The sequence below is a fragment of the Oncorhynchus masou genome, chromosome 5 (genome assembly GCF_036934945.1).
Source record: "Oncorhynchus masou masou isolate Uvic2021 chromosome 5, UVic_Omas_1.1, whole genome shotgun sequence".
Lineage (NCBI taxonomy): Eukaryota > Metazoa > Chordata > Actinopteri > Salmoniformes > Salmonidae > Oncorhynchus > Oncorhynchus masou.
Genome location: NC_088216.1, coordinates 19,315,822 through 19,457,851, shown reverse-complemented (window position 1 = coordinate 19,457,851; position 142,030 = coordinate 19,315,822). Strand labels below are relative to the sequence as shown.

General features: G+C 43.2%; 7 protein-coding genes across 15 annotated transcripts; 3 read left to right on the top strand and 4 right to left on the bottom strand.

Annotated features, from left to right (window-relative positions):
- Window positions 1–23,641: 23,641 nt before the first annotated feature.
- Window positions 23,642–46,372, bottom strand: LOC135536243 (neuronal-specific septin-3-like). 4 transcript variants are annotated; one of them, XM_064962612.1, is made up of 10 exons: window positions 46,084–46,366; window positions 31,208–31,471; window positions 30,104–30,232; window positions 29,503–29,584; window positions 29,072–29,209; window positions 28,353–28,470; window positions 26,466–26,561; window positions 25,980–26,076; window positions 25,722–25,773; window positions 23,642–25,551 (listed from the first exon to the last, which is right to left on the bottom strand). In XM_064962612.1, exons 1-10 carry the CDS (start codon window positions 46,316–46,318, stop codon window positions 25,422–25,424), a joined length of 1,341 nt encoding a protein of 446 aa, XP_064818684.1. In that variant the 5' UTR covers window positions 46,319–46,366; the 3' UTR covers window positions 23,642–25,421. The 4 variants fall into 4 exon arrangements, with proteins under 4 accessions (XP_064818684.1, XP_064818698.1, XP_064818702.1 ...); XM_064962626.1 differs by lacking the exon at window positions 46,084–46,366 and adding an exon at window positions 45,677–45,819; XM_064962630.1 differs by lacking the exon at window positions 46,084–46,366 and adding an exon at window positions 44,469–44,613.
- Window positions 46,373–51,054: 4,682 nt separating this feature from the next.
- On the bottom strand, window positions 51,055–54,778 carry LOC135536218 (serine hydrolase-like protein). Of its 3 annotated transcripts, none has more exons than XM_064962602.1 (12): window positions 54,548–54,778; window positions 54,222–54,379; window positions 53,926–54,039; window positions 53,451–53,492; window positions 53,318–53,337; window positions 53,110–53,184; window positions 52,902–53,011; window positions 52,699–52,778; window positions 52,523–52,557; window positions 52,341–52,417; window positions 52,099–52,186; window positions 51,055–51,801 (listed from the first exon to the last, which is right to left on the bottom strand). In XM_064962602.1, exons 2-12 carry the CDS (start codon window positions 54,349–54,351, stop codon window positions 51,661–51,663), a joined length of 912 nt encoding a protein of 303 aa, XP_064818674.1. In that variant the 5' UTR covers window positions 54,352–54,379; window positions 54,548–54,778; the 3' UTR covers window positions 51,055–51,660. The 3 variants fall into 3 exon arrangements, with proteins under 3 accessions (XP_064818674.1, XP_064818665.1, XP_064818669.1); XM_064962593.1 differs by having other exon boundaries at window positions 54,222–54,365; XM_064962597.1 differs by having other exon boundaries at window positions 52,902–53,008; window positions 54,222–54,365.
- A 1,837-nt stretch (window positions 54,779–56,615) lies between these two features.
- LOC135526324 (myoglobin-like) lies at window positions 56,616–59,863 on the top strand. 2 transcript variants are annotated; one of them, XM_064954608.1, is made up of 4 exons: window positions 56,616–56,697; window positions 58,678–58,763; window positions 59,112–59,328; window positions 59,530–59,863. In XM_064954608.1, exons 2-4 carry the CDS (start codon window positions 58,681–58,683, stop codon window positions 59,668–59,670), a joined length of 441 nt encoding a protein of 146 aa, XP_064810680.1. In that variant the 5' UTR covers window positions 56,616–56,697; window positions 58,678–58,680; the 3' UTR covers window positions 59,671–59,863. The 2 variants fall into 2 exon arrangements, with proteins under 2 accessions (XP_064810680.1, XP_064810687.1); XM_064954615.1 differs by lacking the exon at window positions 56,616–56,697 and adding an exon at window positions 58,439–58,485.
- Window positions 59,864–65,472: 5,609 nt separating this feature from the next.
- On the bottom strand, window positions 65,473–76,682 carry LOC135536202 (centromere protein M-like). Of its 2 annotated transcripts, none has more exons than XM_064962579.1 (6): window positions 76,471–76,682; window positions 76,195–76,274; window positions 75,863–75,961; window positions 75,673–75,752; window positions 67,522–67,613; window positions 65,473–65,997 (listed from the first exon to the last, which is right to left on the bottom strand). In XM_064962579.1, exons 1-6 carry the CDS (start codon window positions 76,525–76,527, stop codon window positions 65,875–65,877), a joined length of 531 nt encoding a protein of 176 aa, XP_064818651.1. In that variant the 5' UTR covers window positions 76,528–76,682; the 3' UTR covers window positions 65,473–65,874. The 2 variants fall into 2 exon arrangements, with proteins under 2 accessions (XP_064818651.1, XP_064818658.1); XM_064962586.1 differs by having other exon boundaries at window positions 75,863–75,958.
- Window positions 76,683–77,475: 793 nt separating this feature from the next.
- On the bottom strand, window positions 77,476–82,611 carry LOC135536186 (putative RNA-binding protein Luc7-like 2). Of its 2 annotated transcripts, none has more exons than XM_064962567.1 (9): window positions 82,038–82,611; window positions 81,469–81,563; window positions 80,729–80,827; window positions 80,391–80,501; window positions 79,998–80,141; window positions 79,460–79,636; window positions 79,104–79,303; window positions 78,827–79,015; window positions 77,476–78,339 (listed from the first exon to the last, which is right to left on the bottom strand). In XM_064962567.1, the coding sequence occupies exons 1-9, from the start codon at window positions 82,096–82,098 to the stop codon at window positions 78,048–78,050; spliced, it is 1,368 nt and encodes a 455-aa protein (XP_064818639.1). In that variant the 5' UTR covers window positions 82,099–82,611; the 3' UTR covers window positions 77,476–78,047. The 2 variants fall into 2 exon arrangements, with proteins under 2 accessions (XP_064818639.1, XP_064818642.1); XM_064962570.1 differs by lacking the exon at window positions 82,038–82,611 and adding an exon at window positions 81,689–81,780.
- A 618-nt stretch (window positions 82,612–83,229) lies between these two features.
- On the top strand, window positions 83,230–85,284 carry LOC135536175 (essential MCU regulator, mitochondrial-like). The gene is made up of 3 exons (XM_064962557.1): window positions 83,230–83,416; window positions 84,557–84,700; window positions 85,011–85,284. The coding sequence occupies exons 1-2, from the start codon at window positions 83,255–83,257 to the stop codon at window positions 84,692–84,694; spliced, it is 300 nt and encodes a 99-aa protein (XP_064818629.1). The 5' UTR covers window positions 83,230–83,254; the 3' UTR covers window positions 84,695–84,700; window positions 85,011–85,284.
- Window positions 85,285–120,458: 35,174 nt separating this feature from the next.
- LOC135536163 (ATP-sensitive inward rectifier potassium channel 12-like) lies at window positions 120,459–128,192 on the top strand. Its single transcript, XM_064962551.1, has 3 exons — window positions 120,459–120,642; window positions 125,920–126,121; window positions 126,325–128,192. The coding sequence occupies exons 2-3, from the start codon at window positions 126,030–126,032 to the stop codon at window positions 127,958–127,960; spliced, it is 1,728 nt and encodes a 575-aa protein (XP_064818623.1). The 5' UTR covers window positions 120,459–120,642; window positions 125,920–126,029; the 3' UTR covers window positions 127,961–128,192.
- The last annotated feature ends 13,838 nt before the right edge of the window (window positions 128,193–142,030 follow it).

The window sequence follows — 142,030 nt, the reverse complement described above, 5'->3', positions numbered from 1 at the left end:
GTGTCCTGGAGGGCAGGTAGTTTGCCCCTGGTGATGAGTTGTGCAGACCTCACTGCCCTCTGGAGAGCCTTACAGTTGTGGGCGGAGCAGGTTCCGTACCAGGCGGTGATACAGCCCGACAGGATGCTCTCGATTGTGCAACTGTAGAAGTTTGTGAGTGCTTTTGGTGACAAGCTGAATTTCTTCAGCCTCCTGAGGTTGAAGAGGCACTGCTGCGCCTTCTTCACGGCGCTGTCTGTGTGGGTGGACCAATTCAGTTTGTCCGTGATGTGTATGCCGAGGAACTTAAAACTTACTACCCTCTCCACTACTGTCCCATCGATGTGGATAGGGGGGTGCTCCCTCTGCTGTTTCCTGAAGTCCACAATCATCTCCTTTGTTTTGTTGACGTTGAGTGTGAGGTTATTTTCCTGACACCACACTCCAAGGGCCCTCACCTCCTCCCTTTAGGCCGTCTCGTCGGCCTAAAGGGAGGAGAGGGCTCAGAACGCACCCTTGTGGGAGAGGGCTCAGAACGCACCCTTGTGGGCGCCCAGTGTTGAGGATCAGCGGGGTGGAGATGTTGTTACCTACCCTCACCACATGGGGGTGGCCCGTCAGGAAGTCCAGTACCCAGTTGCACAGGGCGGGGTCGAGACCCAGGGTCTCGAGCTTGATGACGAGTTTGGAGGGTACTATGTTGTTAAATGCTGAGCTGAAGTCGATGAACAGCATTCTCACATAGGTATTCCTCTTGTCCAGATGGGTTAGGGCAGTGCGCAGTGTGGTTGAGATTGCATCGTCTGTGGACCTATTTGGGCGGTAAGCAAATTGGAATGGGTCTAGGGTGTCAGGTAGGGTGGAGGTGATATGGTCTTTGACTAGTCTCTCAAAGCACTTCATGATGACGGAAGTGAGTGCTACGGGGCGGTAGTCGTTTAGCTCAGTTACCTTAGCTTTCTTTGGAACAGGGACAATGGTGGCCCTCTTGAAGCATGTGGGAACAGCAGACTGGGATAAGGATTGATTGAATATGTCCGTAAACACACCAGCCAGCTGGTCTGCGCATGCTCTAAGGACGCGGCTGGGGATGCCGTCTGGGCCTGCAGCCTTGCGAGGGTTAACACGTTTAAATGTTTTACTCTTGTCGGCTGCAGTGAAGGAGAGTCCGCAGGTTTTGGTAGTGGGCCGTGTCAGTGGCACTGTATTGTCCTCAAAGCGGGCAAAAAAGTTCCTGCCTGGGAGCAAGACATCCTGGTCTGAGACGGGGCTGGTCTTCTTTTTGTAATCCGTGATTGACTGTAGACCTTGCCACATACTTCTTGTGTCTGAGCCGTTGAATTGTGACTCTACTTTGTCTCTATACTGATGCTTAGCTTGTTTGATTGCCTTGCGGAGGGAATAGCTACACTGTTTGTATTCGGTCATGTTTCCGGTCTCCTTTCCCTGGTTAAAAGCAGTGGTTCGCGCTTTCAGTTTCACGTGAATACTGCCATCAATCCACGTTTTCTGGTTTGAGAATGTTTTAATCGTTACTATGGGAATGACATCATCAATGCACATTCTAATTAAGCTGTTATGGCTGCTGTCCCCGTACAGGGACCAACATCAGGTGAAATTTCAGAGTGACAACTAAAAATACAATTTCGTAACATTAAACATTCTTGAAAATGCAAGTGTCTTACACCCTTCAAAAGATTATAATCTTGGTAATCAAAATCCGTTTTCCAATTTAAAATAGCTATTACAGAGTACAAATCCCATGCTTTCGTTTGAGAAGAGCAATCAAGAACAGAAACATTTCCGCCATGACAGTTTTTAGACTTTCACATCTGAAGGTAAAATTATAACTTACATTCTGATATCTTGCTCTTATTTCTCTTCCTGAGTATCCCATTGATCAAATGAAGTGCCGTTTTCTTTGATAAAATCAATTTTTATAGCCTAAATCTAAACATTTTGTAAACTATTTGTGCCGGGAATTCCATCTCTATCATTTTTTATGGAGCATTCGGCGTGATTTGCCCATGTAAACAATTGTTTATATAGTCATGGTGGGTTTCAGTGCATTCCTCTGGATGTTCGCAACACAGTCAAACATTGTTTTTTTGCGGGGAGAATTGACCGAAGAGAGCTGATTTGAAGACAACGATAAATGACTACCTGACGCACCAATAATTTTAGCGAAGCTTCATTGATTGACTATATTTCTGCCCAATGACCACTGATCTTCTTGAAATCTAGCTGGGTAGATGAGCTGAGGTAAACGCCAGTATGTAATGGTTTGGGGTTGGATCACAATTCCTTGGTTGTAATCGCACGCGCAGGGAACTCCATTTTCGCCTTGACGATCAGAGCAGTTGCTGTAAGGCTTTTTACGCGCAGCTGTATTTCGGAAAGTTGTAGTTTCAACGATTTCATCGAAGATATCCTGGCGAATTACATCATGTAAAGCGAAGTCAAACTCTAAAGTAAAAGTGAAAGTGAGACAGATTTTTTTTGTTTGAGGAATCTTGGAGTGTTATGATTCCAACAAACAGAGGAGCTGTTTCTGCAAGGACAGGACGTACTTCTGGATGGGTAAGTGCTAATGCCGTTTTATGAAATATAAAAAAAAATATATATTATATATAAAAAATATATATATTTTTTTTTTTTGCAATGAAATGTAGTCTGTTTTTGTGTGTGTGTGTGTGTGTGGTTTTGGTGGGGGGTGTGTGTATATATATATATATATATAACAATGGCCGGAATTGAATGGAACACCTTAGTGACTGTGCCCTCTGCTCTATACAATCAACACATATCTGTTTATTTTATGTGATGATAAAAGGCTCATACAATACAAATATTTTTTTAATGTTTTCTTTCACAGTGATAGCAACTCCGACTGGGAGGCCCCGGTGCCAAGCTGCCCGCTCTACCTGTGCCCCCAGTGGTGTTCATATGCCACAGTTCATTACTGCAGGCATTACTGTGCCTCAGGGCCAAAAGGGCACAGCATGGAGGCGTCGTTGTGTTCTGTGTCGCATGAAATGCACCACTTGTTCAGTTTGCCTCTGCTTTACATCAGAAAGAGACTGCTATGGGACAGGGCACAGGCAGCAAAATACTGTGACGAGGATTTCCAAGGGGTGTACTGTTTTTTTCTATATTTACAGTGCCTTGCGAAAGTATTCGGCCCCCTTGAACTTTGCGAAATTTTGCCACATTTGCCACATAAAAAAGTTTGTAATTTCCAATAAATGTCGTTCCACTTCATGATTGTGTCCCACTTGTTGTTGATTCTTCACAAAAAAATACAGTTTTATATCTTTATGTTTGAAGCCTGAAATGTGGCAAAAGGTCGCAAAGTTCAAGGGGGCCGAATACTTTCGCAAGGCACTGTATTTTCTAATATTTTTTTTAAATTTTTTTTGTGTGTTTGTGTTAGAATTGCTTTTTGATGTGTTGTATATCGTTATTTGCACTGCTGTATATAGTTTTAGGTCATTTCACCAATTCGGCCACTTGGGTACATTTGGACAACTTGTGTGGGACACCTGGGTGACTTCATGCTAAATGTCATGTAGCTCACCCATTCCTGAAGTTATCAGTCTGAAACTTTGCACACCTACAGTTGCCCTCTTGTGTTGTGTTATCCATCAAAATTATCTCCAGCATCCTATCTGACTGTGTGGCTATTCTAGTACATGTGAAAGATGATACTACAATAATAAAAAACAGAAAACGTATGCTCTTTCTTTCTCTTTTCTTCCACCAGATCTACTGTGTTATATTCTCCTACATTCAATTAACATTTCCACAAACTTCAGAATGTTTCCATTCAAATGATACCAAGAATATGCATATCCTTGCCTCTCGGGCTGAGCTACAGGCAGTTAGATTTGGGTATGTCTTCAGGCGGAAATTGAGAACAAAGGGATGCAGCCATAACAGGTTTTAAGCGCTGGTTAGTCAACAACTAGGATCTGGGACAATCCTCACATCATAGCACCACTCACCCTCAAAGTGGAATCAATACATCAATAAATCCTTCCCTCCCTCAACATCAGTGTACCCGTACACAAGATCATCCTTGGCCTCCCATGGTTTCAACGTCATAACAATCTCATGGCCAGGATGAAAATCAGACTGGGGACCTGAATGCCGGAAGACCTGCTTTTCCTTTTCCTGGGGTTCCACATCGGTTGATAGTCCTGTGGGTGCCCTTAAGCCCAACATCCCGGAGGTATACCAGAAACTTTGGGACTTTTTTTCCAAGACCTATGCCATCTGTCTCCCTCCTCATCACCCCCAGGACTGTGCCATCGACCTGCTTGCAGGCTCTGCGCCTCCATGCGGCCGCATCTACTCTCTGTCGATGGCTGAAACCAAGGCTATGGAGGAGTACATCCAGGAGGTGCTCCAGCAGGGTTTCATTTGCATGTTCACCTCACCTGCATCGTCAGGCTTCTTCATCATGGACAACAAGGATGGAGGGTTGCGCCTGTGCATCGATTACAGAAATTTGAATTCCATCACCACAAAGTCCCGCTACCCTCTCCCGTTGGTGCCGGACACGAGCGAACAACTCCGCAGGGCCTGTTTTTTTTACAGAGTTGGAACTGTGGTGTGCCAACAATTTGATCTGCATCCGGGAGGGGGATGAATGGAAGTGTAACGATCTTCTTCATCTGATGAGGAGTATGGAAGATCGGACCAAAACGCAGTGTGGCAAGTGTCCATTTTAATAAAATATAACTGAACACTGAATACAAAATAACCAAAGTGAAACAATGAAAATCGAAACAGTTCTGTATGGTGAAACACAGACACAGAAAACAACTACCCACAACCCATAGTGGGAAAACAGGCTGCCTAAGTATGGTTCTCAATCAGAGACAACGATTGACAGCTGCCTCGGATTGGGAACCATACCAGGCCAAACACATAGAACTATAACGCATAGAACAAAAACATAGAATGCCCACCCCAACTCACGCCCTGACCAAACTAAAATAGAGACATAAAAAAAGAAACTAAGGTCAGGACGTGGCAGTACCCCCCCAAAGGTGCGGACTCCGGCCGCAAAACCTAAACCCATAGGGGAAGGTCTGGGTGGGGATCTGTTCGCGGTGGCGGGTCCGGCGCGGGACGTGGACCCCACTCCACCTTAGTCTTGGCCCACTTAGGTGGCGCCTTTGGAGCGGCAACCCTCGCTGCCGACCCCAGATTGGGGACCCTTACAGCGGGCCCCGGACAGGCGGGAGGCTCCGGCAGCTCCTGACTGACGGGCGGCTCCAGCAGCTCCTGTCTGACGGGCGGCTCCGGCAGCTCCTGACTGACGGGCGGCTCCGGACAGGAGGGAGACTCTGGAAGCGCCGGACAGGCGGGAGAACCTGTAGGGAGGAGATGGAGAGACAGCCTGGTGCGTGGGGCTGCCACAGGACCCACCAGTCTGGGGAGACCTATAGGAGGCCTGGTGCATGGAGGAGGCACCGGATGGACCGGGCTGTGGGGGAGCACTGGAACTCTGGTGCGCAGCCTTGGCACCAATCCTCCAGGCTGGACGACCACTTTAGCCCGGACCCTCCAGAGAGCACTGGAGATCTGGTGCATACCAATCGCACCTCTCCCTTAGGCTCAATGCCCACATTCGCCCGTGCACGGGCGGAGCGCAGGCATAGGGCAAACTGCACCCTCCCAGCACCCCGGAGACACAGCACGCAGCGCCGGCGCAGGACACCCTGGGCCGAAAGAGGCCGAAATATTCCCCATCCTGTGCCCCGGGTCTCTATTCCCCATCCTGTGAGTCCCAACCACCATAAAGGGGTTACAACGGTTTTTGAAATTTGCCAACTTCTCCTGCCGATTCACTAGGAACTTTGGCTTGATCATGTCAGGACCCAGTTACGAACTCGGGTGTCCGGTGTGAGAAACAGTCACTTAGCAAACTGAGCCACTAATAGTCGGCAGAACCCAGAAGATGAGGCAGACACAGCAGTTATTGAGACAGTGTTTTAATAAAGTAAAAAGGAAGGTTCTTCAGGCAAAAATATAAATCCACAACTTCAAAAGTAATTCCAAGAGTAAGGGAATACCCCCTGAAATGGACAAAAATGAATGGGAAAACATTGGCATAGGACAAACCATGTACACGATGGCCAATACCACCCAAATTGGCGTTGATTCATGCAAATGCCATATGGCAATTGCCAGTTGTAACACTTCAAAAATCCAACAGGTGGCGTGTGCGCTCCACCGTGGTTTTTCATATAGGAAATGAACCCCAAGTCAACATCCAAAAGCCAAATTTTGAAAAAATGAAATTTTGTCAAAAACTTATCACCCCTTAAAAAAGTGCTTTCTGGACCATTTTTCAATTACACATGTATAAGAACTGTATCAATATACTTTTGTCCAATTTTATTATCATATTTTTTTTTCTTTACTTGTGCATTAGGCATATGTTTTCTCCATTTGGAATATGATTTCATAGGAAGTCAAAAGTCAAAAATAGCTAAATTTTATAAAAAACTTCACACACCCTTAAAAAGTGCTTTCTGGACCGTTTTTCGAAATTCTTTCGAATTTTATGTCAATTACACACACAAGAACTGTATCAACATACTTTAGTCATATTTTATTATCATATATTTTTTTTTACTTGTACATAAGGCATGTGTTTTGTGGGGGCCAAATGTCATAAGAAATTTGACATGCTCAAAAATCCTGCAGAAATGCAAAATTGACTGGCCTGATGAACTCGGGTTGGCTGGGCAGTGATTCTGGTACCACTCCATCGCTCGTTAGGGTTGATTTCAGAATGTCACTCTTGGTGATGCTACCTCACTGTTTAAACATATTGCAAATGGACAAGAGTCACCAGCAAGTCACCGTCCATCAGTCAATTTGATATCATTCTGACACCAAACTGATACAAACTGACACCAAACCCACTTTTCCCAACTCGTTTAGTAGCCAAGTATCACATACTTCAGATCTGGCCCAAAATTCACAACGCCTTCGGCTCAAACCATAAAAAAAATCATAAAACACGTAGTTACATTCTACCTGTGGGTCCATTTCTTGTGTTATGTGTAGGCCTAGCTGAGGCGACCCCGAATCCCAAGTTTCGGCTCGATAGGTCATTTGGTGTCCGAGTAAAACCCAGCTAGCCTACTCCAGCAGTACTGTTTCATTTCAATCATTTTAGTCAATAAGATTCTTGCTACGTAAGCTTAACTTTCTGAACATTCGAGACGTGTAGTCCACTTGTCATTCCAATCTCCTTTGCATTAGCGTAGCCTCTTCTGTACCCTGTTAACTATGTGTCTATCTATCCCTGTTCTCTCCTCTCTGCACAGACCATACAAACGCTCCACACCGCGTGGCCGCGTCACCCTAATCTGGTGGTCCCAGCGCGCACGACCCACGTGGAGTTCCTGGTCTCCGGTAGCCTCTGGAACTGCCGATCTGCGGCCAACAAGGCAGAGTTCATCTCAGCCTATGCCTCCCTCCAGTCCCTCGACTTCCTGGCACTGACGGAAACATGGATCACCACAGATAACACTGCTACTCCTACTGCTCTCTCTTCGTCCGCCCACGTGTTCTCGCACACCCCGAGAGCTTCTGGTCAGCGGGGTGGTGGCACCGGGATCCTCATCTCTCCCAAGTGGTCATTCTCTCTCTCTCCCCTTACCCATCTATCTATCGCCTCCTTTGAATTCCATGCTGTCACAGTTACCAGCCCTTTCAAGCTTAACATTCTTATCATTTATCGCCCTCCAGGTTCCCTCGGAGAGTTCATCAATGAGCTTGATGCCTTGATAAGCTCCTTTCCTGAGGACGGCTCACCTCTCACAGTCCTGGGCGACTTTAACCTCCCCACGTCTACCTTTGACTCATTCCTCTCTGCCTCCTTCTTTCCACTCCTCTCCTCTTTTGACCTCACCCTCTCACCTTCCCCCTACTCACAAGGCAGGCAATACGCTCGACCTCATCTTTACTAGATGCTGTTCTTCCACTAACCTCACTGCAACTCCCCTCCAAGTCTCCGACCACTACCTTGTATCCTTTTCCCTCTCGCTCTCATCCAACACTTCCCACACTGCCCCTACTCGGATGGTATCGCGCCGTCCCAACCTTCGCTCTCTCTCCCCCGCTACTCTTTCCTCTTCCATCCTTTCATCTCTTCCCTCTGCTCATACCTTCTCCAACCTTTCTCCTGACTCTGCCTCCTCAACCCTCCTCTCTTCCCTTTCTGCATCCTTTGACTCTCTATGTCCCCTATCCTCCAGGCCGGCTCGGTCCTCCCCTCCCGCTCCGTGGCTCGATGACTCATTGCGAGCTCACAGAACAGAGCTCCGGGCAGCCGAGCGGAAATGGAGGAAAACTCGCCTCCCTGCGGACCTGGCATCCTTTCACTCCCTCCTCTCTACATTTTCCTCCTCTGTCTCTGCTGCTAAAGCCACTTTCTACCACTCTAAATTCCAAGCATCTGCCTCTAACCCTAGGAAGCTCTTTGCCACCTTCTCCTCCCTCCTGAATCCTCCTCCCCCTCCCCCCTCCTCCCTCTCTGCAGATGACTTCGTCAACCATTTTGAAAAGAAGGTCGACGACATCCGATCCTCGTTTGCTAAGTCAAACGACACCGCTGGTTCTGCTCACACTGCCCTACCCTGTGCTCTGACCTCTTTCTCCCCTCTCTCTCCAGATGAAATCTCGCTTCTTGTGACGGCCGGCCGCCCAACAACCTGCCCGCTCGACCCTATCCCCTCCTCTCTCCTCCAGACCATTTCCGGGGACCTTCTCCCTTACCTCACCTCGCTCATCAACTCATCCCTGACCGCTGGCTACGTCCCTTCCGTCTTCAAGAGAGCGAGAGTTGCACCCCTTCTGAAGAAACCTACACTCGATCCCTCCGATGTCAACAACTACAGACCAGTATCCCTTCTTTCTTTTCTCTCCAAAACTCTTGAACGTGCCGTCCTTGGCCAGCTCTCCCGCTATCTCTCTCAGAATGACCTTCTTGATCCAAATCAGTCAGGTTTCAAGACTAGTCATTCAACTGAGACTGCTCTTCTCTGCATCACGGAGGCGCTCCGCACTGCTAAAGCTAACTCTCTCTCCTCTGCTCTCATCCTTCTAGACCTATCGGCTGCCTTCGATACTGTGAACCATCAGATCCTCCTCTCCACCCTCTCCGAGTTGGGCATCTCCGGCGCGGCCCACGCTTGGATTGCGTCCTACCTGACAGGTCGCTCCTACCAGGTGGCGTGGCGAGAATCTGTCTCTTCGCCACGCGCTCTCACCACTGGTGTCCCCCAGGGCTCTGTTCTAGGCCCTCTCCTATTCTCGCTATACACCAAGTCACTTGGCTCTCCTATCATTGCTATGCAGACGACACACAATTAATCTTCTCCTTTCCCCCTTCTGATGACCAGGTGGCGAATCGCATCTCTGCATGTCTGGCAGACATATCAGTGTGGATGACGGATCACCACCTCAAGCTGAACCTCGGCAAGACGGAGCTGCTCTTCCTCCCGGGGAAGGACTGCCCGTTCCATGATCTCGCCATCACGGTTGACAACTCCATTGTGTCCTCCTCCCAGAGCGCTAAGAACCTTGGCGTGATCCTGGACAACACCCTGTCGTTCTCAACCAACATCATGGCGGTGGCCCGTTCCTGTAGGTTCATGCTCTACAACATCCGCAGAGTACGACCCTGCCTCACACAGGAAGCGGCGCAGGTCCTAATCCAGGCACTTGTCATCTCCCGTCTGGATTACTGCAACTCGCTGTTGGCTGGGCTCCCTGCCTGTGCCATTAAACCCCTACAACTCATCCAGAACGCCGCAGCCCGTCTGGTGTTCAACCTTCCCAAGTTCTCTCACGTCACCCCGCTCCTCCGCTCTCTCCACTGGCTTCCAGTTGAAGCTCGCATCCGCTACAAGACCATGGTGCTTGCCTACGGAGCTGTGAGGGGAACGGCACCGCAGTACCTCCAGGCTCTGATCAGGCCCTACACCCAAGCAAGGGCACTGCGTTCATCCACCTCTGGCCTGCTCGCCTCCCTACCATTGAGGAAGTACAGTTCCCGCTCAGCCCAGTCAAAACTGTTCGCTGCTCTGGCCCCCCAATGGTGGAACAAACTCCCTCACGACGCCAGGACAGCGGAGTCAATCACCACCTTCCGGAGACACCTGAAACCCCACCTCTTCAAGGAATACCTAGGATAGGATAAGTAATCCTTCTCACCACCCCCCTTAATGATTTAGATGCACTATTGTAAAGTGGCTGTTCCACTGGATGTCAGAAGGTGAATTCACCAATTTGTAAGTCGCTCTGGATAAGAGCGTCTGCTAAATGACTTAAATGTAAATGTAAATGTAATTGGTGCTGAAAATCCACTTTTTTCAATTACTTGCTACGGGGTCCTTAAATGAGCTATCGGACAGAAACGTTAGGTTCTATGGGCCGAGACGGTCACAATGCACCTAGTCTAGTGACTCTGGGACATTTCTAAATGTCGACATTTTCATGATGCAAAAATTAATTCAAGTCATTGCAAATGTACGAGGCTGTTTCTTGGTCCAAGAACCTTCTAGAGCGACGTAACTCACCACACACTATCGACCTGAGGTCTAGAACAGGATTCTAAAGTTTCGGAACTCTAGGTCTGACGGTTCTTTAAAAGTTCCAACAAGGTTAACTAATGCAGGGAGTGTATGTCTCTACGCACCCCAATGGGTCCCTACTTCCAAGCTGTGTGTGTGTGTGATTTAGTTTTCCTTTGAAATTCTATGGGAAAAATGACTGATTTACAGTTCATGGAGGTTGCCTAATCACATATATAAAGTTTTGGAAAGATCTGATTTTTTTAACCCCTCGAAACAGCCCATGAGACAGCAATTATGGCACTTCCGGTTGGCACAGGAAGCTATAACTCAACACACATCCTCATTGGGGTATTCTATTACAGAATCCTGAGTTTTAAGTCTTTACCATAAAAACTGACTGATTTACACAGGGTTGAGTCTATCAAACTGCTGGCAGGTTATGGATATACACTTTTAGGGCGATTTTAACCACTTCCGGTTGGTCCAGGAAGCTTAGAATCGACACAGGTAGACCTTATAGTGGCCTGATGGACTGGTACCGAAGACAGGTTCATAAGGCATTCATAACCCATATAAGCTCCAGGTTGAATTTAGGGGAGCAGGCAATGTATTCCTATGGGGAGAGATATGTATTCCTATGGGGTATTCTATGAGATCAAAAAACCCTGTTTTACTGTTAAGGGTTAATGCCACACGGTCAAACTTAGGCTTGCACGGATCGGAAGGACCTTAGGAACATTCCTGTGGTTGAATTGTCTTTCTAAACCTAACGGTTCCCCCGCTGTCACCCAAAATCAAATGACGTTGTGGTGCAGGCTTCATTTTGGGCCTACTTTTCTAATGCTCGCTGCTCTCAGACCGAGCGAGCTACGGTCAAGCGGGATATCTCGTTGAACTCGGCACGGCCTAGGGATTATGTTTATGCCATTGCCCGCTCTCTGTGTCTTTAGGCACCGCACTTTTTTACTCCATCCTTGCTGTGTGTGTGTGTGAGAGCTTTTCTTTGACACCTGCTGGGAGAAATGACTGATTTACAGTTCAGGAGGGTTACCTAGTCACACATATGAAGTTTTAAAAAGATGTGACTTTTTTAACCCTTCAAAACAGACAGTGACCCAATTAAATGCACTTCCGGTTGGCACAGGAAGCTATAAGTAAACACATGTCTTGATTGACATAGACACTTACAGAATCCTGAGTTTTAAGTCTTTAAGTTGAGAATTGACTGATCTACACAGGGTTGAATGCAGAGTCATTTTCACATTTGATGGTGATGTACATCCAAATACCTTTTGGGTGAATTTAACCACTTCCGGTTGCTCCAGGAAGCTTAGAATCGACACAGGTAGACCTCATAGTGGTCTGATGGACTGTCATCAAAGACAGGTTCATAAGGCATTCATAACCCACATAGGCCTCAGGTTGAATTTAGAGGAGCAGGCAATGTATTCCTATGGGGAGAGAAGTCAATGCAAACTGTTTGATGTAAACACCTTATTTTAACTGTGAAGGGTTAATGCCACACGGTCAAGGTTAGGCTTGCACGGATCGGGGGGACCTTAGGAACGTACCTGACGTCGAATTGTGTTTCTCACCCTAACGTTTCTCTCACTGTCACCCAAAAACAAATGACATTGTGGTGCAGGCTTCATTTTGGGCCTACTTTTCTAATGGTCGCTGCGCTTAGACCGAGCGAGCTACGGTCAAGCGGGATATCTCGTTGAACTCGGCACGGCCTTGGGATTATGTTTATGCCATTGCCTGCTCTCTGTGTCTTTAAGCACCGCGCTTTGTCACTCCATCCTTGCTGTGTGTGTGTGAGAGCTTTTCTTTGACATCTGTTGGGAGAAATGACTGATTTTACAGTACAGGAGGGTTGCCTAATCACACATATGAAGTTTTGAAAAGATCTGACCTTTTTAACCCTTGGAAACAGCCACTATGACACCATTTAAGGCACTTCCTATAAATAAACCCATATCCTGATTCGGGTATGCCTTTACAGAATCCTGAGTTTTAAGTCTTTACGTTAAGAACTGAGTTATTTACGGAGGCTTTAGTGAGTGTGTGTTATTTCAGAAAATCATAGAAAATCACAGAAATCTCGCAGAGCTCCGCAGCACACTTTAAAAATATTCGTATGAACACCCTGCAACTGGATCTGTAACTGTTGAAAAAAAAAAACCTATATTTGAACATCACCAATCTGTCATTGTACGATTTCTCTTAATTGACGATAGATAAATGGTTGATTTTTTTTTATTGACACCGGAGGATCCTTGACTTTGATGTGAAGTGAAAAAATAATTTCTCTATTTTCATTTTGGACCTTTAATCCCAGAAAAAAGGCCATAACTCAAAAACCGTTGAGACCTAGACACCATCTTGTTCGGGGCCAACTGCCCATTATGCCATACCTATGCTCACCAAGTTTCGGCTTCGAAATATTTTCAGTTTTTGAGATAAGGCCCCGTCGTGATTCGTGATGTTTTGTCAAATTGCAGTATGATTGCTTATGCCCTCTTGTGGGATTTTTCGGGATAGCGGAAAAATGACCAAAATTTGATTATTTTATAAAACGAAAACCGAATGTCCGACAAAGTTCATTTGATGACTTCCCGGTAGGTCTGGCCCTGCCGCTCGGCCCGACGCCGTCCCCGAATTTTACAAATGTTTTCGGACGTCTAGTAAGGGACCTTACATTTGCAATATGGACTTTTTCACTAATCATACAGAAAATGCCAAAATGTTCCCTTAAGGTATGAAAGGTAATCCTCTAAGTCAAAAGGTACATCCACAAGGTGGTAGGTACAGCAGGGAAAAATCCTCAAAAGATAATCAAAAATAAATAAACAAGAACAAAAACAGAGTACCACAAGATAGTCCAACTGGAGTAACAAATGTTCACAGCATCGCTGGGGCTGGGTGCTAACATTCAAACACAGAGCAAAGAACTGAGGAAAACTAAGGGTTTAAACACATTTAAGGGAAACGAGGCACAGGTGCAAATAATAACTGGAAACAAGGGATAAAAAACAAAAGGGTCAAAAAGCACAATGGGGGCATCTAGTGGCCAAAACCGGAACAATCCTTGCCAAATCCTGACAGATCGCCTGTCCTCTCACTTCTCTCATCAAGGGTGGTCCTCGGGAAGTTGGGGTGGAATCCTGCAGCTGACAAAGCCTTCTTCCTACTGAAGGGACATTTCACCTCCGTCCCGTTGCTCAAACATCCAGATCCTACGCTGCCCTTTATGGTGGAGGTGGATGCTTCAGAAGTAGGTGTGGGGGTTGTCCTGTCCCAACATCAAGGTAATCCACAAAGTTGACATTAGAAGTGTGGAGACACTGGCTGGAGGGTGCCCAGGACCCATTTATCTCTCTTCACTCTTCACTCTTCAATGGGCTTTATTGGCATGGGAAACATGTGTTAACATTGCCAAAGCAAGTAAGGTATATAATATATAAAGTGAAATAAACAATAAAAATTAACAGTAGACATCACACCATTGGAACCTGGAGTACATACGGACAGTGAGGCGACTGAACCCGCACAAAAGCCAGGTGGGTCATTTTCTTCACCACATTCGATTTCCCGCAGACATATTGCCCAGGGTAAAAAAAACAAACATTAAAGCTGATGACCTGTCCCATCTCTATGATTCGGGAGAGGTTCCTATCTTGAGTGCACCCATAATTTCACCCTCTCGAGTCTTAGCCCCTGTGCTCTGGGATGCTGATGTGGACATTTGCCAGTCCCTGGAGAGGGAACCCGCACCTGCTAGCCTGTCCTCCTGAATGCACCTACATTCCCACGTTGATAAGGGATCGGTTGTTGACCTGGGTGCACACAGTTTTACCACAATTTTTGTGATAGTGGACAGATTCTCAAAATCATGCTGTTTCATCCCTCTCTCTGGTCTCCCTACTGCTATTCAGGTTGCTGAGGCACTGTTCCAGCAGGTCTTCCAGCACTATGGCCTTCCGGAGAATATCATCTCCGATCGTGGCCCCCAATTCACACCACGTGTATGGAAGGCCTTCATGGAAAAGCTGGGGGTCAAGGTCAGCCTCACTTCCAGGTCCCGGCCTCAGTCTAGCGGACAGGTGGAGAAGATGACCCAGGAGCTGGGGAGTTTGCTAAGAAGCCACTGCCAGGACCGGCAGGGAATGCATACGTCCAGAATTCATTGCGACATTCCTCTACCGGGCTGACTCCCTTCCAGTGTGTTCTGGGTTATCATACAGCCCCTGGCTGGGTGAACTTCGAGCCAGACCGAAGCTCCTGCGGTGGACAAGTGGTTCAGGCATGCAGAAGAGGTATGAAACGATGCCTACGTGAGACACCAGCATGTCGTCCAGTGTCAGAAAGAGCAGGTGGATCGCCACCGCAGTGAGGCTCCCGTGTTCCATCCTGGTGATCGTGTCTGGCTCTCCACTAGGAACCTCCCGTTCCGCCTGCCCTGTAAGAAGCTGAATCCCTCGTTTGTGGGGCCGTTCAAGTTCCGGAGGGTCAATGAGGTAACTTACTGATTCATACTAACTACCAGATCTCACCATCTTTTCTTGTTTCCCTTCTCAGGATGGTGGTTCCTGGTTCCCTTGTTGATGCTGTCCCACACGACACCCCTCCACCTTCCTTGGACATCGAGGGTTGCCCGTCCTGTGCCATCAGCAGATCCCTCCTAGACCCACGACATCGTGGGGGTTGGCTCCAGTATCTGGTGGACTGGGAGAGGTATGGTCTAGAGGATCTGTGTTGTGTTCCGGTAGCAAAACGCTAGATCCCAACATCATCTGAGATTTCCACCTTTGTTGTCCGGACCAGCCCGCTACTCGCTCTTGGGTCCGTTCCCCTGGCCGGTGTAGTCCATCGGGACTACATTAATCATATGTCCCACTTTATGACAATAGAAACAGGGACGCTCATTCTTCTGGCGTGCTTGATATACTCCTGACCGACTAGGGCTAAAGGTAGGCAACTCAGTGGCTCTACTCTCAGTATGAGACAATACTCACAGGTGAGGACAAAGTGATATGGAGGTGCTCAAACAAAAGATAGCTCAATACATAAAGAGAGAGTGAAACAGAGAGATCTACAGACATGGCATTTACAGAGAGATTGAGCTATCTTTTGTTTGAGCACATCCATATCACTTTGTCCTCACTTGTGAGTATTGTTTTTGGTTATGGTGTTTGTGTTTGTTTGCTGGTGGGAAAAGGGGGAACTAAGACAAGTCGCCCATGGGCATACACTACCCGTAGGTAAACTTTGTTAAATACCCTAGTTAGAACTGGGCGGACCACCCACTGTATTTTTGGTTAGTTAGTTAGCTGTTGTTGAAATAGGCTAGTCTAGCTTAGGGGTGTTTTTGTTTTTTTGTTTTTGCTTATTGTTTCTTTCCTTGGGCCCAGCTCAGCCCCTTTTCCTGCTCCCCCCATTACCGTGTGTTTACTAATAAACCCTGAGTTTGACGGTAGATTTCAGTTGTCGTGGTTATTTCGTTCTCACTTTTACTTTGTCACTATTATAAATTGCATGAGTTATGTTACGGGTCTCGTTACTATCACCCCTAGACTGTCGGGCCAAAAGGGATTCGTAACATAAGTGGGGGCTCGTCCTGGATCTGTCTTTACTGACACCCATGCTGCTCATGCAGATTGTTGTAGTGGTATAGTTCAGTGTTGAGCGTTATAGCTGATGTAGCATTAGTGTTTGCTATTTTTGTTGGCTCTTGTGAAGTAGTTTAAGATGGCTACTTTTGATTTGAAGTCCTTTTTGGATAACCCTTCGTGGGAGGTTTTTGATAAATGTCGTAGAGTTGATTTACAGACCTTGGCTGACCATTATTCAGTATCGATTCCACAGAATGTAGTTAAAGCAGAGGTTAAACAGCTAGTGTTAAATGTATTGTTGGAAGAGCAGGTGCTTGTGTTACCGCTGCCTGAGCCTACTACCCCTGTAGGGGATGTTGCTGCTCCTCTAAGCCTGTTGGTGTCTGAGGCTAAAGCTCCAGCCACATTGCCCCGTTTTGATCCACTCTCCCCACTGTCAAACGGTGATGCCAGGAGGGATGTCCGTTTAACACAGTTCCAACTGGAGGCGGAAGAGAGAGCCCAAATTAGGCGAGAGACTCTCCAGTTGGAGATGTGTAAAATTGAGGCAGAAAAAGAACGAGCCCAGCGGCAGTTAGATTTGGAGATGTGTAAAATTGAGGCAGATAAAGAACAGCGGCAGATGACGTTTAAAATGCGCCAGATAGAACTGGAGGCAGAGACAGCGTAGCTAGCCTCCGGTCCTGCTGTGACTGTTAGTGAGTCGTCCTCACCAGTTGTGTCCTCAAACACGTTTGACATTAGTAGGCAGATTGCCTTAGTACCTTTGTTCAGGGAGTCTGAGGTTGACTCCTATTTTTGTGTATTTGAACGTATAGCTGTTGCATTGAAATGGCCTGAAGACATATGGTGCATATTGCTTCAGTATAAATTAACTGGTAAAGCCCAAGAGGTTTTGTCAGTGCTACCTCTGGAGGACAGTTTGAATTATGAAGTGGTCAAAGCTACTGTTCTTTGTGCCTATGAGCTTGTGCCTGAGGCATACTGACAGAGATTTAGGTCTCATAGAAAGTCTTCTAGTAAGACTTATGTGGAATTTGCTAGAGACAAGGGGAAATGTTTTATAAATGGCATGCTGCTCGTAAGGTAACTGATTCAACTCTCTCCGGGAGTTAATCTTGTTGGAAGAGTTTTAAAATTGTTTACCCGAACGCATTGTAGTTTACCTAAACGAACAGAAAGTATCCTCCCTGGCAGAAGCGTCTGTGTTGGCAGACGAGTTTGTGTTGACGTGTGTGTTTTCGGCTCATACTGAGAGTAGAGCCACTGAGTTGCCTACCTTTAGTCCTAGTCGGCCAGGAGTATATCAAGCACACCAGAAGAATGAGTGTCCCTGTTTCTATTGTCATAAAGTGGGACATATGATTAATGATTGCTTCCTGCTTAAACCTCTTGATGCTATGGGGGCGCTATTTCATTTTTGGATAAAAAGACGTGCCCGTTTTAAGCGCAATATTTTGTCACAGAAAGATGCTCGACTATGCATATAATTGATAGCTTTGGAAAGAAAACACTCTGACGTTTCCAGAACTGCAAAGATATTCTCTGTGGGTGCCCTAGAACGGGAGCTACAGGCAAAACCAAGATGAAACGGCATCCAGGAAACCAGCAGGATTTTTGAGGCTCCGTTTTCCATTGTCTCCTTATATGGCTGTGAATGCGAGAGGAATGAGCCTGCCCTTTCTGTCGTTTCCCCAAGGTGTCTGCAGCATTGTGACGTATTTGTAGGCATATCATTGGAAGATTGACCATAAGAGACTACATTTTCCAGGTGTCCGCCCGGTGTCCTCCGTCGAAATTGGTGCGTCTTTTTCAGCTGCTGGTATTTTTCCATGCGATTCTGAGGGGAAAGCAGGCTTCCACGAACTGCATATCAATGAAGAGATATGTGAAAAAACACCTTGAGGATTGATTCCAAACAACGTTTGCCATGTTTCGGTCGATATTATGGAGTTAATTCGGAAAAAGTTTGACGTTTTGGTGACTGAATTTTCGTTTCGTTTCGGTAGCCAAATGTGATGTACAAAACGGAGCGATTTCTCCTACACAAAGATTCTTTCAGGAAAAACTGAACATTTGCTATGTAACTGAGAGTCTCCTCATTGAAAACATCCGAAGCTCTTCAAAGGTAAATGATTTTATTTATTTGGTTATCTGGTTTTTGTGAAAATGTTGCGTGCTAAATGCTACTCAAAATGCTAAGCTAGCATAGCATATTCTTACACAAATTAGTGATTTGCTATGGTTCAAAAGCATATTTTGAAAATCTGAGATGACAGTGTTGTTAAGAAAAGGCTAAGCTTGAGAGCAGGAGCATTATTTTCATTTTATTTGCGATTTTCAGAAATCGTTAACGTTGCGTTATGCTAATGAGACTGAGGCTTTATTCACGATACCGGATCCGGGGTGGGGAGTATCAAGAGGTTAAACGCAAACAAGGGATGCCTCTTCGTGCCAAGCCGCCAACAGGTGTTGGTCTAATTTGTACGGTTGTGAGGTCTGAAACAAAACAGGTGCCTCAGGGTAACTGCAGTTTGAAAGACCCAGTCCCCGACCGCAGTTATGAACTGTTCATTTTTGAGGGGTTTGTGTCCCTAACGAATGACGAAGTGTCACAGCGTCCGGTTAAAATTATTAGAGATACTGGTGCGGTGCAGTCGTTTATATTGTCTGATGTGTTGCCCTTATCTGACGATACATACTGTGGTTCCAGTGTGTTAGTGCAGGGTATTGAAATGGGTTTTGTCCCAGTGCCATTGCACTTTGTGAAAGTACACTCTGAGTTAGTCAGTGGAATATTCAGAGTGGGGTACGTCCTATGTTGCCAGTGAAAGGTGTGACCTTTATAATGGGTAACGATATCGCCGGAGGAAAGGTAGTACCCGTATTGGAAGTATTGGATAAAAGTGACCACTCTCTCTCCAATGAGCTGGCACAAAGTTATCCACATGTGTTCCCCGCTTGTGCTGTCACTCATGCTCAGGCACGACAAGAGGGTGATGAGATAGATTTGTCGAACACTGTTCTGTTCAAAGAGGTTGATCAAGAGGCTGGGTTTTGTGCTACCTCAGGGAAGCTGATCATCTGAAGAATGTTGAACTTATTGCTGATGCAATACGGTTACCAGTCACTCGTGAGCAGCTGATTGCTAACCAAAAGGTTGACAACAAACTTGCTAAATGTTTTTCTAGTGTTGTCTCATTGGAAGATGCGAAGAAATAGAATGTGGCTTACTTCATTGATGGTAATCTCCTCATGCGTAAATGGACATCCCATGATGACGCGGGTGGAGATTGGAATGCTGTTTACCAAATAGTGATTCCTACAGCCTTTCGACAAAATGTGTTATCCCTTGCTCATGATCACCAGTGGTCTGGTCATTTAGGAATCACAAAGACTTATGATCGGATCCACCGTGTGTTTTCCAATAAACTCTGAGTTTGACGGGATTTCAGTTGTCGTGTTATTTTGTTCTCACTTCTACTTTTTCACTATTATAATTTGCATGAGTTATGTTACGGGTCTCGTTACCATCACAACTAGACTGTCGGGTCAAAAGGGATTCATAACATAAGTGGGCCTCTCGCACCCCCAAGCGAGAATCATACCCCTAGACTAACATAAGTGAGGGGTGCGAGAGGTCCCGGGTTCAAATCCCGGATGAGCCCCCACTTATGTTACAATAGAGAGCCTCCGCAGTCTGTAGGGCCGTAGGGAGACCAGGCAATGGGAGTCACATGCGCAAGTACCTTGCGTAGCCAAGGGGGGTGAATACTTTCGCAAGCCACTGTATGTTTATTTTCTGGGTGATTTAACTATTGAATGGCTTTCATTCAGGCTGCCCACTCAAGAGAAAGTTTCAAACGAATTAGTGCCTGCAACCTGGTTCAGGTTATCAGTCAACCTACACAGGAATTAAATCATCAACATGTATTGATCACAACTTGCCTAATGCTGCAGAAATTTGCTTTAAAGCAGTATCCAAATCCATCGGACGTACTGATCACAATATAGTAGCCATATCTAGGAAAACCAGAGTTCAAAAGGCTGGGGCTAATATAGTATATAAAAGGTCATACAAGTTTTGTAGTGATTCCATGTTGTTGATGTAAATAATATTTGTTGGTCCATGGTGTGTATAATGAGGAGTAACCAGATGCTGCACTTGACACATTTATGAAATGGCTTATCCCAGTTACCAATAAACATGCACCCATTAAGAAAATTACTATAAAAACTGTTAAATCCCTGTGGACTGATGAGGAATTGAAAAATGGTATGGTTGAGAGGGATGACTCAAATGGAAAGGCAAATAAGTCTGGCTGCACAAGAAATTGGTAAACATTCTACAAATTGAGAAATCATGTGACTAAACTGAAGAAAAATAAACTACACTATGAAACAAAGAAATGAATGAAATTTTTGGGCAAAAGGGCAAACTCAGATCCATAATTTATTGAATCAGATGGCTCACTCATTACAAAACCCACTGATATTGCCAACTACTGGTCTTTTACCAAATAGGGCGCTCTTCTGTATATCACCCCTACCTTGTCACAACCCAACTGATTGGCTTAAATGCTTTAAGAAGGAAAGAAATTCCACAAATTAACTTTTAACAAGGCACACCTGTTAATTGAAATGCATTCCAGGTGACTACCTCATGAAGCTGATTGATTGAATCTTAAGAGGGTGCAAAGCTATCATAAAGGCAAAGGGTGGCTACTTTGAAAAATCTAAAATCTATTTAGATTTGTTTAACAATTGTTTGGTTACTACATGATTCCATATGTGTTATTTCATAGTTTTGATGTCTTCACTATTATTCTACAATGTAGAAAATATTTTAAAAAATAAAGAAAACCCCTTGAATGAGTAGGTGTGTCCAAACGTTTGACTGGTACTGTATATCTGACCAAATTATGAAAGACAAGAATTGTAATTTTGAATTCTGTAAAATTGGTGTGGAAGAGGTGAAAAGATTGTTGTCTGTCAACAATGACAAGCCACGGTGGTCTGACAACTTGGAAAATTACTGAGGATAATACCAGATGATATTGCCACTCCTTTTGCCATATCTTCAATTTAAGCCTACTAGAAAGTGTGTGCCCTCAGGCCTGGAGGGAAGCAAAAGTCATTCCGTTACTTATGAATAGTAAAGCCCCCTTTACTGGCTCAAATAGTTGACCAATCAGCCTGTTACCAAAAAAAATGGTGTTTGACCAGATACAATGTTATTTTACAGTAAACAACTTGACAACAGACTTTCATCGCGCTTATACGGAAGAACGTTCAACAAGCAAAGCACTTGATTGACTGAGAGAAATTGATGATAAACAGATTGTGGGGGCTGTTTTGTTAGACTTCAGTGCGGCTTTTGACATTATAGATCATAGTCTGCTGCTGGAAAAACGTATGTGTCATGGCTTTACACCCCCTGCTATATTGTGGAGAAAGAGTTACCTGTCTAACAGAGCCTGTTAATGGAAGCCTCCCCAACATAATCCAGGTAGAATCAGGAATTCTCCAGGGCAGCTGTCTAGGCCCCTTTACTTTTTTCAATCTTTACTAATGGAGTGCCACTGGCTTTGAGTAAAGTCAATGTGTCTATGTATGCTGATAACTCAACACTATACACTTCAACTACTACAGCAACTGAATTTACTGCAACACTTAACAAAGGAGTGCAGTTAGTTTCAGAATGGGTGGCAAGGAATAGGTTAGTCCTAAATATTTCAAAAACTAAAAACATTATATTTGGGACAAATCATTCACTAAACTCTAAACCTCAACTAAATCTTGTATTGAATAATGTGGAAATTGAGCAAGTTGAGCAAGTTGGGGTGACTAAACTGCTTGGAGTAACCCTGGATTGTAAACTTTGGATTGTAAAACATATTAATACCACAGTAGGTAAGATGGGGAGAAGTCTGTCCATAATAAAGCGCAGCTCTGCCTTCTTAACAACACTATCATCAAGGCAGGTCCTACAGAACCTAGTTTTGTTGCACCTGGACTACTGTTCAGTCATGTGCTCAGTCGTAAGGCTGTTACGTTACAGCCTTATTCTAAAGTACAGAGATCCTCGATGAAAACCTGCTCCAGAGGGCTCAGAACCTCAGACTGGGTCGAAGGTTCACCTTTCAACAGGACAACGACCCTAAGCACACAGACAAGACTATGCATCAGTAGCTTCTGGACAAGTCTTGAGTAGCCCATCCAGAGCCCGGACTTGAACCCAATCTAACATCTCTGGAGAGACCTGAAAATAGCTGTGCAGCAACGCTCCCAGTCCAACCTGACAAAGCTTGAGAGGATCTACAGAGAAAGGGAGAAACGCACCAAATACAGGTGTGCCAAACTTGTAGTGTGCTACCCAAGACGCGAGGCTGTAATCACTGCCAAAGGTGCTCAACAAAGTACTGAGTATTGGGTCTGAATACTTATGTAAATGTAATATTTCAGTTTTGTATTTTTAATAGGTTTGAAAAAAATCTGAAAACCTGTTTTTCCTTTGTCATTATGGGCTATTGTGTGTACATTTGAGTGAAACCCCCCAAATATAATACATTTTAGAATAAGGCTGTAAAGTAACAAAATGTGAAAAAAGTCAAGGGGTCTGAATACTTTCCGAATGCACTGAATGGAGTAAAAAGTATATTATTTTCTTTAGGAATGTAGTAGAGTAAAAGTAAAAGTTAAATAGTAATAGTAAAGTAAAAAATATAAATAGTAAAGTACAGATACCCCCCCAAAATACTTAAGAAGTACTTTAAAGTAGTTTTACTTCAGTACTCTACACCACTGATTCATTTACAAGCATAATTGTCTCCATAGTTCCTGGGAGGGGGAAATGTACCCATTTGTGATTCATACATTGAAATTGTATTGAAACAGGAGGACCCGTAGGGGGCACCCTTCCCTCTCTGTATGTAAATACAAAAATGTGCCGTATTTCCAAATGTGAGCTATTGTCAAGTTGTCACGACTTCCGCCGAAGTTGGCTCTCCTGCCCATTCGGGCGGTGCTCGGCGGTCGTCGTCACCGTCCTATTAGCCACTACCGATCCCTTTTTCGTGTATCTGTTGGTTTTGTCTAATTGGTTTCACCTGTGTGTTGTTTAGTTTATTAGTGTCTGTATTTAATGTAGGTTGTCCCGCCCTTGTTTTGTGCGGGATTGTTTATTTTGTCATTCGTTTTGTCTGTCGGTGTTTGCTGTTTATTATTCTCCGGTTAGTCTTTATCCTGTGTTGGATATATTCACCCTGTCTGTATTTGGGTTGACCGTTGTTTATTTTGTTCACCGGAGAATACAACTTTATTATCGCTATCTGCTCTCTGCGCCTGATTCCACCCACCTTGAGTAGACGTGACACAAGTAGAGGCAATACAGAGATAATAAAGAATGAATTAAGATAAGAAAATGAGTCAATAGTCAAGAGATGACAAAAGTATTTTTTATTAAATAAACAATAAATTACTATAAATAATACATGAATATATAAATAATGAATGCAACACTGAAATGACATCTCAGCACATCAGAACAACTTTTAAGAAAAATGGGTTTTAAATTAAACGATAACAGGAAATTCACAGCCAAAGGTTTTAGTGATGCATTGTTATTCGCGGTTGGTTGATGTACACACCACGTTCAAAAATGGTTAATGTATTGAAATGACTGTGCATTGATATGCGAGCTGGGGATATCCTTAAATGAAAACGACAGAAGGACTAGGAGAGATGTTTCCTGACATGCACACATAAAAACATTGTATAGAAACGAGTGAGAATAGTTTTTTTGTATTATTTAAATTGTTCCTTGAAAAAACGTCTTCACTAATACCACACCAATGATATACAACTACACATTTCCAAACGTTAAGACACTAAATTGAGTCACTTCTCACTCACACACACATACAAACACACACACGCTGTATGATTGTATAAAAATTTAGCAGGGAAACCCCTTTCAGGATACAGTTTAGGTCAAAAGTGAATTGTTTGATAAATATAGTGAAACTTAATTGCTTGTAGGCTACTTCTGGAATACCTGTGCTCTATCGAAAGGGTGATTTCCATAAGAAACCTTGGTAAACATTACCATGTCATAACTGATCGGTTATATTTGGACTGATTACTCTGGTAAAGGAGGACTTCTGGTAAACATGCACTGGGCATGGGTCACTCGATGTGGTGGAGGGAGTGAATAGGAGGGAGGCAAGTAAACTATAGAGATAGATACCGGACTAAAAAGAGACATCTATCTAAGTCTATGAATAAACCATTTCCTGTCACAGGGTGAGTATGCGCAGGGAAGCGCTGCCCTCGTGTGGCAGAGAGAAGGAAAGCCGGCATTAAAGCATTAAAGGGAATTGGCACGTCGCTTTGACATCAGAGCTTTCAAAAAAGCCCACAAAAGTTGTGAATGGCAAATACTATGAATTTCAGACTGTGATTTCTATATTTTGTGCAAAAGTGACAAAATAGCTATATTGTAAATAAATAAAGCCCTTTGTCAATTTATATTTACGTCACATTGCTTTCGTGGAAGTTGAGGTGCTCATTTACCAGCCCCATCATAAAGTATTTTGGCTCAAAATCTATTCTTATGGTGGCAGCTACATAACATACTGTATACTTACAGGTCAAGGATGAGTAGAGCACAAGGTGAGCGGAAAAAGGAAATCAATTTTTTATGAATAAAGGGAATTCCATCGAATTTGAAGTACTTCCTTTGATTCATTCCCTTCAATCCCAAAATGCTTTGGGTTGCAGATATAGCTGGGGGTGGCAGATGGGGTCTTCCTGCAGGGGGCGGCGGATGGGGTCTTCCTGGGGCATACATTTACACATCTACATTATAACAAAAATAACTAAATACATTTGCAGTGGCGGTCACTATTTATTGCGCCGTTGCAAAATGCATTCGGGGGAAACACTGGGGTTGGCCTTGTTTTAGATTGCAGGATCAAAGGTTAATCCCAGGTGTAACTGGGATGTGAGTGTGGGTGGTTTAGGACGATGGGCGGAGGAAAGGGAGACGTAGGACGTGTTTTGGAATGAAAGCTCTCCTAACATGATATTTTGACAATGAATTCCACATCTATAATGTTCTCCAAAGCATGCAGTGATGCTCATATCACAACATAGAATTGTCGATCAATATCTTTTGATCTCTCTGTTTATCTCTCTCTTTCCTTAATCCTTCGTCCTAAATTTAAAGGTTGCTCTCCTGAGTGTTGTTGGCCGAGATGGGGTGCAGACCTCCGTTGTCGTTGAGTCTCCTGGCGCGGTAGGTTTCATAGTGGATGTTGTGGGTGACTTCCTTCAGGTCCTGGAGGTGAGACCTGGGAGGAAGAGTGGAGGGCGGGCATTAGCTGATAGCTACATACAGTTGGATTTGGTCACTAAAGTCAACTTCAAAGCCATAAGAGACTCATCTGTAATTGTATTGTAAGAATAGGAAAGCTATAAAGCATTAGTAAAAGATAGATCAATGTACGATTGATTGCTTTACCTGATGAGGAAATCTCGTAGCAGAGCAAATTCGCAGTGATTGGGATTTTCAACTGCAACAAAATACAAGAAAGAACCAATTTGGCATAAAAAAAATCTGAATCACATTTGCTTCACATGTCTAAGCCTGGGCCCAACTACAGTATAACAACCTCCATAAATCCATTCCCTCTGCCTCTCTGAGGAGAAAGGTCAACATAATACGCTTGGCATTAATATAGGACCTAATTAATTATATTGAGGTTATAAATAAACCTACCTTCTACCACACCCCAGGCTGTCTTCCTCCCCAGAACCCGTTTGCCGTTCACTTGGAACTCCTTGTCGCTGCCCACCACTGCAAAGGGCATGGTCTCCTGTGAACAGACTCGTTTAAACAGGGTTCAATTGGACAAGGAAAACATAAGAAATCAGAGTCAGGAGTTATTCTTCTTCTGAGGAGGGGTGTCAAAAAGAGAGTTAAAATGACAAAGAACCAGAAAGATAGAATAAGAGAAATAGTCTGATATTCATATGAAATTAATTTCAATATTTGAATTGCCTAACCATTTTGGCAATCACTATTTTGCATGCTCATACCATTGAGGCAATGGAGAAAAAGAGGGAGAGGTACAGATTTATCTCGTGTTCACATTATTCCACTTGAGAGGAAGAGTATTAGGGAGACATAATCAATTGAAGTGATTGAGTCCTTTACAGTAGGATGTAAGGTCATGGATTTAAAAATTTGAACAGAGGACCTTACCCTAATCTTGTCATTTTCATTCTTATCCTCCATATCATCATCAAACTCATTCTGCGGGTAGTACTCAATCCCATGCGTCTCCAGCTCCTTCCTCACCTAAGAGATGAAGAGGAGCCAGAGGTTACATATCCTAATGTGCACTAGAATAATGTGTTCCCTCATGACTTGGTTATCCATAACAAGTTCTACCATGACTTCTATCTAGACCAGGGATATTCAACCTGGGGTCCGCGGCCCCTAGTACAGCTGGGGGTCCGTGAAAATATAGATACCAAAGAGCTCCAAAGAGCTCTATTTTCATGTCATCCAACAAATCTAAACGCCTGAGTTTACTCACTAGCATTGGTACTTGGATTGGAACTGGTGCTTAAGACAGATGACATGAAAATAGTGCTCTTTGGCCACGCACAGCAGTGCTGGATTTGGTGTCAAAAAAAGAATGCATAAGCAGAAAAGAACGCCATAGCTACTGTAAAATATGGTGGAAGATCTTTGATGTTATGGGGCTATTTTGCTTCCACTGGTCCTGGGGCCCTTGTTAAGGTCAACAGCATCATTAACTTTACCCAGTTCCATTTTTGCCAAAAACATCAAAATCCACAAAGAAATGGTTAATTGGCCACAAAATCATAATTTTGCAATGGCAACCTCAGTCTCCGGACTTGAAACCCATTCAAAACCTGTGGGTTGAATTGAAGAGGGCAGTCCATAAGCGCAGACAAAGGAAATCTAGGATTCGGGAGGATTCTATATAGAGGAATGGTCTAAGATCCCTTCCAATGTGTTCTCCAACTTATAAAACATTTTAGAAAAAGGCTCAGTGCCATTATCCTCACAAGATGAGGAATTAAAAAGTACTGAAAACAGGGGAGTCAATAATTTTGACTTTTTGAGAAAAAAAGTATTACTTTCAAATTTTTGCTAATCTTTAACAAGGGTATAAATAATTTCAGACCCCACTATATATATAGTATATACAAAAGTGAAAAAAATATGTTTTATTCCAATGTTTTTTATGAATATCGTTAGCGAAACAGACTTTTTTATTTTTAAATTACGTATCTACAGTAGAAAATAGGAAAATATCTTCTTTGCCAACATTATTTCTCAACTCCTAATTGAGCTAATTACACTCATTGGTGCTAATTACACTCACTTGAGTATCTGACATAGGCTTTGAAAAAGCACCCGCAAGTACCAGTTGCAACAAGTGCCGCTGGCTGTTCGTAAGCTTTCTTGACATGGACATAAATGGCAAACCTTTGTTTAACCAGCTAAACAGCTACTATTATCAAAAAATGTGTTTGGAGTTACATTTTTAGCTAATAGGCTATGTTAGATTTGGTTAATTGGCCACAAACACACCGCCCGGGCAACGAAGGAGTGGCTTCGTAAGAAGCATTTCAAAGTCCTGGAGTGGCCTAGCCAGTCTCTCGATCTCAACCCCATAGAAAATCTTTGGAGGTAGTTGAAAGTCCGTGTTGCCCAGCAACAGCCCCAAAACATCACTGCTCTAGAGGAGATCTGCATGGAGGAATGGGCCAAAATACCAGCAACAATGTGTGAAAACCTTGTGAAGACTTACAGAAAACGTTGCCAACAAAGGGAATATAACAAAGTATTGAGATAAACTTTTGTTATTGACCAAATACTTATTTTCCACCACAATTTGCAAATAAATTCATTACAAATCCTACAATGTGATTTTCTGGATTTTTTTCTCTCATTTTGTCTGTCATAGTTGAAGTGTACCTATGATGAAAATTACAGGCCTCTCACATCTTTTTAAGTGGGAGAACTTGCACAATTGGTGGCTGACTAAATACTTTTTTGCCCCACTGTATTAGGGTTCATCGAGGTCAAGGGTCAAGGTCTCTCATCCCTCACCCTGTGTTTGAACTCATTCTTCTCGTCAGGGGTCATGGTGTCAGACTTGGCGATGACGGGGATGATGTTCACCACACGACTTAGGTGCTTCATAAACTCAATGTCCAGCTGTCGAAGACTGAGAGAGAGAAAGAGACAAAGAGAGACATTACCTTGTCAGCTGGGATAGAAACAATTAGCAATCTTACAGCAGGACTGGCAAAACCCAGTCTTTTCAGAAGAGTTCTATATCTGTCTCCCGACTTTAGGACAGATACAGGCTCATTGAACAACAGTTCTGTCCCTGATTGAGGTCCTTGGGTGTAGGTGACAGCACAGACAACATCCCGTTAACAGAAAACATCCCGTTAGTTGCAACGATCAACGCAAGAAAAAGAACATGGCACACAGAAGACTTAACTGTTTATGTAAAGAGCAATATCACAGTTCAGATGAGTTGGCTTCATCTGTTGAAGCAAACCATGTTGCCTGGTTGTGTTGTGATGTAGCTCAAGAATGTGTTTAGATCTCAAAGTAAATGTCAGTACAGCTGGAAGTAAACTCATTAGAAATGAGAGAGAGAACTGAGAGGGAGTCTGTGTGTGTGCGTGAGCTTCCATGCATGAGTGCACGCGTAAATGCCAATCAGAGAGAAGTGGATGTAACTCGTGCATACATTTGAGTATGCTCTAAATTAGGACATTTCTATTCCTGAATCACATGATTTATTTTTAACTCACGAGTGTCCAGTTGGGGAGATAAAGTAGAGGCAGCAGTGAACTCTGGTGTCAGGGATTCGCTTCTTTCGGGCAATATTGACCTCTTCCTTCAGGAACTTCTCATACTGCTCGTTGATGTACTTGGAGATGGGATCCCAGCTGCAGATGGATGGAACAAGGTGGGTGTTAGGAATATACAGTATAAATACACACAAAACCGTTATAGCCGGGGTGGGTAGTTGGGTACGGTCAGGATAAGGAGAATGTACAGTAAAAAATGTTTAAAATCTTGTATAGTTTAGCAGTTCTATTTCTATCTGAATCATTTGCACGGTTGAATCTAAATCCTATGCATGCCATTGTGCTTAACTAATTGAAAAATTTAGTGACCCCAAACAAAACATATACTGTGTGTAAGTGCACAATAATGAACATTCTTCCCACATACTCACCAGTTTTCATTGTTGATAAGATCACCAAAACCCGGTGTGTCGATTACTGTCAACTTCATCTTCACTCCGCCCTCCTCGATCACTGCAACATTCAATTACCACATTCAATACAACATTCACACTGTAAGTACTTTTGCCAAAATCAGGTGACAAAAAGTTAAACACGCAACCAGTCAATAAATGATATGTGCGTTTTGTCCTTGTCTCGTAGACGGGGATTTTTCTTTGATGTCAGTGAGGATGACAAATGTGCAACGATGCAGAAATAAAGCTAGCAGTACAGTGTTTTTGGCCAGACAGTCTGCCTCTGTGTCTGTCTGGAATGCCATGTGGGCTGCACGTGCCAGCTGTGCCAGTCTAAGACAAATATCAACAGTAGAAGATACATATATACAAACACACAAACACTCCCATGCACGCACGCACACACACTCTTTCCCTCTCTCTTGGTTACACACACACACACACACTCTATCCCTCTCTCTCTTGCTCACACACACACTCTATCACTCGCTCGCTTGCTCACACACACACACACTCTATCCCTCTCTCTCTTGCTCTCACACACACACATAGAGCTTAGAGGAAATGTCTCTCTCACCGTGGGACACAGCCTTGATCTCCACTGTCTTGGGGATCTTATGCTCGCCGCCCCATCCTGAGCTCCACCTGCTGACCTGGGACTTGAACAGCGTGTTCACCAGCGTTGACTTCCCCAGCCCGCTTTGACCTGAGAGAGAGAAAGAGAGAGAGAGAGCGAGAGACACATTGGAAAGAATTAACAAAAAAACAGAGCAAACTAGAATGCTATTTGGCGCTACACAGAGAGTACACAGCGGCAGAATACCTGACCACTGTGACTGACCCAAAATTAAGGAAAGCTTTGACTATGTACAGACTCAGTGAGCATAGCCTTGCTATTGAGAAAGGCCGCCGTAGGCAGACATGGCTCTCAAGAGAAGACAGGCTATGTGCTCACTGCCCACAAAATGAGGTGGAAACTGAGATGCACTTCCTAACCTCCTACCCAATGTATGACCATATTAGAGAGACATATTTCCCTCAGATTACACAGATCCACAAAGAATTCGAAAACAAATCCAATTTTGATAAACTCCCATATCTACTGGGTGCAATTCCACAGTGTGCCATCACAGCAGCAAGATTTGTGACCTGTTGCCACGAGAAAAGGGCAACTAGTGAAGAACAAACACCATTGTAAATACAACCCATATTTATGCTTATTTATTTTATCTTGTGTCCTTTAACCATTTGTACATTGTTAAAACACTGTATATATATATAATATGACATTTGTAATGTCTTTATTGTTTTGAAACTTCTGTATGTGTAATGTTTACTGTTAATTTTTATTGTTTATTTCACTTTATATATTCACTTTATATATTATCTACCTCACTTGCTTTGGCAATGTTAACACATGTTTCCCATGCCAATAAAGCCCTTGAATTGAAATGGATTGAGAGAGAGAGAGAGAGAGAGAGAGAGTTAGTGGAGGGAGAGCATGGTTTGTGGCATGATGTTGTTGAGAAGAGAGACAGAACAAGGGAGAGGCACAACTTAATTTCATGTTTCATGTCTATGTGTTTGTTAGCACACCATGGGTTCACGTACTCTTCTGAAAGACACAAAATATATCAATCATACCAGACACAAACTGAAGAGGTTGTCCTTCCTTACTTACCCACTATCATAATATTGAAGTCGAAACCAGCCTTCATGGTCTTCTTCCTCATCTGCTCGATGATGGTGTCAATCCCAATGTATCCCAGCAACGTGGATCCACTACCAGAGTGTCCCAACCCTGGAACTCGATCAACCCCGACCCCGCCACCTAGCCCTGATGGTCCATGGGGTGCTGTAGGGGATGGTGCTGCCACATGAGGGGGTTTGGCAGGGACAGCAGGTTTGGGTCTCACTTCAGGGGGAACAATGGACTCTGACATGTCTGGAGGGTAAAATTTGCTTTTATTAGGCCTATTTCATTGGGCTATATACTGTACAGTACCTTCAGAAATTATTCATACCCCTTGACTTTTTCCACGTATCGTTGTGTTACAGCCTGAATTTAAAAGGGATTCAATTGAGATGTTGTGTCACTGGCCTACACCTAATATCCCATTATGTCAAAGTGGAATAATGCTGAAATGTCAAGCTGAAATGTCTTGAGTCAATAAGTAATCAACCCCTTTGTTATGGCAAGCTTAAATAAGTTATGTAGTAAAAATACAGTGACTTGCGAAAGTATTCGGCCCCCTTGAACTTTGCGACCTTTTGCCACATTTCAGGCTTCAATCATAAAGATATAAAACTGTATTTTCTTGTGAAGAAGCAACAAGTGGGACACAATCATGAAGTGGAACGACATTTATTGGATATTTGAAACTTTTTTAACAAATCAAAAACTGAAAAATTGGGCGTGCAAAATTATTCAGCCCCCTTAAGTTAATACTTTGTAGCGCCACCTTTTGCTGCGATTACAGCTGTAAGTCGCTTGGGGTATGTCTCTATCGGTTTTGCACATCGAGAGACTGAAATTTTTCCCATTCCTCCTTGCAAAACAGCTCGAGCTCAGTGAGGTTGGATGGAGAGCATTTGTGAACAGCAGTTTTCAGTTCTTTCCACAGATTCTCGATTGGATTCTGGACTGGACTTTGACTTGGCCATTCTAACACCTGGATATGTTTATTTTTGAACCATTCCATTGTAGATTTGCTTTATGTTTTGGATCATTGTCTTGTTGGAAGACAAATCTCCGTCCCAGTCTCAGGTCTTTTGCAGACTCCATCAGGTTTTCTTACAGAATGGTCCTGTATTTGGCTCCATCCATCTTCCCATCAATTTTAACCATCTTCCCTGTCCCTGCTGAAGAAAAGCAGGCACAAACCATGATGCTGCCACCACCATGTTTGACAGTGGGGATGTGTGGTCAGGGTGATGAGCTGTGTTGCTTTTACGCCAAACATAACGTTTTGCATTGTTGCCAAAAAGTTCAATTTTGGTTTCATCTGACCAGAGCACCTTCTTCCACATGTTTGGTGTGTCTCCCAGATGGCTTGTGGCAAACTTTAAACGACACTTTTTATGGATATCTTTAAGAAATGGCTTTCTTCTTGCCACTCTTCCATAAAGGCCAGATTTGTGCAATATACAACTGATTGTTGTCCTATGGACAGAGTCTCCCACCTCAGCTGTAGATCTCTGCAGTTCATCCAGAGTGATCATGGGCCTCTTGGCTGCATCTCTGATCAGTCTTCTCCTTGTATGAGCTGAAAGTTTAGAGGGACGGCCAGGTTTTGGTAGATTTGCAGTGGTCTGATACTCCTTCCATTTCAATATTATCGCTTGCACAGTGCTCCTTGGGATGTTTAAAGCTTGGGAAATCTTTTTATATCCAAATCCGGCTTTAAACTTCTTCACAACAGTATCTCGGACCTGCCTGGGGTGTTCCTTGTTCTTCATGATGCTCTCTGTGCTTTTAACGGACCTCTGAGACTATCACAGTGCAGGTGCATTTATACGGAGACTTGATTACACACAGGTGGATTGTATTTATAATCATTAGTCATTTAGGTCAACATTGGATCATTCAGAGATCCTCACTGAACTTCTGGAGAGAGTTTGCTGCACTGAAAGTAAAGGGGCTGAATAATGATTTGTTAAAAAAGTTTGAAATATCCAATAAATGTCGTTCCACTTCATGATTGTGTCCCACTTGTTGTTGATTCTTCACAAAAAAATACAGTTTTATATCTTTATGTTTGAAGCCTGAAATGTGGCAAAAGGTCGCAAAGTTCAAGGGGGCCGAATATTTTCGCAAGGCACTGTATACTTAACTAGTCATATAATAAGTTGCATGGACTCGCTCTGTCTGCAATAATAGTGTTTAACATGAATTTTGAATGACTACCTCATCTCTGTACTCTACACATACATCTGTAAGGTGCCTCAGTGATGGTGAATTAATACACCCTGGCACAACATGCATTATTTCTAACTCAGTTGCCGGAAAGGAAGGAAACCTCTCAGGGATTTCACCATGAGGCCAATGGTGACTTTAAAACAGTTACAGAGTTTAATCGCTGTGATTAGAGGTCGACCAATTAATCGGAATGGCCAATTAATTAGGGCCGATTTCAAGTTTTCATAATAATCAGAAATCTGTATTTTTGGGCGTCGATTTGGCAGATTCTTTTTTTTATAACATTATTTAACTAGGCAAGTCAGTTAAGAACACATTCTTATTTTCAATGACGGCCTAGGAAAACTGGGTTAACTGCCTTGTTCAGGGGCAGAACGCCAGATTTTTACCTTGTCAGCTCGGGGGATTCAGGCAATATTAACCAGGTGAAATTGTGTCACTTCTCTTGTGTTCATTGCACATAGGCTGCCCAACAGTTTGGGCAGCCTGGCTCATTGCGAACTAATTTGCCAGACTTTTACATAATTATGACATAATATTGAAGGTTGTGCAATGTAACAAGAATATTTAGACTTAGGGATGCCACCCGTTAGATAAAATACCAAACGGTTCCGTATTTCACTAAAATAATAAACGTTTTGTTTTCGAAATTATAGTTTCCGGATTCGACCATATTAATGACCAAAGGCTCGTATTTCTGTGTGTTATAACTAAGTCAATGATTTGATAGAGCAGTCTGACTGAGCGATGATGGTAGGCAGCAGCAGGCTGCTAGTGCGTTCTGCCAGCAGCTCTTCGCAAGCACAACGCTGTTTATGACTTCAAGCCTATCAGCCTAATGGCTGGTGTAACTGATGTGAAATGGCTAGCTAGTTAGCGGGCTGAGCGCTAATAGCATTTCAAACGTCACTCGCTCTGAGACTTGGAGTAGTTATTCCCCTTGCTCTGCAAGGGCCGACTTTTGTGGAGCGATGGGTAACGCTGCTTCGAGTATGGCTGTTGTCAATGTGTTCCTGGTTCGAGCCCAAGGAGGGGCGAGGAGAGGAACAGAAGCTATACTGTTACACTGGCAATACTATAGTGCCTATAAGAACATCCAATAGTCAAAGGTATATGAAATACAAATGGTATAGAGAGAAATAGTCCTATAATTCATACAATAACTACAACCTAAAACCTCTTACCTTGGAATATTGAAGTCTCATGTTAAAAGGAACTACCAACTTTCATATGTTCTCATGTTCTGAGCAAGGAACTCAAACGTTAGCTTTTTTACATGGCACATATTGCACTTTTACTTCTCCAACACTTTGTTTTTGCATTTTTTAAACCAAATTGAACATGTTTCATTATTTATTTGAAGCTAAATGGACTTTTATTGATGTCTTATATTAAGTTAAAATAAGTGTACATTCAGTATTGTTGTAATTGTCATTATTACAAATAAATAAATACAAATTGGCTGATTAATCGGTATCAGCTTTTTTTGGTCCTCCAATAATCGGTATCGGCGTTGAAAAATCATAATCGGTCGACCTCTAGCTGTGATATGAGAAAACTGAGGATGGATCAACAACATTGTAGTTACTCCACAATACTAACCTAAATGAGAGTGAAAAGAAATTCACTTTATCTCCTGAATACAAAGCATTATGTTTGGGGCAAATCCAACACAACACATCACTGAGTTCCACTCTTCAGATTTTTAAGCTGTCATGCCCTGACCTTAGAGATCCTTTTTATGTCTCTATTTTGGTTTGGTCAGGGCGTGAGTTGGGGTGGGCATTCTATGTTTTGTGTTTCTATGATTTTCTATTTCAATATTTTCTATATTTCGGGTATGGTACAGCTGTCTATCGTTGTCTCTGATTGGGAACCATACTTAGGTACCCTTTTTTGTGTCTTCTTGTCCTTTAAAAAAAAACAGGCTCACTGGTAGGAGTGAGTAGTCTGGTGGGATATATGGAGAACTTTCCTGCCTCCCTTGCTCACACCCTTTTTCATGCCATTCTGCTGTGAGGAAACCAGTCTAAATCTCTATGGGTCCTCATTAACTCTTTTTGGACGATACCCTGGCTTCCGAGCTGAACATCCCCACTCAGCCCCTCTCCACTCCCATGGACGTTAGAACGCTAGACGGGCGCTCTATAGGCCAGGTCACTCATATTACCACTCCCATCAACCTACGGGTGTCAGGGAATCACAGCGAGACTATTCAAATCCTGCTCATTAAGTCCCCTCAGATTGCCATGGTTTTGGGATTCTCCTGGCTTCAGCGACACAATCCCCTGATCAACTGGTCTACTGGTGCCATCATGGGCTGGAGTCTGTTCTACCACGCCCAGTGTCTGAAGTCAGAGCAACATGCCCCGGGATGTCTTCCTGGGAGCTTGGAAGGTGCCCCGGACATCTCCACCATTCCCGCGGAGTACAAGGACCTTCGGGAGGAGTTCAACAAGGCTCGGGACACTTCGCTTCCACCGCACCGACCATATGACTTCGGGATTGACCTTCTCACTAACACCACTGCTCCCCGGGGACGACTGTACTCGTTGTCGGGCCCAGAGACCAAGCCTATGGACACCTACATTGGAGACTCCCTAACTGCATGATTTATATGTCCTTCGTGCTCTCCCGCCGGCACAGGGTTCTTCTTTGTGGAGAAGAGGGACAATAGCCTGCGCCTGTGCATCGACTACTGGGGACTCAATGACATAACGGTGAAGAACCGCTACCTGCTACCACTCATCTCTTCGGCCTTCGAGCCGCTCCAGGGACCCACCGTGTTTTCTAAACTGGATCTACAGAACGCCTACCACCTGTTGCTGATACGGGAGGGGGATGAGTGGAAGACTGCCTTCAACACGGCCAGCGGCCCTTACGAGTATTTGGTCATGCCATTTGGCCTCACCAACGACCCTGCTGTGTTCCAGACTCTGGTAAATGATGTTCTCCGTGACATGTTGAACCAGTTCGTCTTTGTCTACATTGATGACATCCTCATCTTCTCCCGCTCCCCCCAAGAACATGTGCTCCACGTCCGATAGGTTCTTCAATACCTCCTGGAAAACCAGTTGTTTGTTAAGGCAGAGAATTGCGAGATCCGTCACTCCACCATCCCCTTTCTGGGGTACATCATCTCTGCTGGGAGTGTTTAGATGGATCCCAGGAAGGTGAGGGAGGTGGTGGATTGGCCCCAGCCTTTGCCCAGGGTGCAGCTACAACATTTCCTGGGGTTCGCCAACATCTATCACCAGGGTTACAGCACCCTGGTTTCCCCCCTGTCAGCACTCACCTCTCCCAAGGTTCAGTTCACGTAGTCCCCTGCTGCTGACCGGGCGTTCCGGGACCTCAAATACCGCTTCACCACTGCTCCCATCCTGGATCATCCTGACTCTTCCCGTCAGTTCGTGGTAGAGGCCATGTGTCTGATGTAGGAGTGGGGCGGTCCTGTCCCAGCGTTCTGCCCTGGACCTGAAGCTACATCCCTGTGCCTTATTCTCCCATCACCTCAACGCACGGAGAAAAACTACAATGTGGGAAATAGTGAGCTTCTCGCAGTGAAGATAGCGTTGGAGGTATGGAAGCACTGACTGGAAGGAGCGGAACACCCGTTCATCGTATGGGCCGACCACAAAAATCTGGAGTATCTCCCCGCACCGCCAAATGCCTCAACTCCAGGCAAGCTATAAATGGGCCCTGCTGTTCACACGGTTCAACTTCTCCCTCTCATATCGGCCAGGATCCAAGAATGTCAAGCCAGATGCACTGTCTCGCCGTTATAGCCCCACGGCTATTACCCCGGAGCCTGAGACTATCCTTCCCACATCGTGCCTGGCAACGGCACACAGCTGGAGAATAGGGAAACAGGTCCGGGAGGTGCATCGTTCCCAGACCTCTGCCCAGAAGTTTGGAGAGGCTGGTCGGCCATCCTCAAGACCACCTCCAGGTATCGACGACAAGCGGATCGCCACCGGACCCTGGCTCCCCAGTATCATCTCGGGCAGAAAGTATGGCTGTCCACCTGGGATCTGCCCCTCCGAGTGAAATCCTGCAATCTCTTCCCCCGATTTATCGGCCCATTTCCCATCTCCAAAATCATTAGCCCCTCTGCTGTTCGTCTTCTGTTGCCCCGGACCCTTCGTTTACATCCTACCTTTCATGTGTCCAGAATTAAACACGTCTCACAGCCCTTTGTCTCCTGTTTTTCCCCTTGCTCCTGTCTTGTCCATAGTGCCTATTTCCTAGTTTTCCCGGTTTTGACCTTTCTGCCTACCGTCCCGTACCTTTGTCCCACTACTCTGGTTTACGACATGAAATGTTCCTGAGTGGCAGTTTTGACTTAAAGCGGCTTGAAAAATTATGGAAAGACTTGAAAATGGCTTGAAGATTTAAAAAAAAGTATAATGTGCAATTAGAGGTCGATCGATTATGATTTTTCAAAGCCGATACCGATACTGATTGGAGAACCAAAAAAAGCTGATACCGATTAAATCAGCCGATTTAAATATAATATATATATATATATATTTGTAATAATGACAATGACAACAATACTGAATGAACAATGAACACTTTTATTTTAACTTAAAATACATAAATAAAATCTATTTAGTTTCAAATCAAAAATGCAAAAACACAGTGTTGGAGAAGAAAGTAAAAGTGCAATATGTGCCATGTAAAAAGCTAACGTCTAAATTCCTTGCTCAGAACATATGAAAGCTGGTGGTTCAATATTCCTAGTTAAGAAGTTTTAGGTTGTAGTTATTATAGGAATTATGACATGTCGATTATTTCTCTTTCTACCATATGTATTTCATATACCTTTGACTATTGGATGTTCTTATAGGCACTATAGTATTGCCAGCCTAATCTCAGGAGTTGATAGGCTTGAAGTCATAAACAGCGCTGTGCTTCAAGCATTGCGAAGAGCTGCTGGCAAACGCAGTAAAGTTTGAATGAATGCTTACAAGCCTTCTGCTGCCTACCACCGCATATCAAATCTGAGATGTAATTATAATATAATAAACACAGAAATGTGAGCCTTTGGTCATAATTTGGTAAAATCCGGAAACTATCTGTCACGTTCTGACCTTAGTTATTTTATTATGTCTTTGTTTTAGTATGGTCAGGGCGTGAGTTGGGTGGGTTGTCTATGTTAGTTTTTCTATGATTTGCTATTTCCGTGTTTGGCCTGTTATGGTTCTCAATCAGAGACAGCTGTCAATCGTTGTCCCTGATTGAGAACCATATTTAGGGAGCCTGTTTTCTGTTGTGTTTCGTGGGTGATTATTTTCTGTTTTCCGTCTGCACCAGCCAGAACTGTTTTAGGTCGTTTCTCTTTGTTATTTTGTTATTTCCGTGTTCATTCTAATAAATATGGACACCTACCACGCTGCACCTTGGTCCTCAACTTCTTCCACCATCGACGACCGTTACACTATCATTTCGAAAACAAAACGTTTATTATTTCAGTGAAATACGGAACCGTTCCGTATTTTATCAAACGGGTGACAACCCTAAGTCTAAATACTGCTGTTACATCGCACAACCTTCAATGTTGTCATAATTATGTAAAATTCTGGCAAATTAGTTCGCAACGAGCCAGGCAGCCCAAACTGTTGCATTTACCCTGACTTTGCTTGCATTGAACGCAAGCGAAGTGACACAATTTCCCTAGTTAATATTGCCTGCGAACATGAATTTCTTTGAACTAAATATGCAGGTTTAAAAAATGTATACTTCTGTGTATTGATTTCTCAATCAGAGACATTGGTTCTCAATCAGAGACAGCTGTCAATCGTTGTCCCTGATTGAGAACCATATTTAGGGAGCCTGTTTTCTGTTGTGTTTCGTGGGTGATTATTTTCTGTTTTCCATTGTGTGTCTGCACCAGCCAGAACTGTTTTAGGTCGTTTCTCTTTGTTATTTTGTTATTTCCGTGTTCATTCTAATAAATATGGACACCTACCACGCTGCACCTTGGTCCTCAACTTCTTCCACCATCGACGACCGTTACACTATCATTTCGAAAACAAAACGTTTATTATTTCAGTGAAATACGGAACCGTTCTGTATTTTATCAAACGGGTGACAACCCTAAGTCTAAATACTGCTGTTACATCGCACAACCTTCAATGTTGTCATAATTATGTAAAATTCTGGCAAATTAGTTCGCAACGAGCCAGGCAGCCCAAACTGTTGCATTTACCCTGACTTTGCTTGCATTGAACGCAAGCGAAGTGACACAATTTCCCTAGTTAATATTGCCTGCGAACATGAATTTCTTTGAACTAAATATGCAGGTTTAAAAAATGTATACTTCTGTGTATTGATTTTAAGAAAGGCTTTGATGTTTATGGTTTAGGTACATTGGTGCAACGACAGTGCTTCATTTGCAAATGCGTTTGTTAAATCATCACCCATTTGGCGAAGTAGGCTTTGATTCGATGATAAATTAAAAGCCACCGCATTGATTATATGCAACACAGGACAAGCTAGTTAGCCTTGTACTATCATCAACCATGTGTAGTTAACTAGTGATTATGTGAAGATTCATTGTTTATTATAAGATAAGTTTAATGCTAGCTAGCAACTTACCTTGGCTCCTTGCTTCACTCGCGTAACAGTTTCCTCGTGGATTGCAATGTAATCGGCCATAATTGGCATACCGATTGTTATGTAAGCATGAGATCGGCCCTAATTAATTGGCCATGCCGATTAATCGGTCAACCTCTAGTGCAAATATTGTGAAATCCAGGTGTGCAAAGCTCTTAGAGACTTACCCAGAAAGACTCACAGCTGTAATCGCTCCCAAAGGTGATTCTAACACTCAGGAGTGTGAATACTTACATAAATTAGATATTTATTTCATTTTCAATACATTTGCAAACATTTTGAAAGACATATTTTTACTTTGTCAATATGGGGTGTTGTGTGTAGATGAGTGAGATTTAAAAAATATTTAATCAATTTTGAATTTAGACTATAACACAAAAGAATGTGGAATAAATAAACAGGTATGGAAAATTTCTGAAGGCACTGTAAAGATAATGATACCTGTAGCAGACTGGTTTACCACAGTAAATACTGCACTACTGTACAACAGATGGCGATGAAAACAGACATATGGCTATGCATGCGCAATTTGAGCCTAGGACACTACAGGGCATACAAATTTAGCTGCTTCTGTGTATGAGTATGAGATCATCCATAAGCCTTGACATACAATACCAGTCAAAAGCTTGGACACACCTACTCATTCAAAGGTTTTTCTTTATTGTTTACTATTTTCTACATTGTAGAAAAATTGTGAAGACATCAAAACTATGAAATAACACATATGGAATCATGTAGTAACCAAAAAAGTGTTCAACAAATTAAAATATAATTTAGATGTTTATTCTTCAAAGTAGCCACCCTTTTCCTTGATGACAGCTTTGCACACTCTTAGCATTCTCTCAACCAGATTCACCTGAAATGCTTTTCCAACAGTCTTGAAGGAGTTCCCACATATGCTTAGCACTTGTTGGCTGCTTTTCCTTTACTCTGCGGTCCAACACATCCAAAACCATCTCAATTGGGTTGAGGTCAATGATTGTGGAGGCCAGGTCCTCTGATGCAACACTCCATCCCTCTCCTTCTTGGTCAAAGAACACTTAAACAGCCTGGAATTGTATTGGTCCATTGTCCTTTAAAAAAAACAATGATAGTCCCACTAAGTGCAAACCACACATGCAGAGATCATCCATTCACCTACTCTGCATCTCACAAAGACACAGCAGATGGAACAAAAAGCCTCAAATTTGGACTCATCAGACTAAAGGACAGATTTCCACCGGTCTAATGTCCATTGCTCTTGTTTCTTGGCCCAAACAAGTCGCTTCTTATTATTGGTGTCCTTTAGTAGTTGTTTCTTTGCAGCAATTCAACCATGAAGGTCCTCATGAGAGCCCGTTTAATCATAGCGCTTGATGGTTTTTGCGACTGCACTTGAAGAAACTTTAAAAGTTTTTGAGATTTTCCGGATTGACTGACCTTCATGTTTTAAAGTAATGATAAACTGTAATTTATCTTTGCTTACTTGAGCTGTTATTGCCATAACATGGACTTGGTCTTCTACTAAATAGGGCTATCTTCCAGAGGTCGACCACTTATGATTTTTCAACGCCGATACCGATTATTGGAGGACCAAAAAAAGCTGATACCGATTTTTAAAAATCTATATATTTGTAATAATGACAATTACAACAATACTGAATGAACACTTTTATTTTAACTTAATACATAAATAAAAATACATTTAGTCTCAAATAAATAATGAAACAAAAGAATGCAAAAACACAGTATTGGAGAAGAAAGTAAAAATGCAATATGTGCCATGTAAAAAAGATAACGTTTAAGTTCCTTGCTCAGAACATGAGAACATATGAAAGCTGGTGGTTCCTTTTAACATGATTCTTCAATATTCCCAGTTAAGTAGATTTAGGTTGTAGTTAATATAGGAATTATAGGATGATTTCTCTCTATATCATTTGTATTTCATATACCTTTGACTATTGAATGTTCTTATAGGCACTATAGTATTGCCAGCCTAATCTTGGGAGCTGATAGGCTTGAAGTCATAAACAGTGCTGTGCTTCAAGCATTGCGAAGAGCTGCTGGCAAACACAGGAAAGTGCTGTTTGAATGAATGCTTACGAGCCTGCTGCTGCGTACCACCGCTCAGTCAGACTGCTCTATCAAATATCAAATCATAGACTTAACTATAATAAACACGCAGAAATACAAGCCTAAGGTCATTCATATGGTCAACTCCGGAAACTATAATTTCGAAAACAAAACGTTTATTCAAACGGGTGGCATCCATAAGTCTAAATATTGCTGTTACATTGCACAACCTTTATTGTTATGTCATATTTATGTTAACATTCTGGCAAATTAATTACAGTCTTTGTTAGGAAGAAATGGTCTGCACACAGTTCGCAACGAGCCAGGCGGCCCAAACTACTGCATATACCCTGACTCTGCTTGCACAGAATGCAAGAGGAGTGACACAATTCCCCTAGTTAATATTGCCTGCTAACATGAATTTATTTTAACTAAATATGCAGGTTTAAAAAATATACTTGTGTATTGACTTTAAGAAAGGCATTGATGTTTATGGTTGGGTACAATGGTGCAACAACCGTGCTTTTTTTCCGCGAATGTGCTTGTTAAATCATCACACGTTTGGCGAAGTAGGCTGTGATTTGATGATAAATTAACAGGCACCGCATTGATTATATGCAACGCAGGACAAGCTAGTTAAACTAGCAATATCATCAACCATGTGTAGTTAACTAGTGATTATGTTAAGATTGATTGTTTTTTATAAGATAAGTTTAATGCTAGCTAGCAACTTACCTTGGCTCCTTGCTGCACTCGCGTAACAGGTGGTCAGCCTGCCACGCAGTCTCCTCCTGGAGTGCAATGTAATCGGTCATAATCGGCATCCAAAAATGCAGATTACTGATTGTTATGAAAACTTGAAATCGGCCCAAATTAATCGGCCATGCCGATTAATTGGTCGACCTTACCATCTTCTGTATACTACCCTACCTTGTCACAACACAACTGATTGGCTCAAACGCATTAAGGAAAGAAATTCCACAAATTAACTTTTAACAAGGCACACCTGTTAATTATCTGCTAAATTGTAATTATTCGCCTACTTCCTCATGCCTTTTGCACACAATGTATACAGACTCTTTCTTTTTGTCTACTGTGTTATTGACTTGTTTATCGTTTACTCCATGTGTAATTCTGTGTTGTTGTCTGTTCACACTGCTATGCTTTATCTTGGCAAGGTCGCAGTTGTAAATGAGAACTTGTTCTCAACTAGCCTACCTGGTTAAATAAAGGTGAAATAAAAAAATAAAAATAAAAATTGAAATTTATTCCAGGTGACTACCTCATGAAGCTGGTTGAGAGAATGCCAAGAGTGTTCAAAGCTTTCATCAAGTCAAAGGGTGGTTACTTTGAAGAATCTCAAATATATCATCTATTGTTTAACACTTTTTTTGTTACTACATGATTCCATATGTGTTATTTCATAGTTTTGATGTCTCCACTATTATTCTACAATGTAGAAAATAGTAAAAATAAAGAAAAACCCTGGAATGAGTAGGTGGGTTCAAACTTTTGACTGGTACTGTAGATCACAGGTCAGAAAAGCAGAGTCTGTCAGTTGAATTTAGAGCATCAATGAATAACCATATTCTGTCGCTTGCTGTCTCTCTCTTGCTCACACACACACACACACACACACACACACACACACACACACACACACACACACACACACACACACACACACACACACACACACACAAAAAAATAGTCTGCACATAAAACAGGCATACACAACATCAAATAGTCTTCTGACAGATTATGCAAAGCCTGCTCAAAATTTGGAGTGGTATCACAAATGATAGCTAGATCTACACAAAATAATACACAAATACATATTTGGCCTCTACTAAGCTCCCCCTATGTCATTTCACCTGTTATAACCTCTCTTTTTTGTCATAAATCATATCTCAAATTTAAATCTAAATTCTCTGGCTGAATGTGTGGTCTGTCATCCCATCAAAGATAGACTACAATGATGATGTTAGAGCGTCCACATTGTATATTTGTATGATTTCTGATGGCGACAATTAGGGCCATATTTCCCACTGTGCTCCGCAAACTGAGGAGGGTTAACGTTTTAACGTCGTTTCTACGGTCTGACTGAAGGCTAGCCAAATCAATCCACATTTCGCTAGCTTGATCATAAATATCCTGAACAATAACCCCGATCATGTTTAACCTCACAAGCTACACGATAACAGCTGATTACCTACATCCCAAAACCTGTTTAACCAACCCATTGTCCCGGCTCCATCCATGCTGGATAAATGATGCTAAGTTAGCTAGCTCACGTTAGGTATGCTAGCTGTCCGCATTCGTCTGCTGTGATGTTGATTGTTGCGCGACTTACCGATTCCTGTTTATAGATTCAATTTCCAAAATAGTTTTGTTCCGCGCTAGTGAAAATTTCGACTAGTCTTTCAACCCAATGCTCAAGAATAAACGATAGATGTCCAACATAAAGAAGCAAAGATGTAGGAAACGGGTCGTATGATTTGTCTGAGTACCTCTTTCCCTCCGTCCCTCTCTGCCACTCTCTCTCTCTCTCTCTCTCTCTCTCTTAGTCGAGAGCCCCCCCTTTTGTTACCAAGGCGACAAGATGAGCGAGAGGTGATGCAGAACGCATGCTCAAACAGAACCTTGCCCCTCGGCAACCTTTTTGGCATCGCCTGAGTATTTTTGGTCATTTTGCACAACCAATCAGTATTTGATTAGACCAAATTGTAATTGACACAAATCTATAAAAAATCTGCATGAAAAATATATTGATCCATGTAGCCTATTTATCGAGATTTAGTCATGTCTCATGTTTCATAATTTATTTCATTTGCATTTTGGTAACTTAAAGTCATTACAGACAATTCTCATGAAATGCTTAATAGCAACTCTGTATACATGAATGATAAAAAAATATATAAAATTGTTGTGTGTAAACTAAAAAGCAACAACCAAACAAAATGTCATTGGTATTGTATAATTCACTGTAGGCCTAACCAGGTTTGGTTAGGTTACTTTCTAAATGTAATCCATTACTAGTTACTTGTCCAAAATTGTAATCAGTAAAGTAACTGTTTGATTTACCCAAAGTGTAATCTGATTACTTTCAATTACTTTTGGATTAGCCTACTTACCCATTAAGATACATTAGAAGAAGAGAAAAGGATCCATCAAACACATTTGGTATGTCATCTTAGTGGTCTCTGACTTGTGGTCAGACTCTCTCAGGTGGAAGAAACCTAAACTTTCACCTTTTTTTAATGCTGAAAGATATCATAATGTATTTCTTCTGCAAACATCCTTTCTGAATTTAAAAGTAATCCAAGAAGTAATTATGCTTTTTTCAAAAGTATCTGTAATTTGATTACAATATTTTTGCTGGTAACGTAACTGATTACAGTTACAGTTTTTCCCCTTCAGATTACATGTAATCAGTTACTCCCCAGCCCTGGGACTCACTACAACATTCCATATATCAAAATGCATTGAATCAGTCACAGCACACCACAAAATTGAAAGGAGAAGCATTTGCATCCAATGATCAAATAGTACCATACTCACATATATGGCGTTTTGTTGTCAGCTCTTAGGTTCTCGCACTGCTGTCTTTTGTGTTCATGTTGTCTAAGTTTGTTTGTTCTCTCTAGTCTACATGTTGTGCAGACTTTTTGTGTTGTGTCATGTGTCACTCACTTTACCCCACTGTTCCCCCAAACTTGGTTTTATCACACAGTTTTTGCATGTCTGTTACTCTTCTGATAAGGAGCCATGTCTCAAATTCCCTCCAGTGCCTTCTCTGACCCCCTCCTCTCTCTCTCTCTCTCTCTCTCTCTCTCTTTCTCTCTCTCATCCTGACCTTCAGAGTAGTATGTTAAGTCTGAATAAAGAGAAATTATAACCAACAAATACAATTTTGTTTACACTACCATGTGCATGGCCTTCATTGAAACTTTTTCCTCATTACTCACCCATTGACAAATACACTCGAGGAGGTGTGGTGATGTCATCATGTAATTGCTCTGCCTCTTCATCAACAAACGTCATGCTTGAAAGAGGGTGATCCAATTCATGTGATGGTGAGATATTCATCTGTCCTGGTATGTAGCAATCTATACCATGGCTCTGGGGTTGGGATGGTTGCTCAGCGACCTCTGTTGAATCTGGGCCAACCTGTGGTGTTTTGTGCTGCTCGTTGCGCTCCATGGACAGGGGCCAGTGCACAGTCCATTCTTCTGAGGAATATTCTGGTGGGTTTATATTGGGCCTCTCATGGTCAGGTGGTGGAGGTGGGCCTGTTTGGGTGGGTTCTAGATGAACTGGCCTTAGTACTTTGACTCCTTTGTGATATCCATCGTTGTTCTTCACCATTCGTAAAGCCAATTGGACAGGATGTAAAATAGGTTTCTGTGATTGGCTGAACATTTTGGGAACGGATCCACTGTGCAGCACACATTCATCTAGATTGAGTTTGGTGGATTCTGTAACTTGACCACTATTGATATTTTGGCAATGGTCCAAATCCAAGCCCTGCCCATGTTTAATAGTTGCTCTCTCAGGGGCCTCTGACAGGGTAGAGGGTGTGAGGGAGGCCCCCTGTGTCAGAGGTACCACCAGACATGTCTGGGAGTTGTCGCTGTTTGACCTTTTAACCCCAGACTGAAGGGCTTCCTGTTTCTGACTGACTCCTAAAAGACACCTACCCATCAAAATGCTGCTATTTGACTGGTTAGATTGATTCCGTTTCCTCTCAATGGTTTGTGTATCGGTCGGTAGACTTTGACACTGATGTCTAGTCCAGAATTTGGGTCTTTGAAGGTTCTTGTATTTTCTACTAGGGCTGGCTTGTGCCAAAGGTTGAAATGCAGCATCTAATATTGTCTTTGTAGACTCTTCCAGATGAGACTCTTTGGTGGTAAAGTCCTTTATGAATGTTGCTCCCTTCTTTGCCCAAGGGTTGAGGTCATAGCTGCTTCTTTTGACTTCTGTAACTGCTGCAGATGTTGATCGACTTAGGTGTTCTTTCCAAGATGGTGTCTTGGGAGGCATAGGAGGAGAATCACTTTGACAGTATTCCTTTTGACTGAAAGGTAGTCGACCAGCATATACGCTGGCAGCCTGAGACTGAAGTCCCTTCTGAAGATGTCCAATGTGTTTTAGTGTTTTTGGTGAAGCAAGGCCACATTGGGACCCCTGTCCACCCCTCTTTGACTTAAACTGAAAATGAATTGATTGAGAATCATTCTCAACAATAATTGGAACTTTCCTCCTTGATACAACATTTTGTCTGGCTGACACACCTCCTGACAGAGCAGTACCTGATGGGGTTACCAGGTCATTTGGTCTTGGTTCAGATATTGTGTCAGCAACTTTTTGCTTGGAAATGCCATCCTTACCTAGAAGAAACCCAGGACTGGATTTTGTTATCCTTCCTGTTTTCCTTAGTCCGAGCCTGGCCTGCAACAAGTTCGGGTCCTGAGACTTCATGCCTTTTGTCCTGTAGGCCCCTGGCTGTTGAGATTGTGGAGAGGAATGGGTGTACGTAACAGGCGGTGTGCCTACACCTCTAGAATAAGATGTTGGTACAGGTTTCATCAACCCAGAACGTGTTACAAAGTCCATCAGAACCTCTTCATCAAGTATGTCATGGGTTGCTGGTTTAGGGGAACACTGGTTACGATGCTCAGCCTGACCTTTAGTACTAGAGATAGGGATTGAACGGGCCCTTATTTCTTTGGCCACCGGGGAGGTCTGTTTTGTGCCTTGGCTCTCCAATGGCATTGTTTGACTGTACAGTTTTGGAGATGGGCCAAGCCGGATCTTTGGGATGGAAAGGCTTGGAGAGAGGTCTGGGTTTGTAATGATAAGTGGTGGCGAAACACTATGATTTGGAATAGGAACTTTTGGAGAGATGCTAGGATTTGGAATAGGAACTTTCCAAATAGGCTTTGGAGTAAGAAGTGTTGGGGATGGGCCTAGCCTGACCTTAGGAGTATGAAGTGTCAGAGAGACACCAGGTTTGAGCTTAAGAATAGGATGTGTTGTCCTGTTGCCAAGAGTCCTCTCTGTATGAAGATGGAGTCCCTGGCAGTCAAAGGAGGAGATCTGGATGGGTTTCTTTGTGACAATAGGTGAGAGCTGGAGAGGAAGGGGCGATGGGACTTGTAGGTGTCTCTGGGGTTGTTTGGAGGGGAAAGTTGCAAGTTGGTTATCAAAACTAATTGCAAAGAGAAATTATGAGTATCTGCAAAGCCTGACAGTTTTGATGAGTCGGGAGTGAGAGAAGGTTAATGGGAGAGAAATACATTTTATGTTAATTTAAAAAATGTTATGTTTATATATTTTATTGTACGTTTGGCAGTAAGTCTGTAAGAAACATAACTTTAATGTAAAAAGCATTGCAGAAAACTTGCATTCTCAAATAGTCATCTGCATTACATTGCATTACAGAAGACTGCAAGCCTGATCAACTAAAAATAAACAGAAAGATGAGTATACAGTTAAACAAGCACTGACCTGAGTGTGTGTGATAGCCTCTATCTGGGTCGTTGACATGGAGTGAGAGAGAAAACGAGTGAGAGACAGTGAGAGACAGAGAGAGCGAGAGAGAGAGGGGGAGAGGGAGAGAGAGGGAGAGACAGGGAGAACAGCTGGAAGTTGTGTGTACCAAAGTTACATTCTCCCCATTCCTCTCATCTAAAGCTGCACTGTTTCACTCACCCACTCCCACCCCTCTCATTTTGTTTGTCTATGGGAAACATAGTCTGTGGATAAATGACTACAATGCTTCCCAGTGGAGAATCTTGAAACAAATCTTTGAAAAGTTTTCCTCTTTTTGTGTTTTACTTTTTCCAGGGCTGAGAATTAGTGCATAACACGGGGTATTCAAGTGGTGATAAATCCATTTATTTGATTATTTCTTATGAATATATAATTATGGTAACATGGTCAAAAGGGCAAAATGATACATACATACTTTTTGTTCCACCACCCTTCAGTAAAAAAAGGGCAGCATGATGAGAATAAAATACAAATGTTTTCTTAGGATCGACCTCTGAATGGATTATTTTGGCATCTTGAAGAATTTATTCATCAATCTGTTTGGCACATAACTGATATCATTACTGAAAGCAATTGACAGTTTCATTCAAACACCTTTACAAATACTTCCAAACAAGAGACATCTTGATAGCAGCTGCCATATTGACATTTTCAGAAAACTGATTTTGTGGTTTCAACATTTAGAAATGCATTGCACTTTATTAGTCAGCTTCAAATGCACTAAGATACATAAACATCATGATAAATGCAGTGAATGTCTGGTTACAAAATATATGTAAAAATTGGCACAATCATGAAATGGCACAAATATGAACTATCCCTTTGTTCAAATGACCTCATTTTTTGTTTCCCCTCTCTATGAAAACGTTATTTCACATTTCAACGGGTGACACCACCTGACCACAGTGCCTTCCTCTCAATGCTGTTTCTTCCCAGTCAGGCCTCTCACGTCCCAAACCTCTCAGGAGGTGTCTGTCTCTATCTACCATCCTGCGGTCCTCCAGTCCCAGCTCCACTCCATGTGGTCAGTCTCTGTCCTTCCCGTAGTGTGTGTGGTCATATCATAGGAGGGCATTGCCATCGTCGTCTTTGCTGTTCAAGCTGACCACCAGCGGATGGTGCTTCACAGTCTTGTTGCTCCACTTGTGTGCGTCCTGAAGCCCTGGCTCGAGGAAGTAGAGACAGGCGCCGAAGCCGGCCAGCACCAGGACCGACACCAGCAGGTAGATGGGGACGAACCAGTCCAGGAACATCCAGGACATGGTACTGTTACGGAGCGGTACAGGAGGAGGACGGGGGACATTAGATTGTGAGCTGATGATCAAATACCAAACACAATATGCCTATTGTACACATGGTGCAGCTTAACCTGGAAACGTACTCCTTATTCACAATCTCGTCAACTATTATGTGCAAGCAACTGCCCTGTCAAAATTGACTATAAAATGGTCCTCTGTGTTAAGGTATATTAGTTGTGGCAGGCTATTGCCATTCAAATACTCCAACATGCTTCGCCATCCTTGTACTGTGTCAGTAGATTATGTCCACTGTAACTGATTGCACACATTAGCTGCTAGAGTAACTGCACATGATCATGACAAAAAATATCATCGCACAGTAGCTAGCAGGTTTCGGCACATACCTGTGGTCTCTGCTGTGCCCGCCTTCCTCTGAATATGGTGTTTGTGTAAAATGGAGGAGCAATGGAGTCACTAATCAGATGATGTATTGGTCTAATGCAGCACAACCGTCAGCTGGATGGTATAATATAATCCAAGGGGATCTCTCTGTACAGATGACAGAGAGGTTCATCATACTGCTCTGGGTTCTGACGTCACATTCAAAGGGAGGGGAGGAGGGGGGCATTGCTATGACAACAGCCCTAGTGATGGGTGGAGGCGGATGTTATGCAACGGTTATTGTGGTGTTTTTTGGGGCCAGGACCCTTCAGATGTCTCCGGTCGCCTCCTTCATCCTCTGCATGAAATCGATTCCAGTTCATTTAACGCACAAACCATCACAGAGTAAGAGGGTAATGTTTCCTTCATATCCGTCACTCAGGAAGAAGCAATAGGATTTCCTTATAAGGAGACTGCTCATCTACAAAGCACAACATGTCATGTTTTTTTCTCTCTTGACGTCCAAGACAATTACTTTTATCTGAGACAATGACTAAAATAAGACTGAAGAGCAGGAAGGATGACCTGTACCAGGAAGAAGCCTTTGTCCAATTAGTTGAATGATTGTTACTCAGCTCTCGGTCCATATGAAGGAAAGATAAGCTTAATAGATCAACCTCTAATCCACTTCTCATTGGGCCACATCCAGGAAGTGGACATGTAGGTCTGCATCTGATTGGTGTGAAGCCGAACCCTATACAATTATTTTTTTAAATAAAAATGTGTGATTTATTAAAATATGAATGCATTTCAATAGGTTCTGACCAGTAGCAAGGCACTGTAAGGCATCACCGGGTCATCAGTTGGGAGAAAACAGCCCAGTTCTAAAAAGACATGACATACAGAAACTGGTAAACATCAAGTATTCTAGCTCGACAGACTGCCGTTAAAAAAGTATTGGTGCGTTTTAGATACAGCACAATATAATAAATATTATGGTCTCAAAGTCTTTAAAGTCTGTTTAGTAGTAGCAATTTATTCTGTGTCTACAGGTTTGTAAACTGATCCAGTCTCATATTATGCGTAGATTCAGCAGAATGACGTTGACACGGGCAGCACCGCAGATATTGAGATGAGTGAGATACAAGACTTCGCTCTCACACAGTCCAGCTCACGAATTCACCGGGAATTGTTGCGGAAATGTACCCACTATGCTCTTTACTTTCTGCATCTACGCCATGTCGCTGAGTCTACCTTTAATACTGCTCATGTTATGAATGGATGGATGGCACCAGGAAGGCTACAGGCACACTGCATGTATCTGAGAGTTGTAGACACTAACTAACACAGTGGGGGAGGGGCGGGGGCTTATAACTTGGCTGCCTGTGTATCCTCTGCAGTGCTGTGTGAAGGAGCTTCTTTCTGGAGGAAGTCAGTGATGAGTTGGGCCACAGTCTCAGGGGTGTTCAGGTGGACATGATGATCACCAGGTACGTTAACCACCATACCCTGAGAGAGAGGGGGGGGGTCAAACCCGGCATTTGACCAATCTGAGTGCCAGTATGTAGGTCAGTGTTTGCAGCGTAAACTTTTCTTACTGCCTCTCTGTGATGCTGAGCTTTTACCACTGTCTCTGCTTAGTTATCTATACAGTACTGTAGCTGCAAGAAGCAGCGCACAATATGACTGTAGTAACAACATACAACTATTACGCTAAAATGTTTCAGTCGCAACCATAAAAGTGACATTAGAATGTGAGTAGGACATTGTTTCTTTGTAAATAGGTGTATACATAAGTATACTCACGCTTTGGTCTTTATACCCTTGAAGTAGCGTTGAGGTAAATGTCTTCTGTTGTGGTTCAGAAAACATCTTCTCAAACCCCTCCTCCGCCCTATCAGGAGAATTAGAGTTCTTCAAGTAAAACATATTAACAGTAAAAAAAACAATAGTGATTGACGGTGTGGTAAAGTGTAGTTTACAATAGAAACTGTGTAATAATCCTGTAATAATTGTGTAATTTGTGTAATGATGGGAGAGTGTCCTACAGCACTACTAGAACTCTGGCCTGTATCCTGGACTGCAACTCCAGACTCTGCTCCAGACTGACACGCACAACGTTTTTCTGAAACAGAACACATTAGCATTCCTTGAAACAGATCAAATATACAAATCAACTTAAGTAAATATTTTTTATGAGGACTATTAAACACAAAAAGATTAGTCTTACCAGATTGATTCTAAAGTCTCGGGTGAACACCACCCCTATGAGATAAAAATAGAGAGGGTTAGGATTACTATTATATTACAATGATATGAGTACAAAAGATGACAAAAAGGAGAAACAAAGTGAAAAGAGAAAAAAGACCATGTGAGATAGGGAGAGGGAGAGAATGATCATTTTACCTCCTTCAACCTGAGCGAGTCCTCGTTCTAGAAGAATGTGGGCTGACTGCTCCGAGAGAGAGGGGTTTGCTGCCAAAAGCCTGGAAGAGATTAACACATCATAGGAGTGACGCAATGACTATGATTATCAGAGCAGAGAGATTATGGCTAGACAGCCCAACATAACAGAAGTGTCATTGTAAAACAAGGAAGTGTGGTCTTACCTCATCAATGCGTTCTCATAGGTGTAAACCTTCTCTTTCTTCTCATCTTTCTTCTTCTCAAACTCAAGCATTCCTTCAAATCCCTGTCTTATCACCGTATGCAATTCCTTCTAGGGTAAGAGACACAATGGTAGAGAGACATTATAAAATGTGGATGTCCTGAACAGTTCCAAGGAGCAAATGATAAAAGAGTTGAGTATTTCAGTACTGCATCTGTGGGTAAGAATCCATAGGAGTCCAGGAGAACCACTGACTCCACCATCTCTGGATACAATGCACTGAACTGGACAAAGACAACAGGACATGGTTACACACACACACACACCATACACAGGTAATGTCTCTGGATATTGTTCATTGCGAAGAGACACAGATATGAAACAGCATTAACATGCTTATTTTTTTAAGATGCTTACCATTCCAGCTACATTGCCACCTGTACAATGGAGAGCACATGATCAGATGTCTGTACAGACAGGAAAACAACCATGTCTGATCAGAACACAATGAGTGGATGAGAGATTAACATGAAGATGAACAGTCACTCACCCATACTGTGTCCGATAATAGAGAATCTCTTCCATTGGAGAGCTGCAAACCATTTCAATGGTTTAGATAGAGAGATAATCTTCTAAATGTAGCTTCATACTTTAAAATTACACCTACCTAGGAGAGAAATAATGAGGAAACCTCATATAGCTGTGTCTAACTTCACTTTACTTTCAATCATTGCTTTTCAGCTCTTACTGGAGCAAAGGTCACATTGGTCTGAATAAGCTCAAACCAGCAGGTAGCCTAGCGGCTTGAGCAGTGGGCCAGTAACCGAAAGGTCAGCACTTAACCCTAATTGCTCCAGGGTCGCCTCCAGGCAGCCATGACCCCATTCTCAAGAGGGTGTCTCAGAGAGTGGGATATGCAAAAAATACATTTTCAATTCACACATTTGTATTAAAACACACTTATGCCTGTGTGAAATAGGACAAATATATGCATCCACTAAATTCATTTGAATAATTATTAATACCTCCAATGACTCGCCGTATGTCAGCCACATAAGCAGGAAAGCTGTAGAAGACTCCAGGAGGTCTATGGGAGGAGAGGCCATGGCCAGCCATATCCACAGCTACACACTTCCACTCTGTATGTATATATGAGAGAGAGAGAATGAGAGAGAATGAGAGAGAGAGAGAGACTAATAGCCTGACTCCCTCTGTACTGAACAACTATGCAACTGAATGTCCTTCCAATTCCAATGACAAGTTCTCATGAATCTATTGTATAATTCTCTGTGCTGATCTAGCGGGCAGGCAGCCTACACACCTTTTGGCAGCAGTGGAATGAGAGTGTTGAAAGTGCCACAGTTGTCCGCCCAGCCGTGCAGGCAGAGTATTGGTCGACCATGGTCAGGACCCCAGACCTTGCCCCTTATCTCTCCCCACGGCACTGGCATATTGAACTCTGACACTGAAGGGCAATTACTGTTAAGACGCATTACTAAGCATTTAACATGCCACAACAATCAGTAATAGTGCTTGAGGAAGTGTTATAAGATGCTCAACAAACAAACAACACACTAATGACTTCACTAAGTTCATGTCAAGACAGCTCCCATAAGTTCTGACGATCAAGAAAGGATTCATTCTTACCTGCTTGTTTCATGGTAGCTGATGTCATCAAGTGTCTGACTCCTTTCAAAGTTTGCATTATTCTGAAAGACCAACTTCAACGTCAGGTTGTTAACTAAACATAAGCACTATACGTCCACAGCATGGATATATTAAATATATATATAATAAAACGTTAGCTATGAAATAACAAAAACTATTCACGCTTATGTAACCTACGAAACGCTTCTCCATTACTTCCGGGTGAAGTGATACGTGTTATTTTGCCCAATGAAACGTGAATGCGTCTCCCCCTTAGCGAATAACATTGAACAGCTTGCGGCCGTTAAATGATTGACAAGTGCACGCGCCAATTCTATGTCAGATATTGTCCAATCACATTCTTTTGTCAGGAGAACAGGGCGGGTAAACACAAGGCGTTACAAGACAAGGTGCGGTCACAGTATCCAGAATTATATCGTTCAAGCAATAAACCAAACAAGTGGTCAAGACTACGAACAACGTGTCTTTGTCCCCAATATATTTTTTCCATCTGAGTATAGGTCAAGGCATTGGCCTAGAGTTTGTTGCAGAATTTGTCTGTTCCAACCATTTCATGACATTTAGCCTTATTGGCATGAAAAACAAAAATAATTTTGAAATATTTCCTGACATTTAGCCTATCGGCATGAAAAACAAAAATTATTTTGAAAACTAGTGAGGAAATTCCAGCCTTCGAAACATTCTAGAGGTGGACGACAAGGCCTTTTAAACAAAGTGGATGCTGTTGTATCTGCAAAAGGTCACCAGGTGGCAGAAATGGTAAAACCCTAAGCCTACAATAGTTCCAGAATAGATATAGGAGAGACACTTCAGAACAAACCTCCTTTTTTGATATTTTCTAGGGACTATCTGTTGTTCCATGTAATGAATCTGTTATTCAATGTGCTTGTATAGGCTAATAGCAGTAAGGCTCAAAATATATTTTTATTAAATTATTTAAAAATATATTTTGGGGATAATTCAAGGGGTCTTAAAATTCAAAATCAAATAGCTAAATGTTCCTTGGTATGACCTTCTTAAAACAATTCCATATAGCTCAGTAGAACAAAATAAAGAATACCAATAGTCGGTTATATCCCAACCCGGCAGGGTTTAAACTTGACCTGAACTTGAACCCCAGTAAAGGAGGGAAAAGGGCTAGGGACTAAACATATCCATGCTTACATGCTCTAGCAAAACTGTCTAGTGGTCCTGGCTGCTGCCAGCAGTTATTTATAAAGCTACATGGTGACTGAAGAGAGAGAAAGATAGGAGAGGAGAATGCTACATGGTGACTGAAGAGAGAGAAAGATAGGAGAGGAGAAAGAGATGGGGATAATGGCAAAGAGACAGAGAGGTGTGAGATAAAGAAGAGAGAGAGAGGAAGGAAGGAAGGAAGATAGATTGTGAAAGATTGTGACAATGTATAGCCTATTCATGTACATATATGAGAGTCACAGTCCTGTTTGGCCTTAGGTTCAAAAGTTTCTGTCATTGCAGTGTAACAACTGTTTTTCTCATTTGCTGACTTTAGGCAGCATTTGTCTTTGACCATGCCAATAATGTATTTGTAAAGGACAGATGCTCTTTCGCCCTGTTCAAAACAATGAGTGTGTCATAAAGACAGCAATGCTGTCGGCATCACACCACTGCTATTGTCGTATACTAACGGTCACAGGATTGAGTCAAATGGCATTTCTTACACATTATGAACAATTGAGAGATTTATGTATGTTAGTTCAAAAGAAAAGAAGGTTCCAAAATCAAAATTTCCAAGTCAATCAAATTCTGAATAGAAATGACTTCCAAAGTTGGTATGGTAATGCTCTATTGCAACAGTTCTTCAGAACTCTAAACCGTTTACAGGCTCGGCTTAGTATGACCATTTAATATGAGACAATAGCATTCACAATGCAGTGAGGGACAGAAAGGAATCTAACTGGTATGGTATCATAATTTGGTAACCTAACGGGAGGGTGGGCTAGAAGGTTTAGAGGTGGAGTTAACTTGGAGAGAGTGATTGATGGTTGGTCTGGGATGAGTGCGTGAGAGGGAGGAGGAGGTATAAAAGGTATGGTTTGGGGATGGGTTTGACTATAAAGTATTTTGGAGTTTGAAATATTGACACGGGACATTTACCTGCTTTACTGGTACAGTATCAATGCTTCTATATCACGCTTTAAACCAGGGCTGCCCAACCCTCTTCCTGTAGGTTTTCAGTCCTACCCTAATTTAGCATATCTGATTCAGCTAGTTAAGGTCTTGTTGAGCAGCTAATTAGTATAATTAGGTGTGTTAAATTCAGGTTGGACTGAAAACCCACAGGATGGTAGATCTCCAGGAAGAGGGTTGGGTAGCCCTGCTTTAGAAATACATTTTTGGATCAAATGTTTATTCGCTTTAAAAAACAATGTTTATCATTTACCTAGCATTAGTGGCTGCAAAAGCACATCACATTAGTAATCATGAGTGAGAGTTTGGGTGAGCTGATATTGTAACCCAACATTTTATTTCAGTAAACTACTTGAACTGTATGACATCTAATCCTGTCATCAGCTTGACTGTCAGTGTCCTTCGAGGAGAAACCAACACATACATGTACACAGAAGGCCCATAGTTCAGAGCTTTCAACCTACGCTCTGGACCTCGAAGCCAGTTCCACTGCGCGTTCATTGTTCCCATCTAATCAGGGACTGATTCAGACCTGGAACACCAGGTTCGTGCAATTAATTATATGGTAGAACAGAACCAGCAGGCTCCGGACCTTGTAGGTTAAGCGTTGAATACCCCTGGTCTAGAGGCTATGCAAAGCCAACGCAACAGGTGGACTTCTGGTGCACTGATGCTGGAACATATGTCCTGACAGAACAAGTCTGGTGCCTCCATCATGCTGCCTCTACATCATGCTATCTTGTTCAGAGTAGAAAATCAAATTTTGTTGGTCGGATACACATTTAGCAGATGTTATTGCGGGTGTAGCGAAATGCTTGCGTTCCTAGCTCCAACAGCGCATTAATATCTAACAATTGGCTAGTAAAGACCATGTGGAGGAGCTGATGGGGCTGTATTTTTATGGCTGATGTCTGTGTGGACTGACCATTTTTGACCTATGGGTATAGAATCATATGAGGACATGGTCAATTAAAAGCTATTGGGAAAGTACCTTTGGCTTAATTACTACATAGTTACTACTCTGTTGCCTTTGAGAAGATAACATTTAATAGACTAACATCTGGATTTAATATTTTATTAGTCTTGGCAAGTTCAACTATCAATGTTGCATGCCATGTGTAATCTAACGCAGTAAACAAACCCAACTAATGTAACATCCACGTTTTCTAGAGTGCTTTGGTTTCACTGAGGTGGTGCTGCTGACTCATTGACAAATGTCTTCAGTTACTTCAACTCTCCCCTACTACCCACCTAACACTTACCACCTCTAATAATGCATGCAATCCGTAGCTACCCTCTCCCCTCCACTAGGATTTATGGCTGACAGTTTCTATAGCGTTTTGTTGCGTAGACTTGCCATATGTTAGATTAGATAAATGCATTACTGAATTAGTGTTGTAAATTAAAACCATAAATCTGTCTTTTTGGCTGCTTCATTGGTCCTGTTCAATCTGATATCAATTTGTTCCTCTACTAGACCAGCTTCAGTCTGTTTTACTAACCCACTGACTGCTTGGCACAGAAAATATTAGCTTTCCTATTTTACGCGTTTGTAACTTAAAAAAAAGAAACACGTTGGGAATAAATAGCTCTTGCAACGTGTACGTTAATAATCGGGAAGTACAGGCAGCGAATTTAAAAAAAATAAACGAAAATGGAACGAAACATGGGTAGCGTACAGACATGAAACAGAAACAACGCCTGGGGAAAGAACCGACGGGAGTGACAGATATAGGGGAGGTAATCAGGAAGGCGATGGAGTCCAGGTGAGTCATGAGGCGCAGATGAACGTAACGATGGTAGCAGCAGGTGTGCGTAATAATGAATAAACTGGCGACAACGAGTGCGAGTAAACCTGAGTGACACATCTGAAAATGGATGCCGTGTTATTAGTTAAGACCCGAGCCCTGATTTGTACTGTATGTCATGTCACTCCTTAGTCTCCCTGTCTTCCTCAGATCATGGATAACTTTGACATGGTTCTGACGTGCTGGGGGCCAGTGGAGGCTGACTACAACAGACATGGAGGACTGGTTCTGAGCCGGTCAGTGGACAATATTGGTCTGTAGTTTGGCTTTGGCCCAGGTTGTTACGTTTTTCTTACTGATGCCAGACACATCAGCAAGATGCACAAAATGCCATGGACCAGAGCCAGACTTTACTGAGTTAGCTAAGAGATTGACTGGAGAATAATAAGCGATTGACTGGAGAATAGTTCTGGCCATCAACTACTAGACTGTTGTGTTGAATGTAATACTAAGAAATGGGTTTATGCTAATGTGTAGATATAGCAATCAGGAATGAGCATTTTATTTAATGCTGTCTGTGTACTGTAGAGGCTCACAGAACTCTCCTTACAAATCTCTCTTCCTCTCTCTCGCCTTACCTCTAGTCTGTTTACAGAGCACCCAGAGACCTTGAAGTTGTTCCCTAAATTCGCAGGCATCGCCGCGGGCGACCTGTCAGTGAACGCAGCAGTAGCTGCCCACGGGGCCACTGTGCTTAAGAAGCTGGGTGAGCTGCTGAAAACTAAAGGTGACCATGCTGCCATCAAGTCCCTGGCAACCACCCACGCCACCAAGCACAAGATTGCCCTCAACAACTTCATGGTGAGGATGAATGAGTCCAGTCTCCCTCCCCCTCTCTTTAGCTGAAACTGTGCTTTCCCCTTATTCATACATTTGTTGCATTCACTCCAGTTTTACTATGACACTGTCATGCTTAGTTTACTAAAATGCTGAGTGAGAAATTTCCTTTAGTGCTTTTATTCAGTATGAAGTTAAACATCAACATCTCTTCCTGCTCCCCAGCTCATCACTGAGATCATCTGCAATGTGATGGGTGAGGAGGCATTGCTGGATGGGGCAGGACAGGAAGCTCTGAGGCAGGTGATGGGTGTGATCATAGCTGACATCGACGTCACCTACAAGGAGCTGGGCTTTGCTGGCTAAAGGGTTTACCTCAACGACGCTGGCTTGCTTGTGACTTCCAGAAAAACTTACTGGAAAAGTGCATGAGGCAAAGCATTTGTGCAAATTCTACATTTCTCTATACAGTATATTGCCTTAATCTGCCCTTTCAATATAGTTTGCTTACTGAATGTAAACGGTTCCTCTTTTCACTAAACCAATAAACGTTCCATCAGCTGCAAATGAGTGTTTAGTGTCTATTCTGCCTCTCTATCTCTTTGCCTAATTTCAAACATTCATCCAGTGACATGGACAGATGTATTTTCTGAGGTGGAGGATACAAGTTATTTTTCTCATACCTGTTCTATATAGTAAGGTTGATTTGCTATTGTACACATTAACAGTTAAAAGCTGAATTGTGGTTCAAGGACAAAATATAAAATGTGGTTAGGTCTGATTAGGACAGAAGGAAGGGTTGAAGTTAACAATCTGCTCTGTGACAAACCTGTTTTGCCTTTATTCTGGTAGTCACCTCTACTGCCCTCGATCTTGGATGACTGTCCGGTTTCTGTTCCAGTGCAGGTCAGTAAGCGATCTATGCACTCAACACACCTAAGTGCTCTACACACACACACAATCCCCACCACCCGGTTTGTTTGGACATTTCTCTGGCTCGGTCCTCTGCCATTCCTGCAGTCTTATCCGTCAGTGTGGACGTGACTCTCTCCACAGAGCAGCATCTCAGGCGGGGCTCTGAGTTCAGATCACCCCCTCAGACCAGGCTGTGCCCATTAGCTTGGGCACTGGAGATTGCCCAGTGCATTCCTCTCAGGAAGTGCATGTCTAAAATGCCCCTGGTTGGTTAAGCCTCACTAGTGAATTAAATTGCTTCCATAATCTCAATGAGAATATCTTGACTGACTACAATACACGTACTGGTGCAAGAAATCAGGTGTATTCAAACGTACTATGCTTAATTCTGGATTCAGCTATTTCTGTGGTGCTTCTTGAATCTAAAGTGTAAATCCACATCTGTAATACATTTGCGCCTAAGGGCAAAATTGTAATGGTCAAAGTTTATGACTAGAGACAATGGAAAAGTTACAAGTGTTTTGGCATTAGCCTGGCTGACATTGAACTGATTGCCAAAGCTGTGGTTAATTGCCCTGCTGAAGGAACTATTAATAGGCTGGCTGTGTCACTCACTGCACTGCAGACGTGACAGACACTGACACCCTTCTCGTGACCCGCCTGCCTTTATCTCTCTTTATCCATTTCTTTATTTCTGCTGACCCGTCGCCAAGGACAGCCGGTCTCCACCGAACAGACCGGCTGACCCCAGGTCAGGGGCATTAGTCAAGAGTCAGCCATATGTGAGAATCCACAGGAGACGTGTGAAAGTCATTCTGTAACTATCACGAAGTAAAGCAGCCATTGGGCTCAGGTGTTCCCCCTTCTTAACCACTTCACGTTTATGGTGAATTCAATATGCACCTGCAAACTGATGTGCCCTAAGAGGTTTCTGTTGTGCAGGTCAGTAAGATCTATCCCCTACCTCGACTGAAACACGTGCATGATCTCTCTTGCACTCAACACACCTAAGTGCTACATTCACACTCACCAGCTGGCACGCACACACAATCCCCACCACCCTGTTTCTTTAGGACATTTCCCTAAATTCAAAATGCACCTGCAAACTGCTTGATGTGCCCTAATGGAGGTAGCCTAGTGGTTTGAGCGTTGTGACAAAGGTTGGTGGATCGAATCCCTGAGCTGACAAGGTAAAAATCTGTCATTCTGAACAAGGCAGTTAACCCACTGTTCCTATGCTGTCATTGTGAATAAGAATTGGTTCTTAACTGACTTGCCTAGTTAAAATACAATTCTATTTTTCAAACAGTGCACATGACTGACCACCAGCATAGGTGTCCAGGCTCCCTTGTCCTTCCACTATATGGTCTCCCCCCCCCCTCATGGTGTCCAATGGCATTATCTATCAGTGAGGAAACAGGATACCTTAGACTTCTTTCTTCAGCATTAACACAGTGGATCCCAAACCTGTGTCCCCAATATTTTCTAACCTGGACTAGACCTATAATTTTTCTTAACACTCCACAAAATGTTTCAATTCACACAATGGATAACAGATCATGGTTCACATGACAACAGCCATTTCAGATGGCAGAATGCAAAACCCTTCTGAAATGCAGTATTCATTTTGTCATGTCCTACAGTGCAGAAAGGATTTGGCAACAGGTCCCTCAGACTCCAGAGCCAACAATGGTCAACAAGATGTTTAAATCAGTCGCGATACAACACACACTGAATCACCCTGAGGAGCAGTAGAGAATTGGGGTAAAGAGCAAGAGGAAGACACCCATGAGCTGAAAGGGAGAGAAAGATGGGGAGGAGAGGATGTAAATCCCACTAGGCACCAACTGGTTGAATCTGGAGTTGAAGTCAGTTTACATACACTTAGGTTGGAGTCATTAAAAATCGTTTTTCAACCACTCCACAAATTTAACAAACTGCAGTTTGGCAAGTCGGTTAGGACATCTAATTTGTGCATGACACAAGTCATTTTTCCAACAATTGTTTACAGATTATTTCACTATATCACAATTCCAGTGGGTCAGAAGTGTACATACACTAGGTTGACTGGGCCTTTAAACAGCTTGGAAGATTCCAGAAAATTATGTCATGGCTCTAGAAGCTTCTGATGGGCTAGTTGACATAATTTGAGTCAATTGGAGGTGTACCTGTGGATGTATTTCAAGGCCTACCTTCAAACTCTGCCTCTTTGCTTGACATCATGGGAAAATCAAAAGTCAGCCAAGAAATCAGAAAAAACAATTGTAGACCTCCACAAGTCTGGATCATCCTTTGGAGCAATTTCCAAACACCTGAAGGTACCACGTTCATCTGTACAAACAATGGTATTTATACTTGCGTACTATGGGACTACGTAGCCGTCATACCACTCAGGAAGGAGACGTGTTCGGTCTCCTAGAGATGTATTTTGGGATTGATTTGCACTTTTCGCAAACAGCAAAGGACCTTTGATGGTAGAGGAAACAGATACAAAAGTATCTATATCCACAGTAAATACGAGTCCTACAATCGACATAATCTGAAAAGTCACTCAGCAAGGAAGAAGCCACTGCTCCAAAACCGCTATAAAAAAGCCAGACTACGGTTTGCAACTGCACATGGGGATAAATATCGTACTTTTTGGAGAAATTATCTCTGGACTGATGAAACAAAAATATGGTTTGGCCATAAAGACCATCGTAAAGTTTGGAGGAAAAAGGAGGAGGCTTGCAAGCCGAAGAACACCATCCCAACCGTGAAGCACAGGGGTGGCAGCATCATGGTGTGGGGGTGCTTTGCTGCAGGAGGGACTGGTGCACTTCACAAAATAGATGGAATCATGAGGAAGGAAATTATGTGGCTATATTGAAGAAACATCTAAAGACATCAGTCAGGAAGTCTTGATACTACCCATCCCGGGTCCGGGAGCGTAATCATCAACTGACACTAATTAGCATAACGCAATGGACATAAATATTACTATAAAATATTCCTATTCATGAAATCACAAGTGAAATATATTGAAACACAGCTTAGCCTTTTGTTAATCTCCCTGTTAATCTCCCTGTCATCTCAGATTTTGAAAATATGCTTTACAGCCAAAGCAAGACAAGCATTTGTGTAAGTTTATCGATAGCCAAGCATAGCATTATGACTAGCTAGCAGCAGGCAACATGGTCACGAAAATCAGTAAAGCAATCAAATTAAATAGTTTACCTTTGATGAGCTTCAGATGTTTTCACTCACGAGGCTCCCAGTTAGATAGCATATGTTCCTTTTTTCCAAAAATATTATTTTTGTAGGCGAAATAGCTCCGTTTGTTCTTCACGTTTGGCGGAGAAATCGACCGGAAATTGCGGTCACTACAACCCTGAAAAATATTCTAAATTAGCTCCATAATAATCGACAGAAACATGGCAAACGTTGTTTAAAATCAATCCTCAAGGTGTTTTTAAAATATCTATTCGATAATATATCAACCGGGACTGGTGGCTTCTTAGTAGGATAGAGAGAAACAATGGATGCATTTGTCCTTTACGCACAAAACAGTCTGAGAGACTTCAGCTGACCACTGACGCAATGTTGACGTTCAGGCTCATTTTTCAAAATAAAAGCCTGAAACTATGTATTGTGACAGTAGACACATTAGGGAAGCCATAGAAAAAGGAATCTGGTTGATATCTCATACACTGCTCAATAGGGACACATAGGAATGCAGAGCTTTCTAAATAAGAGTCCCTTCCTGATTGGATTTTTCTCAGGCTTTCGCCTGCAATATTAGTTCTGTTATACTCACAGACAATATTTTTACAGTTTTGGAAACTTTAGAGTGTTTTCTATCCTAAGCTATCAATTATATGCACACTCTAGCATCTTGTTCAGACAAAATAGCAGTTTACTTTGGGGACGTTATTTTTCCAAAAATGAAAATAGTGCCCCCTAGATTCAAGAGATTTTAAAGCTTGGTCGGAAATGGGTCTTCCACATGGACAATGACCCCAAGCATACTTCCAAAGTTGTGGCAAAATGGCTTAAGGACAACAAAGTCACGGTATTGGAGTGGCCATCACAAAGCCCTGACCTCAATCCTATAGAGAATTTGTGGGCAGAACTGGAAAAGCGTGTGCGAGCAAGGAGGCATACAAACCTGACTCAGTTACACCAGCTCTGTCAGGAGGAATGGGCCACAATTCCCCCAACTTATTGTGGGAAGCTTGTGGAAGGCTACCAAAAATGTTTGACCCAAGTTAAACAATTTAAAAGCAATTCTACCAAATACTAATTGAGTGTATGTAAACTTCTGACCCACTGAGAATGTGATGAAAGAAATAAAAGCTTAACTAAATCACTCTACTATTATTCTGACATTTCACATTCTTAAAATAAAGCAGTGATCCTAAATGACCAAAGACAGGGAATTTTTACTAGGATTAAATGTCGGGAATTGTGAAAAACCAAGTTTAAAAGTATTTGGCTAAGGTATATGTAAACATCCGACTTCAACTGTATGTTGTTTCCACGCCATTTCAAATACAACAAAATACATTTGATGATGTTGAATCAATGTGGAAAACTTATTGGATATGCAAAAAAAGTATTCACTGTAAAGGGATTTCGGGGATGTTTCTTTTATTCACCCAACATTAAACCTAAATCCAATTACATGGTTCAAATATGTTTATTTCACGTTGAATTTATGTTAGTTGAAAACTCAATCAAATTACGTTGAACTGATATCTTTGTCCAGTGGGATAGCACACTGGAGATCTTCAATCAAGGGTTATCAAAATACCTGATCTGAACAGGAAGGGGATGTGAACTTAGAGTTTAGGGATAGAAGAAATAGGAGGGAGGAGGTCAGGAGTCTTCAAATAGCTGGCTCACGGTTAAAGAGGTTTAACAGAATCTTAAGGACATACACATTTGTAACATATTGTACGAATTGTATTATTTAAAAAAATAATGTAAAAAAATAATTGCATACAAAATGGTTGGCGTTGTACACATTTGTGCACAATTTTCAGGAACCTATTTTGACTCGTGAGCACTTTCAAAGAAACACTACATAATGAAAGATAAGGGGACATCAATTGCATGGTTCAATTTCGTCAATATGTTGGGCGTATCCCAGAAAACCACATTCTTTCCATCATCCTGTTTCTATAGCAACCAGAAAGCAATTTGGAGGCACCAACGGCTTTCGCCAGGCAGCAGGCACTCCACCTAATGTCAGTATATTGACACAGCAACAAGTGACATTCTAAAAAGTAAGGTTAGTGCATAACCCCAATTATATTTACAAAGATACCAGACAATTTCTTTACAAATGAGATCAAAGCCCAAAAAAATGTAAATGGTTAAAAGTTTACAATGTGAACAAAACCAAAAATGTATTTAAAAAAAAGGTACTAAGTGCATGGTAAACATTCTGCATATACAAACAAAATTTTAACGATATCACATGCAGTCCACTCTATATAAACCTGTTACATTTATCTGCTTCAGAGACCGCAACAGCTATTGAGCACACGTAACAGTCCATGTAACTACCTGGTCAACCAGACTTGACTCGTCCAGGTGATGTTCTGGACTGGGTTAAAGGTCAAGATCACTCAAAGTTCTGCTGGTCAATGTCAGAGGGCACAGTGCAGCGGGTCAAGGTGGACAGGTAGAGACCAGTTGCCATAGGGACAAGATACCGTACGGCCGATACCATACGGCCGATACCTCGAGAATGGCCAGTAATCGGTGTGCTGCCGTGGTCACCCCCTCTGTTGTCTGAGTGGAGAAAGAAAGGAAGATGGAGGAATAAATCATGGAGAAAAAAAAAACGTTCCATGAAATAACAGAATGACACACTTATGAATAGACTGACAGGTAATACAAACTCATTATCTTTTATAACACAAGCTTCATAAATAAACAAACAAACTCACAGCACTATCAACAAGGCAGGTCCTACAGGCTCTAGTTTAGTCACATCTGGACTACTGTTCAGTCGTGTGCCACGAAGAAGGACATAGGGAAATTTGCAATTGGCTCAGAACAGGGCAGCACGGCTGGCCCTTGGATGGCTCAAAGTAGAGGAGAGATCGACTTCATCCCTACTTGTATTTGTGAGAGGTATTGACATGTTGAAAGCACCGAGCTGTCTGTTTAAACGATTAGCACACAGCTCAGACAACCATTCATACCCCACAAGACATGGTCTCTTCACAGTCTAAGTCCAGAACAGACTATGGGAGGCGCACAGTACTACATAGAGCCATGACTACATGGAACTCTATTCCACATCAGGTAACTGATAGAAGCAGTATAATCATATGTATTTATTTTTAAACATACAAATACACCCTATGGAACAGCGGACGTGATTGGGAGACCCTAACAAGGAACCCAAACCGGCTGCGCGTGTGCGCTAACGTGCGCTATCGTGTATAAATGTATTTTGTCCCCCCCCACACCAAACGCGATCACGACAAGCAGGTTAAAATATCAAAACAAACTCTGAACCAATGACATTCATTTGGGGACATGTCGAAAAGCATTAAACATGTATGGCAATTTAGCCAGTTAGCTTGCACCTGCTAGCTAACGTTAATTTATCCAATTTAGCTAGCTTGCTGTTGCGAGCTAATTTGTTCTGGGATATAAACATTGAGTTGTTATTTAACCTGAAATGCACAGGGACCTCTACTCCGACAATTAATCCACACATAAAACGGTCAACCGAATCGTTTCTAGTCATCTCTCCTCCTTCCAGGCTTTTTCATCGTTTAACTTATATGGTGATCGCATCTAAACTTTCATTGTATTACCACGACTACAGGCAAAACAGTTCATCTTTCATTCACCCACGTGGGTATAACCAATGAGGAGATGGCACGTGGGTACCTGCTTCTATAAACCAATGAGGAGATGCAGGACTTGCAGCGCGATCTGCGTCAGAAATAGGAATGAGTTCTATTTTACCCTTGGCGAAGCAGATGCTCGTTGACGCGCACAATAATTGAATAACAAGGATTTCTAAATTTATTGCGACACTCTCGCACGCAGTTGTCCCAGTGTCGTCCGGGTTTGGCCGGGGTAGGCCGTCATTGTAAATAAGAATTTGTTCTAAACGGACTTGCCTAGTTAAATACAAAAAAATCAGGTTTTTTAAATTGTATAACTGCCTTAATTTTGCCAGACCCCAGGAAGAGGAGCTGCTGCCTTGGTAGCATGACGATGCATAATAAATACAAATATAGTGTTTTACCTGTCAATCATGTCTATGTGTTAACTGATACAGTTGACTCATACCTGATCCTCTGCACACAATAGGGGGCAGTGGAGGGATGCAGCCAGCGTCCTCACAGAGACCAGCCGCTCAGGGGGCACTGACAAATTACGAGCTGGAGGAGGAGACACAGACACACCACAGAAACACAGGTGATAGAAATCCTTCAACATAATGATGATAGAATGTGATAAGTGAGGGCCTCCCGAGTGGCGCAGTGGTCTAAGGCACTGCATCGCAGTGCTAGCTGTGCCACTAGAGATCCTGGATCGAGTCCAGGCTCTGTCGCGACTGGGAGACCCATGGGGCAGCAAACAATTGGCCCAGCGTCGTCCGGGTTAGGGGAGTGTTTTTCCGGCAGGGATGCTCTTGTCCCATCGAGCTCTAGCAACTCCTGTGGCGGGCCAGGCGCAATGCACGCTGACACGGTTGCCAGGTGTACGGTATTATGTTTCACTATATTGGATCACTCCAATATATTGGTATCACTCCGCAGCGGAGGGATACAACCGAGGTGAGGATTTTGATATGTGCACACCTGTGTCACAGCTGGGGTCCGCCCCTATATATAGACCCCATAGCCACGTCACGTTCTCCTTCATTTTATCGGCGGACGTCTGTATGTTTTGAGGTACAAACTTTCTGAAGTTCGCTTGGTAAGTCACTGTTAAGTGTAATATCTTGCGTGGAAGTATACTCACTGGCTGTTTGCAGCCTGGAGCAGCTGGCCAAATGGCCAGTCCCTCTTCAGTGCTCCACTCACTGTGCATGGTTGATCTTTATCTTCCACCCGTGGTTTGTCATGCTTGCATTTCATTAGTGTTACACTACGAATCCGTGTGCATTAATATATTGGTGGCTCTTGCTGCCACAAACTATAAATTACCTTACACAACTTGCCGACTGGCTTGTTCTGTGTGTGTGTGTTGTGAATTGCCTTAACATGCTGCTGGTTCTCTGTTAATTATGTAATTATGCATATTCTTTCCCCTGCAGAGTGTAAGAGTATCGTAGTGGGCTTTCCACTAAGAGACATTGACTTTGGAGTTCTTTCTATTGTTGAGACATTAACTTTGGAGTTCCTTAACAGGTGTTACTCCATATGGTTCTGTTTTTACTGCTTGGATATGAAACCGATAGGTAATATTGGTGAAAAAAAAGAACAAAAAATCCATTACCTGGTTGCTGTTTTTTGTCTGCCTGTTTTTCCCACAGGAGTCGACCCGGTGTTTGCAGAGGTGCTGGGTAATTTATCCCTCACCGGGTACCTATTCCTCCAAAGTAGTCACAACATAAGCTCTCCCAGGGCGTCTGACCCCTGCTCCGTGGCCTTGTTGTCTTGGTTGAGCTTATGGCTTCCCTTTGTTACAGGTGTGATGGTGTCAATTGTCACCGCCATAGGGACGTGCATGGGAGACCCAGTTGCTCGGGGCGCCAGAGGAGAGGCGGGCCCCGGCAGGACCCCTGACACACTCTTCCCGGCCGCTTCTCCCGGTCTCAAAGGGCAAAGTGGGAGGAGGGTGTGGAGTCCCCCTGGGTGTTGTCCACGATGCTCGAGGGGTATCGACTCCAATTCCGGTCCCCGTCCTTCAGGTGCCTTTCGTGTCACCACGGTGGCCAACCCACAGAAGAAAACCCTGCGGCTGGAGATCTCCTCCCTCCTCGACATGGGTGCCATCCGCAGGATCGAGACATCAGAACAGCTAGGTGGGTTCTACTCCACTTATTTTGTGGTCTCAAAAAGAGAATAAGGGTTTTGACCGATTCTGGACCTCCGCAACCTCAATGGGCACTTGAAGGTACTGAAGTACCACATGCTGTCCCCAGCTGCGTGTTGCAGGCCGTGTCCAGGGACCAGTGGTTTGTGATGCTGGACCTTGGGGATGCTACTTCATGTTCCTGTTCACCCAGCTCATTGGCAGTACCTCCGATTCACTTTCAAAGGGACGGTTTACGAATTCATGGTTCTTCCCGTCGGCCTCTCCTTGGCAGCCCGCACTTTCACAAAGTGCATGGACGCGGTCCTGGCACCTCTCACGTCCCGAGGATGGTTGATCCTCAATTACCTGGACGATTGGCTGATTTGTGCCTCACATCGGTGGGCTGGGCATTACAGTAAGCGACAAGAAGAGTAATCTGACACCCACCCAAAAGGTGGCCTTCATTGGCATGGAACTGGACTCAGTCATCATGAGAGCACTCCTGCCCACCAGAAGGGTTCAGGGGATTTTATTGACCACCTTCGGCAGGGGCGGGTGGTATCTACCCTGACAACGCCTGTTGGGCTTGCTGATGGCGGCCTCGTCGATGATTCCTCCAGCCTCTTCAACGGTGGTTCAACTCCCACCGGCTGCACCCGAAGCGCCACCGTCACCGCCAGCTGCGGGTGACCGCACAGGGCCTCAGGGCATTGTTGAGGTGGCGCTGTTGCTCCTTTCTCTCAGGTGGGGTGGAGATGCTGAGGAAGTACCGCTGGGAGCTGGTCAGCACAGACGCCTCCCAGATCGGCTCGGGGGAGTGTGACCAAGGTCAGGTTGGCCAGCGGCTGTTGGCTACCCCCTTGGAGCAGCAGGCACATCAATACACTAGAACGCTGAGCTGTACTGCTGGCCCTGCGGTCTTTCCTTACACATCTGAAAGGAAGACATGTCCTGGTGAGAACAGACAACACCACAGCGGTGGCTTACATCAACCATCAGGGTGGACTGGGGTCACACCGCCTCAATCTTATAGCACAGGAGCTCCTCTGGGCTCAGGCTGTCTAGCGTCTCTACGCGCAGCGCACATAGCTGACATCCTGAGTGTGACAGCGGATATGCTCTCGAGGACTGGAGACTGGAGCAGCACCTGTGGGACAAGTTTAGGAGGATGCAGGGGGACCCGTTTGCCTCCCTGGACAATGCACACTGCCCCCTGTGGTACTCCATGTTGGAGCCACCAGGGCCTCTGGTCTTGGATGCTCTGGCTCACGATTGGCCAGGGCTGAAGCTTTACACATTCCGCCCTTTTCCCCTGATCCAGGCTGTGTTGGACAGGACCAGGATGTCAGAGCATTGTCTGCTTCTGGTGGTCCCATACTGGCCCAAACGACCCTGGTTCAGCCTTCTTCTGTCCCTGTTGTCTGAGACAACTTGGCAACTTCCCCCGAGACCAGACCTGCTGTCTCAGGCCGGGGAACTCTGTGGCATCCGAAGCCACACCGCCTCAGTCTGTGGGATTGGCCACTGAACGGTACCAGTGGTCCATGTTAGGAATACAGGAGTATGTAATGAACACCATGCAGAGCACAGGGCGCCAGCTACAACTGCGGCATACCAGTTGTGCCGGCGGTTGTTCTGCTTTTGGTGCACTGGTATTGAGGTTGTGCCCGAGTCATGTGGGGTGCAGTATGTTCACCAATATCTGCAGTCTCGCTTGGATGAGGGCTTGGCAGCCTCAACACTGAGAGGGTATTTGGCCGCAATATCTGCCTGCATTGTGGGGTGGATGGACAGGCCAGTGGGACGCCATCCCTTGCCTTGGTCTCCAGTTTTTTGAATGGGGTTCGTCGCCTGCGTCCAGTTAGGACCCGCTCACTGGTGAACTGGGATCTCGATGTGGTCTTGGCAGCTTTGGCAAAGCCACCTTTCAAACGGTGGCTTTCTTGGTAGCAATTACTTCCATGAAGAGGGTGTGTGAACTCCATGCTCTTTCTGTAAGTTCTAAGTGCTAAAGGATGGACACTGGGGGAGGAGTATATCTCTCCGCCCCAACTATTCATTCCTCCCGAAGGTTGTGTCAGACAGGCATGTGAACATCCCTTTTATCCTGTCTGCTTATGACCTCCCAGCAGTGGAGGGGGAGTCTGAGCCTCCCTCCGGCATGCTGTGCCCTGTGAGGGCACTGGCTGCCTATGTGGAGCGGACACGGTCAGTGAGAACAACAGACCAGCTCTTTGTCTGTTATGGTGAGAGAGTCCTGGGGGCTGGGCTATCAAAGCAGAGGCTCTCTCACAAGATCGTGGACACGACTACGACAGCATATCGCTGGCTGGCATACCAGTGCTGGGATCTGTGGTGGCACATTCAACACGAGGTGTGGCTGCATCCTGGGCTCTACTGAGAGGAGTGCCCTCTAGGAGAACTGTGCTGCGGCCAGCTGGGCTTCCTCTTGCACCTTTGCTAGGTACTATCAGGTAAACTCCCTCTGCAGTGGATTCAGCGGTCCTGGGCGTCGCCTCCACTTCCGGGGACTGTGTCGGGACCCCCCTTCCACATTGACGGTCCCTGCGTCTTGGTTCCGCACTGGGACTAAGCCGCTGGCTGGCCAAGTCCCTCTAGCACCGACTAATCTGGTACGGGTATACCAATATATTGGAGTGATCCAATATAGTGAAACATAAAAGGTTACATATGTAACCACGATTATGTGAGCTATATGGATCACTCCAATCCTCTACGGTGCTAGAAACACTGTATAGTCCATAGAGAATAAGAGTGCCTCCACTCAGCTGCCCACTGCACTGAGACTAGGAAACACTGTCCCCACTGATAAATCCACGATAATCGAGAATTTCAATAAGCATTTCTCTACGGCTGTCCATGCATTCCACCTGGCTACCCCAACAACAGCCAAAAGCTCTGCACCCTCCGTAGCAATTGGCTCAAGCCCCCCCCCCGCTTCTCCTTCACCCAAATGCAGACAGCTGGTGTTCTGAAAGAGCTTCAAAAGCTGGATCCCTACAAATCAGCTTGGCTAAACAATCTGGACCCTCTCTTCCTAAAATTATCTTCCGCAATTGTTGCAACCCCTATTACTAGTCAACCCCTATTACTAGTCTTTCGCATTGCCTGAGATTCCTAAATATTGTAAAAGCTGCCGCGGTCATCCCCCTCTTAAAAAGGGGGAGACACTCTACACTCTACAGTGCCATCCGTTTTGTCACCAAAGCCCCATATACTGCTCTCGTTGGCTGGTCCTTACTACATATTCGTCGCCAAACCCACTGACTCCAGGTCATCTATAAGTCTTTGCTAGGTAAAGCTCTGACTTAGCTCAGTAGTCACCATAGCAACACCCACCCTTAGCACACGCTCCAGCAGGTATTAGAGGTCGACCGATTAATTAGGGCCGATTTCAAGTTTTCATAACAATCGGAAATCGCTATTTTTGGACAGCAATTTTTTTTCACCTTTATTTAACTAGGCAAGTCAGTTAAGAACACATTCTTATTTTCAATGACGGCCTAGGAACACTGGGTTAACTGCCTTGTTCAGGGGCAGAACGACAGATTTTTACCTTGTCAGCTCTGGGATTCAATCTTGCAACCTTACGGTTAACTAGTCTAACGCTCTAACCACCTGCCTCTAATTGCACTCCACGAGGAGCCTACCTGTTACGCAAATGCAGTAGAAGCCAAGGTAAGTTGCTAGCTAGCATTAAACTTATCTAAAAACAATCAATCATAATCACTATTTAATCGATGCAACGCTGGGGATGATTTAACAAAAGCTCATTTGCGAAAAAAGCACAATCGTTCCACGACTGTACCTAACCATAAACACCAATGCCTTTCTTAAAATCAATACACAGTAGTATATATTTTTAAACCTGCATATTTAGCTAAAAGAAATCCAGGTTAGCAGGCAATATTAACCAGGTGAAATCGTGTCACTTCTCTTGCGTTCATTGCATGCGAGTCAGGGTATATGCAACAGTTTGGGCAGCCTGGCTCAATGCGAACTAATTTACCAGACTTTTACGTCATTATGACATTACATTGAAGGTTGTGTAATGTAACAAGAATATTTAGACTTAAGGATGCCATCCGTTAGATAAAATACGATACGATTCCGTATTTCTCTGAAATAATAAACGTTTACTTTTCGAAATGATAGTTTCCAGATTCAACCATATTAATGACCCGAAGGCTTGTATTTCTGTGTGTTGTTATAATTAAGTCTATGATTTGATATTTGATAGAGCAGTCTGACTGGGCGAAGGTAGGCAGCAGCAGGCTCGTAAGCATTCATTCAAACAGCACTTTCGTGCATTTTGCCAGCAGCTCTTCGCAAGCACAGCTCTGTTTATGACTTCAAGCCTATCAGCCTATAGCTGGTGTAACCGATGTGAAATGGCTAGCTAGTTAGCGGGCTGAGCACTAATAGCGTTTCAAATGTCACTCGCTCTGAGACTTGGAGTAGTTATTCCCCTTGCTCTGCAAGGGCCGTGGCTTTTGTGGAGCGATGGGTAACGCTGCTTCGGGTGTGGCTGTTGTCGATGTGTTCCTGGTTCGAGCCCAGGTAGGGGCGAGGAGAGGGACGGAAGCTATACTGTTACACTGGCAATACTAAAGTGCCTTTAAGAACATCCAATAGTCAAAGGTATATGAAATACAAATGGTATAGATAAATAGTCCTATAAATACTATGTTAACTACAACCTAAAACTTCTTACCTTGGAATATTGAAGTCTCATGTTAAAAGGAACCACCAACTTTCATATTGTAATGAAACGACCTTCGATCCCGAGTTCCGGCGTGCTATCGACTGTGCCGCAAAAGCATGCTCGTGCGGCAGAGTCGATTTCCGCGCTTATAAACCCAGGGTCGTTACACTACTCCCTCCTTTCAAAGAGTGTGTCCTCGCGCTAGCTTGCGGCTCTACGTCTTACAGGAACGCGCTCACTGGCCAAGCACACGTACTGTCGTGGATGCGAGGCCCGATCACTTCTGACACCAATGTAATGAAACAGCAAGGAGCAAGTCTTGAACCCTCGACCTTCGAGCCCGAGGTCTGGCGAGCTATTGACTGTGCCGCAAAAGCATGCTCGTGCGGCAGTCGATTTCCTCGCTTATAAACCCAGGGACGTTACAATATGTTCTCATGTTCTGAGCAAAGAACTCAAACATTAGCTTTTTTACATGGCACATATTGCACTTTTACTTCTCCACCACTTTGTTTTTGCATTATTTAAACAAAATTGAAATTAAAAATTAATTAAACAAAATGTCATTATTTATTTGAGGCTAAATTGATTTTTATTGATGTATTATATTAAGTTAAAAGTGTTCATTCAGTATTGTTGTAATTGTCATTATTACAAAAAATAAATAAAATCGCTGATTAATCGGTATCGGCTTTTTTTGGTCCTCCAATAAATCGGTATCGGTGTTGAAAAATCATAATCGGTCGACCTCTACCAGGTATATTTCACTGGTCATCCAAAGCCAACACCTCTTTTGGCCGCCTTTCCTTCCAGTTCTCTGCTGCCAATGACTGGAACAAATTGCAACAATCACTTAAATTGGAGACTTATATCTCGCTCACTAACTAAGCGTCAGCTGTCAGAGAAGCTTACCGATCGCTGCAGCTGTACACAGCACGTGTAAATAGCCCATCCAACTACCTACCTCATCCCCATATTTATTTTTCTGCTCATTTGCACACCAGTATTTCTACTTGCACATATCTCACTCCAGTGTAAATTGATCAATTGTAATTACTTCGCCACCATTGGCCTATTTATTGCCTTACCTCCTTACTTCATTTGCACACACTGTATACAGATTTTTCTATTGTGTTATTGACTGTAAATTTGTTTATCCCATGTGTAACTCTGTGTTGTTGTTTTTGCCGCACTGCTTTGCTTTATCTTGGCCAGGTCACAGTTGTAAATGAGACTTGACTTGTTCTCAACTGGCCTGGTTAAATAAAGGTGAAATATAAAAGAAAAAAAGAATAGAGGCACCTCAAAAAATTATGTCGAGAACGTGTGTCATGGCCATGGGGTTTATATATAGGGGCGGACCCCAGCTGTGACACAGGTGCACACGGGTGTAAATCCTCACCTCGGATGTATCCCTCCGCCGCGGAGTGATACCAATATATTGGAGTGATCCATATTGCTCACATAACCGTGGTTACATACGTAACCTTCGTTTCCTCAGACACATTGGTGCGGCTGGCTTTCGGGTTAAGCGGGCTTTGTGTCAAGAAGCAGTATTGCTTGTCTCAGGTTGTGTTTCGGAGTACAGGAGTTGCAGCGATGAGACAAGACTAACTACCAATTAGATACCATGAAATTGGGGAGAAAACGGGGTAAAAGTACAAATAAAAAAATATATAATAATTGTGATAAGTGTTGATGAAAGATGGATAAAGGAGAAGGATAGACAGGCGAGTTCATTTCCTTGCCACTGGTAACCAGGAAGCAGACTTTGCCCTGGAGGTAACCTGGGTCTAAATACTTGAGGGAGGTCTCTGCTGACTGGAAGCTGAGGAGAGAGAAAAGCAGTAGCATTACCACTGGAAGAAGAGGCCAGTAAAGCCACACAATAGGTACATCTCCCTATGGATGGTTCTTATTGTCTGTATGTGAATGTACCTGAGCTCTGAGGTTAGGTGAATGATGAAAACCACCAGATCTATCCGTGTCCGAGACTCCTCGTTTTCCATGGGTAGTGGGAGGCTTCTGGCCAACCTTCTGGTACAGAAAGAAGACACGACTGTTAGAAGGGTTGTGACTAGATGGTATACCGCTACTTTCGTCAAGTGACTTTTCGTAGCAGGTTAGGAGAGCATTTTAGCTATCCCTAATCCTTTTTTAAACCTAAATCTCCTAACATGCTATGAAAAGCCTCTTCCGTCCGTAGCTGTATACCATCTAGTCAAAACCCCTACCTAGCTCGCTAGTTGAGAACTCAATTCAGTACTTACATACTGACATTGACAGTATTCTCTTGAAGAACAACAGTGTCAGCTAACTTCTGCTGAAATTGCTCTTCGTTCTCCACCAGCTGAAATAAGAAACACATTCATTGAGTAACAACGGGTGAGTTAGCGGTGTGTCTAAACATAGATACAAATATTGACTTCTGTTTATGTAAATGTACCAATAATCTGGATAGCAGTAATGTCACAATTGGTTTAATGATAATAATCTTTGGTAATTAGTTATGTTTACTAGCCAACGTTACTTACAGGACCACTTACCAGTATGTTGGCTGTGTTTAGTCCAGGAAGTTTACTAAATGGTTTGAGTAAAGACATTTTACTTCCAAAAAGTCAAATTGCGTTATAAAGCGTTCAGCAATCCTGTCGCTAAATAACTACAATTCATACACAACTCCAATGTTATGGTGGAATAAAATAATTTATCCATGACTTTTGTGGCGCGTAATTTCAAACTTCCGTTAAACGTCATGTCTTCTTCTGCTACCATTTTAAGGAGCACGACTGCCATCTACTGTCTAAAAAGTGTAACTACATAAATGTAATCCTGCTCCTCCACTTTGCACAAAATTCGGATATTTCTTTGCCAAACAGTAAATTAAAGGTAGAAACCATAGTTGCTACATCCATTTTTTTACTTATGAATATATACCCATTAATTCTTGAATGTAATGTATAAATGCCTCATGAACAAGTTTAAGCTTGTTATACTCCAATGTTAATAAACAAAATGTTAAGTGTTTTGAGGTTATGTATTGTTATCATAATTGTTTATCATAGATTGGTCAGTCCTGGCATCCATAGCTATGAATTTGAAAGGTTTCAGTTCTCCTGGCCCATCCCTCAGCTTTGTACCAAAACCCAGGCGGAGTGTCTGCTTTGTTGTTTCAACTAAGGATTCCAACATTAAGAATGGACAGGAAACATGAGTCACAATGGAAGCAGGACTTTTATTAACTTTGTAGTAGATGGCACAGCAAGCTAGATCCCCCAAACATCCACCTTGACTCACAGCAAAAGGACTTTCTTTGTGTGTGTGTGTGTGTGTGTGTGTGTGTCCATGGGTTTCTTCTGAATACCAATAAAGTAACAGTATGTAAAATTCTTGTGTACTTTGTCAACTATATTGAATTCTACATGTCCATATTAGTGTGAAGAGTTAAGTGGTACTCAAGTATGTTTATCTTTCAATGGATGTGGTTGTTCATCACTGTTTGTGTATAAATCATAGTTGTACACAATATATGCGCTCCCCCATATGAAAATGACAACAGCATCAACATTGTCAATCATAACGATGATAGAAAAAAACAGAACAGAATTTCTAAAATAAAATGTTTAAATGGGTAGATCTTCCATCTCCCTCTACTAACCCCATCCCAATATCCAATTATTACATGAAATAAAGTGTTGCTCCCAGTCCAACCTCCTTCCTTTCGTTCAAGGTCTTTCCCATTCATCCCAATCGAAAGCTCCACCAACTATCTCTGCATGCTCCCATCCTGATTTCCTTGTCTCAATTTTTCCTCTCCGCCCAATTTCGGTCGCACTTCAACATGAACGAACACACATACTCACTCACCACCCTCCTGGACCCTTCCATCCAGTCCCAATTCACTCCCTCCCACCTGGCCATAAACCTTTGATGATTGCGGATAAGAAAGGTCTGGATAGGTATAAGCAGTGTAGCTTCCACCATATTGCTTCCATCTTATAGATCTGCAAACATCTAAGGGTTATGGCTCAGGTGAAGGGGTAAGGAGCCCATTAGAATGGGCTGTTGCGCCATCTTTCTAAACCCCCCTGCTCTAACATGACCTCGGATGTCCCCCTCTGTATCATATCTCCCCCGACTCCCTCTCCCCATCTGAGCTGGAACGTCTATCCCTCTCTAGTGACAGAGATCTCTCTCTTTCTCTCCCCCTGGCCATCATCTCTGGAGAGGTGGATCTCTCCCGGTCTTCCCTCGTCATGGGCTCAGGCCCGTCGTCTTGCTCTCGGGAGCGGGGTGGTCCCTCTCCTTCACTCTCCCTCCATCTCTCCTGGGAAGGGGAGCGCCCTGAGGGTGAACGCCCAGATGGAGAGCGGGGTTCTCTGTCTCGGGTGTGTGAGGATCTGTCCCTGGAAGACCTGGGTAGAAGGAAACAGATCAGGAATTGGTAAAAGATCAAGCACCCGATGATAGACAAACAAAATTAAACCCAGACAAACTGTTTGGAAAGAGCTGGTTCGTATTTATTAGGGCACACACAATATAGCAAAACATTTTACAATGTAAAAACTGGCAAAACCAGGCAACCTGGTAAAATTAAGGTAAAGTAAAAAGGTAGTTGTACCTCCCTGTTTTAATCTCGTTGCTGCCTGATTATAGTGACATAAGGGCTATGTGGGTCGTGTTCATTAGGGCACAAGGTACGTAGAAAAACAATTTTGCAACGGAAAGAAAACATCCAAGTTTTTTGTTGTTCAGGCAACCTGGTAAAATAAAAAAGGTAGTAGTACCTCCTGATTTCATTCAGTTCTAGTTCTAGTTGGTGCTTGATTTTAGTGACATAAAGGGTATCTGCCATTTTCTAAGTATCACATCAAGGTTCCTGTCTGTCTGTTCGGGCCTCACCTCTTCCTCTTGTTCCTGTGAGAGTGTGAGCGCGAGCGATGCCCATCTTTGTGTCTATGCTTACGCTCCCTTTCCCTGTCCCGCTCTCCTCCTCCCTCCTCCCGGGGACGAGAGGAGCGGTGTCGTCTCGAGCGATGGGAGGATGAGCTGCCTCCCTCCCTGTATCGTTCACTGCTTCTTGATCTTGTCCTGTGAAAAAAAGTGGATTGTTAAAATACAAGAGAACGAGCATTTTGAAGCATTTGTTTGATGTCTGAACAAGTCAGATTTAGCTCACCTCCGGCGATCTCTCTCCCCCCTCTCTCTTTCTCTCTCCCTCTCCCGTACACGTTCAGTTTCGCGCTCCCTCTCCTTTTCCCTCTCCTTTTCCCTCTCCCGTTCTCGCTCCAGCTCCCACTCCTTTGCTCTCTCTTCCTCCTTTTCACGCTCCTCCCTTCTTCTCAGACGCAATCCTTCTTGCTTATCCATAACGGCTTTCTGTAGCAGAAAAAAAACAACATGTAACTAAGTACACAAATCCATCGCAACAACTGTGCTCAGACAGCTCAGGTTTTACACTTCCTGAAAAGCAAGGTAAACGTCATAACTAGTGATATCCTACTCGGTTCTGACTACTGATATGGTGTGTCTCACCCGTAGCCTGTCCAGCTTCTCCCGGATCTCAATGAATCCCAGATGCAGTTTGCCTCCGAAGTGGTCAGCCAGGCGGCGGTCATTGTCATGGAGACCAAGGTAGGCGGAGCACACCTCGCACACTCGAAGCTTCTGCTGCTGGAAGCTGGACGCCGGCATCGAGTTCCTGTATACGTCCTGGGAGAAAGCAACAGTAAACCAGACTGACGTTAGAACTAGGACACTGTAAAGTTCTTAGTGCGTATGTTGCGGTGTTGAAGACTAACGTTAATTAGGACATAGTACACAAATGCCTGACCCACTTTCAAATGACTGATATTCACTGACTTTTGGGATAATTTTGAGTGCACATGTGAAATTCCTCTTATATCTGGCTGTTAAACATCTAAGAGGCCTTGCTGAAACAGGTTTGTATATACATACAAATACACATATATAAAAATGTTTTAACAAGTTCATCTTTATTTAATCACAGTACAATTCCTAGCTCCTATGATTGGTTGTGACCACAACCATCCTTGACCCCCTGCCAACTGACCTCTGCCTCCTTCTTCATTGCGCGAGTCTTCTCCACCTTCTCCAGGACTTCCTGTGCCTCTTCCACATTGCCCTCGCCCCCCAGCTGCTCTGCCCGAGCCAGCAGCTTACCGATCTCCTCGTTCAGCTCGTGGACCCGCTCAGCCTGTTGATACCAGAGAGAAAGGGTTAGAATTATGACACGGTGACTACCAGAGCAACAAGAATCTCATTTTAATTACAGTTTCTTATACACGGTTGAAATGTCATTTTCTGAAATTAATCAGATACATTCATCAAAGAAAAACCAGGAGAACAACACATACCATGGAATTGGATTCCAACTATAGTGTCAATTCACCTAATGAGCATGTGGGGAACTATCTAAGTAAGACAAACAACAAGGGTCGGTCACCTTGGCGGCAACCTCAGCGCTGATCTCATCCTGCGTCTCAGCCAGTCTCTTTTTTGCTAGGTCAGTCCTGCGGTCACAGTCACCGATGAACGACTGAAGGTGCTCAGCAGCCTGTGGTGACGGGGGATGACGAGGAGAGTTTAAAGTTGCCAGATTAGAGAAAAAGCATCAATAGTTATTACATGGAGACAAAACAGAAGAAAAGAAAAAGAGGGAGAGAAAGAGACAATCCATTGATCAACAGATCACATGGAGTTTGCATGCAGAGGAAACGTGTGTGTGTGTGTTATGTGTGGTAAACATGTTTACTAGGTAGGTGACAGTCCAACGTGACTCACATCAAGCTCAAAGAAGTACTCCTGTTGCTTGGATGCGATCTCGAAGTCAGCCCTGAGGGCCAGGTCGTGGACCTTCACACACTCTCCCAGGTCCATTCTCTATACGACGACAAGAAACATCCATTAAATCATTCACTCAAAGCTGTACCCAAGTCCTGTACTCTGGAGTGCAATTGACATTGTGTTCTATAAAACACTACTACACACAACCATTGTGACAAAGAAAGTTTCTAACAAACTAGGGGTCCCGAGAAAACTCCAAAATACAATAAATACATCATGCTTGGTTCATAAAACCGGGGTTACGTTAGTAAACTCCGTAGCCGCTAGATGTGATTGTAATAAACAGCTGTTACTGTTTTCTTCCTACAAAATGTGGATCTATCTTTAGAACCGTTTAAGCTACAAAATATTATGACCCCATCACTGAAAGATAAGACTCTCAGGAACACTACGCTTCTTCTGTTGCCCTCTACAATGGCAGGACACATTAGAATAGAGTGGACAAGACCAGGCACTAAATCAATGAAGATGTTATTTTCTACACAGAAGAGCATAAAAATAATATTGCCTGATGATCTTCTGAACTTCCCAATACTTCAAACCTTTCTTCAGATTGAAATACTGATTTGTAATAGACTGTCTAAGCCCCAAAGATTTACAAATGTATATATCCAAATATGGTCACGGGCCAAAAAAGTTTGGAATCCCCTGGACTAAGTAAGATGTCATGTACTCACAGTGCCGGAGAGAATGTCGTGAGGACAGGAGTCCAGCAAATGACTCTTGCAGACCCGCTCATCTGTAAATTTGATTCTCTGGCGCATGGTGTCCCCTACACGAAAATAAATCAAACAAGGGGAGAGAGTTAGTGAGCTGAGCAATGTCATGTCAATCGCAAGAAGCAATAGCTGTGTCCATACCAGACACCACCTTCCTATTATCCAAAATTGTGATTACGCTGGGTGCGGATGCCCATGTAGATCATTCATTCCAGAAACCAAAACTAGATTAGCTTGCTAAAGTTAAACTAGCTATCTGTCCAATGTTAGCTGTAGCCAGTCAGTGTCATCTCGTGGGCCAACAATATCCCAGCTAGCAAACATCAACAATGTGACAAGGTCTGAAACGGAATGTTCCTTGTGTTTACTTTACTGTGAACACAACAAGTAGTTAGCATTCAGCCATTTGTCCCCCAGGCTAAGGTAGCTTAGCTAGCTAACGTCAGATAGCATGATAACAACTAGTAAAAACATTTCCTCCGAAACATCGAGCGACGCCGAAACAATGTAGATTGTCGTTTACTCACCATCTCTACTTGTCCCCATCAACTGGTCCAACATCGCTCGCATTTGCGCTTGAGCCGACATGTTTCTTGTTTATGTCACCGATACTACACGCCGATGGTGTTTGCTGCATGCAGCCTCGACCACAGGCCTCTGACGGCTCGTGGACGTCGAACAACTTTTCTCAGAGAACCTCAAGTTCTCGTGACGAGTAGTTTGAAACAAACTAGCTCGCTAAAACCTTTTCTTGAGACCTTCCACCACCTTAACGTTTATAATTATCAAGTTTGTAATACCAATTTACAATGTAAATATTAGGTAGCTAAGCCTATTCCGAAATGTTTCCCGTCCCCGTTCGTCTCAACTCGAAGTATGGCGAGGGGACAGTATGCTGAGTGGCGGGCAGTGTAATTTAAAATTCGGATTATTGAGGTAAACCCGAAGGTTTTTAGGTAGTTGTGAGACCAACCACAGTCCCTTGTTAGACCGTAAATATCATAGACATATTCTAACGTATTTATTAAATCGGTGTCCTTTATTTTTCTACTTCCTCCTCTTTTCGAGCGCGCTCTGCCTCGAAGGAAATGCTGGTTGGTTGAACAGCACAAAATGCTGCAGTTCTCGCGCGCTGGTTGGCTGAATGGCACATAACGTCATTTTGATCGCTCTGTCGTCAGATATCGTACGCGTTTCTATATTTTTTTTAAGAAAAAAGCGCTATAATAAATGTTAGTCAATGCTAGCGCAAGTAACGCAAGTACAACTGAGTACAAGTACAAGCGCAACCAAATCAAATGTATTTATATAGCCCTTCGTACATCAGCTGATATCTCAAAGTGCTGTACAGAAACACAGCATAAAACCCCAAACACCAAGCAATGCAGGTGTAGAAGCACATTTACATTACATTTAAGTCATTTAGCAGACGCTCTTATCCAGAGCGACTTACAAATTGGAGCACGGTGGCGTGTGTGCTTGAAATTGTAGCATAGATAGCATTCAAATGCCCATCGGCCTAAACTGGACAGTGTGTGAGAAGCACATAATAAAACAAGTCTGGAATTATCTATTCTATATATGACTGTTCATACATTGTGATTTACATGTATTTATTAATATCTTGTTGATTCATCTTTGCTGTCGTCATAAAATGCATTTGGCATTCGGCCAACACCAAGGATAGACATACGCCCTGAACCCACCCATAATATTGCTGTCCCGCCCACCCCAAACTGGAAAAATGTCGACAGCTGTCTTGAGGCTCTCACGGAACCTCGTATCGGGGAATACGGGGGTAGTAAGCCGTAACATCGTCTTGAAACCGCCGAACACAGCGAGACTGAACCAATGTCGAAATGTGGTATCAACAGCAAATGGCGGTGTTCAACCGAAGCCGGATAAAGTGAGTTTCCATGCATGGTCAAGTCGGTTAGTAAGCAGGCTGGGTAACCCTACACATAATGTGGGAGATTCCTGAATCTTGGAGCAGATTGACAGCAGTCTTTGCCAATCACATTTTAAGGAATTTGGAGAGACAGCTGCGGGAGCCAATGAACTTGTGTATATTTGATACGGAAGTAATTTGTCATTATTTTAGCCACTTTTCGTCGAAAAATTATACTATTAAGCTAATATATACCTGTTTTATGTAATAAAGTATTGGCTTACACAGAATATACCAGTGTAACATTAACACAACTATAAATACCATGGGGTATTGGAGTGTCCATTTTTAGGTCAACGACCATATCAATTGATTTAGCCTGTTGGTGGGATATAAAACATTTCAGATCCATAATTTATTGTATTATGAGTATGGGGGGGGGGGCTCGACCCCAGGCGAAGGGTCCCCCACAACACCCTGGGTCCCGGCGGCCACGGCAGGAGAGCATTGCGGCGCCTAGGGGAGAGATCTCCTCTGGGCCCCGAAGGACGGGACAATGATTGATTCAGGAGAGCAGGAGGAGGCGACTCATCCCGCTCCTGTACAATGGACCGAAGACAGCTTTTTAACAAATAGACTTTTTAACATGTTTCGTATGTCTTAAAAATGTTTTACCTTTGTTAAATCATTTGTACACATTTTAAATGGCTTTACAGATTTTATGTTTTTACAATGAAAAGTACTTTTATTCATGGTTGTTCCTATTGGTTTTAACAACATGTACTTTTTAACAAATTCAAATGTAACATTCAATTGCTGTGTTTCATGCTTTTATGCGGTTTTTATGTGTAAAAATGATGTACAAAATATATATGAGCTGTTTTTAAAGGAATTGTGATACTCATAATTTTTTCTTTAAGAAAAGCTAATTTATGGCACCCTGAGAATCTGCATTTATTATGTGAATCAAGGAAATTGTTGAGGATTTATGCATTCTGAAAAATCCCATGTTCTCTTATCTGAGGCTTTGAACCATATACGGTGTATTTTGCTTGATGTGGTCATGTTTCTGTTATGATATTAGCAGTTTTAGTTAATGTAACCTTTTTTTCAGATTGTAGATATTCTGAATTTCTTTCTTTCACCCCTATCACCCAGATATCCTTCGGCCTTCTCCGCATGACCGCTGTCGTGATTCCCTTCCTGTACGTGGGAACTCTGATCAGCAAGAACTTTGCGGCTCTACTTGAAGAGCATGACATCTTCGTCCCCGAGGATGATGACGATGACGACTGAACCTCGGTCAGTGATGAGAAGAGATGTATTGATGCAGCTATTGATGTATAAAAGGCTAATAACATTACTAGTCCCAGGGTGACACATAGGCTACCCTAAACTAAAACATCTCTTTAATATACTATTGTCCCTAACAGTAGTTTAGAGTGCATGTGTGCAACATCTTATTTACATAATGGTATGTACCTAATCCAAACAGTCATGTTGGAACATGTTGACATGGTACCAATGATTATCTAAAAGAGAATGAAGATAAATAATACAACTGTGAGAATTAATGACCATTGACATTGCTTGCATTTTCATTCCTTCCCAGGGTGCTTTGCAATAACGATGGCATGCCAATATGAGGAAGGAGAGAGAGATGCCCCCTACAGGAGAAGATTGCCCTCATCATGATCCACCTCCCCATTGCCTTTTTTCTCTCTCTCCTCTCTTTTAGTCCCACTTTCACCTCCTTGCCACGGATTACTACATATTATTTGATATCATTGTGAGGTCACAGCACAGTCAGACTTCACTTTTGCATGTGTCTTATTATTTACTCAATAAAGAGTCTACGTGTGTAAAAAAAAAAAAAAAACAACACATTTGTTGGGGTATGTTCTTTGATGTTATTTTGTGGTTGTCCCTGTCATTCTATAAAACATGCATTCTTTGGTCTTATAACTCCAACCACAGCCTAGCCTGGAATCCAGATTGATGTGCTCTATTTCAGCATGGTTTCACTTTGCTATATGTTGAAACACCATATCAGTTTGGGGAATTCCAGGCTAACCACAGCCAACCATAACGAAGAACAAACTATTGTATGGCTTCTTGGCTCTTCACAGCAGGTATCCAACTATCCATCCACCAACTCTATCTCTTCCTGCAGTGCTGCGTTCGCCAGTCTTGGGTGTCTCTTCCCCCTTCCTGCAGCGCTGCGTTGGCTAGTCTCAGGTGTCTCGACTCCCCTCCTGCAGCGCTGCGTTAGCCAGTCTCAGGTGCTCCCTGAGGTCCCTGATCTCCAGCTCACTGCGACCCTTCATTCCAATCAGCTCCACATACACCTCCTTGTAGCGGTCACACAAACTCTGCTTCTCCTAGAGGGGGTCATAGACCAACACAGAGGAGACCAGTAGAGTGACATTGTTCATCCACATTGTTTGTGTATGTAAACACATGGTGGTTGAATGGTTGGTCTGGAGTGGAACAGTAGAAATGCCATATGCAATTACCTTAGTGTTTGTGTTTATGGTGTGCTATCAGGATTTTGTAAGGGTTGATCATGTGGATACAGAATATACCAGTAGTACCTTAGTTAGAGACTCCACTTCATTCCTTAGACAGCCAATCTCCTTTTGTAGGTACTCGACCTCAATCTCCTTTGCTCGTAGCAGCATCTGGAGGGCAACACAGATACATCACTTTAGTATTTTTGGTCATTTAGCATTTAGTGATGCAATACTCATCAATATGAAGATTATTCCACAATTTCTTCACCAGTATTGTGACAATGAATGAATAGTGCACGGATGTCACTGATGACCAGTACTAGTTGTTCTACATGGTTATTTTTAGGACCCCAGCAGCACATCATTGAGGCAAGTTTTCAGGATTTTGAATGACTCTGGTCCAGCCAATAGATGGCAGCATCTGGAGGACAACATTACAGCATGACCAATCACCAATGGCTGGCACAAATCTACACACCAATCAATAGAGCAACGCCGATGTAAGCCTTGCTTCCAATCATACCTAGTTTCAAATACGAATTCAGGAATTTCCATTACTTTTCAATGCACTTCAAAACAAGTATTCAGATCATCTTTATTTGAAAAAACAAGCAGTTGAATATTGAAATGTGTTTGGAAATACTCAAATACACTCCAATGCATAATGCATTTAACCCAGGTATATGAAATATGTATTTGAAAATACTATCAAATACAAATAACCATTCAAATACTCAAATTTAAGTACTTGTTTTAGGCTGAGAATTTGAAAATAGTCATACACAGAAGAAGGCATTTAAATAACAAATGGTCAAATACAACATGTACTTTAATCCGGTTCTGCTTCCAATACAACTAATCAGAATGTCAAACTTTATTCTTACTTCCAATTCCGAGGGACTGCGCTCACAGTTGCCAGGGGAGGCGTTTCCTGACCTCTGACCTGTGATGAAGTGGCGCATGCGACTGATCTCCTCAGTCAGACGAGCCTGCAGTTCCTGAGACAAACATGAATAAGAAATAAAAATACTTACTACTATTGCACTGTGTGACAGTATGGTACATTGCTTAAATTGATAATTAGAACATTCATTAGATAATTCATTTATTGTTAGTTAGTCTTATGACAGACTGCTCGCTCTCACTCTCTCTGCTCTCTTTCTTTCTCACTCTGCTCTCTCTCCGCCACTCTCTCCTTCTTCTTTCTCTCTCTGCTCTTTCTTTCTCCCTCTCTCCTCTCTCTCTCTGCTCTCTCTCTCTGCTCTCTCTCTCCCTCTTTCTGCTCTCTGACCTGGTTCTCTCTGCGGAGCTGTTCCATCTCTCTGTCCTTCCAGCTCAGCTCTGTTTCTCTGTCTCCTCCTCTCTGCTCAGCCCGGTTCAACTCCAGGCACTTCTGGGAATATCTCTCTGACAGAACATCTAACTCACTGTGGAGGGCATCAGCCTGGGGCCTGTAGAGAACCAAGAACACATGTTTAACACACATGCATGTGGGCATGTCTGCACAGATGCATGAATGCACAACCACACTGATACACAAGCACAGGGTGGATAGTTATCCCATTAGAGAAAACTTTCTCTTCCACATTCTTTTGGTGCCTTTCACTTTGATGTGTGGCTAAAGAGAATGGATCTCACGTCTGTCCTCTGTGCGTAGTATCCATATGGCCACCCCCTTCAGTCATCCTTCTGGCTTTCTCCACCTCCCTCTCCAGCTCCTCCCTGTGAGCCTCCTTCAGGGCCTCAACTGCTATAGAGCACAGAAGTGGCATAACATGACAAGGAAAAGAGAAAACATTGAATTGAAGAGGGGAGGGACAGGACACGGGAGGGTAGGTAATCTGCTCCACAACAAAAGTTGTTTTATGACATCATCCCTATAAAAAGTGTAATTATTCACATAACACTCTACATGATATTACACAGTACTCCCAACAGGTCTCTCCGTTCCACCTTGTGCCGTGGCCTGGCTCTCCTCCTGCAGTAGGCTCTCTCTCTGTCTCTGCAGCTCTTGGAGCTCCCTGGCGTGGCTTTCCTGGAGCTCCATCAGGTCCCTGCGGTGGGCCGCCTCCATGGCCTCCAGACGCTGGCCGCAGGGGGCCCAGGGGCCACACAGACTGTCCACCTCCATCCCCATCTCCACACGCTCCTTACGCAGGCACTCCACCTGCTGCCTGAGTGATAGCGCCTGAGAGAGAGGGAGAGGAGGGGGGTCAAGAGGGGGATAGAGAGGGGAGGAAGATAGAAAGAGGGAGTGGGAAGAGGGTTGAGAGAGAAAAGAGTGGGTAAGAGGGGAGAAGAAAGTGAAAGTGTGAGACAGAGAGAGAGAGAGAGACAGAGACAGAGCGAGAGAGAGAGAGAAGGACATGTGAGAAGGGTGAGGAAAGATTCCCTAAATTATTCATTATGTATATTGAAAACATCCTCTCTGTTTCTATAATACCTTTACAAGACAGTTCTAAACCTTATGATTATTAAATGTTAAACACTCAAATGAACAAATAACTGTTTTACATCTACCTCCCTCTGTAGGGCCGTTGCACTGGTCGTCTGAATCGTCTGATTAGGAATCGTCTGATTAGTCTGTGCACCAATCAGAGACAGCGCGCTCATCTCCCTGAATGTTAGACTCTCGAACTCCACCCACTTATTGTTGACGTCCACGTCCATGGTGTGAGTGACAGGTACAGGTACGCTGGCTTTCTTCAGATCCAGAGAGTCCCATCTGCTGTCCATCTCTCTGAAGGGGATCCCCCCCTCAAACCATCTGTTCCTCTCCTCCAATCGCTTGGCTTGCTCTCTGTCCCAGCCCTCTCCTGCCTCTCTCTGACTGTCTGATGACATGTTGGGGGAGGTGTCATCTAGATCCGGGGCCAAAGAGTCCATTTGACAAAGGTTGGAGGTGGAGTTAGTGGTTTGAGGGTCGGAGTCTTCACAGGTGAACACAGAGGGAGGCTGGCGAGACGACACAGGCCGAGAGTTTTCTCTTTCACTGTCTGACCGTCTGTGATATAATAATGGGGACCATAGGGAAAGTGTTTCAGATATAGTTACATGGTCACATTTTTTACTCTTATTACTATTACATTTGTACTCTTAGTATATTATTACATTTGTCTAATTGTCCTCTTGCTGCTTCCAATTCCATTCATTATGTCGTAAAGTAATTATGTGCATTTCTGTTGTGATCTTAGGCCACACCAGTCTAAGTGCAGGACTCTGTCTGCGTCTGAAATGGTACCCTATTCTATTCCCTGTGATGTGCATTCATTCGTTTGGACCAGGACTAATAGGAGCTTTGATCCAAAGTAGTGCAGTAAATAGGGAATAGGGTGCCATTTCAGACACAGTGCCACTTCAGACACACTTCCATGTCAGAAACAATGTCCTGCACTTAGACAACAGAAATGCACATAATTACTTTACGACATAATGAATGGAATGCAATTTCAGACACAGCGTCATTTCAGACACACTGCCATTTCAGACACACTGCCATTTCAGATCCAGTCAATAGAAAGACTCACGGTGTGATGTCTGAAGAGTGTCTGGGTTGGATAGTCCGTCTCAGCACATTAACCCACTTCCTCCTGATCCTGGATGTCGAGGCTGACAGAGTGAACACTGCTTTCTTTGTCTAGTTGAGATCAAGAGATAAAGAACAGAGAAAAGCCACGTCTGAGGGGTTACAAACAGGAAGGAACTAAAGCATATTGACACCAAGACTGCATCCGAAATGACACCCTATACGATATATAATGCACTACTATATGGGCCCTGGTCAAAAGTGGTGCATTATTTATGGACGGACTAGAATACCATTTCAGATGCAGCCCAATACTGTAGTAATAGTAGTAGTAGTAGTAGTAGTAGTAGTAGTAGTAGTATTAGCAGTAGTTGTAGTATTAGCAGTAGTAGTAGTAGTAGTATTAGCAGTAGTAGTAGTAGTAGCAGGAGTAGTAGCAGTAGTCGTAGCAGTAGTCATAGCAGTAGCAGCAGTAGTAGTAGTAGTTCTAGCAGTAGTAGTAGTGGTAGTAATAGTAGTGGTAGCTAGTAATAGTGGCAGCAGTAGCAGCAGTAGTAGTAATATTAGTGGTAATAGTAGTAGTAGTAGTGGTAGTAGTAGCCAGGAGTAATAGTAGTAGTAGTAGTAGTAGTAGTAGCAGTAGCAGTAGCAGTAGTAGTAGTAGTGGTAGTAGTTGTAGTAGCCAGCAGTAGTAGTAGTAGTAGTTGTTGTTGCAGTAGTAGTAGGAGTAGTAATAGTAGTAGCCAGTAGTAGTAGCCAGTAGTAGTAGTGGTAGTAGGTAGTAGTAGCCATTAGCAGTATTAGTGATAGTAGTAGTAGTAGTAGTAGTAGTAGTAGTAGTAGTAGTAACAGCAGTAGTAGTAGTAGTAGCAGTAGCAGGAGTAGTAGCAGTAGCAGTAGAAGTATTAGTAGTAGTAGTAGTAGCCAGTAGTAGTAGTAGTAGTAGTAGTAGTAGTAGTAGTAGTAGTAGTAGTAGTTTTAGTGGTAGTAGTAGCCATTAGTAGTAGTAGTAGTAGCAGCAGTAGTGGTAGTAGTAGTCGTAGTAGTAGCAGTAGTAGTAGTAGTTTTAGTGGTAGTAGTAGCCATTAGTAGTAGTAGTAGTAGTAGCAGTAGTAGTCGTAGTAGTAGCAGTAGCAGTAGTAGTAGTAGCCAGTAGTAGTAGTAGTAGTAGTAGTAGCCAGTAGTAGTAGTAGTAGTAGTAGTAGTAGTAGTATCCAGTAGTAGTAGCAGTAGCAGTAGCAGCAGTAATAGTAGTAGTAGCCAGTAGTAGTAGTAGTAGTTGTAGCATTTGTAAGTCGCTCTGGATAAGAGCGTCTGCTAAATGACTTAAATGTAAATGTAAATGTACATGTAGCAGCAGTAGTAGTAGTAGTAGTAGTAGCAGGAATAGTAGTAGTAGTAGTAGTGGTAGTAGCAGTAGCAGCAGCAGAAGTAGCCAGTAGTAGTAGCAGTTGTAGTAGCAGTAGTAGTAGCAGTATTAGTAATAGTAGTAGTAGTAGCAGCAGCAGTAGTAGTAGTAGCAGTAGCAGTAGCAGCAGTAGCAGCAGTAGTAGTAGCAGTAGCAGGAGTAGTAGTAGTAGTAGTAGTAGTAGTAGTAGTAGTGCAGATTTTTAAGATCTTCATTTGATCAACTCTTTTGTTGCTGAGAATTTTCCTGCACAAGAGGAAACGTAAACTTGTAGTCTCGTCAAGGTTTCAAAAGGCTTCTAAAGTTTGTAATATCCACTTTAAAATGCCAGGCTTGTTTCAACCCCTACAAAAAAATGTTAATTAATTATAATCCACACAATAATTCACATTTCCTTTTGCTGCAGGACTATTGTCCTGCTGTAGAAAACTGGCTCAAATTAGGGTACGGCATCTGTAGTAGTAGCAGCAGCAGTAATAGTAGTAGTAGCCAGTAGTAGTAGTTGTAGCATAGTAGTAGTACATGTAGCAGCAGTAGTAGTAGTAGTAGTAGCAGGAATAGTAGTAGTAGTAGTAGTAGTAGTAGCAGGAATAGTAGTAGTAGTAGTAGTGGTAGTAGCAGTAGCAGCAGCAGAAGTAGCCAGTAGTAGTAGTAGTAGCAGTGCTAGTAGTAGTAGTAGTAGCAGTATTAGTAATAGTAGTAGCAGCAGCTGTAGTAGTAGCAGTAGCAGTAGCAGGAGTAGTAGCAGTAGTAGTAGTAGCAGTATTAGTAGCAGTAGTAGTACTAGTATTAGTAATAGTAGTAGTAGTAGCAGCAGCAGTAGTAGTAGCAGTAGTAGTAGCAGTAGTAGTAGTAGCAGTATTAGTAATAGTAGTAGTAGTAGTAGCAGCAGCAGTAGTAGTAGCAGTAGCAGTAGCAGTAACTGCAGCAGTAGTAGTAGTAGCAGTAGCAGGAGTAGTAGTAGTAGTAGTAGTAGTAGTAGTAGTGCAGATTTAAGATCTTCATTTGATCAACTCTTTCGTTGCTGAGAAAGAAACGTAAACTTGTAGTCTAGTCAAGGTTTCAAAAGGCTTCTAAAGTTTGTAATATCCACTTTAAAATGCCAGGCTTGTTTCAACCACTACAATAAATGTTAATTAATTATAATCCACACAATAATTCACATTTCCTTTTGCTGCAGGACTATTGTCCTGCTGTAGAAAACTGGCTCAAATTAGGGTACGGCATCTGTAGTAGTAGCAGCAGTAGAAATAGTAGTAGTAGCAGCAGCAGTAGTAGTAGTAGTATTAGTAGCAGTAGTAGCATAAATAGTAGTAGTAGTAGTAGTAGTAGTAGTAGTAGTAGTAGTAGTATTGGTAGTAGATGTTCAATGAGAGAAAAACCAGGAAGAACACACATGTATCTGGAATCCATAGTTCTTCTCCACGTCAAAGTCTTGGACGTTCATACAGGACGTCAGGTCTATCTCTCCATCCAGGTCATCTGACTACAACAGACATGGAGGAACTGGCGTGATACAGACTCAGAAATTCTTCTATGGGTATATAATTGGGGAACTGATATTGCAGATATAGGAAATGGCGTCACCTCCTCAGCCTCAGAGTCCATGTAGAAACTCAGTGCAGCGTCCCTCATCACAAACCAGTGTCTCCTCCACTGTTAGAAACAGAAGCCGAACAGACTCAGTCAAACCAGTCACACTTCAAAATATTCAAAACACTGCTATTGTTTTGAATGATGCTTTCCTCTATTTGTTCCAGTTTGTTCTAACACATGGTCACATGTGTCATTTGCAGTGTTACCTCCCCATATTCATCCAGTTTTGACATCCAGCCCTTTAAGTCAGACTGTGTTTGAGTACTTTCAGGCAGATCTCTCTGCCGTGGTTTAGAAGATCTGAGGCCCTTTCTAGTTTGATTGTCTGACCTCTGTAACAAATGGATTATATGAATAATGGTTATATGTTGGTACTTACAGTATGAGTGACTTGATGGCAGACCTGTTTTAAAGTACTCGAAGGTATCAAGCGACTTAAATGACTTAAATGTAAGCGTATCACCTGTGGCTGAAGATCAGTTGTGGACTGGGTTCGGGACAGTCGTCCATCCTCTGAGTCGCAATATTTCTCCTTCTCTTTCTCCCTCCTGTCTCTCCCCCTCTCTCTGCCTCTCCCTCTCTCATCAGACTCAACCCTCGTACTGCAGCTATCAGATTCCTCTACATACCTACAATAGAAGAAAAGTTAGAGAAATAGAGACCAAGAGAGAGACAATGAGAGAAAATCCTGACCCAATAAACTGTACATCCAGTAGGCCCTTACAATACGCTGTACATCCAGTAGGCCCTTACAATACGCTGTACATCCAGTAGGCCCTTACAATACGCTGTACATCCAGTAGGCCCTACATCCAGTAGGCCCTTACAATACGCTGTACATCCAGTAGGCCCTTACAATACGCTGTACATCCAGTAGGCCCTTACAATACGCTGTACATCCAGTAGGCCCTTACAATACGCTGTACATCCAGTAGGCCCTTACAATACGCTGTACATCCAGTAGGCCCTTACGCTGTACATCGCTGTACATCCAGTAGGCCCTTACAATACGCTGTACATCCAGTAGGCCCTTACAATACGGCATCCAGTAGGCCCTTACAATACGCTGTACATCCAGTAGGCCCTTACAATACGCTGTACATCCAGTAGGCCCTTACAATACGCTGTACATCCAGTAGGCCCTTACAATACGCTGTACATCCAGTAGGCCCTTACAATACGCTGTACATCCAGTAGGCCCTTACAATATGTTGTACCTGCAGTAGACCCTTACAATATGCATAGCAATTTATCATGCTTCCTCTGCCCTCCCTCCTCCCTCTCTCTCTATAATGTCCCTCCTGTCGCCTCTCCAGTCTCCCCACTCACCTGGGTGTCCTGTGCCTCTGGTCTCTACGTGGGCTGGGGCTCTGGGTCCTCCTCCTCGGGCCCAGTAGCACCCCCGCCCCCTCTCTCTCTGACCCCAGGTCCAGTCTGGGGATGTCGGCCAGAATGACGTAGTCCTCTATGGTCATCCCCTGGGAGTCCACTGAGGCGGTTCTCTTGGGCTCCTCTCGGGTCAACAGGTACTCCAGGCCCCGCCTTATATTACTCTTGCTCCTGTCACTGATTGGCCTGTCATTCATTTCCATGGTCGCAGCGTAGGGTTTCAACGAATTGGCAAGCAGCTGGGAGTCGATGCCTAGTCGTGGTGGGGAGGAGCTACAAGAGAGGGCAGGGCTTAGAAGGGAGTGGGAGGAGCCACACCAGGAGCCTGGAGGGAGGCTGGGGTTGGTTTTAGGGGGGTGCATCTCTGTCCGTTCCTGTCTAGCGACCCTCTCTGGTCTCCTTGAGTAGCTATGTGCTGTGTCAGGTCTGGTGTCGCTATGCTTGGTTTCTGTTTGGGGTGAATGGCTGTGTGTACCATAGCCACTTATAGGGGGAGAGCATTCCCAACTATCACGACTGCGAGTGGTTGGAGAAGGGTTTTTATCTGTTCTGGGCCGGGGGCTTCGAGACCCTTCGTAGGAGTTTGGCTGCAAGGCTGGAGAGTCACGTCGAGAGATGGAGTCAAGATTTTTGTACAGTTTTTCAGAGTCCAAACTGTGACTGTTTGAGTTGTGGGAGGGACGTCTTGACTCCCTTGACTCTCTTGACTCTCTTGTCTCTCTTAATCCTCTTGGCTCTCTTGACTCTCTTGACTCTCTTGGCTCTCTTGAGCCTCTTGACTCTCTTGGCTCTCTTGAGCCTCTTGACTCTCTTGGCTTTATTGAGTCTCTTGACTCTCTTGGCTCTCTTGACTCTCTTGACTCTCTTGACTCTCTTGACTCTCTTGACTCTCTTGACTCTCTTGAATCTTGATCACGCCCATTGGCATAATGCTCTGTTTTACCATTTCTTATGTGGGAGGAGTCAGTGTGTTTGTAGGAGGCCGTGTTTCGAGACGGGGAGGAGTCAGTGTGTTTGTAGGAGGCTGTGTTTCGAGACGGGGAGGGGTGGCGAGACATGACAGAACCTCGTCTGTGAGAGGGACTGGACCGTCCTGACGGATGGCGAGACAAGGATTGAGATGAGTTAGAAGGAGCGTGACTTTTGGAGTGGGAGCTTCTACGTTGGGAGGATGCAGATCGAGATTCAGCAAGTTTATACCGGTTTGGACATGGGGAGCGAGGGCTGGGAGACTGATCTTGAGAATCAGTGCCACCACGTCTGAAGTTGGAATGACAGGTGTATCTCTGCGGAGACTCACTCCTCCAGGTCTCCTGTTGGAACGTTTCATCGCCTCTCCTCTGGGAGGGAATTCCGAGATTCACGTTCCGGTAGGGGATGGAGGCTTTGGGTTCTGAGCTGTGGTTGTTGGGGAGCGGATGGCCCCTCTCGTAGTGCCGGTAAGGCCGTTTGGATACACCCTCCAACTGAGCCTGGGGACCACCATCAAATAAGGCTTTCCTGTCCGGAGAGAAGTAGCCGCTTTCTCCTCTTGATCCTATAAGTGAGGAGCAGGGACATAGCGTGGTAGATCATCCATTTGATTGAGCCCCATTCAAATGGAAAGCAAAGACACATTTAAATGTTTAACTGAAAAATGACAATAACATTTTGAATTAAAATAGAATTGAATTAAAATTGTAGCAGCAGTCCCAGACAAAATGTCTGTCTGTAATACTGTGAGCTGGTCTGACCTGAGGGTCGCCTGAACCTCTCCCGACCTCTCTCCTCCATCAGTGAGCTGCGTGGTGGTCTGTGGGGAGAGGGGTCCACCCAGGTCATCTCTGGCCCCGTCACACAGCACCCTGCTGGGGTACTAGAGCCACTCCTCCCTGGGTCTGGCAGGAAGTCCCACAGGTCCTCCTGACTGCTGGGTGAAGATATAGAGGGAGGGCATGAGGGACATTGGTAGGGGTACACACTCTATGAGTTTGGCACAATGTACTGTAGAACTAGTTTAAGAGAAATCACTACCTGATTGTAGAATGTAATTCAAATATAATGTTTTCTAACTGTTCATTAAAGTTTTATAAATCACTTTAAGTATACCTTAATGTAGTGTTACTAAAGTCAACTGCCAATGACACTCACACTCACCTGTGTACTGTGTCAGTGTCACAGATATTGAATTCCCAGTCAGGGCTCGGAGTGTGAGTTAGGCTCTCCTGATAGGTCCAGACACTCCTTGTGACATCACTGTAGCTGGTCACCTCCGACAGGAAGTCATGGTTGTCCTGATTCGTGGAACGGGACACATTTCGTCCAATTGTTAATAATTCAGAGAATGTTAAACTGGTCAATGGCTTTGTCAATTCAGCAAACCATCTGAGATGTGTAAAAGTCACTTTTAAGGCTTGGTACACAAAGTATGTCATTCTGTTGTGTTTTCAGAAAGTTGCATAGTAACGTGAAAGTACAGTTGGAGACAAATCAAACAAATTCAAACATGCTGCCGTGTACAGGTATCTCTGGCAAGACAGTCATGACCGAGTGTGACCAATGACAATGCTTAAAGATGAATTAAACAAATGGGTTGCAAGCACTCTCAAGGTCAATTCAACAAGCATGTGATAAAGCATCAACAAGTAAAGTAAACAAACTTCGGACAAAATGGCAGCCTGTGGAATAAATGAAAAGAAGCTAACTTTCCGTATAACTCATCACAGCAAAAACAAAATGCTAACTTCTTACTACACCTGCTTGCAGAGCTCCCTTGGACGTCCCTTTACAAATCTGCTGTTAAGACAGGCTGCAAGTGGCAACAACAACTTCTCTCCTCCCTCTCCACCCCCCTCTCTCCTCCCCCATCTACCTATCCTCTCTTCACCTTGTCTACCTGAGCTAATACATTAGGCCAGCAAGGACGACGGTAACACAAGCTCTCCCTGGCCTTGCTCATCATTATTTCATTGGTCTGCTGCTCTTCCACAACCAGAATCCACCCATCCTCCTCTCAACCCTTTCTTGATCCCTCTTTCATTTCTTGCCCTCCCTACAACACACAAAAGCCTTTCTTCTCTTTTGACTTTTGATCTCCGTGTTGTGTTGTGAGCAGGCGTGGATTTCTATCTCGAATATTCTGTTATTTTAAAATGAAAGGATTATTCAAATGAAAATAAAGACTAGTAGAAGTGTACTTCTGGTTCAGGTTCATCCATAGAGCTGGTGTTGTGAATGTGGGTGCTTGTGTGCATGTGTTGTTTGAGCATATTAGATTACTCCAATGACAGTGAAGATTAGTAGAAGTGTATTTCTGGTACAGGTCCATCCTTAGAGTTCAGTTGAGTGGGCTGGTGGTGTGTGTGTGTGTGTGTGTGTGTGTGTGTGTGTGTGTGTGTGTGTGTGTGTGTGTGTGTGTGTGTGTGTGTGTGTGTGTGTGTGTGTGTGTGTGTGTGTGCCTGCGTGTGTGCCTGCGTGTGTGTGTGTGTGTTATGTGCTTGTGTGTGTGTGTGCCTGCGTGTGTGTGTGTTATGTGCTTGTGTGTGTGTGTGCCTGCGTGTGTGTGTGTTATGTGCTTGTGTGTGTGTGTGTGTGCTTGTGTGCAATGTGTTATGTGAGCGGATTAGATTACTATCTTTCCCCCAAGGGATGCAAATGAGCTTTTCATTAATTAATGATAGAATAATAATATAATCAAACGCCAACCTGTGTGTTCGTCAGTCCTCATCACACCTACAGTGTAGCTTATATTAGAATTACCCCGCTTGGTGGCTTTATTTGTGTTCATTGCATTATTATGTTGTTTAATATGCACCTTTGTTTCATTCAGAAATGGTTACTCCATAAAGAAGATAAAATTAACGTTTTTGGAAGTGTTTCAAACGTATACCACAATTTACTATGGTATATTTACAATTTACAGCAGAGGTAATAATCCAGACCTTTTCCAAACCCAATATCCCTTAACAGTCATTAGCCGTCCATCGTCCATTTCCCTCAACACTAGCCCCTCCTGCCTGGCTCACCTGTGAGGTACTGTTGAGGTGCATGTGTCCCGGGCGCAGGCACGAACCACAGCGGGAGGGGTCAAAGGTGTTGGGTTGGAACTGGTGGCAGTAAAGGTCGTCAGCACAGAGCGGCATGATAGATCCTCAGATCAGGTGAACACCCCTATTTTACTCTGATGGTACGGCCCAGTGCAATGATGCACTATTACAAAATCCACCTACACAAAAGGTGGTACATCCTGATTAGAGGTGGGATAACCAATCAAACCATATACTGTATAGACAGAACATAGTAATGCAGTATGTCAAGAGTAACACTATACAGACGTAGGAACTTAATTTGAGTCAGTTTACAACAGCAGGAAAATAATCCTGCAACAACAGGAAATGTGAATTATTATGTGGATTATAATTAATGGACAGTTTTGCAGTGGTTGATACATTTTTCCTTTGGGCAAATCTAGTCTGAAATGTCAAAGTGGAAATTATTAACTGATCAAATGAAGATTTTACATCTTTGGAATTGCATTCTGAAGCAGTATATGGACCACATCGGTCATTTGCATGCATTGACCTGTAGCGGTCTTTACACTGCAATGTCATTCAATAAAATGCTTCAGGTAGTGGGTAACTTCATCTCATGGTTGTGGCCAAACAACATCCTCTGGGTTCCTTGAGGTGAAGCAACAATTACTTAAGACAGCGACTGAATGAAACAAAAACCACTGCGGATGGTAGGCTATACCTTTACAGCGCTGTACAGAAATAGTTTGACACACAATACTATAACCATAACACAGTAACCTACAGCCATTTAGTTAATAAAAGAAACACAAAGACTCAAAAGCCCAATCTGTCTTTGCCATGCTGCTATTATGATATTAAAAACACTTCAAATGTATTTCTAGAATTTTTAAATACCTTATGACTGTTAACTCCAAGTTCATTTTTATCTGCAAAGTAACCAGCACAGGTCATACACTTCATACTCTCAGAACTCATCCAAGTCTGGGTGAAACTAGCGTGGGTATAACTGCCATTGTGGCTCTGTCTTTTGTCATGTTAAACATCAACTGACTCTCATTGGAGCCAACATGGCCCACTGGCCCCCAAAGGTGTGTATCAGATGTCATCAGCTTTAGAGAGGGAAATATGCAACTGGCTCCACTGGATAGATGTCATGTGGTGGGCCTGTTTTACAGATGGCTGCTCTGAGGGTTACAGACAAGCGCGAGCGATCACTTGTAAAACTCTGTTTACTAGAACAGGCACCGCATGGTTGGACAGACATAGACTGGACCATAGAGTGGCCATCTTCTGGGGAACAAGACATGCACGTTGAATCTTGAGTTGGCATTCAACTTGATTCAAATAGGTTAACCGATGAAAATCGAACCCGTTTAAATTGAATTGTGAAAAAATAAACGTGGTACGAAATAAGTCGAAACCATCGGACTTATCTTTTTTGAAATGCCAGGTGGGTCCTTAATGTTGCAGGGCAGGTCGGCTAGTAGAGTATCTATGTCACTACCTACCTGAGGAAATGAAAAGGAGTATGTACAGCATCTAGCCTCACATATGTAACCTGTCTAGGGGCCCTTTGTGTGTGTATAGAATAGAATATCAGCTGTGCTATGCTGAAAACAGAGCTGTTTCCATAGATATACAGTCAATTATATCTCTCGTCCACTGGAGGACAGCAGTGTCCAGAGAAGCCAGCAGAGGGGGCCAGAAGTGTCATCAGGATCGTACTGGGAGGCCAGGAAGCACACACAGGCACACATACACATGCAGGAGAACACATACACACACACACATTGACAAAGACAGACTATTCCCACAGTCTCTTAGTGGATCATATAATCTCACTTGTCATTCCCGCTGCATGCTCAGCGTAGACTGTAGACTATAAAGGCTGCGTATTTATAGATGTACTGTATGTTTAAATAGGTGAAGTGAACACTGACTGCTCTGGATCCTGTAACAGGGCCAATTTATCACTGTGTGGAATAGTCTCAATTCAAGCTCAAATTAGCTGTACCAAAAGTTGCGTGTGATTAATTGTACTCTCAGATATTGTAGTTTTGAAAAGTTTACCTGTAATACTACTCTCAGAGAATATTAACCCACAAAATCTTTCAAATGAAATGTCACCCTCAGGATATTAATAACAGCATGTTTGGCAAGAAAATGTTGCAGGGAGTTATTTCTGCCCAAATCCTTTTTCCGCTGAGCGTCCTAGTTGCATAGATACACTCTGTTGCTCAGGCGACAGTTGCCATGGTGAGAGGAGATTTAGTAACCATGGAAATATGATCGCCAAAGAAAAGTTCATCATCCCACCAACTTGAAGTTGGCATGACTGACTTCTATAAATGTAAATAGATTGTATTTTCATGAATGTATCTTAGAGTGATTCAACGTTCTTAAATATGCATATCTTTGGTAGTAGAATTACTCGTACAGGTCAAACGCAAGGGTGAAATAGAACCAGATCATCAAAAGACAATATTGTAAGTACCGTATAAAAGCATTCAGAGAAAATGTAATTCTCCGAAATGACATTTCAAGCGTCAACATCCTTCAAGACTCTAGAGGTGGTAGGGGGTGGGGGTTCTACTAAGCTAACTGTCACGCACTGTCCTTAGTTATCTTTGTTTTCTTTATTATTTGGCTAGGTCAGGGTGTGACAAGGGCGGTTTGTTTAGTTTTTGTATTGTCTAGGGGGTTTTGTATTGTCTAGGGGTTTTGCTAGTCTAGGTGTTTATATGTCTATGGTTGCCTGGATTGGTTCTCAATCAGAGGCAGCTGTTTATCGTTGTCTCTGATTGGGAACCATATTTAGGTAGTCATATTCCTTGGTTATTTTGTGGGTTGTTATTCTATGTTTAGTTACCTGTTCTGCACGAGCCATATTGCTTCATGGTTTGTTTTGTTTAGTTCTGTTCAGTGTTCTTTCTTTATTAAGGAGTTACATTTGCTCACCACGCTGCGCCTTGGTCTCCTCTTTATGACGACCGGGACACTAACATATGGAATTGTTTGAACATGGTCATACCATGGATCATTTAGCTATTTGATTTGGAATTTTAGCACCCCTTTCGGTACAGTGGGGCAAAAAAGTATTTAGTCAGCCACCAATTGTGCAAGTTCTCCCACTTAAAAAGATGAGAGGCCTGTAATTTTCATCATAGGTACACTTCAACTATGGCAGACAAAATGAGGGGAAAAAATCCAGAAAATCACATTGTAGGATTTTTAATGAATTTATTTGCAAATTATAGTGGAAAATAAGTATTTGGTCACCTACAAACAAGCAAGATTTCTGGCTCTCACAGACCTGTAACTTCTTCTTTAAGAGGCTCCTCTGTCCTCCACTCGTTACCTGTATTAATGGCACCTGTTTGAACTTGTTATCAGTATAAAAGACACCTGTCCACAACCTCCAACAGTCACACTCCAAACTCCATTAGGGCCAAGACCAAAGAGCTGTCAAAGGACACCAGAAACAAAATTGTAGACCTGCACCAGGCTGGGAAGACTGAATCTGTAATAGGTAAGTAGCTCGGTTTGAAGAAATCAACTGTGGGAGCAATTATTAGGAAATGGAAGACATACAAGACCACTGATAATCTCCCTCGATCTGGGGCTCCACGCAAGATCTCACCCCGTGGGGTCAAAATGATCACAAGAGCGGTGAGCAAAAATCCCAGAACCACACGGGGGGACCTAGTGAATGACCTGCAGAGAGCTGGGACCAAAGTAACAAAGCCTACCATCAGTAACACACTACGCCACCAGGGACTCAAATCCTGCAGTGCCAGACGTGTCCCCCTGCTTAAGCCAGTACATGTCCAGGCCCGTCTGAAGTTTGCTAGAGAGCATTTGGATGATCCAGAAGAAGATTGGGAGAATGTCATATGGTCAGATGAAACCAAAATATAACCTTTTGGTAAAAACTCAACTCGTTGTGTTTGGAGGACAAAGAATGCTGAGTTGCATCCAAAGAACACCATACCTACTGTGAAGCATGGGGGTGGAAACATCATGCTTTGGAGCTGTTTTTCTGCAAAGGGACCAGGACGACTGATCCGTGTAAAGGAAAGAATGAATGGGGCCATGTATCGTGAGATTTTGAGTGAAAACCTCCTTCCGTCAGCAAGGGCATTGAAGATGAAATGTGGCTAGGTCTTTCAGCATGACAATGATCCCCAACACACCGCTCAGGCAACGAAGGAGTGGCTTCGTAAGAAGCATTTTAAGGTCCTGGAGTAGTCTCCAGATCTCAACCCCATAGAAAATCTTTGGAGGGAGTTGAAAGTCTGTGTTGCCCAGCAACAGCCCCAAAACATCACTGCTCTAGAGGAGATCTGCATGGAGGAATGGGCCAAAATACCAGCAACAGTGTGTGAAAATCTTGTGAAGACTTACAGAAAACGTTTGACCTCTGTCATTGCCAACGAAGGGTATATAACAAAGTATTGAGAAAAACTTTTGTTATTGACCAAATACTTATTTTCCACCATAATTTGAAAATAAATTCATTAAAAATCCTACAATGTGATTTTCTGGATTTTTTTCTCATTTTGTCTGCCATAGTTGAAGTGTACCTATGATGAAAATTACAGGCCTCTCTCTGGGAGAACTTGCACAATTGGTGGCTGACTAAATACTTTTTTGCCCCATTGTATCAGAAAAATATATTGAAACAATTATTTGAACAGACATTGAATTTGGCCTTACTGCTATCAGCCAATAGAAATACATTGAATAACAGACTAATACATGAAAACAAATCTAAAAGAAGTTTGTTTTAAAGTGTATGTCCTATATCTGAGAAATATAAGAATGATCAGGAAGTTATTCTTAGTTTGTTACCCATATTTAACAAATGCTTTTGTCACTTAACTACTTCCATATCTACTTCCATTCATGTATTCAACTGGTATGGGCTACCTTCAGAGTCTTGTGAAGTGTTTGGATGTCCTAGGGCTTAACAACCGACATGTACACTACCGTTCAAAAGTTTGGGGACACTTGTTTTTGAAAGAAAAGCACGTTATTTTGTCCATGAAAATAACATCAAATTGATCAGAAATAAAGTGTAGACATTGTTCATGTTGTAAATGACTATTGTAGCTGGAAACGGCAGATTTTTAATGGAATATCTACATAGGCATACAGAGGCCCATTATCAGCAACCATCACTCCTGTGTTCCAATGGCACGTTGTGTTAGCTAATCCAAGTTTATCATTTTAAAAGGCTAATTGATCATTAGAAAACCCTTTTGCAATTATGTTAGGACAGCTGAAAACTGTTGTCCTGATTAAAGAAGCAATAAAACTGGCCTTCTTTAGATTAGTTGAGTATTTGGAGCATCAGCATTTGTGGGTTCGATTACAGGCTCAAAACGGACAGAAACAAAAAATGTTCTTCTGAAACTCGTCAGTCTCGTCAGGATTTGTATTATTATGCTAATTATATTTCCTCGTGGCGCTGATATTGAGTCAAGCTTTAAAGGGATGGACCAGTACCAATTCAGTACTACTGAGCGAACTGAGAGCATTTGAAACATACTCATCTTTTATGGCACTGCATTGCCCATCTAATGGCCTAGACTAGCTGACCAATCACAGAGGACCAGTGTTTTGCCTTTATTAAACTCAAGTGGAACCCACACGCCTCAATGCTTTGGTTTCTTGAAGCACTGGAGAAATCTGAGAGACAGCTCTTTTGCAGGTCACCAAATGTCCCTTTGCATTGCTCTGAACTTAGTGAGATAGATTTGGACTAACATCCCCGCTGAGGTTACATCACGAGTACCCACTGTGCCCAGTATTTGAACTATATATATATATATATATATATATATATATATATATATCCACCACCCAAGTGCCTCATTCCCCCTCATTTTCACACAGAGATCTGTACCCATTTTTCAGTTTGTTCTAAATTCAAAGTGAGTTCATTTAGCATGTCTGATCTTCTTATGCGTGTAGCATCACTTGCCTTCAATTCCTAGTCTGTCTTTCTTCCTAAATCAATATAGATTTAGTTATGTAGTTATTACCCTTGTGTAGTAATACTGGCCATTCTGTCCCTCTCTTTTCTTCAGCCTCATTTCTTAAAAACATATTGACCTGGATCTGCTGGCTGTGAGGAATGAGGCGGCCTCCTGTTTCTAAGTAAATTGGATCTCACCGCGTACGGGAGGGAGTCATCAGGACTGGAGCAGAGTCGAAGGAAAACACTAAATAGCGTGTGTCAGTTATATCACTACATTTACATTTAATAATGAAACTAATACAGTTTTTTTAAGGATATTGTCTATTGTTTTGGCCGCAGGTCAAATTTTTATTCATGTTGCTGACCTAAAAATCTCCCATTAGCAGGTCCAGGTGAAAATAGAGAAATAGATGGAGGTGAAGGTGAAGGAGAGAAAGGTGGATGGAGGGAGAGAGAGAGTGATGGAGAGAGAGAGGGGGGTGGAGGGAGAGAGAGAGAGAGAGAGAGAGAGAGAGAGAGAGAGAGAGAGAGAGAGAGATGCAGGAGCAGTGGTTTGATGCTTTGAGCAAGGTGTGCTTATGAAAAAGAGTTCATATCTTATGTGATATCTTACTCCAGTCAGCCTCTTTCAGACAGATTATGGTTATTAATACACAGACACAGAGGTGGTCATTTCATTTCTGTCAGTGGGGCAGGTGTAATGGAAGCAGTCTCCGATCTTCCCTTCTCTTTGTTTCAGTCAGAATATCATAGAGTGGAGTAGAACAGAGTAGTGCAGAATACAGAGTTGGGTAGGGTATGGTAGAGTAGAGTAGAATACAGAGTTGGGTAGGGTATGGTAGAGTAGAGTAGAATACAAAGTTGGGTAGGGTATGGTAGAGTAGAGTAGAATACAGAGTTGGGTAGGGTATGGTAGAGTAGAGTAGAATACAGAGTTGGGTAGGGTATGGTAGAGTAGAGTAGAGTAGAATACAGAGTTGGGTAGGGAATGGTAGAGTAGTGTAGAATACAAAGTTGGGTAGGGTATGGTAAAGTAGAGTAGAGTAGAATACAGAGTTGGGTAGGGTATGGTAGAGTAGAGTAGAATACAGAGTTGGGTAGGGTATGGTAGAGTAGAGTAGAATACAGAGTTGGGTAGGGTATGGTAGAGTAGAGTAGAATACAGAGTTGGGTATGGTATGGTAGAGTAGAGTAGAATACAGAGTTGGGTAGGGTAGAGTAGAGTAGAGTAGAATACAGAGTTGGGTAGGGTATGGTAGAGTACAGTAGAGTAGAATACAGAGTTGGGTATGGTATGGTAGAGTAGTGTAGAATACAGAGTTGGGTAGGGTATGGTAGAGTAGTGCAGAATACAGAGTTGGGTAGGGTATGGTAGAGTAGAGTAGAATACAAAGTTGGGTAGGGTATGGTATGGTAGAGTAGAGTAGAATACAGAGTTGGGCAGGGTAGGGTATGGTAGAGTAGTGCAGAATACAGAGTTGGGTAGGGTATGGTATGGTAGAGTAGAGTAGAATACAGAGTTGGGCAGGGTAGGGTATGGTAGAGTAGTGCAGAATACAGAGTTGGGTAGGGTATGGTATGGTAGAGTAGAGTAGAATACAGAGTTGGGTAGGGTATGGTAGAGTAGAGTAGAGTAGAATACAGAGTTGGGTAGGGTATGGTAGAGTAGAGTAGAGTAGAATACAGAGATGGGTAGGGTATGGTAGAGTAGTGTAGAATACAGAGTTGGGTAAGGTATGGTATGGTAGAGAAGAGTAGAATACTGAGTTGGGTAGGGTATGGTAGAGTAGAGTAGAATACAGAGTTGGGTAGGGTAAGGTAGAGTAGTGTAGAATACAGAGTTGGTTAGGGTATGGTAGAGTAGAGTAGAATACAGAGTTGGGTAGGGTATGGTAGAGTAGTGTAGAATACAGAGTTGGGTAAGGTATGGTATGGTAGAGTAGAGTAGAATACTGAGTTGGGTAGGGTATGGTAGAGTAGAGTAGAATACAGAGTTGGGTAGGGTATGGTAGAGTAGAGTAGAATACAGAGTTGGGTAGGGTATGGTAGAGTAGTGTAGAATACATAGTTGGGTAGGGTATGGTAGAGTAGAGTAGAATACAGAGTTGGGTAGGGTATGGTAGAGTAGAGTAGAGTAGAATACAGAGTTGGGTATGGTAGAGTAGAGTAGAGTAGAATACAGAGTTGGGTAGGGTTTGGTAGAGTAGAGTAGAGTAGAATACAGAGTTGGGTAGGGTATGGTAGAGTAGTGTAGAATACAGAGTTGGGTATGGTAGAGTAGTGTAGAATACAGAGTTGGGTAGAGTAGAGTAATGCAGAATACAGAGTTGGGTAGGGTATGGTAGAGTAATGCAGAATACAGAGTTGGGTAGGGTATGGTAGAGTAGAGTAGAATACAAAGTTGGGTAGGGTATGGTATGGTAGAGTAGAGTAGAATACAGAGTTGGGAAAGGGAAGGGTATGGTAGAGTAGTGCAGAATACAGAGTTGGGTAGGGTATGGTAGAGTAGAGTAGAATACAGAGTTGGGTAGGGTATGGTAGAGTAGAGTAGAGTAGAATACAGAGTAGAGTAGAGTAGAATACAGAGTTGGGTAGGGTATGGTAGAGTAAAGTAGAGTAGAATACAGAGTTGGGTAGGGTATGGTAGAGTAGAGTAGAATACAGAGTTGGGTAGGGTATGGTAGAGTAGAGTAGAATACAAAGTTGGGTAGGGTATGGTATGGTAGAGTAGAGTAGAATACAGAGTTGGGTAGGGTATGGTAGAGTAGAGTAGAATACAAAGTTGGGTAGGGTATGGTATGGTAGAGTAGAGTAGAATACAGAGTTGGTTAGGGTATGGTAGAGTAGAGTAGAATACAGAGTTGGGTAGGGTATGGTAGAGTAGTGTAGAATACAGAGTTGGGTAAGGTATGGTATGGTAGAGTAGAGTAGAATACTGAGTTGGGTAGGGTATGGTAGAGTAGAGTAGAATACAGAGTTGGGTAGGGTATGGTAGAGTAGAGTAGAATACAGAGTTGGGTAGGGTATGGTAGAGTAGTGTAGAATACAAAGTTGGGTAGGGTATGGTAGAGTAGAGTAGAATACAGAGTTGGGTAGGGTATGGTAGAGTAGAGTAGAGTAGAATACAGAGTTGGGTATGGTAGAGTAGAGTAGAGTAGAATACAGAGTTGGGTAGGGTTTGGTAGAGTAGAGTAGAGTAGAATACAGAGTTGGGTAGGGTATGGTAGAGTAGTGTAGAATACAGAGTTGGGTATGGTAGAGTAGTGTAGAATACAGAGTTGGGTAGAGTAGAGTAATGCAGAATACAGAGTTGGGTAGGGTATGGTAGAGTAATGCAGAATACAGAGTTGGGTAGGGTATGGTAGAGTAGAGTAGAATACAAAGTTGGGTAGGGTATGGTATGGTAGAGTAGAGTAGAATACAGAGTTGGGAAAGGGAAGGGTATGGTAGAGTAGTGCAGAATACAGAGTTGGGTAGGGTATGGTAGAGTAGAGTAGAATACAGAGTTGGGTAGGGTATGGTAGAGTAGAGTAGAGTAGAATACAGAGTAGAGTAGAGTAGAATACAGAGTTGGGTAGGGTATGGTAGAGTAAAGTAGAGTAGAATACAGAGTTGGGTAGGGTATGGTAGAGTAGAGTAGAATACAAAGTTGGGTAGGGTATGGTATGGTAGAGTAGAGTAGAATACAGAGTTGGGTATGGTAGAGTTGAGTAGAATACAGAGTTGGGTAGGGTATGGTAGAGTAGAGTAGAATACAGAGTTGGGTAGGGTATGGTAGAGTAGAGTAGAATACAAAGTTGGGTAGGGTATGGTATGGTAGAGTAGAGTAGAATACAGAGTTGGGTAGGGTATGGTAGAGTAGAGTAGAATACAAAGTTGGGTAGGGTATGGTATGGTAGAGTAGAGTAGAATACAGAGTTGGGTAGGGTAGGGTATGGTAGAGTAGTGCAGAATACAGAGTTGGGTAGGGTATGGTATGGTAGAGTAGAGTAGAATACAGAGTTGGGTAGGGTATGGTAGAGTAGAGTAGAGTAGAATACAGAGTTGGGTAGGGTATGGTAGAGTAGTGTAGAATACAGAGTTGGGTAGGGTATGGTAGAGTAAAGTAGAGTAGAATACAGAGTTGGGTAGGGTATGGTAGAGTAGTGTAGAATACAGAGTTGGGTATGGTAGAGTAGTGTAGAATACAGAGTTGGGTAGAGTAGAGTAATGCAGAATACAGAGTTGAGTAGAGTAGAGTAGAATACAGAGTTGGGTAGAAGAGTAGAGTAGAGTAGAATACAGAGTAGAGTAGAGTAGAATACAGAGTTGGGTAGGGTATGGTAGAGCAAAGTAGAGTAGAATACAGAGTTGGGTAGGGTATGGTAGAGTAGAGTAGAGTAGAGTAGAATACAGAGTTGGGTATGGTAGAGTTGAGTAGAATACAGAGTTGGGTAGGGTATGGTAGAGTAGAGTAGAATACAGAGTTGGGTAGGGTATGGTAGAGTAGAGTAGAATACAAAGTTGGGTAGGGTATGGTATGGTAGAGTAGAGTAGAATACAGAGTTGGGTAGGGTATGGTAGAGTAGAGTAGAATACAAAGTTGGGTAGGGTATGGTATGGTAGAGTAGAGTAGAATACAGAGTTGGGTAGGGTAGGGTACGGTAGAGTAGTGCAGAATACAGAGTTGGGTAGGGTATGGTATGGTAGAGTAGAGTAGAATACAGAGTTCGGTAGGGTATGGTAGAGTAGAGTAGAGTAGAATACAGAGTTGGGTAGGGTATGGTAGAGTAGTGTAGAATACAGAGTTGGGTAGGGTATGGTAGAGTAAAGTAGAGTAGAATACAGAGTTGGGTAGGGTATGGTAGAGTAGAGTAGAATACAGAGTTGGGTAGGGTATGGTAGAGTAGAGTAGAATACAAAGTTGGGTAGGGTATGGTATGGTAGAGTAGAGTAGAATACAGAGTTGGGTAGGGTATGGTAGAGTAGAGTAGAATACAAAGTTGGGTAGGGTATGGTATGGTAGAGTAGAGTAGAATACAGAGTTGGGTAGGGTAGGGTATGGTAGAGTAGTGCAGAATACAGAGTTGGGTAGGGTATGGTATGGTAGAGTAGAGTAGAATACAGAGTTGGGTAGGGTATGGTAGAGTAGAGTAGAGTAGAATACAGAGTTGGGTAGGGTATGGTAGAGTAGAGTAGAATACAGAGTTGGGTAGGGTATGGTAGAGTAGAGTAGAATACAGAGTTGGGTATGGTATGGTAGAGTAGAGTAGAATACAGAGTTGGGTAGGGTAGAGTAGAGTAGAGTAGAATACAGAGTTGGGTAGGGTATGGTAGAGTACAGTAGAGTAGAATACAGAGTTGGGTATGGTATGGTAGAGTAGTGTAGAATACAGAGTTGGGTAGGGTATGGTAGAGTAGTGCAGAATACAGAGTTGGGTAGGGTATGGTAGAGTAGAGTAGAATACAAAGTTGGGTAGGGTATGGTATGGTAGAGTAGAGTAGAATACAGAGTTGGGCAGGGTAGGGTATGGTAGAGTAGTGCAGAATACAGAGTTGGGTAGGGTATGGTATGGTAGAGTAGAGTAGAATACAGAGTTGGGCAGGGTAGGGTATGGTAGAGTAGTGCAGAATACAGAGTTGGGTAGGGTATGGTATGGTAGAGTAGAGTAGAATACAGAGTTGGGTAGGGTATGGTAGAGTAGAGTAGAGTAGAATACAGAGTTGGGTAGGGTATGGTAGAGTAGAGTAGAGTAGAATACAGAGATGGGTAGGGTATGGTAGAGTAGTGTAGAATACAGAGTTGGGTAAGGTATGGTATGGTAGAGTAGAGTAGAATACTGAGTTGGGTAGGGTATGGTAGAGTAGAGTAGAATACAGAGTTGGGTAGGGTATGGTAGAGTAGTGTAGAATACAGAGTTGGTTAGGGTATGGTAGAGTAGAGTAGAATACAGAGTTGGGTAGGGTATGGTAGAGTAGTGTAGAATACAGAGTTGGGTAAGGTATGGTATGGTAGAGTAGAGTAGAATACTGAGTTGGGTAGGGTATGGTAGAGTAGAGTAGAATACAGAGTTGGGTAGGGTATGGTAGAGTAGAGTAGAATACAGAGTTGGGTAGGGTATGGTAGAGTAGTGTAGAATACAAAGTTGGGTAGGGTATGGTAGAGTAGAGTAGAATACAGAGTTGGGTAGGGTATGGTAGAGTAGAGTAGAGTAGAATACAGAGTTGGGTATGGTAGAGTAGAGTAGAGTAGAATACAGAGTTGGGTAGGGTTTGGTAGAGTAGAGTAGAGTAGAATACAGAGTTGGGTAGGGTATGGTAGAGTAGTGTAGAATACAGAGTTGGGTATGGTAGAGTAGTGTAGAATACAGAGTTGGGTAGAGTAGAGTAATGCAGAATACAGAGTTGGGTAGGGTATGGTAGAGTAATGCAGAATACAGAGTTGGGTAGGGTATGGTAGAGTAGAGTAGAATACAAAGTTGGGTAGGGTATGGTATGGTAGAGTAGAGTAGAATACAGAGTTGGGAAAGGGAAGGGTATGGTAGAGTAGTGCAGAATACAGAGTTGGGTAGGGTATGGTAGAGTAGAGTAGAATACAGAGTTGGGTAGGGTATGGTAGAGTAGAGTAGAGTAGAATACAGAGTAGAGTAGAGTAGAATACAGAGTTGGGTAGGGTATGGTAGAGTAAAGTAGAGTAGAATACAGAGTTGGGTAGGGTATGGTAGAGTAGAGTAGAATACAGAGTTGGGTAGGGTATGGTAGAGTAGAGTAGAATACAAAGTTGGGTAGGGTATGGTATGGTAGAGTAGAGTAGAATACAGAGTTGGGTAGGGTATGGTAGAGTAGAGTAGAATACAAAGTTGGGTAGGGTATGGTATGGTAGAGTAGAGTAGAATACAGAGTTGGTTAGGGTATGGTAGAGTAGAGTAGAATACAGAGTTGGGTAGGGTATGGTAGAGTAGTGTAGAATACAGAGTTGGGTAAGGTATGGTATGGTAGAGTAGAGTAGAATACTGAGTTGGGTAGGGTATGGTAGAGTAGAGTAGAATACAGAGTTGGGTAGGGTATGGTAGAGTAGAGTAGAATACAGAGTTGGGTAGGGTATGGTAGAGTAGTGTAGAATACAAAGTTGGGTAGGGTATGGTAGAGTAGAGTAGAATACAGAGTTGGGTAGGGTATGGTAGAGTAGAGTAGAGTAGAATACAGAGTTGGGTATGGTAGAGTAGAGTAGAGTAGAATACAGAGTTGGGTAGGGTTTGGTAGAGTAGAGTAGAGTAGAATACAGAGTTGGGTAGGGTATGGTAGAGTAGTGTAGAATACAGAGTTGGGTATGGTAGAGTAGTGTAGAATACAGAGTTGGGTAGAGTAGAGTAATGCAGAATACAGAGTTGGGTAGGGTATGGTAGAGTAATGCAGAATACAGAGTTGGGTAGGGTATGGTAGAGTAGAGTAGAATACAAAGTTGGGTAGGGTATGGTATGGTAGAGTAGAGTAGAATACAGAGTTGGGAAAGGGAAGGGTATGGTAGAGTAGTGCAGAATACAGAGTTGGGTAGGGTATGGTAGAGTAGAGTAGAATACAGAGTTGGGTAGGGTATGGTAGAGTAGAGTAGAGTAGAATACAGAGTAGAGTAGAGTAGAATACAGAGTTGGGTAGGGTATGGTAGAGTAAAGTAGAGTAGAATACAGAGTTGGGTAGGGTATGGTAGAGTAGAGTAGAATACAAAGTTGGGTAGGGTATGGTATGGTAGAGTAGAGTAGAATACAGAGTTGGGTATGGTAGAGTTGAGTAGAATACAGAGTTGGGTAGGGTATGGTAGAGTAGAGTAGAATACAGAGTTGGGTAGGGTATGGTAGAGTAGAGTAGAATACAAAGTTGGGTAGGGTATGGTATGGTAGAGTAGAGTAGAATACAGAGTTGGGTAGGGTATGGTAGAGTAGAGTAGAATACAAAGTTGGGTAGGGTATGGTATGGTAGAGTAGAGTAGAATACAGAGTTGGGTAGGGTAGGGTATGGTAGAGTAGTGCAGAATACAGAGTTGGGTAGGGTATGGTATGGTAGAGTAGAGTAGAATACAGAGTTGGGTAGGGTATGGTAGAGTAGAGTAGAGTAGAATACAGAGTTGGGTAGGGTATGGTAGAGTAGTGTAGAATACAGAGTTGGGTAGGGTATGGAAGAGTAAAGTAGAGTAGAATACAGAGTTGGGTAGGGTATGGTAGAGTAGTGTAGAATACAGAGTTGGGTATGGTAGAGTAGTGTAGAATACAGAGTTGGGTAGAGTAGAGTAATGCAGAATACAGAGTTGGGTAGGGTATGGTAGAGTAGAGTAGAATACAGAGTTGGGTAGGGTATGGTAGAGTAGAGTAGAGTAGAATACAGAGTAGAGTAGAGTAGAATACAGAGTTGGGTAGGGTATGGTAGAGCAAAGTAGAGTAGAATACAGAGTTGGGTAGGGTATGGTAGAGTAGAGTAGAGTAGAATACAGAGTTGGGTATGGTAGAGTTGAGTAGAATACAGAGTTGGGTAGGGTATGGTAGAGTAGAGTAGAATACAGAGTTGGGTAGGGTATGGTAGAGTAGAGTAGAATACAAAGTTGGGTAGGGTATGGTATGGTAGAGTAGAGTAGAATACAGAGTTGGGTAGGGTATGGTAGAGTAGAGTAGAATACAAAGTTGGGTAGGGTATGGTATGGTAGAGTAGAGTAGAATACAGAGTTGGGTAGGGTAGGGTACGGTAGAGTAGTGCAGAATACAGAGTTGGGTAGGGTATGGTATGGTAGAGTAGAGTAGAATACAGAGTTCGGTAGGGTATGGTAGAGTAGAGTAGAGTAGAATACAGAGTTGGGTAGGGTATGGTAGAGTAGTGTAGAATACAGAGTTGGGTAGGGTATGGTAGAGTAAAGTAGAGTAGAATACAGAGTTGGGTAGGGTATGGTAGAGTAGAGTAGAATACAGAGTTGGGTAGGGTATGGTAGAGTAGAGTAGAATACAAAGTTGGGTAGGGTATGGTATGGTAGAGTAGAGTAGAATACAGAGTTGGGTAGGGTATGGTAGAGTAGAGTAGAATACAAAGTTGGGTAGGGTATGGTATGGTAGAGTAGAGTAGAATACAGAGTTGGGTAGGGTAGGGTATGTTAGAGTAGTGCAGAATACAGAGTTGGGTAGGGTATGGTATGGTAGAGTAGAGTAGAATACAGAGTTGGGTAGGGTATGGTAGAGTAGAGTAGAGTAGAGTAGAATACAGAGTTGGGTAGGGTATGGTAGAGTAGTGTAGAATACAGAGTTGGGTAGGGTATGGTAGAGTAAAGTAGAGTAGAATACAGAGTTGGGTAGGGTATGGTAGAGTAGTGTAGAATACAGAGTTGGGTATGGTAGAGTAGTGTAGAATACAGAGTTGGGTAGAGTAGAGTAATGCAGAATACAGAGTTGGGTAGGGTATGGTAGAGTAGAGTAGAATACAGAGTTGGGTAGGGTATGGTAGAGTAGAGTAGAGTAGAATACAGAGTAGAGTAGAGTAGAATACAGAGTTGGGTAGGGTATGGTAGAGTAGTGTAGAATACAGAGTTGGGTAGGGTATGGTAGAGTAAAGTAGAGTAGAATACAGAGTTGGGTAGGGTATGGTAGAGTAGAGTAGAGTAGAATACAGAGTTGGGTATGGTAGAGTTGAGTAGAATACAGAGTTGGGTAGGGTATGGTAGAGTAGAGTAGAATACAGAGTTGGGTAGGGTATGGTAGAGTAGAGTAGAATACAAAGTTGGGTAGGGTATGGTATGGTAGAGTAGAGTAGAATACAGAGTTGGGTAGGGTATGGTAGAGTAGAGTAGAATACAAAGTTGGGTAGGGTATGGTATGGTAGAGTAGAGTAGAATACAGAGTTGGGTAGGGTAGGGTAGGGTACGGTAGAGTAGTGCAGAATACAGAGTTGGGTAGGGTATGGTATGGTAGAGTAGAGTAGAATACAGAGTTCGGTAGGGTATGGTAGAGTAGAGTAGAGTAGAATACAGAGTTGGGTAGGGTATGGTAGAGTAGTGTAGAATACAGAGTTGGGTAGGGTATGGTAGAGTAAAGTAGAGTAGAATACAGAGTTGGGTAGGGTATGGTAGAGTAGTGTAGAATACAGAGTTGGGTATGGTAGAGTAGTGTAGAATACAGAGTTGGGTAGAGTAGAGTAATGCAGAATACAGAGTTGGGTAGGGTATGGTAGAGTAATGCAGAATACAGAGTTGGGTAGGGTATGGTAGAGTAGAGTAGAATACAAAGTTGGGTAGGGTATGGTATGGTAGAGTAGAGTAGAGTACAGAGTTGGGAAAGGGAAGGGTATGGTAGAGTAGTGCAGAATACAGAGTTGGGTAGGGTATGGTATGGTAGAGTAGAGTAGAATACAGAGTAGAGTAGAATACAGAGTTGGGTAGGGTATGGTAGAGTAGTGTAGAATACAGAGTTGGGTAGGGTATGGTAGAGTAAAGTAGAGTAGAATACAGAGTTGGGTAGGGTATGGTAGAGTAGAGTAGAGTAGATTACAGAGTTGGGTATGGTAGAGTTGAGTAGAATACAGAGTTGGGTAGGGTATGGTAGAGTAGAATACAGAGTTGGGTAGGGTATGGTAGAGTAGAGTAGAATACAAAGTTGGGTAGGGTATGGTATGGTAGAGTAGAGTAGAATACAGATTTGGGTAGGGTATGGTAGAGTAGAGTAGAGTAGAATACAGAGTTGGGTAGGGTATGGTAGAGTAGTGTAGAATACAGAGTTGGGTAGGGTATGGTAGAGTAAAGTAGAGTAGAATACAGAGTTGGGTAGGGTATGGTAGAGTAGAGTAGAGTAGAATACAGAGTTGGGTATGGTATGGTAGAGTTGAGTAGAATACAGAGTTGAGTCGTGTATGGTAGAGTAGTGTAGAATACAGAGTTGGGTAGGGTATGGTAGAGTAGAGTAGAGTAGAATACAGAGTTGGGTAGGGTATGGTAGAGTAGTGTAGAATACAGAGTTGGGTAGGGTATGGTAGAGTAGTGCAGAATACAGAGTTGGGTAGGGTATGGTAGAGTAGTGTAGAATACAGAGTTGGGTAGGGTATGGTAGAGTAGTGTAGAATACAGAGTTGGGTAGGGTATGGTAGAGTAGAGTAGAATACAGAGTTGGGTAGGGTATGGTAGAGTAGAGTAGAATACAGAGTTGGGCAGGGTATGGTAGAGTAGTGTAGAATACAGAGTTGGGTAGGGTATGGTAGAGTAGAGTAGAATACAGAGTTGGGTATGGTATGGTAGAGTAGAGTAGAATACAGAGTTGGGCAGGGTATGGTAGAGTAGAGTAGAATACAGAGTTGGGTAGGGTATGGTAGAGTAGAGTAGAATACAGAGTTGGGCAGGGTATGGTAGAGTAGTGTAGAATACAGAGTTGGGTAGGGTATGGTAGAGTAGTGTAGAATACAGAGTTGGGTAGGGTATGGTAGAGTAGAGTAGAATACAGAGTTGGGTAGGGTATGGTAGAGTAGAGTAGAATACAGAGTTTGGTAGGGTATGGTAGAGTAGTGTAGAATACAGAGTTGGGTAGGGTATGGTAGAGTAGTGTAGAATACAGAGTTGGGTAGGGTATGGTAGAGTAGTGTAGAATACAGAGTTGGGTAGGGTATGGTAGAGTAGAGTAGAATACAGCGTTGGGTAGGGTATGGTAGAGTAGTGTAGAATACAGAGTTGGGTAGGGTATGGTAGAGTAGAGTAGAATACAGAGTTGGGTAGGGTATGGTAGAGTAGAGTAGAATACAGAGTTTGGTAGGGTATGGTAGAGTAGTGTAGAATACAGAGTTGGGTAGGGTATGGTAGAGTAGTGTAGAATACAGAGTTGGGCAGGGTATGGTAGAGTAGAGTAGAATACAGAGTTGGGTAGGGTATGTTAGAGTAGAGTAGAATACAGAGTTGGTTAGGGTATGGTAGAGTAGAGTAGAAATACCTCGATTCGATCAACAAATCAAAAATACACCTACTGTATCCCTACTGTAACATTCCCTTGTGTCTTTCCACATTTATTTAGGCCTAACTACTCCCACTCAAAACAACGGTAAACAAACAGCAAGATAACTCCCATCTTGTCATTAGTTGCAGCATCCTTGTTCCTCTATCTTCTAGAATCTAAACCCACCCACACATTTCTTTCTCACTCCCACCCCATTTAGTGCTCTATTCAAGCCTTATCGCAGAAGTTCAGTGTTAAAGTGTGGTTGACTCGCAGCTTGGTTGACTCGCACTGACTCGCAGCATAATTGTCTCGCATTAGCTGAGCCTGCATTCACAGTAAAAGCTGAATATGTCAGCTCAATAGGAAATTGCCTTTACATTTCTATCACACAATCTGTAATGGTTCAGCAATACAGATTGAATAGAGCCTCTAATCCCTCTTGACCTTGACCTACACTGTTGATTCACCCCGTTTTTCAGTCTCTCTCTCCACCTCTCTCTCGTTCTCTTTCTCTCTCTTCCTCTCTCTGTCTCCCACATTTCTCTCCATCTATCCATCTATCCATCTCTCCGTCTCTCCGTCTGTCTGTCTGTCTGTCTGTCTGTCTGTCTGTCTGTCTTTATCCCTCTCTCTCGGTACATTGAACACCCACCACGTCTGGCTGATGAGAACTTGGGTTTTAAAAATAAATTGGTTCAACTGTATAATTTTAGATAAATGTTTGCTTGAGACAAGTAAGAGAGAGAGAGAAAATAAGAAAGGTATCCATAGAAACGATCTAGTTGCATATAATTGTGGTCTGTCTGAAATACTATAACTATATTTCCCTGCAAAAAAGAGACATTGCTGATGCCAATACAAATATTAATTATAAATTAAACTATGAACAGTAGTGTCTTTGATGGAAATTAGAAAGTTGGTTGAACTTACAGTTTTTCTCAGTCGCTTTGGTGCATTTTTCACATCATCCCGAACATGTGCAAAATAATAAGTGCATTTCTCAGAACAATTTGTACAAACTGCAATATACAATAGATATGTTTCTAAAGCTAGTCAGTCACTAAAAATCCTCAGTACATCTCTCAAAAGTAAATATTCATGCCAATGATCATGTCAGTGTCATCAGAATGATAAGTCATTGAGTCATTGAGTCATTGTTCACAAACAAGGTCGTCAAAATGTTTAGGCATGTTGTCAATGTAACTGCGTACTTTGACAGTATTACCTGATGTAAACTTAGGCTACAGTTTGGATGACAGTTACTGTATTGAAAATGCACAAGGCTGCACTTCTATGGCATATATCAATTTCAACAGTACTATTTACATATTACTATATGTGGGTTATTGATTGAAAGAGACTGGACAACCTAAGGGGCACAAAGGAAAAAAACTAAATTAGAAAGAAACACAGGAAACCACCCCTAAGGCACAACTTTGCCTGCAGCACTGTTGTGCTGTCTCTACACATCCAGACGTTCCTGTCTGTCGGCCCACATATTCTCATCCCCATCACATCGGATATTTCCCTTCTAGTGCAACGTGGAAAGAATCTTTTTGGAATGCCTTATCCATCCTCTGCAGGTGTCTACTGTGATGTCCTCTCATGCTGCATCCATTGCAGCCAGCAGGGTCATCTGTGTGTGTGGCTGACAATCGTACACCTTCCACCTCCATGCTGAAAAGAACTCCTCAATTGGGTTAAGGAATGGTGAATAAGGTGGGAGGAATTCTATGAGCATCCTCGGGTGGGTCACAAACCATTGCCTTATGATGTTTGATCGATGGAAACTCACATTATCACAAATGACCACATACTTTGGCAAATCCTCTCTAAACAGACCCCTCTCATCATCAGGGATGAGAGCCCTGTAGAGTCTCTAAAAGGTTGAGTAGATGCTGGGTGTTGTATGGCCCTAAAAGGGGGATATGGGTTAGGACACCATGCTCCGAAATAGCAGCACACATGGTGATATTTCCTCCCCGTTGGCCTGGCAAATCCACAGTAGCTCTGTGACCGATGATATTCCGACCCCGCCTTCTGCATTTGGTCAGGTTGAAGCCAGCCTCATCCACGTATACAAAGTTGTGAGAGGGTTCACTTGATTCCAACTCCATTATACGCTATATCCCAGAACACACAGTTGAATTTGTTTTGGTAAGGAAGAGTGACATAAAATGTACATATATTGCATGTTCCTTCCACAGCAATGGAAATGTGTGCAGTTTATGCTTACTGTACTATGTATCACTATAAAATGTTGCTGTAAAGTAGTTACATAGATATGTTTTACTTGTACATACTGGTACCGTAGCTCGTTAACTCTGTCCTCATTCCTTTGGAATGGTACAGCTGTTTCATACTCATCTGGTTTCTATGCAGCACCCTGTCGATGGTTGAGATGCTAACCGTATGGATGTTTTCAAAGACATCATTGTCTTCTATAATGGTCCTTTGTTTTTCCCTGAGTCTCATGGCATTGTTTGCTAGGACCATGGTGCAAATAGCCTCCTCCTGTTGAGGTGTGAAAAGGCGTCCTCTGCCACCGGTTTGAGGTAATCTTGCAGTCCTATGTGGGGAAAAATGCAGTGATGCATCACACACTTTCACATAGACAAAAACTATGCGAACACACATTTTACTGTAACACATACAGGTGGGTGCATGTAAGGTGCAGTATGTATCTGTATAGAGTATATTTCTGTATGCTGTGAAATACAAGTGGACTACTGTAATATGAAGCATTATAGGAAGTATAAAGTATACTGCTTGTACACAGTAACAGTGCACTGTACATTGGTGGACATACCTGTTCTCTCTTCGAAACGTTTGAACTATTGAGGACACGGTTGATCTCCCAATATTCGGCTGCACCCTTCGACCCGCCTCAGACATTCTAAGGCTATGATTGACAACATGGTCTATGATAGTGGCCCTTATATCATCAGATATGCGCCTATGTCCTCTTCTGCCTCTTCCTCTGTTTTGCCTTCCACCACGCATCCTTGCTCCTCTTCTTCCTCCTCTTGGCTGTTGACCCTGTTCGTTTCCTGGTCCATCCATTATTGGAAAATTGCAACTCTGTGCTGTGGTCTGTCTATATATGCTTGCCAATTGATTCTTTATGAGATGCACCTTTGAGCAATTTAGACAACTGGTTGATTGTTGGTTGAACTAACACTTTACATTCCTTCATGAGTGAGGGTCAATTTCACCTGCACGATTCATCAATTCACGTTTTTGTACAAAAGGTCTAATAGAAATGTGTAAAACTATGCTTGACAGTTTATGACAAATAGTTCAACAATTTTGCATGTAATGGCTTATGCAAGGAACTAATGCCTATATGTTTTGAGGGGTAAGACTATTCAACAGAGAACCATCTACTATATTTTGATCAACATGACATGAGCAATTGATAATGTGGAAAAAAGCTGACACTTGTACATTATCAATTGCAATTTGTTCAAAGGAATAAGATATTGCTTTAATGATGTGCACAAGTGAGGAGATGATTTGGAATTTGTACAAGTAGTATCAAGAATTGCACTTTTGATCTAGAAATGCACCAAAGTGACAGAGAAAAACTGTATTGCAGCTAGGAGGAAGTTCTGCAGGTCTCCATCGCTAGTTCAGTAGTCTCCCTGTGGTAAAATATTGCTCTAATCAATGACAAAGCAAATGAGGTGGTGATTGTTAGCAGGGTGCTGAGACTGGTCTGGAGGCTAAATGTATGTGACAACCAGCCAGGCCACGGTAGGGCGGTGGTAGTTCGAGGAGTATCCGTTTTCCGTTTTAGTAGTTTTCAGCACCTCTGCTCTGGACAGCTCCACAATGCAACACTGGGATCCGATTTCAATTGCCTGTTCACACCAGGTTACTAGGGAGACTTTGTTTCTTACCCCACACCCCGTCTTCAGTTGGTGTGTGACGTATATATGTAGAATCATCATTTGACCAATTATGTCGCAACAAAATAATCCTGCAGCAACGGGATTTGAACGTTGAGTCCATAATGTTGTTGGGTCGGTGGTTAGGACATTAGCTGGCTAGAAGTTGGCTACATGAAAAGTGCAATACTGAACAGTGTGTTAGTGTGGGTGTTCAGTGGATTTATGTAAATCACGAAGCTAATCTGGATTTCCTGCGGTGCAAGAAAATTCCCAGCCACAAAAGAGTGATCAAATTAAGCACTCTAACATTACATGATGTCTGTAGTTGTCAACAAAAGGGATATTTTATCAACCAATCTTCCTGTCATTAACTTTTTTATTAGGCCTATTCCTATAAATCTATTCACATTTCAATAATGCAGCTTCAAACTCGCACAAAGACAGGCAGCTCGCATGTACACCCTAACACTGATCTAAATTCACTGAAAATCCGAGCAATGCATAGCAACCTGTTTTCTTCTCCGGAGGCCAGTCTAATAAAAATCTGTGGCGCGGGCGGAAAATAATAGGGAAGCACACCTACACTCTCAGGAACACAACTCCACGTAAACCGGGACATAATCAAAGTGACAAGCGCTCCATCCCTCCTGCCCGCCCTCTCTCTCCCACCCACAGCTAGCTAGGGACAGAGAGATGTGCCGTGCGCACCTCGCATACACAGGGTTCGAGCGCTTATTGAGTCAAGTGCGAGTCCAACAGAGAGAGCGAATGTGAGCAGTTGAGTGGGATGCAAAGGAAGCAATAAAACAGAACATTGGAAGAATATTAGGATTTAAAGACAAAAAGTTTCAAAATGAACGTTATGAGACAATGAAACGGGCTGCAAAAAGGAATTCGTAGAGAGAGGACAGAACATTAAGGATGTGTTTTATTTTTTATTTTGGAACGGATGTCAACGTTGTTTTTCAAGTAGCTAACAACATTGCCATTCAAAAGGTGAGTATTTATTCTAATCGTTGACAGTTTTTTCATTGGCAAAAACACTTTTCCAGTGACAGGACAAGTTTTCATGAACTTGACCTGTTTTTCTTTTAGATTGGTTGGTTTTTAGGTTGGCCAGTCGAAGAGTCTTTGTTGGTTTTAACATACAGCGTTTCGACGAAGCTCACTTCATACACTAGTTACGGCCCCGAAATAAACTGCAGAGTAATCTTGTCTGTTTTCACCAGTATTATGTCACGACATGAACTCCTCGCTTTGTAGAGCCCAGTAAAACCTGTTTTGTCTTCTGCTGTTCACCGTTCTTCAGACAAACACTGTAAAATGATCAATGAATCCGCTAACGTAACGCATTGTTCTGGCCTATAATGCCAATCAACTGTAAATGATGCGCAGGCAAATCCTAATTGTGTGACATATTTTATTGACTAGGCCATAGGCGATGTGGCATGCCAGTTTCAATATGCTGAGAGGTTTGATTTGCAAAACTCGAAATTAGATCAGATATGGACATATAATTCCTATATTCAGACATTCTTATTTCCTATATGCGCGGGAATAGATTTCAGCACTGGACAGCTCTACACGTCAGCATCAACTTTGATATAGTTTAGCAAGTGCGTAGGCCTACCCTGCACTGTGTTATAAAAAAAGTATAATTTTAGTTTATCATTGGCTATTCAAAGAATGGGATATCTCGTCATCCCATATTTTTTCATAGATATGGGAAGGACATGTTTTTCTTACACAATCTTGTGCATTCGTGATAGACGTGCAGATCGTGCATATTTGAATGAGATACTGTGTTCATAGAGCTCCCATCAAAGCCATTCAAAAAAGACGGACATAACTTTCCCCCCTTCCTATTACTTGCCTACAATAACGTCTGCCATAATCATGTATAGCAATGCTTTATTCAGTGATGACGACGCCACAACGCCACCAATCACCGCGAAACCGGATCAAAAGTAACACCCCATCCTCTGATGTCATAATCTCTATACCCCCTGTTCTTTCCTGACTAACGGATGCCCCGCCCAGTGCTGTCGCCTAAACTCTTCACTTTCTTTTTCCTTTCTTTCTCCCCTTTTAATGTCAGTCTCAGATTAAAGAAGAACATTTAAACCAGGTCGCTTGACTGCATCCACCTTTCATATCACAGTTTGGATTAGGAGATTACGACACACGCACATGCAAACGCCAACATACATGCATACACACACGAGGGCGCGCTCGCTCACGCACGCACGCACGCACACACACACACACACACACACACACACACACACACACACACACACACACACACACACACACACACACACACACACACACACACACACACACACACTTTCATCCATTCATATTAATTTCCCCTGGGATTAAGTGTTTCTGGATTCAAGGCATATCTGAGCTGCATTGACAATTTCAGGCCCTAAATGTATTGTGTTGTGTAGAGTTCTGTTGTGGAGTAGGTTATGGTGTGGAGTAGGTTATGGTCGGGGTGCTCAGTTGGTAGAGCATGGCGCTTGTGACGCTGTGGGTTCTATTCCCACTGGGGACCAGTATGAAAATGTATGTATTCACTACTTTAAATCACTCTGGATGAGAGCGTCTGCCAAAATGTAAATGCGCTGAAATATCTGGGTGTTTGTCTCTGTTCTGTGTGATTCAGTTTTACCCACATTAAAGTGAATCAGTCCTGTATGTGACTCAGTCACTCAGGAGAGCACTTACACCTCTGGTGTCTCTACCCTCTCGCTTCACCTCGGCGGCGGTGCCTCGTGCTAAATCATCCCTGCTCGACACGGCAAATCAGAGCGTCGAGGAGGGGAAAGAGGTTCCTATGGAAACGGCTAATAACTATCATCAACATTTAATTACTCCTGCTCTCCCTCAGGGACTAGTGGTTCCTGACTGTCTCTGTCTGCGTCCTAAGTGACACCCTATTCCCTATATAGTGCACTACTTTTGACCAGAGCCATATGAGCCACTATGTAGAGAATAGGGTGCCATTTTCTTCCTACTCTCTATATACAGTACCAGTCAAAAGTTTGGACACAACTACTCATTCAAGGTTTTTTTTTTTTTTTTTTTTTACTATTTTCAACATTGTAGAATAATAGTGAAGACATCAAAACTATGAAATAACACATATGGAATCATGTAGTAACCAAAAAAGTGTTAAACAAATCAAAATATATTTTATATTTGAGATTCTTCAAAATAGCCACCCTTTGCCTTAATGACAGCTTTGCACACTTGGCATTCTCTCAACCAGCTTCATGAGGTAGTCACCTGGAATACATTTCCATTAACAGGTGTGCCTGTAACGTTTGTCTGTGGGAGAAAGAGAGGAGGACCAAGGTGCAGCGTGGTAAGCATTTTAATGAAGATGAATACTTGAACAAAACAACAAAACGATAAAACGAGAATAACACGAAACGAAACAGTCCTGTCTGGTAACATACACAAAGACAGAAAATAATCCCCCACGAAACACAATAGAAAACAGGCTACCTAAATATGGTTCTCAATCAGGGACAACGATAAACGCTGCCTCTGATTGAGAACCATACCAGGCCAAACACAGAAATCCCAAAACATAGAAAAAGGAACATAGACAACCCACCCAACTCACGCCCTGACCATTCTAAAACAAAAACATAATAAAAGAACTAAGGTCAGAACGTGACAGTGCCTGGTTAAAAGTACATTTCTGGAATTTTCTTAATGTGTTTGAGCCAATCAGTTGTGTTGTGATAAGGTAGGGGTGGTATACAGAATATATTTGGTAAAATACCAAGTCCATATTATGGCAAGAACAGCTCAAATAAGCAAAGAGATATGAAAATCCATGATTAGTTTAAGACATGAAGGTCAGTCAATACAGAAAATTTCAAGAACTTTTAAAGTTTCTTCAAGTGCAGTCACAAAAACCATCAAACGCTATGATGAAACTGGCTCTCATGAGAAACGCCACAGGAAAGGAAGACCCAGAGTTACCTCTGCTGCAGAGAATAAGTTCATTAGAGTTACCAGCCTCAGAAATTGCAGTCCAAATAAATAATTCACAGAGTTAAAGTAACAGACACATCTCAACATCAACTGTTCAGAGGAGACTGCGTGTATCAGGCTTTTATGGCTGCTGCAAAAAAAAACTACTAAAGGACACCAATAAGAAAAAGAGACTTGCTTGGGCCAAGAAACACGAGCAATGGACATTAGACTGGTGGAAATCTGTCCTTTAGTCCGATGAGACCAAATTTGCGATTTTTGGTTCCAACCACCATATCTTTTTGAGACACATAGTAGGTGAGTGGAGGATCTCCTCATGTGTGGTTCCCACTGTGAAGCATGGAGGAGGAGGTGTGATGATGTGATGGTGCTTTGCTGGTGACACTGTCAGTGATTTATTTAGAATTCAAGGCACACTTAACCAGCATGGCTACCACAGAATTCTGCAGTCATACACCATCCCATCTGGTTTGCGCTTAGCAGGACAATCATTTGTTTTTCGAAAAGACAAGGACTCAACACACATCCAGGTTGTGTAAGGGCTATTTGACTGAGAATGAGAGTGATGGAGTGCTGCATCAGATGACCTGGCCTTCACAATCACCCGACCTCAACCCAATTGAGATGGTTTGGGATGAGTTGGACCACAGAGTGAAGGAAAAGCAACCAACAAGTGCTCAGCATATGTGGGAACTCATTCAAGACTGTTGGAAAAGAATTCCATGTGAAGCTGGTTGAGACAATGCCAAGTGTGCAAAGCTGTCATCGAGGCAAAGGATGGCTACTTTGAAGAATCTCAAATATAAAATATATTTTGATTTGTTTAACACTTTTTTGGTTACTACATGATTCCATATGTGTTATTTCACAGTTTATGTCTTCACTATTATTCTATAATGTAGAACATAGTAAAAATAAGTAGGTGTGTCCAAACTTTTGACTGGTACTGTATATTCTGCAAAATGTCCTAGATCTGTAGTACATCTATATGTCTTGGAAGACTTGATACGTGTGACCCTGGTTAACACTGTGTACACTAAACACTCCTTAAGAGACAGTGGAACTGGTGTGATGATGTCAATAATGTCATGTCAGCCCCCTGGATCTCTCTCTCTCTCTCTCTCTCTCTCTCTCTCTCTCTCTCTCTCTCTCTCTCTCTCTCTCTCTCTCTCTCTCTCTCTCTCCCTCCCCCTCTCTCTCTCTCTCTCTCTCTTTCTTTCTTTCTTTCTTTCTCAGCCCCTTTGGTCCAGCTGCTACAGTGGTTGATATGTAACAATGCTGCTGACGTAATCTATCCCAGCCTCTTACTGAGGATTTAAGTTGGGAAGGATCCTGGATCCTCAATCCGGCCAATAAGCACACGGCAGGAGCAACATCTGTCCATCTGCTGTGTGTGTGTGTGTGTGTGTGTGTATTTGGGAGGGAAGAAAATTGCCATAGACTGTCACGCAAAGGTAAAAAACAACCCTGCTAAATCCTGTCAGTCTGTGGACTGTGTGTGTGTGTGTGTGTGTGTGTGTGTGTGTGTGTGTGTGTGTGTGTGTGTGTGTGTGTGTGTGTGTGTGTGTGTGTGTGTGTGTGTGTGTGTGTGTGTGTGTGTGTGTGTGTGTGTGTGTGTGTGTGTGTGTGTGTGTGTGTGCGTCTGTGTTTTAATAACTCCGTGCTGACGCGTGACGACGTGTCAGTTTCGTTGACCCAGCCGTGATGTCACAGCGCCTTAGTAAGCTACTGCAGTTGGACATGTATTTTTCTACACATAGCTAACTCCACACCTCACTTCAAACCATCCAGTGCTGCTGTTCTATAGCGTGCAGCTACAACCCTGTTATGGCTGTTATGCAACACTTTCCCTTGGTCGCCCTGATAGTCTAGCGATCACATAATGGGTACTAGCTCTAACCCACTACGTCACCAGGCCTCTAACCCTGTCATCAAGCCAAACACCAGATCAATTGTTCCCTTAACAGGAGTTCAGCACAGATTCCCCTCTATTTCAGACCTTTGGCCCCTCCTATGTCTGTTAGTGTGTTCCACCCCATGCTGACATGAAGGGGCCTCGGGCGACCGGCTACGAGGGACTCAATCTATAACCATCATGATGAATATTTGTCTGTTTTTCTTCACGCATGAAGAGAGTTGACCATCCCACCCTCCTCCTGCATGACATGTGTAGATGTAGAAATACTGTGCATTGGGTGCTGTGATTCTGAATGGCCTTAAAAATTTATACTGTTCTCTGATTTGCTGTCATTCCAGGAAATGCATCAGAAGGAGGCAACGCTGATATCACCAAGGGGTCCTTAGACCTGAGGCTGTTGTCCTCCTGCCCCTCTGCCCACAGCCTCCTACCAAGCTGGTCTCTTTTAATGGTTGGCACTGGCCACCGCGGCCCTGATTACTGCCCACACAGACACAGCCTGATGATCACTGGTGCCATGGGAGCGGTGCGAGTCAACAGGTAGGACCGAGGAATAGGACAGCTCCTTTTCTCCCCGCTTTCCTGCCTCTAAACGCCTGTCCTTGTTGTCTATTCTTGGACTATAAAATATAGGGAAATCGTGTTTTTGACTGCACTGGGCCTTTAACTCTTAAACCTGCCATGTCTCCTTCGCCCTCCTCTCTAAACTCATGTGTTTTGTTTGGGTTTTTGTTTCACATCAGATACAGCATCGTAGCCACCGATGAAGACCACTTCAAGATCTCCACCCTGGGCCTCCACAATGGCCATGGTCCCCTGATGCACCACAATATGACTGGGAGGGGTATGGGGGGCGGAGGAAGTGGTGGTGGTGGTGGAGGAGGAGGAGGTTCAGAAGGAGGAGGAGGCGGCAGCTCGCTAGCCCTGCGAGCAACAGAGCCTGTCCACAACGGCCGCCAGATCTCCACAACGGGGCCCAACCATGTCCGGAGCCGCTTCGTGAAGAAGAACGGCCAGTGCAACGTGGTTTTCCACAACATGGAAGACAAGACGAAACACTATCTGGCCGACATATTTACCACCTGCGTGGACATCCGCTGGCGTTACATGCTGCTCCTCTTCACCTCTACCTTCCTGCTCTCCTGGTTCCTCTTCGGGGTGGTCTTCTGGGGAGTGGCCCTGGCCCATGGGGACTTCGACCTTCGACCCGGCCTGGGAGAGGGGCCTCTGGCCGGCTTGGAGGGAGGAGGGGTGGAGTGGAAACCCTGCATCCTACACGTCCAAGGCTTCGTAGGGGCGTTTCTCTTCTCCATAGAGACCCAGACCACCATTGGGTATGGGTTCCGCTGCGTCACCGAGGAGTGTCCGGCGGCGGTGGCTACGGTGGTGGTCCAGTCCATTGTGGGCTGTATCATCGACTCCTTCATGATCGGAACCATCATGGCCAAGATGGTTCGACCTAAGAAGCGGGCGCAGACCTTGCTGTTCTCGCACCACGCGGTAATCTCCATGCGGGACGGGAAGCTGTGTCTGATGTTTCGCCTGGGGAACATGAGGAAAAGCCACATCGTGGAGGCTCATGTCCGGGCGCAGCTCATCCGGCCGCACGTCACCGCCGAAGGCGAGTACCTCCCCATGGAGCAGACGGACATCGACGTGGGCTACGACGAGGGCCTGGACCGCCTCTTCCTGGTGTCTCCACTGGTCGTGGTCCACGAGATCAATGAGAACAGCCCGCTGTACTGCATGAGCAGCGCCGACCTGACGACAGAGGACTTTGAGATCGTGGTGATACTGGAGGGGATGGTGGAGGCCACTGCCATGACCACCCAGGCCCGCTCCTCCTACCTGGCCAGGGAGATCCTGTGGGGCCATCGCTTCGAGCCTGTGGTCTTCGAGAAGGAGCACCGCTACCAGGTAGACTACTCCCGCTTCCACAAGACCTACGAGGTGCCAGCTACTCCGCACTGCAGCGCCAGGGAGCTCCGGGAGATGACGGGCCGATCCCATTCCCCCTCGTCTGCCTCCGGCTCGAGTTCTACCCGGTCAGTGTCCCCTCTCGGTCCCAAGTCCTCCGGCCTCCACCTCTTGCCTCCACACTCCCCCAGCGCCTTCTGCTATGAGAACGAGGTGGCCCTGTGCTGCGGGGAGGAGGAGGGGGAGGAGGTAGGGGAGATGGGTGTGATGCTGGGGGGGAGGGACGACGGGGAGGGGGAGGAGAGGGACGTACAACTAGACATCTTCCAGGAGAGATTTCAGGACCAGGTAGCAGTGGACATGAACATGCTGTGTGTGCTGGACATGGACAATCAGATTGACAGGCTGCAGCCGGCTATAGCTCTTGATGCGCTGGGCTTCAGAAGGGAATCAGGAGTGTAGTGACTGATTCACACTATCGAGTCAAACTGAGACAAGACAATCCTGCGCTGGCCTGGTTACGCATCCACTGTAGTTGCTGGAACTGTGCTAGAAAGGATATTCTGAGAGGAAAATGTCCAAGCCAGCCAGGGCCGTAACTACATATGAGGACACTGAGGTCCAGACCTAGTTAATAAAAAATAAAAAATAAATATATATATATATATATATATATATATATATGTATTTTTGGGGGAACTCATTCGGGGTCTCAACTTGCTGTTGAGAGTTAGATTAGTAGAATTCACAAGGTGCGATTTTGAAACTTGGCTGCCCCAGTTTTCCTCTGTCACTCACTGACAGTCACTCATTTAGCCCATGTCGTTAAAAATACAATTAAAATAGGTGAATTATTCTAGTTAGTCTAGACTAAACTTGTAGTAATGACCAAATGACTGACTGGGCACACAGGGCCCAGGGGACCTGACCTCCAGGGTCCCCATTGATTTTGTTAGTCACTCTCATTCAGACATCATATTAACCATAAGTCACGTCAAAATGTGTAGAATTGCAGGAACATTTCAAAACTTTTTTTAATGCTTTACCATTTGTTAATAAAATACTTTCTGTTAACAGATCCTTCAGTACCTAAATTATTGTTTTTAATCCTGGTGTTGAGCTAATTGTGTAGCTAGGCGATGCGTTTGTAGATCGACTGAGGTGAATGAAGCATCAGAAACCATAGTGATAATGGCTTAGGTCGTGTTTTTTTTTTGCTCTTCTCCAAATAGCATTTTAGAGTTTTTTAATTGTACAGCCCTGAAGCCAACACATTGTGGTTTGGGGTCGGCCCTGTAGTGTGAATCAGTCGTAGAAGACTCTCGTGTCTAGTGTCCCGAATGAACTATGTGCCCTTGGTACTGTTCCTCTGCTTTTTTGTGTATCCAACCAAAGTCCTCACAGAAAGAAGGAAGGAATTCTGCAGCACAGCGAAGAAGGAAGGTTGAATGACCTTGTTATTCTCTTGAGTTTCTTTTTGTTTTTAAACATAGTTGTGTTCAGTACATGAGTCTAAATTTGCATTTTATAGCGTAAGACTTAAATGCATTCTTATTGTATTCAATATTCAGTTGTATATATTCTCTGGAATAATATTCTTTGTGAAGTGACTTTTGGTTCCATTCAACCAAATCTTGGTACCGTTTTTTTTTTACATTTACAGATATCTGTCATGAGTCATGAATACTTTCAAAACCACAAATTAAGTTGATGTGGTATTAAAAAGTATTTTCTGTTTGTAAATATATGATTTTTCATGCTTAGAAACTAGGGCCGGGATGATACCAATATCACGATACTCGTTAATATTGTGTCAAGGAAACAAAGCATGACATGGATTTAACTTCTTCAGGAAAACATCCGTAGTGTTGGAAATAAACATCATTATGTCGTCATTCAGAGTCACATTTATTTATTTTCCAAGCTATAGCACCCAATAATTGACATACATTTTTTAAGAACCAAAGAGTTTGGTCTGCTTTGTGTTTCCAATGAATATTGCGATACTGGTAACATCACAGACCTATGAGAAACCATGATAATTTTGTCTTCCTGCTTAAGGTATATTACTGTTAATGTTTGATACATAAGCTATGTATTCCAAAATTAGTAAATATTTTATGACGGAATATAAATGATGGAAAAACAATGAATCTGAACAGAAACTGAGTTGGAAATAACATGTATTGTCCAGATAAAGAATAAAGAGCACTTTATTCTGTATTTTATCAAAAGGAATATCTAAAAATAAAAATGAAATATTTTAATTGCTGTTTTGTATGAATTAATAAATGTCTAGTAATAATAATAATAAACAAGCAGCAGTAGCTGTTCTGGTTGACACATTCTGCTCTGTTCTCACACAATTTTTTCCCATCAGTCAGAAAGGTCAAAGGTCAAACTGACCCCATGTTGATGTCCACCTGTTTCTGACTGCTCATTGGTTGGCCTGGTTTGGGGAAGTGTGTGTGTGTGTGTAATGTGAAGGCAGGGGGTTGTTGTTCTCTAGCTCAGTGACTCAGAGGTAATCCCATACACACACCTGTCTTTCTTACCATTCTCTCTTTCTAATCCAAAACTGGGGTATTACCCCAAATCTGTGTCGTACTCAAATAGCTCAGTACAGAGAGTTTTTATTTGGCAGGTTGTTTTTTAAAACGTCCCAGAGAGTGAGGGAGAGAGGGTTAGATAGAAATAGAAATAGATACAAACTGGAGAAGGACATACTAGGCCGAGGGGCAGTGGGGAGTGAGAGATAGAGAGATAGAGAGAGAGAGGAGAGGAGAGGAGAATATGGAGAGGAGAATATGGAGAGGAGAGGAGAGGAGGAACAGCTTGCTAACACAACACAGTCGTTTACTGTACCTACCCAGTTCACCACAAGGGGGCAGTGAAGACTGCTCCACCACAACAGACCAATAGAAGAGAGAGTATGGTATACCAGCTCCCTCATGTGGTAAATTATCAGTCAACCATAACAATTTTTTTAAAGACGACTAGTCACAAAACCTTTATTTTCTGAAGTGCTAAGGCTCACCGGAACCCTTTATTTTCTGAAGTGCTAAGGCTCACCGGAACCCTTTATTTTCTGAAGTGCTAAGGCTCACCGGAACCCTTTATTTTCTGAAGTGCTAAGGCTCACCGGAACCCTTTATTTTCTGAAGTGCTAAGGCTCACCGGAACCCTTTATTTTCTGTATATAAAGAATTTCATTCAAAAACAATATCCATTTTCAGAAATGTTAGTAAATCAACTTTTATTGTTTAAAGATGTTATGAAAGAGATTGGTGTGTTTTTTCACTGTCTAATCATGTCATGGGGTTGTTCAATGACAGACATGTATTTGTTTCAAATCTATCACTTGATGGCTTCGTTTCAGAGAGACAAAATGCTATATAGCCGCCTCATTCTCAGAGAAATAAGTAGTACTGCTAGGTTTTACACAGTCAAATGTAACAAATAACTACATTTTTTACAGAGTACTGTACAAATTATACATTTATGAAATCTATGTTTATATAAAAAATAAAATGCAATACAGTAATAGGAGATCTGTCATTTAGCAGATGCTGTTATCCAGAGCGACTTACAGTAAGTGCATTCATTATAAGATAGCTCGGTGAGACAACCACATATCACAGTCAAATATACAGGATAGGAACATTCAAGCTAAACAATGGATTTACAGTATAGCATTTTGAAGACACACACATCAAACCCATAAGCAATCACTGGTTAAAAAACACAAATGTGAAATTGGTGTATATAATGTTTTGGAAATAAACTCTTCATTTAATCTCTTGATGTGGTGAGGTAACTATAAGCAAAAGCTATAACTTTTTAAACTCTATTTTCAAGAGCAAAAACAAACAATTCTTCTACACGTCTTCAGCAGTCGGTGTTGCGGAGCTCTGACAGGGGAAACTCCAGTAATGTCATATGTCTCCCCAACATCTTCCTCTCCTGTAATCAAATCATTCCCATCTTTAATTGTATTAAATGTGTTCTCCTGCTCTAACAGGCCACTTCCCCATCTCTATCTCTCTCTCCTTCTCATCCTTCCATCATTCTCTCCTTCCTCTACTACTGTCAGTTCAAACGAGCCTTTCCCCCATCTCATACGCTATCTCTCTGCCCTCCCTCCCTCCCTCCCTCCCTCCCCCTCCCTCCCTCCCTCCCTCCCTCCCTCTCTACTGATGTCGGTTAATTAGCCACTGTGTCACACCCCCTTGTCATCAACATCCATAAAAACGACCAGCTGGGTGACCTTTGGTGACCTTTCTCCAGACTCCGTCAGTCATAATGGCTGACTAGAGGATCTAGGATCTGGGCTGTCTGGCAGGGGGCTGCTTTAATGCTTTGTAGACCTCCTCTGCTGCTGTTGGTTTCTGCCCTGAGGTTGTGCGGGGCTGTATTGGGCTGTGGGGCTAGTGTTAGGGAATAGGGGCTAGTGTGTGTGCTCAGTAGGGGACAGTATTGGGGACGAAGTGGTGGAGGGTTGGGGGTCCTGTGGCCCATAATGACCTGTTGTGTGTTGTGGAGCTGTGAACCATTCGTTGGAGGACAGAGAGGCATTGTGTTACACTAGGCTGCCCACGCTGACTACACCACTGAGAACCACCACAGGCTGTGTGTGTGTGTGTGTGCGCGTGTGTGTGTGTGTGTGTGTGTGTGTGTGCGTGCGTGTGTGTGTGTGTGTGTGTGCTTTTGTGTCTGTCTGTCTGTCTGTCTGTCTGTCTGTCTGTCTGTCTGTCTGTCTGTCTGTCTGTCTGTCTATTTGAGGCTCTGAGATCAGGTGAGGTGTCTAGCCTGTGAGGAACACCTGTGGATATCACATGTATCAATGTGTGCTGCTGTAACCACATGCAGATCATCCGTTATAGTCTATATACAAGACTGTTTATGTTTGCTGAGAAAAACATTGACACCACATATGAAGATTACTGAAAATCCCCCTATTTCTTTTTCCTTTCCTCTCTTTCTTCCCCCTTTCATGTCTTCCTCCTCTCCGCCAACAACAGAGTCTTTCATTCGGGCATCTCAGTGGCTGCCTCAGGCCCTCAGGCCCTCTGCTGTTCGCTCAGCTTAATTAAATGTTCTGAGAAAAACTCATGATTGGAAAGTGACTAGTCTCTTCTCTCCTCTCTCCTCTCTCATCCCTCAGGCCAATTTCCCATTGATTTTCCCATGCATCTTCCTTTTACCCTTCTGATCAGCATCAGAAAGACATTTTTCTGAGAAGTAAACTATGTTTTGCAAGTGAGTAGTCTGCTGGATGAAGCTCTTTCCCTCTGTACCATAGCTATACAGCCAGGTCTCCCTTGGGAAGGAGGTCTACTGAACTCAATAGGACTTCCTGGTTCAATTAAATGTTACAGAAAAAGTGCATCTGCACCAACAGCTTGTGGTTAGAACGTCTGCCCTGAGATTGCAAGGTTGGGAGTTCGATCACCGGCCGAGTCATACCAAAGGCTATAAAAGATGGGACCCGATACGTCTCTGCTTGCCACTCAGCATTAAGGAGATGGATTGGGGGTAAGGCCCTGCGATAGACCAGCGTCCTGTCCAGGGGGGGGGTATTTGCACATCAAGCTGCCTCACGCTACAGAAACAGAAGATCAGCTCCTGCTCCTATGAGCCGTTCTGGCTCTCACAAGCAAGTCTACTTACCATGATCTATATAGACAACATACCTACGTATGCGTCGAACTCCTTTGCTCAATAACACAGGAATCCACAGCAGTCCTGGGCAACCATACAGGTGGTTATTGGTCTAATGGTGCCCCCCTCCACCCAAAACCACATGACACCCGAACTCAGCACTGTCTTAATGAGAGGGGGGAAGGTAGGGGGAGGCCTGGGGCTGAAAGTGGTGCTGTCTGCAACCTCTCATACCACCACTACTATAAGCCCTAATTGGTTAATTGGATCACTGCTGATTGAGGGAGACATCAGAGGTTATTATTATGGGAGGCTGGGATAGTAACCTGGGGTTACCGTTATTATACAGTACATGACCAAAAGTATGTGGACACTGCTCGTCGAACATCTCATTCCAAAATCATGGGCATTAATATGGGGTTGGTCCCCCGTTTGCTGCTGTAACAGAATCCACTCTTCTGGGAAGGATTTACACTAGATGTTGGAACATTGCTGCGGGGTCTTGCTTCCATTCAGCCAACGGACCATTATTCCACCTCCACCAAACTTTACAGTTGGCACCACGTATTGGGGCAGGTAACATTCTCGTAGCATCCGCCAAAACCCCGATTCGTCCGTCGGACAGATGGTGAAGCGTGATTCCTCACTTCAGAGAACGCGTTTCCACTAGTCAAGAACCCAATGGCGGCAAACTTTACACCACTCCAGCCGACATTTGGCATTGCACATGGTGCTCTTAGGCTTGTGTGTGGCTGCTAGGCCATGGAAACATATTTCATGAAGCTCCCAACGAATAGTTCTTGTATTGATATTGCTTCCAGAGGCAGATTGGAACTTGGTAGTGAGTGCTGCAACAGAGGACAGACGATTTTTACGCGCTACACGCTTCACCTCTCGGTGGTCCCGTTCTGTGAGCTTGTGTGGCCTACCACCTCACGGCTGAGCCGTTGTTGCTCCTAGACATTTCCACTTCACAATAACAGCACATACAGTTGACCGGGGCAGCTCTAGCAGGTCAGAAATATGACAAACTGACTTGTTGGAAAGGTGGCATCATCACTGAACTCTACAGTAAGGCCATTCTACGGCCAAATGTTCTATGGAGTCTATTGAGATTGCATGGCTGAGTGCTCGATTTTATACACCTGTCAGCAATTGCCGAATCCACTAATTTGAAGGGGTGTCCACATACTTTGGTACATATAGTGTAGTTTACTTAATATGTAATTCATTTTTCTATTTGAGAAAAGTCAAATATTTACAAAAAAATTGAAGATTTATCTATTCATTGTCTATTTGATTAGGGACAGATAAAGAAACCAATGTTTTCCTATCTACGGTGACATTATGACAAAAGGGGCAATCTGCAGTTGTTCGTCCATTTTTGGACATAAATTAAGGATATGTACCCTTACCCATTGATTTGTGGAGAATATAACTTAGAAATGCCTCATGAGCTTTGTTCAACTGTCGTACCCCATCAGAACCCAAAATATAAGCTTGTTTTACTCCAATTAATGTTTTATTTTTTTAATTTCACCTTTATTTAACCAGAAGAAGTTCTCATTTACAACTGCGACCTGGCCAAGATAAATCAAAGCAGCGCGACACAAACAACACAGAGTTACACATGGGATAAACAAATGCACAGTCAATAACACAATACAAAAATCAGTGTGTGCAAATGTAGTAAGATTAGGGAGGTAAGGCAATAAATAGGCCATAGTGGCGAAATAATTACAATTTAGCAATTAAACACCAGAGTGATACATGTGCAGAAGATGAATGTGCAAGTAGAGGTACTGGGGTGCAAAGGAGCAACAACAATAAAAATAACAATATGGGGATGAGGTAGTTGGGTGTGTTATTTACAGATGGGCTGTGTACAGGTGCAATGATCAGTAAGCTGCTCTGACAGCTGATGCTTAAAGTGAGTGAGGGAGATATTAGACTCCAGCTTCAGTGATTTTTGCAATTTGTTCCAGTCACTGGCAGCAGAGAACTGGAAGAAACGGCGGCCAAAGGAGGAGTTGGCTTTGGGGGTGACCAGTGAAATATACCTGCTTGAGCGCGTGCTACGGGTGGGTGCTGCTATGGTGACCAGTGAGCTGAGATAAGGCGGGGCTTTACCTAGAAAAGACTTATAGATGACCTGGAGCCAGTGGGTTTGGTGACAAATATGAAGCGAGGGCCAGCCAACGAGAGCATACAGGTCGCAGTGGTGGGTAGTATATGGGGCTTTGGTGACAAAATGGAGGGCACTGTGATAGACTGCATCCAATTTTCTGAGTAGAGTGTTGGAGGCTATTTTGTAAATGACATCGCCAAAGTCAAGGATAGGTAGGATAGTCAGATTTACTAGGGTATGTTTGGCAGCATGAGTGAAGGATGCTTTGTTAAGAAATAGGAAGCCAATTCTCGATTTCATTTTGGATTAGAGATGCTTAATGTGAGTCTGGAAGGAGAGTTTACAGTCTAACCAGACACCTAGGTATTTGTAGTTGTCCACGTCAGAGTCAGAGTCGTCCAGAGTATTGATGCTAGACGGGCGGGCGGGTGCGGGCAGCTAAGGTGTTTTGTACGGCATTGAAGCTCGTCTGGAGGTTTGTTAACACTGTGTCCAAAGAAGGGCCAGAAGTATACAAAATGGTGTCATCTGTGTAGAGGTGAATCAGAGAATCACCAGCAGCAAGAGCAACATCATTGATGTATACAGAGAAAAGAGTCGTCCCGAGAATTGAACCCTGTGGTACCCCTATAGAGACTGCCAGAGGTCTGGACAGCAGGCCCTCTGATTTGATACACTGAACTTTATCTGAGAAGTAGTTGGTGAACCAGGCGAGACAGTCATTTGAGAAACCAAGGTTGTTGAGTCTGCCGATAAGAATGTGGGGATTGACAGAGTCGAAAGCCTTGGCCAGGTCGATGAAGATGGCTGCACAGTATTGTCTTTTATCAATGGCGGTTGTGATATCGTTTAGGACCTTGAGCGTGGTTGAGGTGCACCCATGACCAGCTCGGAAACCAGATTGCATAGCGGAGAAGGTACGGTGCAATTCAAAATTTTCAGTGATCTGTTTGTTAACAGTTGGCAGTTGCTGTGGGGGGTGTAGAGCTTTTGACCGGGGTAGGGGTAGCCAGGTGGAAAGCATGGCCAGCCGTAAAAAAATGCTTATTGAAATTCTCGATTGTCGGAGATTTATCAGTTGTGAAAGTGTTTCCTAGCGCCAGTGCAGTGGGCAGCTGGGAGGAGGTGCTCTTATTCTCCATGGACTTTACAGTGTCCCAGAACTTTTTGGAGTTTGTGCTACAGGATGCAAATTTCTGTTTGAAAAAGCTAGCCTTTGCTTTCCTAATTGCCTGTGTGTATTGGTTCCTAACTTCCCTGAAAAGTTGCATATCGCGGGGCTATTCGATGCTAATGCAGTACGCCACAGGACGTTTTTGTGCTGGTCAGGGGCAGTCAAGTCTGGAGTGAACCACGGGCTATATCTGTTCTTAGTTCTACAATTTTTGAATGGGGCATGCTTATATAAGATGGTGAGGAAAGAACTTTTAAAGAATAACCAGGCATCCTGTACTGACGGAATGAGATTTTGTTTGTAAACAAAGGCAATGTGCCTGAAAACATGGTTAAAACTATAATTTTGATATTGTGGATGGTCAGTCCTTGCATCCATACCAGTGTCTATGAATTTGAGAGTGGTTACATTTCTCCAGCCCCATCCCTAAGTTTTTTACTGAAAGCGAGATCGCTTTGTTATTATTTAAATTGCTGATTGCTGCTTTAAGTGCTCAGACTACAATATTATGACAAAACATGAAACCCAGTTCCTTCCTTGTTGGTAATTGGGATATCTTTGATTATTAATAATTTCAGATGTAGCAACACTGAGAGATACATTGTACACTGAGAGATACAATCCCCCTTGGGTTGTGCCGTGGCGGAGATCTTTGTGGGCTATACTCAGCCTCGTCCTGACCCCTCCTGTCTCAGCCTCCTGTATTTATGCTGCAGTAGTTTATGTCGGGGGGCTAGGGTCAGTTTGTTATATCTGGAGTACTTCTCCTGTCTTATCCGGTGTCCTGTGTGAATTTAAGTATTAAGTATGCTCTCTCTAACTCTCTCTTTCTTTCTCTCTCTGAGGACCTGAGCCCTAGGACTATGCCTCAGGACTACTTAGCATGAGGACTCCTTGCTGTCCCCAGTCCACCTGGTCGTGCTGCTGCTCCAGTTTCAACTGTTCTGCCTGCGGCTATGGAATCCTGACCTGTTCACCGGACGTGCTACCTGTCCCAGACATGCTGTTTTCAACTCTCTAGAGACAACAGGAGTGGTAGAGATCCTCTTTATGATCGGCTATGAAAAGCCAACGGACATTTACTCCTGAGGTGCTGACTTGCTGCACCCTCGACATCTACTGGAATTATTATTATTTGGCCATGCTGGTCATTTATCAACATTTGAACATTTTGGCCATGTTCTGTTATAATCTCCGCCCGTCACAGCCAGAAGAGGACTGGCCACCCCTCATAGCCTGGTTCCTCTCTAGGTTTCTTCCTAGGTTTTGGCCTTTCTAGGGAGTTTTTCCTAGCCACCGTGCTTCTACACCTGCATTGCTTGCTGTTTAGGGTTTTAGGCTGGGTTTCTGTACAGCACTTTGAGATATCAGCTGATGTACAAAGGGCTATATAAATAAATTTGATTTGAAGAATGGCTAAGCTAAATAAGTAGTCAACATCCTACACGTTTGTGTGTAAAAATGCCATGACTAGCCCGGTGCTGACACTATGACTGAGGGGCCACTGCCAGCCAGCCACAGATGCCATTGTCCACCTTCACATTATTTTAATACCATAATTTTCAACCTCCTGCTAATGACTCAGTCCCATAATTCCATCTCTCTCTCTCGTCGTCTCACTCTACCCATCTCTCCCCATCTTGCTCTCTAGTGGTCTCACTCTCCCCATCTCTCTTTCTCTTCTTTCTCTCGTTCTTTCGTTCTCTCATTTTCTTGATATCTTGTTTTCGAGTTCCATCTCTCCATCTCTCTCTCTCTCTCCATCCCTCCATCACAATTGAGGTAACTCAGGCCAGTGTAGATACTGACCCAGGGGTGAACAATAGGCCATTCATGATGCCTTGCAAATGCAATGATGATCCTGCTCTCTCTAAACCCCCCCGCCCCAACCTCCACCAGCCTCCACAGCTGCACTGGAATGCGGTCCAACAAGTCCCCCCCCCCCCCAAACTTCCACCCTCACCACTATCGCAGCCGAAGCCAACCTCAACCCCCTTCCCAAATAAAAAGAGAGAGGGCAAGAAATGGGCAATTCTGCAAATGGAACACAAAGAGAGGATTCATGGCTTTAGTCACAGACACTCACGGGAAGAGAGGGGGACCCATTTAAGTGTTGCGCAGCTGCACTGATTCATTGCAAAAAATGGGTGAGGAGAGACAAAGGTCAGCAAGCAGCATAATTTTTTATTCATCCTTCTGGAATCTGCATGAGGCCGTGCACATTAAATCACTATATCACTAAATCACTAAACTATGAATCACAGGGAGCCGTGGCATCAGTATGGTCTGACAGTGGTCCTGGGTGGCTGAGTTGGTAGAGCATGGCACTTGCAGTGTCAGGATTGTAGGTTAGATTCCCACTAAGGCCCCTCATATGAAAATGTATGTACTACTACTCGTCTCTTTACAAAAAGTGTCTGCTAAATGGTCATAGACAGAGCATTCGGAAAGTAATCAGACCCCTTGACTTTTTCCACATTTTGTTACATTACAGCCTTATTCTAAAATTGATTAAAGAGTTATCCCCCTCATCAATCTACGCAAAATACTCCATAATGACAAACCAAAAACAGGTTTTTAGAAATTTTCACAAATTTTTGAAAACCTAAATTTCAGTTAAATATTACTTTTACATAAGTATTCAGAGCCTTTACTCAGTACTTTGTATTTGGGGAGTTTCTCCCATTCTTCTCTGCAGATCCTCTCAAGCTCTGTCAGGTTGAATGGGGAGCGTCGCTGCACAGCTATTTTCAGGTCTATCTAGAAATGTTTGATCGGGTTCAAGTCCTGGCTCTGGCTGGGCCACTCAAGGACATTCAGAGACTTGTCCCAAAGCCACTCCTGCATTGTCTTGGCTGTGTGTTCGGGGTCGTTGTCATGTGCCTTTTTACTGAAGAATGTCTTCCGTCCGGCCACGTTACCATAAAGTCCTGATTGGTGGAGTGCTACAGAGATGGTTGTCAGATCTGTGCCTCGACACGATCCTGTCACAGAGCTCTACAGACAATTCCTTTGACCTCATGGCTTGTTTTTTGTGCTGACATGCACTGTGAACTGTGACACCTTATATAGACAGGTGTGTGCCTTTCCAAATCATGTCCAATCAATTGAATTTACCACATGTGGACTCCAATCAAGTTGTATAAACCTCTAAAGGATGATCAATGGAAACAAGATGCACCTGAGCTCAATTTTCGAGTCTCATAGCACAGGGTCTGAATACTTATGTAAATAAGGTATGTCTGTTTTTGTTTTTAATAAATGTGCCATAATTTCTAAAAACCTGTTTTCGCTTTGACAATATGGGATATTGTGTGTAGATTGATGAGGGAAAAAATTGTTAGATCCATTTGAGAATAAGGCTGTAACATAACAAAATGTGGAAAAAGTCAAGGGGTCTGAATACTTTGCGAATGCACTGCATCTGGCATCAATAAGAACACTGTTTCAATTAATCAGAGCATATTGTATATCTGGACATGATCTAGTAATAAAATATATCTGTGGTATAAAATACATCTGAATGTTAGTCCCAGGATATATCAAATCAAAGTGTATTTGTCATGTGCGCCGAATACAACAGGTGTACAGCAGGTGCATTTCACCTTACAGTGAAATACTTACTTACAGGCTCTAACCAACAGTGCAAAAAAGGTATTAGGTGAACAATAGGTAAGTAAAGAAATAAAAACAACAGTAAAAAGACAGTCAAAAATAACAGTAGCAAGACCATAACAGTAGTGAGGCTATAACAGTAACGAGGCTATAACAGTAGCAAGGCTATAACAGTAGTGAGGCTATAACAGTAGCGAGGCTATATACAGTAACGAGGATATATACAGTACTGAGGCTATAACAGTAGCGAGGCTACATACAGTAGTGAGGCTATAACAGTAGTGAGGCTACATACAGTAGCGAGGCTACATACAGTAGTGAGGCTATAACAGTAGCGAGGCCATAACAGTAGTGAGGCTATAACAGTAGTGAGGCTATAACAGTAACGAGGCTATAACAGTAGCAAGGCTATAACAGTAGTGAGGCTATAACAGTAGCGAGGCTATATACAGTAACGAGGATATATACAGTACTGAGGCTATAACAGTAGTGAGGCTATAACAGTAGTGACGCTATAACAGTAGCGAGGCTACATACAGTAGTGAGGCTATAACAGTAGTGAGGCTACATACAGTAGTGAGGCTATAACAGTAGCAAGGCTATAACAGTAGTGAGGCTATAACAGTAGCGAGGCTATATACAGTAACGAGGATATATACAGTACTGAGGCTATAACAGTAGTGAGGCTATAACAGTAGTGACGCTATAACAGTAGTGAGGCTATAACAGTAGTGAGGCTACATACAGTAGTGAGGCTATAACAGTAGCGAGGCTACATACAAGCACCGGATAGTCGGGCTGACTGAGGTAGTATGTACATGTAGATATGGTTAAAGTGATTATGCATATATGATAAACAGAGAGTAGCAGTAGCGTAAAAGAGGGGTGGGGGGGGCACACAATGCAAATTGTCCGGGTAGTCATTTGGTTACCTGTTCAGGAGTCTTATGGTTTGGGGGTAAAAACTATAATTACTAAGATGGTATCCAGGGCAGGCGGAGTGTCATCATGTAAGTCGGAGTAAATATGTGAGCCATGGAGGGTAAAGGCTACACCTGAACCATGGAGACGTGGGCTGGGGCCTTCCATCCACATTCTCCATTTCCCAGCATGAATGATACACAATTTTGTCACTCACATGGCCTGGTTGTTTATGGTGTTATGAAATTCTCCTTTTAGAAGTGATATTAATCAATTAGAGCAAGTTGTTAAAAAGATGTAGAGATTTGGATCAGAGTTGGAGAGGGTTGATTGGGTTTTAATTCCTGTTAGTTGCTTTGGATGTGGAATTTGTCCATGAGAATAGTTTAATTCCTGAATTGTCCTTAACCCTGATTGACGTCAAACCTGTTTACAGATGTTCTGGCCAATGGGTATGTGATGAAATGATTTTGAACTACGTATTTTTACTTGTTGCTAACTGTGAAATTGAAGTGTCAACAAAACATGTCACAATGAATAGGGGAAAAACCCCAACAAGTATAAGCTCACTCTGACTGTAAGTACAGAATATTTCCATCATTCAGGAAGCAATAGGTTGTCAAATAGAACCGTGCTAATATATGCAGTTCCTCCTTGTCAAATTATTTCGGGGCTTCTATTGAGTGCGTCATCATTCGGAACAAACAGCGCCATTCACATCAGCCCCACGTGTCCATTGACATGGGAATGACTGTCTTTCCCTCAATTATACACACGACAATCGAACGCAGAATGTGACCCACTGCATGAATATGTTGACCGCTGTCCATGTTCCCTTGTTCTCTCTCTCTCTCTCTCGTCAGATTTCAGGAATTTCCCAGTGAAACTATTCTATGGACTGAGGCCAACACAAAAGGGCAGCCATCTCTCTCTATTTCCTTCTCTCGATCCTTCTTTTTCTCCTCCAGGATTTCACCATCAGCATGCTGTTTTCCAGGATGCAACACTGGATTCCCTTTTTAAAATAGTTTTT

What these genes read in the sequence shown, in the direction of transcription:
- LOC135536175 (XM_064962557.1), top strand. Translation starts at nt 83,255, where the DNA reads ATGTCGACAGCTGTCTTGAGGCTCTCACGGAACCTCGTATCGGGGAAT. An exon ending in TTCAACCGAAGCCGGATAAA is followed by an intron (nt 83,417 to 84,556) that starts GTGAGTTTCCAT and finishes CCTATCACCCAG; the next exon opens with ATATCCTTCGGCCTTCTCCG.
- LOC135536186 (XM_064962567.1), bottom strand. Translation starts at nt 82,098, where the DNA reads ATGTCGGCTCAAGCGCAAATGCGAGCGATGTTGGACCAGTTGATGGGG. An exon ending in GATGGGGACAAGTAGAGATG is followed by an intron (nt 81,564 to 82,037) that starts GTGAGTAAACGA and finishes ATTTTCGTGTAG; the next exon opens with GGGACACCATGCGCCAGAGA. An exon ending in AGTACTTCTTTGAGCTTGAT is followed by an intron (nt 80,502 to 80,728) that starts GTGAGTCACGTT and finishes CCGTCACCACAG; the next exon opens with GCTGCTGAGCACCTTCAGTC.
- LOC135536202 (XM_064962579.1), bottom strand. Translation starts at nt 76,527, where the DNA reads ATGTCTTTACTCAAACCATTTAGTAAACTTCCTGGACTAAACACAGCC. An exon ending in AATACTGTCAATGTCAGTAT is followed by an intron (nt 75,962 to 76,194) that starts GTAAGTACTGAA and finishes TTTCTGTACCAG; the next exon opens with AAGGTTGGCCAGAAGCCTCC. An exon ending in CACCTAACCTCAGAGCTCAG is followed by an intron (nt 75,753 to 75,862) that starts GTACATTCACAT and finishes CTCTCTCCTCAG; the next exon opens with CTTCCAGTCAGCAGAGACCT.
- LOC135536243 (XM_064962612.1), bottom strand. Translation starts at nt 46,318, where the DNA reads ATGGAGCGCAACGAGCAGCACAAAACACCACAGGTTGGCCCAGATTCA. An exon ending in CTTCAATATTATGATAGTGG is followed by an intron (nt 30,233 to 31,207) that starts GTAAGTAAGGAA and finishes TCTCTCTCTCAG; the next exon opens with GTCAAAGCGGGCTGGGGAAG. An exon ending in AGCCTGGGGTGTGGTAGAAG is followed by an intron (nt 25,774 to 25,979) that starts GTAGGTTTATTT and finishes ATTTTGTTGCAG; the next exon opens with TTGAAAATCCCAATCACTGC.
- LOC135536163 (XM_064962551.1), top strand. Translation starts at nt 126,030, where the DNA reads ATGGTTGGCACTGGCCACCGCGGCCCTGATTACTGCCCACACAGACAC. An exon ending in GGAGCGGTGCGAGTCAACAG is followed by an intron (nt 126,122 to 126,324) that starts GTAGGACCGAGG and finishes GTTTCACATCAG; the next exon opens with ATACAGCATCGTAGCCACCG.
- LOC135526324 (XM_064954608.1), top strand. Translation starts at nt 58,681, where the DNA reads ATGGATAACTTTGACATGGTTCTGACGTGCTGGGGGCCAGTGGAGGCT. An exon ending in GGAGGACTGGTTCTGAGCCG is followed by an intron (nt 58,764 to 59,111) that starts GTCAGTGGACAA and finishes CCTTACCTCTAG; the next exon opens with TCTGTTTACAGAGCACCCAG. An exon ending in TTGCCCTCAACAACTTCATG is followed by an intron (nt 59,329 to 59,529) that starts GTGAGGATGAAT and finishes CCTGCTCCCCAG; the next exon opens with CTCATCACTGAGATCATCTG.
- LOC135536218 (XM_064962593.1), bottom strand. Translation starts at nt 54,605, where the DNA reads ATGCAAACTTTGAAAGGAGTCAGACACTTGATGACATCAGCTACCATG. An exon ending in CATACGGCGAGTCATTGGAG is followed by an intron (nt 53,493 to 53,925) that starts GTATTAATAATT and finishes AATGGTTTGCAG; the next exon opens with CTCTCCAATGGAAGAGATTC. An exon ending in GTGGCAATGTAGCTGGAATG is followed by an intron (nt 53,185 to 53,317) that starts GTAAGCATCTTA and finishes GTCTTTGTCCAG; the next exon opens with TTCAGTGCATTGTATCCAGA.